The 123,794-nt window shown below is 43.9% G+C and overlaps 3 protein-coding genes, 1 long non-coding RNA gene and 1 pseudogene across 8 annotated transcripts; 2 read left to right on the forward strand and 3 right to left on the reverse strand.

The window, feature by feature from the left end:
• Positions 1-844: 844 nt before the first annotated feature.
• HADHB (hydroxyacyl-CoA dehydrogenase trifunctional multienzyme complex subunit beta) lies at positions 845-35,465 on the reverse strand. Of its 3 annotated transcripts, none has more exons than XM_021668436.2 (16): positions 35,359-35,465; positions 26,277-26,351; positions 26,123-26,167; positions 24,845-24,944; positions 20,137-20,181; positions 16,648-16,747; positions 13,310-13,397; positions 11,675-11,862; positions 11,160-11,340; positions 10,024-10,145; positions 7,545-7,624; positions 7,411-7,458; positions 6,479-6,566; positions 6,012-6,086; positions 5,302-5,466; positions 845-1,406 (listed from the first exon to the last, which is right to left on the reverse strand). In XM_021668436.2, exons 2-16 carry the CDS (start codon positions 26,341-26,343, stop codon positions 1,371-1,373), a joined length of 1,428 nt encoding a protein of 475 aa, XP_021524111.1. In that variant the 5' UTR covers positions 26,344-26,351; positions 35,359-35,465; the 3' UTR covers positions 845-1,370. The 3 variants fall into 3 exon arrangements, with proteins under 3 accessions (XP_021524111.1, XP_021524110.1, XP_021524117.1); XM_021668435.2 differs by having other exon boundaries at positions 35,354-35,426; XM_021668442.2 differs by lacking the exon at positions 35,359-35,465 and adding an exon at positions 35,083-35,182.
• Positions 35,466-35,697: 232 nt separating this feature from the next.
• HADHA (hydroxyacyl-CoA dehydrogenase trifunctional multienzyme complex subunit alpha) lies at positions 35,698-90,990 on the forward strand. Of its 2 annotated transcripts, XM_064363919.1 has the most exons (19): positions 35,698-35,802; positions 44,985-45,026; positions 45,123-45,193; positions 47,698-47,831; positions 50,528-50,666; positions 52,505-52,624; positions 54,186-54,288; positions 65,756-65,878; positions 66,367-66,485; positions 68,275-68,331; positions 70,953-71,062; positions 77,503-77,637; positions 80,010-80,181; positions 83,975-84,061; positions 86,482-86,622; positions 87,074-87,142; positions 87,930-88,125; positions 89,625-89,739; positions 90,319-90,990. In XM_064363919.1, exons 1-19 carry the CDS (start codon positions 35,736-35,738, stop codon positions 90,608-90,610), a joined length of 2,292 nt encoding a protein of 763 aa, XP_064219989.1. In that variant the 5' UTR covers positions 35,698-35,735; the 3' UTR covers positions 90,611-90,990. The 2 variants fall into 2 exon arrangements, with proteins under 2 accessions (XP_064219989.1, XP_064219990.1); XM_064363920.1 differs by lacking the exon at positions 52,505-52,624.
• Positions 90,991-91,519: 529 nt separating this feature from the next.
• On the reverse strand, positions 91,520-109,775 carry GAREM2 (GRB2 associated regulator of MAPK1 subtype 2). 2 transcript variants are annotated; one of them, XM_021668446.2, is made up of 6 exons: positions 109,530-109,775; positions 106,540-106,680; positions 99,372-99,502; positions 96,606-97,649; positions 95,552-95,721; positions 91,520-94,693 (listed from the first exon to the last, which is right to left on the reverse strand). In XM_021668446.2, exons 1-6 carry the CDS (start codon positions 109,639-109,641, stop codon positions 93,664-93,666), a joined length of 2,628 nt encoding a protein of 875 aa, XP_021524121.2. In that variant the 5' UTR covers positions 109,642-109,775; the 3' UTR covers positions 91,520-93,663. The 2 variants fall into 2 exon arrangements, with proteins under 2 accessions (XP_021524121.2, XP_064219991.1); XM_064363921.1 differs by lacking the exons at positions 106,540-106,680; positions 109,530-109,775 and adding an exon at positions 99,975-99,996 and having other exon boundaries at positions 91,520-94,209; positions 94,609-94,693.
• On the forward strand, positions 109,098-114,584 carry LOC105706956 (uncharacterized). Its single transcript, XR_001104971.2, has 3 exons — positions 109,098-109,151; positions 112,770-113,080; positions 113,779-114,584. It is a non-coding gene; the product is annotated as an uncharacterized LOC105706956 (long non-coding RNA).
• Positions 114,585-120,203: 5,619 nt separating this feature from the next.
• On the reverse strand, positions 120,204-121,110 carry LOC105706953 (peptidyl-prolyl cis-trans isomerase-like 1; annotated as a pseudogene).
• Between the last annotated feature and the right edge of the window lie 2,684 nt (positions 121,111-123,794).

Here is a 123,794-nt window from a genome sequence, read left to right on the forward strand (position 1 = left end):
CTGGCCCAAACTACAGGGTGATTTTGATTCCCAGTAACTTTCATAGACCTAAGCAACAGTCACACAAATGTCCACAAAAAGAAGCTAGTGTTTGCTTCTTTAAACACCAGCATCCGTGTTATTTGGTACAGGGTAGTTGTCAAAAATCTGAGAGGATTTAGAGTAGTTAACCAAAATAAAAAACTTCTTTACACTTTATTTAAATCCTGGCTAACAGAAGCATCTCCAAACAGTGAAATAAAGGTACTGCGGTTCAGCTGTGGGGAAAACAAAAGGTGTTATTCTAAAACAGGACTTCAGGCCGGGCACAGTGGCTCACACCTGTAATGGAGCCCAAGGCAGGTGGATCACCTGAAGTCAGGAGTTCGAGACCAGCCTGGCCAACATGGCAAAACACCATTTCTACTAAAAATACAAAAATTAGCCAGGTGTGGTGGCAGGCACCTATAATCCCAGCTACTTGGGAGGCTGAAGCAGGAGAATCGCTTGAACCTGGGAGACAGAGGTTGCAGTGAGCTGAGATTACGCCACTGCACTCCAGCCTGGGCGAGAGCGAGACTCTTTCTCAATAAATACATACATACATACATACAGACTGTCTTTATGTTGCCAGCAGTCTTGCCATTAACCAAAATAGAGCCAAGATCGCGCAAATGCATTCCAGCCCAGGCGAGAGCGAGACTCCATCTCAATCAATCAATCGATAAAAACAGGACTGTCTTTATGTTCCCAGCAGCCTAGCCACTGACCAAAATAGAAGTAATAAATGAGTAATTCAAGGGAAAATCTGGTCCTAAGCCAAGAGAACCACCCTCCCCTGACCAATAAAAAATGACGCAAAGAGTTCTCCAATATTCCTCCACTTTATTAAGGCTGACCACCATGATGTTTATGTATCTAAACATTTTTTGTAAGTTTTCAGTGATGTTTAGATTCTGAATTATTTTTCTACAATTAAGTTAATTTAGGCACATTGGTTTGTATTTTATAGAGAACACTTATCTTTAGGACACAGATAGGAACAAGTATAATTTGCAAATATTACAAAGATAATTTCCAAATCTCAGCTGACCTCTTTCCCAATTGCAAACACTCATTTAGTCTTTACTGAAAACAGAGTCCAAAAACAATCACCCACACATCTCTGTGTGAGCTTCTGGCAGCTCAGAAATCCCTGAAAGAGCAATAAACTGTGATTACTGAAAAGCTCAGAACACTGGCAAGGCTTAAGTGCAAAGTATTTAACAGAAGGCCACAAGAATTGTTTTCCTAAGAGGCGCCAGGAACTATAAATGTCACTTAGTGATGCATTGAAATGGCATTGCCTAGTGTGAGTGTTGCACAGAAACTTCAGGTTACTTCTGGATCTATTATTTTGGATAAGCCTCCACTATCATAGCATGGCCCTGTAAAGAAAACAAAGTCCAATTAGAGCAATGAATGGTGACGAATCCAGCTAGTACAGAGACAGGAGAGAACAGTGAGAAAAGTACAGCCTTTGGAGTTTGATCCTGGCTCTGCCATTCAATCAGTGTGATCTTGGGAAGGTTTGTAGTCAGTCTGAACCTGAATTTCCTCTGTAACATGGGGCTCACAGTGTCTACTTCATAGAGCTTTTGTGGACATTAAATAACATATGGTATATTTGTGTGTATGTATGTATACACACACATACATATATATACACACACATATACATATATATACACATACATATATACATATATGCATCAGGCTCTGTCTAGTACAGAATCTAATTCCTAGCAATGGTCTATAAATGGATTCTTAAAATAAGAAATCCAGGGGCTTTTTTAGCTGTACAAAAATAAACATGATATAGCAAATACCAATAAAAGTAGGTTTCTAGAGGGGAAAACTGAGGCTCTGAAAGGTTAAGTGACTCACCCAAATCACAAAGCTATTAAGGTAACAAGGCTAGGATTTGAAACCATCTAGATGATTCCAAAGGCTGGGCTTGTCCCTTGTTCACTATTCTATGTAGGTTAAGGAGATGATCTGAGGGACCACAAAGGGAAGAAGCAGAGTATCTTTTCTCCAGCAGTATGCACAGTGCTATGTACTAGTCATGCCCTTAGTTTAGATGAGTCTAAATCCTAACATAGGCTTTTTAGACACCTTGTCTCTAAAAAACAAATAAAGTAAATAAAACAAACTATTATTTACAAAGTGCCAAGTTGAACACTGTGCGGGTTTAAAGAGTGGTCTTTGTTCTCAATCAAGTATACACTGGAGTTTAAAATAACCTGTTAGGTACTTTTGGTGTTTTGTTTGTTTGAGACAGGGTCTCCCTCTGTCACCCAGGCTGGAGTGCAGTGGCCTGATCACGGCTCATTGCAGCCTCAACCTCCTGGGCTCAGGTGATCCTCCCACCTCAGCCTCCCCAGTAGCTGGGACTACAGGCACACACCACCACACCCAGCTAGTTTTTGTATTTTCAGTACAGATGGGGTTTTGCCAGGTTGTCCAGGATGGTCTCGAACTCCTGAGCTCAAACAATCTGCCCACCTTGGCCTCCCAAAGTGCTGGGATTATAGGCGTGAGCCACTGTGCCCAGCCTGTTATATACATTGAAAAGGCACAAGCAGACACAAAAATAGCAGGGATAGGAAGGTTTGACTGGACTTGGGGGTTGTCCTGAATAAGGTAGAATACACCTCATGTTATTCTATTTTTAAATTTTAATTTATTTGGTTTTTGAGACAAGGTCTCACCCTGTCACCCAGGCTAAAGTACAGTGGTATGAATACAGCTCACTGTAGCCTCAACATCCCGGGCTCAAGGAACCCTCTCGCCTCAGTCTTCTGAGTAGCTGGGACCACAGGTGCGTGCCATCATACCTGGCTAATTTTTGTATTTTTGGTAGAGATAAAGTTTTGCCATGTTGCCCAGGCTGGTCTCAAACTCTTGGGTTCAAGCTACCCATCTGCCTCAGCCTCCCAAAATGCTGGGATTGCAGACATAAGCCACCGCTCCTGGCCCTCTCTAGCTTTATTTAAAATACGCTATTTTCATGCTCCATGTTTTTTCTTGCTCTAGATCAGATTTGGCAACACCTGGAGACACTTCTGGTGGTGCCAACTGTGTGTACATGGGGCAGGGGTGGGGAGGAGTTTGTTGCTACTGCTATCTGGTGGGTGGAGGCCATGCTGAGCATCCTATGACACACAGCATAGCCCCCCACAACAGAATTATTTTGCCCAAACTGTTAGTGCCGAAGTTGAGAAACCCTGCTCTAGATTCACCATGATGGATTTCTCCTCTGTCTCCAATCATGTCGGTGCCGCTCACATGGCTCTTGAGGAAACAATGCCAAGTTTAACCTCGTTTATCAGATGCATCTTATCTTCTCTCTTCACTATACTACAGACTTCTAGAAGAAAGGTGCTAGGCATCATTCCTTGTTCATCCATAAAAGCATCCAGTACTGTGTTATTTATACTTTACATGTTAGATAAAGAATTAGGGAACACAGAGTCAAATCTGCAGGCATCACTCTATGTGGATTACGCCCTATGCTTGTGTGTAATGTGTACAAGTTATCTCCCTGGTAGAAGCCTGGCAAGGAGAGAGAGAGGGATACCACTAGTCTCAATGGACCATGGTTTTCTGTAGATGAAATAACACAGATTAGAAAACATTTGTGATCATAAAGTCCAAAATGTTCCTACTGATAAATAGCTGACCCCTTAATTTCTGCAAAGTCTCTGAGGAAAATCCATTAAAAAGGGCTCTGGAATGTAAGATATGTATGCTTTTATTTTATTTTTGAGACAGAGTCTCTCTCTGTCGCCCAGGCTGGAGTACAGTGGTGCCATCTTGGCTCACTGCAACCTCCACCTCCCGGGTTCAAGCAATTCCCCTGCCTCAGCCTCCCAAGTAGCGGGGATTACAGGTGCACACCCATGCACTAGGCTAATTTTTTTACAATTTTAGTAGAGACAAGTTTTCACCATGTTGGCCAGGCTGGTCTCAAACTCCTGACCTCAAGTGATCCACCTGCCTCAACCTTCCAAAGTGTTGGGATTACAGGCGTGAGCCACTGTGCCTGGACTGTTTATGCTCTTAAATATTTATTCATTTTGATCAGGAACAAAAAGTTTCTGTAATCTAGAGGAAAAGAAAATTTGTTCACATCGGGATTAAAAAAAACAGGCCAGGCGTGGTGGCTCATGCCTGTAATCCCAGTACTTTGGGAGGTTGAGGCGGGTGGATAACTTGAGGTCAAGAGTTTGAGACCAGCCTGGCCAATATGGTGAAACCCCATCTCTACTTAAAAAACAAAAAAGATTAGCCGGGCATGGTGGCAGGCGCCTGTAGTTCCAGCTACTCAGGAGACTGAGACAGGAGAATCGCTTGAGCCCGGGAGGCAGAGGTTGCAGTGAGCCTAGACGGCACCACTGCACTCCAATCTGGAGTGCAGAACTCTGACAGAACTCTGTCTCAAAACAAAAACCAAACTACAGTCTTCCTTTTGGATTTTATTCCTACAGTGAAATGCTACGGCATTCAGGAAGTTGGGTCTGTAGTGCAAGTGAGGTAGAAAGGAAAACAATCTGTCAACAACATATTTCCCCAGCTGAACAGCAGCGTTATCCAGAGGTAAATTAATTCCCCAATTAAGGTATAATTCAGTTCTCTAGAAAGATAGTTTCTCTTGGAGAGATTTTATAAAATCTTATGGTGACTGGATAAATAAAAGTTTATTATTAAAGAAGAAAATATATCAAGATGTTAACATAAACATTATATTAGGGAAAAATAGCTTTGGTTTAAACAGCAGTTTCCTTTCAAAGAATTATCAGAATTATGGCAGGTTATGGTGGCTCATGCCTGTAACCCCACCACTTTGGGAAGCCAAGGCAGGTGGATCACTTGAGGTCAGGAATTCGAGACCAGCCTGGCCAACACGGCAAAACCCCGTCTCTACTAAAAATACAAAACTTAACCAGGCGTGGTGGTATACGCCTGTAATCTCAACTACTCAGGAGACTGAGGCCCGAGAATCATCTGAATCCGGGAAGTGGACTGCAATGGGCCGAGACTGCACCACTGCATTCCAGCCTGAGTGACACAGCAAGACTCTGTCTCAAAAAAAAAAAAAAAAAAATCCCCAAAACAAAAAACAAAGTATTATCATTATAAAGTTATCTCTCCCCACTCCCCATCCCCAAGATCATCAAAAATATTGATTGCTTTAAAAAAGTTTCACACTAAATCAAACATTCTAGTCATTCCAAGAAAATGACTCTCTGGAGAGTCCTACGACACACTGTAACGTACCTGCCCTCCAGCTGCACAGGCAGCCACTAAGCCATACTGGCCTCCTTCCTTCCGTAATCTGTTGGCAGCTGTCATGACCAACCTGCAGCCAGTGGCTCCAAATGGGTGTCCCAGGGACAGAGATCCACCCCAGTTATTAAACTTCTCCAAAGGAGGCAATCCAACCTGGCTCCCACAAAGACACAAATGTAAAGATAAGTTTTACTTAAGATCAGGATCAAGCCAGACTCTTAGTACTATGAAGTAAGAGAGATAGAGGAAAATATCTAACATCAGACATTACAAATAATTTTACTGCAAAGAAAGTAAGTCTAGGTCAAGATGAAAAGTCAGGAGTTCATTTATTTTTCATCTAATGTCAGAACTCAAGGAAAAAAATACAACACGGAATTTTATTTTGGTAAAGAATTTCTACTTTTGGCTGGGCGTGGTGGCTCACGCCTATAATCCAAGCACTTTGGAGGCCAAGGCAGGTAGATCACCTGTGGTCGGGAGTTCAAGACCAGCCTGACCAACACGGTGAAACCCTGTCTTTAAAAAAAAAAAAAAGAATTTCTACTTTTAAACTGAGAAATAAATATATTTAATGAAACACAAAATTCTTCAAAAGAAAGAGCAGCTTTCCCTTCATATTCTTAACAGCAGGTTACTAAGATCCAATTATTAATGTGCTTTGGAAATTCAAGCATTTTTTAAAATTGGAAACTCACCTTGGTTTTTCTACCCATGTAGTTTTGTGCAAACCAATCAGAATCCATGGCTTTAAAATTTGCCAAAATCTGACCCTGGAAGAGAAAATAACTGAGTAAGAACCTTGTTATTCATGTTCCTCTACGCTTTCTTATAGGTATGGTTTATGAAAGTGTAACAACTTGTAGGTGTGGTTTAAAGTTGAACAAATCCATGAATCAGTTTTCAGTGGCAATTTCCTAAAGAAACAATTTGGTTCTTTGGAAGGATCTCTAAGAGCTTCAGAAGGTATGTTATCCCACACCGTATGTGTAGTCCTTGCTTCACTCCCCTTGGGCGCCTCCCAGCAATGTGAGTCAGTACTTAAAACATACAGGTCCATTCCTGCTTTATTCACATTATAAACCATGCCCTGCTCTCTCTCACAAATATGGATGACATTTTTTATTACAACAGTCCTTTCATATGTGCCTTTCAAATGACTTACTGAGAAAGCTTCGTGAAATTCAAAAGCATCAATATCATTCATGGTTAATCCTGCCTTTTCTAGAACTTTTGGAGTAGCATATGTTGGTCTGAAAAGAAAAAATAAATAGTATCTTAAAAATTTAATTTTTAATAAGCTCCGTTATGTTCCCCAAACTGAGTTTTACATAGGTACTCTAACGTCTTTTCACTCATTCTTTGATTTTCCTGTACTAATTAAATGTTAAAGATACAATAGTGAACTGGACAGACATGCCCTCTACCCTTATTATGTTGCAGAGTCAGAGAATAAATAAATAAACAATGAGGGGTAAGGAAAAGAGAGTTCTAGTTCTTCATGTTATTAATAAATAAACAATGAGGGATAAGGATGAGCCAATACCATGAAGAACTAGAAGAACAGAGTTCACAGAGTTGCAGCAATGCAAGGGAAAGGGCTTGATTGATGTGAAGGTCACAGTGGAGGCCAGTGAGGCTACCGCCTTGTGAGGGAGCGGGAGAGAGTCTCAACATTGGGAGGCTTTTATAAAAGGCTGTTAGGAAGACTGTGTAGCAGGGTGTGTAGCCATATGAAAAAATGCCCATGATATCTTAATGGAAAAGAATACAAGTTATATATATGTATGCACACACACACACACACACACACACACACACTATATATATATATATATGTAAAACTTATAGGAAAAAATGGAAAATAATCCAAAACTGTAAAATGATATACCAACAGAAAGGATTATTATTTAAAAAAAAAACAACAACAACAAAAAACACCACATAAACCAATTATGAACTCAGGGCTTAATATACTCTCAAACCAGTGTAATAAATAAATAACAGACCAGTGTTAACCATTTATTAACCAGTATAATAAAATGTGGGCAATCAAATACTTGTGATTATAGTCCAAGGATAGAAACTGCTACCTACCCAAGTAATAGTTGATCTTTTGGATCCTGAGACACATACATAAAATCCCTTAAAAAAAAATAGGGTAAAAAAATAGACAGGTGAGCTCTGGTAATAAAGAAATCAGAGACGATTCGTTTGAACATTTACTTTACCTCAAATATGCCTTCGGCTTATAACCCATGGCCAGAGCCTTTTCCTCTGCCATAATCAACACTGCAGATGCGCCATCAGTCTGAAATGTCAACCAGCACAATGTTAAAATTCTCCAGCCTGTCTGGAGGTCTTTCTCCAGCCATCTTATATATTCTGTAACTGACTCTATTAACTCATTAGACTTAAACAGAGATTCTGTAGAACACCACTTATTTCATTGTATCCATCATTAAATCATAATTCAAACACACACAAACCGACTCATTTTTGGAGGATGAGGGTAGAGGAGGCTGTTCAATAGTATCATAATTATCAAAATGAATCAGCGTGAGGTAACTTTAGAAATAAATGCTCATGGCCCAGCATGGTGGCTCACACACTTTGGGAGGCCAAGGCAGGCTGATCAGGAGATCATGAGATCGAGACCATCCTGGCTAAAACGGTGAAACCCCATCTCTAGTAAAAATACAAAAAATTATCTGGGTGTGGTGGCACGTGCCTGTAGTCCTAGCTACCCAGGAGGCTGAGAAAGGAGACTTCTTTGAATCCAGGACATGGGAGGTTGCAGTGAGCTGAGATGGCACCACTGCACTCCAGCCTGGGCGACAGAGCGAGACTCCGTCTCAAAAAAAAAAAAAAGAAAAAAAAAAGAAAGAAATGTTCATAATAAACACTTATTTAAGCCAAAGTTTTTGGCTTTTGGCACAAAATATGAACCAAAATAAACATATCTCTTATTTATTTATTTTTACATTTTCTGGGCTGTTTCTCAGCTGCTTCCTGTCCATGGCTTACAGGTCATTTTATTCTACTTATATACTCTGTAATGAGCAAACCAATGAAACCAATGGGAGAATCAGCTGAGAACATTAAAACCACAATCTTCCCTCTTTGGATACGCCCCATACATTTCTTCCCAAAAACAACCAAGAAGCTGGAGGACAAGGAAGTACTACTGAAAAAAGTCCTATATCATACTTCAAAAAAGAAAAGCTCTCCTCAAAAGTCCAGAATTCCAAAGAAAAGGAAACTATTCTTCATAATTTGTAAAATCAAAGTAAGTTCTACCACATTCTGTCATATTTTTATAACTCAGCAACCCTGAAGAGACTATGTAGCCACCAACAGGGTGTCCATAAAGTCTGGAGACACAGGTGACCATACGGAATAAATGGTTTACAGATATTACATTAATAACAGGTTCAATGTGCTGTGGAAAACTGCAATGAATGTGGTGCACTAATACAGTCCCCAAAATCCGTGTATTGTGACATGTCACCTCTGATGATTTGTGTTCTGATTCTTGCTGAAAAAACCTGGGCCTTTAGCATACCCCAGAAGTAATCAAAAGGATTCAGATCTGGCATGTATAGTCCATGCCACACAGCCCTATCATCCAATTTGGTTTTGCAAATGACCAATCGAACCAGCCCTTCCCCACCTGGGCTTAATGGGGTGGCGTTCCATCCTGTTGGAACTACTCCAGGTACCACTCCCCTAGCCTATCAAGAGCAGGCATTAATTAGTCACTTACCATGGGTGAATATGTCAAACACCTGCCTATGTTTTCAAGACTTTATGGCCAGGTGGGAGAGTTATATTGTAAAAGAAACTTTGACCAGATGGCCTATATCCAGAAGACTATAGCCAAGGTGGTAAGAGAAGAGAAATCACATCTTACAAGCGGCAGGAGAATCAATAATGATGTTTAATTGAGGAGGAGTCAGAAAAGCAAGGAAGAATGTGAAGCTACATATGGATAAGTTAAAAAAAAAATGGGTATATTTGTTCCATGATGCTTACAAGAAAATAATGTTGGGGTCAGTGTGAAGCAGTTTTCTAATAATCAGAGCTGGAAGAAGTATCCTGTTACTCTTTCTGCTTACTTTTCCTTGTCTTCTACGACTTCCCAGTTCATACCTTATGCTCCAACCTACATTTTTCCCAAAGAAGCCCTTGCCCTTGTACTTCCTTGATTTTGCATTTGCTGTTCCCTTTGTCCAGAATGCCTGTTAAAAGCCTTCTTAAACTGGCTTTTGCTCTTCCTTCAAGATTTGCTGCTCAAGTCTTACCTCTTCCAACAAGACTCTCTGACTATCCCACATCTGGGTCAGGGGTTCTCTATTTTCTCCACTAGCCTATGCTTACAGTCATCACAGCATCTCGCTATACTGCAATTGTCTATTCTTTTCATTTCCAGGGCCCATCATAGGCCATAAAAGTTTTTTAAGTGCCTGAAGAGAAGCGCTTTTGTAGCAGAATGGTGGCTGGATTAGGTGACTTCTCAGGCCTTAAAACTTAGTGTTAAAATTAAGACTATTAAATGGAGTCTATTTTTTCTTAATGACTCTATTTTAACATAACTATATTTTTAACCGTCTACTCATAATACACACAAAAAAATTTATTTTAGGTTTTACTATGGAGAGTACAGAAATAGAATAGTCACCACTAAACACAAATAGCATCGACAGTTACCAAGAAAGAAGAATTTGCGGCTGTCACTGTCCCATAGGGCCTGATGAACGCAGGTTTTAGTTTGGCCATCTGCTCCAGTGAGGAAGGTCGGATGCCATTATCTTTGGTAACTGTATCTTTTCCTATAGAAAAAAGGATTTTTTAAATACTCTATGGAACTACAAGCCTTATATATCTTCTCCAGAGAAATATGCTTTAAAAATTACAAAAACAAATGAAATATAAACCTTACCTATTCACTAGAAGGAAAGTGTTTATAATTATCATGTATCACTAAGTTTTAAACTAAACTCTTAAAAGGCATTTGGGAAATCATGTAAATGCTTTACTAAAAATAGGACATCCTATTTTCTTAAGACATTCATTCACCGTTGGCTATTCTATACAGAAGTCAAATGATTCAGGAATTTTAAAAACAGGCATGTATATAAGAACTAAAATATGTCAGCAAGATCTAAAAGGAAACTTTGTTTTTCTTTCTTTCTTTTTTTTTTAAAAATTAAAGATGAAGTCTCATTCTGTTAACCAGGCTGGTCTTAAACTCCTGGCCTCAAGTGATCCTCCTGCCCAGCCTCTCAAAGTGCTGAGATTACAGGCATGACTCATAGTGCTCAGCCTTTAAAAGGACACTCTTAGGGCCGGGCGCGGTGGCTCAATCCTGTAATCCCAGCACTTTGGGAGGCTGAAGTGGGTGGATCACGAGGTCAAGAGATTGAGACCATCCTGGTCAACATGGTAAAACCCCGTTTCTACTAAAAATACAAAAAATTAGCTGGCCATGGTGGCGCGTGCCTGTAATCCCAGCTACTCAGGAGGCTGAGGCAGGAGAATTGCCTGAACCCAGGAGGCGGAGGTTGCACTGAGCCGAGATCGCGCCATTGCACTCCAGCCTGGGTAACAAGAGCGAAACTCTGTCTCAGAAAAAAAAAAAAGGACACTCTTATAGAAATTTTAAAAAAATGTTTACCTATTGTTACAACATAAATCAAAATTTGAGTCCATGTTTAAGAATAAAGACTGAATATTTTGGAAACAGAACATAATTATGAAAAATCCATTGGGATTTTTTTGAGTTTTAGGAGCAATTCAGGCAACTCAGAACTCCCTAGTAAGCGTCATGAAGCATTTCATTTTACCTGGTACTTTGAAGGGTACAACATCAGAAAGGAGTCCTTCATCCTGTGCCTTCTTGGCCAGACTGTGAGAGCGCAGTGCATATTCATCCTGTTCCAGCCGAGAAACAGCAAAGGCAGCGGCCAGTCGGTCTGCAGAGTGGCCCATGGTCTCACTAGTGGAGAACTCAGCAACTGCAGGGAGCTGGGAAAGGAGATATCCAAGGAGCAGGGACACTGTTAACAGTGTCCTGTTATTCCAACACCTAGGATTGTTCTGTGTTATTTGGAAAAGTTAAAATCCATTTGTTTACTATCAATCAATCAAGACCAAGACAAGGGAAGCTTTTTGTGAGCAGAGGATCTCTAAAGAGGGCTCACAAATGAAAGTTTTCTAACCACCATCTTTTTTTCATCTTGACCAAATAACCCCACCCTGTAACTATAGAATCTATACCTATTAGAGCATAGCAGAGTCCACACTGCCATACCTAATTCTAAATCTCTGCAGTGGGATGCCCTGCAAACGCAAGCCTTACCTCAGGCGCTAGGAAATTCAATCGGAATTTAGAGATTAAAGACAGTCGCTGGCCCACAGATTTGGCCTTATTGAGATCAAGCATCAGTTTTCTCATTTTCCTTGAGTGACGAATAGGAATGTCGGACATCAACTCGACGCCACCTGCCACAACCACATCACACTGGCCAGAAGCAATCAAGCCAACACCTAGAGGGCACAGGTTATATTTCATGAATGTCATTTATAGTAACATACCATTCCAATGTAAGCTTCTTGATTAAAAAGCTGAGTAACAGTTATCAGCTTTGTACAACATCTGTAATTATTAAAGTTTTCAACTGTTCGGAAGAATTAAGGTAATTTTTTTAAATGACTAAAAACACTTCAACACGTTAGAGAAAAAAAGTTTCATTCCTGACGTATGGACATCAACTTCTGGAAATATCCATTGGACCAACTCTCAAATCATATTCCAAGCCAGAACATCTTGCATATTATATGCTCCCAGCTTTAGTTTTAAAAAAGATTTTTTATCCTATAAAGAGAATGTTAACTTCTGCTACAAAGCAGAGAGATTCTAGCTGTTGAAATGTAAGGCAGGCCCCCTCTCTCCTTATGGCCACTGGCCAGTATTTGGTTTCTCTAACGGGGAGTTGGTCACATGCTGCCTAAAGTGGCAAATGCCCCCACTCATGGGCATCACTCCCTGCTACGCATGAGGTGGGCTGCCCACTTGTGCCTTGATATTACTAGATGAGCACATGATTACTAAATCTTTCAGGCTTCCTGTCTCCTCACATTAAGGGCTGATGCTATAAAACATCCCACAATTTTGCTAAAGTTTTTTAGAAGAATTTTCAGTGATTTATAAAAATGCCAAGGATGTGGGGAGAAAGTGAAGGAAAGAGCTGTGCCATCTAAAGCAATGATTTACAAGTATGGTAATGGTGAAGGAAGGGAAGACCATAACTTTGTGGGAAAATGTCATATCTGAACCACCTAGGTTGCAAGCCTGGCAGGTTGTAAACTGTTGATTCATGCCTCAGATGCTGAAGTACCTTCCTAGAGATATACTCCTGCAGCTGATAATCCCTGCTGCAGCCAGCCACATTCCTCAGGGACGAACCACACCAATGGCAATGTCTCTCAGGTGTGGAGAGCAAAAAAAGAAGTTAACTACGGTCAGAACCCCCAAATTTTAAACCTGATCTTACTTAAAAAAAAAAAACAAAAAACAACAACAACGCAAGCATAGAGATCTGTGCTAATCTACTTCTGTTAAGAGTACTTTTTGGGCAGAGCATGGTGGCTCATCCCTGTAATTCCAGCACTTTGGAGGTTGAGGTAGAACGATCACTTGAGGCCAGAGGTTTAAGACCAGCCTGGGCAACATGGCAAGATCCTGTCTCCACAAAAAATTTAAAAATTAGTCAGATGTGGTAGAGCGCCTATAGTCCCAGCTACTTGGGAGGCTAAGGCAGGAGAATCCCTTGAGCTCAGGAGTTTGAACCTGCAGTGAGCTATGATGGTGCCACTGCACTCCAGCCTGAGTCACGGAGTGAGATTGTGTCTTGAAAAAAAAAAGGTACATTTTTAAATGTAAAAGACAAAGGAGGAAAATTAACATATATCATCTGCTTCCATTTAAACATACCTGTGGTCATGGCTTGGTTGGCGGAGATACAAGCCATGGTGACAGTGTGAGCAGGAGTCTTGTCAGAGAAGCCAGCTCCAAGGGCAGCCTTCAGGAAAGACAGTGAATGAAATGATCACTCTAAGGGAAGGGCATCATGTAAATGATGCTTTGAACACTAATCTTCATGGTCATCTGGAAAGGGTTTCAGTTTAAAATTCTCCAGAGCAATATTTAAAATAAAATTAAGCCCATCACAGAAATGGTTTACTAATATTTAATCTTGCCATTAATTGACAGGCATCTGCAAAATTCCTGCTGGCTGGTTTCTAGTGTGGACACAAGGCTACAATACTCCTCTATCTCACCTAATTTCTTATGATGCTTTGCTCAGGGCCTTCAAGGATATCAATATATAATTTGATTTTAACTTGTTTAATGTTCAAATATACTTAAAGGAACCTATTAAAGAGAGTTGGTGGAATGATGAAATATATTATGCGGTGGGGTCCTCACAATCTGTGTTACCAGGTCTCATGATCAGTCACAAAGCTTAGCAGCAAAGCAAAAGTGATCAAACATGAAAATGATTTCTAAAGAACTGATGATTCATAAACAGAGTTCCCACTTAGGACCCTGTCTGCTTTACACCTATCTTTCTGCTCACTGCTAGCTAGTCTCTCTTATCATCTGATACTTCAGATAGCACACTGCAGACCCAATGCAAAGATGAATTGGAAAATGTGTCAACTATACAGAAGCTCAACTCAATGAAAGAAGCTGGAGAACAGCCTGGGTTACAAGTGAGCCTGTGAACAAATAAGGGTCAGACCAGTTAACAACTGGCCAGGATGATGGCATAACAGGTGATACAAAGAGAATAATTTGTCATCTGAAAGGCTTTAAGAAAAATTGATGTTAGTATCTTGTAAAGATGGCCTCTATTATGATAGCACAGTGAAAGTGAAACATGAAATGAGGACATCTATAATTTTATTATACTATTTATTCGGGGAAATTATGCTGCCAAAAACCAATCAGTGTCTGATTCCATTTTTGTTTCTGTAAATAATTAATGCATAGGTGCATTATAAAATACTTATTTTTATAGTATTAAAGTTTTACTTTAGAAATTAAGCTTCCAGATTCCCCCCCACCCACATACACACCCACACATTATTTACTATGAAATACTGGATCCCATTATAAGGAGTTCATTTTTATTGGTCTTTTCCTGAAACTATTTTCCTCAGAATGCAAACTCGCCTATAATTTAGTAAAATAAATGTTTCCAAAGTCTCAGAGATTTAATGTCTCTTAATTGACTTTTACCTTTATACTTCTATTACTTTTATGATATTTACCATAATCTATAGAACTAGAAATGTGTTACAGTGATGTACCTGCAACATGACCTCATTCTGGTCTTTCCAGGTAGGCCTGATTCTAAATGCCCAACGCTGCTTTGTTGAGAACTTCTGCCAGGCACCCGTGCATCAGCCTCTCAACGTAAACCAATCCAAAAGGAAGAGAGGCACAAATATCTCAGGGGGCAGGAGAGGAGAGTTCTGCAGTGGGACAAGTGTAAGGGGCACTTAGGTTGCAATGGCTCAATTCTCACAAGAGCCTTTCTAATATGTGTTGCCCTTGGCCCTAGATGACTCTCAGGATTGAAAGAGCTTTAAATAGATGTGGCTCTTGGTGACCCTTGTCCACACACTTCTATTGAAAGTTTGAATTGCTCTCAGGGCACTAAGGGAAAAGGAGGAAGATGCCTCTAAGTTGGAGAACAGGGCAATATGCTGAACCTTTCAATAAAGTCAGGTTCCTGGGAACACCAGAAGACTTTAGGATTGCATATTAACATTATTAATACAGGTAGTAGGGCCTAAAAAATTCTTTGGCCAGAAATGTTAGCTTTTAGATTACAACAAGCTTTAAAGTGACATTCTCATAACGTATCCCCTCAACCCAATCTTTCCCTGCAGACACTGCAAAAATGACCTTGAGCACAACATAACTGGTATTAGTATAGAGCAGGCAGACAGAATCTACCTCCTGTCAATCAATAGCTGAGATGTGCATATGGATCTAAAATTTCCAGGAAAAAATTCAGAGAAAAACATTATAGCTTTAGTTTTAGAGAAAAAAAAAACTGAATTACAAAGAAAATGGAAACATTTGTTTTTATTTATCTATTTTTTGAGGTGGAGGAGAAGGAAGAAAGGGTGGGAACAAAAGCTGAGCAAGAGAAGAAAATAGCAAAAAAATTTACTATTTACATTTTAAGGGCCCTTATATATTATTTTCAGAATATAAAAAGTTGAAAATGTATTGTGAACACCTTGATGTACTCATGAAATTGTCATATTTGAAACACTCAGAAATGTCAAGGTTCAGGGAAAACCAAAAAATTTCAGAGGGGAAATAAAATCTCTTCCTGTTGTTAATTCCTTCCTGTCCCTCAGCAGCACACTGTTGATCTTGGTGGACTTCAGTCATGCCAGGCCTTCAGCAGTGTTAACATTTCTGACAGGTACAGAGGTGGAGCCAAACAAGCACCTGCAGTCCTGCTCATTTGCCTTTGTCTCTCAGTGGACAGTGATAGAAGTTATTACACTCACAACTATACTGAACTCAGCAATATAACAAGCAAAGACCAGAACTAGAGAAAATGCTGAGTATACTGAAATGTGCTTTTGGTGCCAACTTAATCCAAACAATCACTTTCAAACTGAAACAAAGCCCAGAAGACGTGTTTGGACTCTTCACTGTGAAACGCCTTTGGACACATCCCAGAAGTTCCAAGGCCTGTAGTTATCTTGGTTGCCCAATCAACACTACATGGAGCTATGCCAACTAGGGCAAAAGTAAACTCCTGTGAAATAGTTTAAAAAAAACAAACAACTGCCTTACATGCCATCTAGTCGACGGCAACAAATGAGTAAGCAAGGCTAATTCCAGCTAACAAAAACCAAGTCATGACATTAGTTCTCTGCAAAAAGTTGAAATTTCAAATTAATTGGAAGGCATGATATCTAACATTACTAAAACTACTATCAGCCACACTTTGCTGATCTCTATTTTCCTAACACAAGAAACAATGTCCTAAAACAGCTCAAATAATCTGATTTACAGTAAAGTACGAATATAAACTAATATAGTGTATGTACGTCATTTGATTTATATTATAATTCTTTTACATATTAAGTAACACATTACTCAAGCTGTAAAATCACATTTTAGGTTAAATGTAACAGAATAGATTTTAAAGGCTTTTAAAAAGTAACTTCTATTAGTTGAAATTCAATGTGATTCTCCTATTTCTCTTTAAACAACATAAAGTTTGTTTTACCCACCTCTCTAGCCACATTGCTTGTTTTCACTTCCTGAATAACAGTGCCAAAGATGATATAATCAACTACTTCCTTGGGGACACTGGTCCGATGCAACAAACCCCTGGAAGTAGAAACCCGAAGCAAAGAAACATTTCACAAATCAAGGCAGCACCAGAGGTCATCACATAAAACACAGCGCTTCTTGAAAAAGGTTAGCCTTGAATTTAAAAGGAGAGAGACTGTATCTTTAATTTGACAAGCATGTGGCACCTTCTCAAAGAAGAAATGAATGAAAGAGTGATTTAAAAGGCAACATTTGATGCTCAACTGGTAATGAGAAGTTAGAGAAGAATAAAAAATAATTTGGAATAGGATAAAATAGATAAGAAACCTATAATGTTAGTAGGAACCAAAGTTTTCAGTAAAAAAGAGACAAATATTCAATCAAAGAGATGAAGTAAAGTCTCCCTTCAGACCATTAAAAAAAAATTAAAAACAGTGAGTCCCAGGTATATTAAATTTTAGTTTGAAATATCAATATGAACAAATGATTAAAAAATATATATACTAGTTGTGCCCATGGATAGAAACTAGACATAATAACACTGCAGTAGGAATGAGCACTCCTTGAATCCAGACTTGGTTCTTTTTTTTTTTTTTTTGGAGACAGAGTCTTGCTCTGTCACCCAGGCTGGAGTGTAGTGGCGCGATCTTGGCTCACTGCCATCTCCACCTCCTGGGTTTAAGTGATTCTCCTGCCTCAGCCGCCCAAGTAGCTGGGATTACAAGCACCTGCCAAGATGCCTGGCTAATTTTTGTATTTTTAGTCAAGACAGGGTTTCACCATGTTAGCCAGGCTGGTCTCGAATTCCTGACCACAAGTGATCCACCCGCCTTGGCTTTCCAAAGTGCTGGAAGTACAGGCATGAGCCACCATGCCTGGCCCCAGACTTGGTTTCTAAATGCCATTCTCCATTAAAGAGACAAAAGGTTTTTTAAGAAATGACTGATACCAGGTCCCAAGGAAAGTACAAAGTGAATCTCCACCTTTTTTGTGCCAAAAGTAAGGAAGCACTCAAAGACAAATGGGACCATATCAGCTGGGCACAGTGGCTCATGCCTGTAATCCCAGTACTCTGGGAGGCCGAGGCAGGGGGTGTGGATCACTTGAGGTCAGGAGTTCGAGACCAGCCTGGCTAACATGGTGAAACTCCATCTCTACTAAAAAAAAAATTAGCTGGGTGTGGGGGTGTGCGCCTGTAATCCCAGCTACTTGGGAGGCTAAGGCAGGAGAATCGCTTGAACCCAGAAGGCGAAGACTGCAGTGAGCCGAGATTGTGCCATTGTACTCCAGCCTGGCAACAAGAGGGAAACTCTGTCTCAAAGAAGAAGAAGAAGAATAAAGACAGTGGTTCAAAAACAGGAACATGGGGTATACACATTTATCAAAACTCATCAAACTACACAGTTAAAATCTGTGCATCTTATTGCATGCAAATTATACATCAAAAACCAGTATTATAATAAAAAACAAAGGCACACAGGAGCCAACTTGAAGGAGCTCCACAGATAAAATGTAGAATAAGCTGAGCTTCAAAATGAGTAATGACTAAACTTATCAATTAAAAAAACTAAAAGAGGGTTAGATACATTGGCTCACACCTATAGTCCCAGCTACTTGGGAGGCTGAAGCGAGAGGATCATTTAAGGCTAGGAGCTCGAGGTTGCAGTGAGCTATGATCAAGCCACTGCACTCCAGCCTTGGACAGAGTGAAACTCTGTCCAGAAAAAAATAAATTATGAATTCGAAAAAAAAAATTTTGAGAGAAAGTCTTGCGTGGAGTGCAGTAGTTGGATCATAGCTCACTGCAACCTTCAACTCCTGAGCTCAAGTAATTCTCTTGCTTGGCTAATTAAAATTTTTTTTTGTAGAGATGAAGTCTCACTGTGTTGCTTAGGCTGGTCTCAAACTCCCAGACTCAATAGATCCTCCTAACTTGATCCTCTTGCCTTGGTCTCCTAAAGTGCTGGGATTATAGGTGTGAGACACCATGCCCAGTTAGTAGATTTTTAAAGGAAAGTATGCATACAGAGAAATGCAAAGCTCTAAGGAATGAAACTTGCAAAATGCCTTTAAAAAAGAGAAAGAGGGAGAGATCCAGGTTTTTTGTTTTTTTTTTTTTTTAAGATGGGGTTTCACCATGTTGGCCAGGGTGGTCTCAAACTCCTGACCTCAAGTGATCCACCCACCTCGGCCTCCCAAAGTGCTGGGATTACAGGCATGAGTCATCGTGCCCAGCCAATCCAGCTTTTTTTAAAAGGTAGAGAAGAATCAGTCAGGATACAGAAGAAAAATCATAAAGGCATATTACTAAGAAGTCAACAGAAGACAAGTGAGTACAGCTTACAGTGTCAAGTGCTATGAAGTACAGAGACAGAAGACTAAAATCGGTACATTTAGCAGTCACAAAACCATTATTAAGTGAAGATACCAAAGTATAGTTTCTATAAAACAAAGGGAGAATGAAAATAGGTATTATAAAATCAGACAGAGGAAACTGATAGTAAGGAAACAGAAATAACTGCTACTTTTACTCATGGTTGACGTCTTGCAGGAAGAGAAGGAAAAAAAAAAACAGAGTTAGAATGGGCAGAAAGGTCAACTGGAAGGTTTCTACAAACTAACAAAGAATTGTGGCTAGTTGAAGACACAAAGGCGGCCGGGCGTGGTGGCTCACGCCAATAATCCCAGCACTTTGGGAGGCCGAGGTGGATGGATCACGAGGTCAAGAGATCAAGACCATCCTGGTCAACATGGTGAAACCCCGTCTCTACTAAAAATACAAAAAATTAGCTGGGCATGGTGGCGCATGCCTGTAGTCCCAGCTACTCGGGAGGCTGAGGCAGGAGAATTGCTTGAACTCAGTAGGCGGAGGTTACGGTGAGCCGAAATCATGCCATTGCACTCCAGCCTGGGTAATGAGCAAAACTCCGTCTCAAAAAAAAAAAAAAAAAAAAGAAGACACAAAGGCAAAGTGTCAATGGAAAATGAATGAGATAATCCCTTACATGTTATTTACATCCCAGAAACAGCAACACATTTAATGACTCTCACCAAATTATTTATCTAGCCCAATCTTACTTTAACTACATCTGATTTTACATTTTTACTTGGTTTGCACATGAATCTTCAAGTGTCTTTTATGCCTCTTTCTAGGTAAGTATCTACAGAATCTGTTCAGCTACCCTTATACAAGTTCCTAAGGCAGTCATCGAATACGTGTTTAGGCTGACCAATAGAGTCCTGTGGCTAGCTAAGGGAGCATTAAAATATACTGTCATGCTAAGACACTGTTAAGCCTACAAAATAAATATTGCCGATATTCATAAGCTGCTTAAATTTGTGTAGTACAGATGGCTAAAATAAGAACAAATTGCTGTTTTATATGTAAAAACCAGAGAAAGTGCCTTTAATGAAATAAGAACTGAAATAAAACTGCATTTACTTACGTAAGTGCTGCTCTAGCCACATCATGTGGCATCAGGTCTTTATACCTGGGGAAAGAAAAAAAATAATTTAAGCCAAACCCTAGAGCTTCAATGAAAAATTTTCATTCTATTTGAAATACCCAGAGATCAAACACATGCTGCTACAAACACACTTAACTTTACTATCCAAGGAAGTCCATCATTTCAAATGAAAAAATAGTTTGACTTCACTATTTGTCATCCTTAAAAATCTAGCAAGCATTAACCCTTGCTGAGCTTTCTAAGAATCGAACAAAAATGTTGTCCAATACCTTAATGTTCAGCACGACATACGCTAAATTTTCTTTAAAGTGAAGCCCCACCTTTGAGGTCTCTTTTCCTTTAAACATTTTATTTTAAAAATATATTATGTATTGATTTTGTAATGCTTACAGGGCTACAGGTGATGTATTAGGACTTTTGAAGAAACGTTTTACTTTTAAGTAACTTGAGATTTACCAAAGAATTGGAAAGAGGCCGAGAATGGTGGCTCACACCTAGAATCCCAACACTTTGGGAGGCTGAGGTGATATGACTGCTTGAGGCCAGGAGTTCAAGACCAGCGTGGGTAACATAGCAAGCGAGATCCTGTCTCTACAAAAAAAAATTAAAATTAGCCAGGAGTGGTGGCATGCATCTGTAGTCCTACTCAGGAGGCTGAGGTGAGAAGATTGCTTGAGGCCATGAATTTGAGGCTGTAGTGAGCTAGGATCACACCATTGCACTCTAGTCTGGGCAGTGGAGCAAGACCCTGTCTAAATAAATAAATAAATAAGAATTGGAAAGAGGGAGCAGAGTTCCTTTTTCCCTCTGCTTTTTCTGATACTGACATCTTATATAACCATGATGCACTTATTAAAACTAAGAAATGAACACTGGCACAATACCGTTCACTAAGCTACTAACTACCCTCTCTGTTCCAGGATTCAATCCAAGATACCATGTTGCATTTAGTTGTCATGTCTCCTTACTCTCCTCCAATTTGTGACAGTTTCTCAGTCTTTCCTTGTCTTTCATGACCTTGACACTTTTGAAGACTGGGGTTACAGATTTGGGGGAAGAATATCAGAGAGGTAAACTGTATTTCTCTTAGCTTCGTATCAGCGGGTACTGTAGGAGATCAGTCAGAGTGGTGGGAGACACTACAGGGAAAGGAGCAGGCCTTCTGAAAGGTCAGAAAGCCGAAGGCAGCTGTTCTATAACCCTGAGGCAAAGCAAGGAGAAGGTACAAGGGGTGGTGGGAGAATTTATCTTAAACAAGTTTGTTTTTGTTTACTCATTGTTGACCAGGAACTGACCTTTGATCATCCGCATGATGTTCCCTGGAAGGGGAACAATGAATATTAATTTGTACAGGTTGTATTAGCTCCAGGCTTTCAGCATTGTGCCCGCACTAAACAAAAGTAAGCAGCTCCAGCTTCTCCAGGCTGTTCTCTGGCCACTAGAGCGAGGCAGTTTCCTAGCTGCTCTTACATAGCATGCCTGCATCTGAGTACTCATTTCATCCATCGGCCAGGGTCTGCAGTACAACATGACTTACTACCAGTGATGTTAACTTGATCATTTGGGTCAAGTGATATCTGCCAGTTTACTCCACTATAAAGCTATTATTTTTTCCTTTTACTCAATTTGTTAGAAGTGAGTCACTAAGTCCAGCCCCCACTCAAGGGGAGAATTAAGTTCCACATTCCAATGGCAGGAATAACATAGACTTTGCTGACATATATTGAAATCATCACAGTAATTGATAAATATTTTGGGGGAGATACTCTGACTATGCAAATATTCTGTTTCTTCTTAACATTTCACCTAAATTTAGCATTCATTTGTAGATCTTGCAGTAAGTATTATGTGATATTCTAATGATTATTTTCCTCATACTTTGTCTTATTTATTTTTATTTTTTGAGACAGGGTCTCACTCTATCACTCAGGCTGGAATGCAGTGGCACAATCAGAGGTAGAATAGCCTCAAACTCATGAGCTCAAGCAATCCTCTCACTTTGGCCTCCCTTGCAGGTAGGACTACAGGTGTCCGCTACCACACCCAGCTAATTTTTCATTTTTAGTTTTTGCAGAGATGGAGTCTCACTCTGTCCATTTCAGTCTCAAACTCCTGGCCTCAAGCAATCCTCCTACCTCAGCCTCACAAAATGCTGGGATTACATGTGTGAACCACTGTACACAGTCCTCCTATATCTATTAATTAAAATTCTTCTGTAAGGAATATTTATTCCTGCTTTCTCATTTATTTCTTTTTTTTGGGATAGAGTCTTACTCTATTGCTCAGGCTGGAGTGCAGTGGCATCATCTCAGCTCACTGCAACTTCCACCTCCTGGGTTCAAACGATTCTCCTGCCTCAGCCTTCCGAATAGCTGGGATTACATGATGCCTGCCGCCATGCCCAGCTAATTTTTCTATTTTTAGTAGAGACGGGGTTTCACCATGTTGGACAGGCTGGTCTCGAACTCCTGACCTCAAATGATCCACCCATCTTGGCCTCCCAAAGTATATTTATTTATTTCGGATTAGACTCATGGGCATTTGTTTTATTCTTTGGGTTATGTTCCAATACTACTGTAATGTATTTTATTGCTCAAATCATTGCAGCTTTGGTGACTGGTAGCTCCTGCAGGTCAGTCCTATGTCCTTTTGATATGACCACCACCCACCCCGGTTTTTAAGTACTTCTTTGCTTTCTGGCACTCCAAGTTCTCCTTGCTTATCCTGTCTTTTCTCTGGCTCAGCCTTGATCACTCTTCAAAGGAGCTCTGGTTCTTTGTATTGAAGAATGCTATTCAGAAAGGCTGGGCGAGGTAGCTCACACCTATAATCCCAGCACTTTGGGAGGCTGAAGCAGGTGGATCACCTGAGGTCAGGAGTTCAAGACCAGCCTGACCAACAAGGTGAAACCCTGTCTCTACTAAAAGTACAAAAAATTAGCCAGGCATGGTGGCGCATGCCTGTAATTTCAGCTACTCGGGAAGCTGAGACAGAAGAATCACTTGAACCCAGGAGGCAGAGGTTGCAGTGAGCCAAGATCACACCACTGAACTCCCAGCCTGCGCAACAAGAGTGAAACTTCTTTTCAAAAAAAGAAAAAAAAAAAATAGAAACCAAGATCTGGGTTTGAACTCTATTTATTTGTTTGTTTGTTTAAAGATCAAAAATAAATTATCTTTATTTTTAAGTCAAAGATTTAATCACTGGATTAAATAAGAAGATTCTTCAAGTACCTAAAAATTAAAACTTGAGAACTCCAAAATATTTTTACTTTCATTTTCACTCTGAATTACAGAAGAATCATGAGTAGTTTTCCAAATTTTTCATAGGTAAATCCAGTTTCCTCAAATTTAGAACAGAATGATCTGGAGAAAAGTCATATCAATTTGAAAATGTCTAAGTCATAAATTACTTATCGTTTATAATTTTTTTTTTTTTTTTTAAAGTCTCACTCCATCACCCAGGCTGGAGTACTGTGGTGCAATCTGCCTCCCAGTCTTAAGGGATCCCCCTGCCTCAGCCTACTGAGTAGCTGGGATTACAGGTGCACGCCACCATGCCTGGCTAATTTTTGTATTTTTGGTAGAGATGGGTCTCACCATGGTGTCCAGGCTGGTCTTGAACTCCTGACCTCAGGTGATCTGCCCACCTTGGCCTCCCAGAGTGTTGGGATTACAGGCCTGAGTCACCAAACCTACCCAACTTATCTTTTACAATCTTTATTCTCATAATCTCACACTCCTCTACCTGATTGACAGACTTCTGAATTCCACTGCTAGAGTCTATTCCCAGAAGTGCTTCCCAAATGCCTCCACCCCTAAGAACCTGATCTTCCAAATAACACTCAAGTTGAAAGCAATGTTTCTGCAAATTAAACAGAAAAAGACTTTTTCCACTTAGAAAATGATCTTCTATTATAGAACATATCTTCAAGGTCTTAGGTCTTCCATGTTAGTACATAAAGATAGGTCTCGTTATTTTTAACAGATGCCTAACATTCTGCAGCATTTTTTAAAGCTGGCAACGACCTATTCAAAATATAAACATTAAAACAATCTAAACAGAATAGAATGAACAGTTTAAACCTTGTTATCAAAGTCCATTATCAGCTTTTGGATAGACTAACCCTCACTTGGGGACAGAAAAGCAGCACAAAGAGACAAGAAGAAGAGCAGTTTGGATCTAGGGAATTCTGGAGCTGGTCTAGGATCATCCTGGTCCCATACACTTGCGGTTGTTCTATCCAGGGGTTTGGATCAGCCCTATCAACTCCAATTTTAATAATTTCCAGGAGCCCAAACCAGTGGATTATAAATAGGCCCTTCAGAATGCCCATGGGCCCACATCTTCAGCACTCAAACTTTTGAGGAGGCACAGAGACAAGGTACTTGTCTCCAGAAAAGCAAAGGATAGCTCTGTTGGACGAAAGCTATATGGCCCTCTAGGCTTTCAAAACAGAGCTGTTTCAAGTAAAACTATACTAGGCTTATTCATGAGAAGGATAAAAAACAAATGTTGCTATATTATTTCACCACTGCCTTAACCTATTCTATATTATTTTTATGGGACTGCTATCCAAATATTAGTCCACTAACAATATGATTACCTACTGGGTTACATTTACAAAGACCACTTTAGAAAGTGTCTTAAAAGAAGGAAAAGTATAACACAATCATGTCATACTTACGAAGTGCCTGACAGCAAAAATGGAGTGCGAACACCATCCACCACCACAATATTCCTTATATTGGGTTTGGTTAACGTCTTCTTCGTTTTGGTCTGGACGGCTTTAAGATAAAGTAAAACAAACAAACAAACAAAAAAAAACAACTACTAATTAAAATATATAAAGTCTGATGATGTTTATATATATTTTTTTGAGATGGAGTCTTGTTGTCGCCCAGGCTGAAGTGCAGTGGTGCCATCTCAGCTCACTGTAACCTCCACCTCCCAGGTTCAAGCAATTCTCCTGCCTCAGCCTCCCGAGTAGCTGGGATTACAGGCACCTGCCATCATGCTAGCCAAATTTTTATAGAGACAGGGTTTCACCATGTTGGCCAGGCTAGTCTCAAACTCCTGACCTCAGGTGATCTACCCGCCTCGGCCTTCCAAAGTGCTGGGATTATAGGTGTGAGCCCCTGAGCCCAGCCTGGAAGTTATTTTTTCTATTAAGTTATTATACAAGTAGAAATACCAAAATAAAATCAAAATTAAAGGCATGGGTCAATACAGAATCTGGGCAAGGAGAAAAATGTTAAGAATTTGTCAGGGTGTTTTTAGCATCAGCCAGTGAAGATACAAACATACAGCAGATTCTGTAAAAATGTATAGTAAAGAAGCCTAACTCATTGGGTTTAGGTGTAAATGACGATGTAAAATCAACACATTTCCTTACTCTTTCATTTCATATTAACTAAACAACTATCTGTTATTAACTAGTTTCCTTTATTTCAGGAATGGGCCCTCCTGCACCTGGGATAGGAAGATATTCTTGTTTGTTTTTTTTTTTTCTTTTTTTCCCAAAAGGTGTGAGTTATCAGATAGGAAGATATTCATCAATAGAGAAGCATTTCTCTAATTGCAAATTTTTTAAAAAGTTAAAATTTTAAAAAGTTAACTTTTGGTTCCATAACAGGTCTCAAGAGAATTTGTATGCCATTCATCTCCAGGATGGATAGCAAGAGGGTAAATAAACTGACCAATGAGCTTTATGGAACCTCCATGACTCCAGCAGATTCAAATCCCAGAAAGCAGCTACCTGTCAACATCCTCAAGCCTAATCTTAAATAATGTAGTATCATTATTGATTGGTCCTATAATTTTTTAATTTGAAGGCAACAGAGATGTTCATGTTGATCATAAAAAGGGGAGAATTAGGAAATTAGTTTTGGTTTTTATTCAGAGTTTATGAACAATCTGGAATCTAAACATAAATCAGAAATGTTTATTTTACAAATTACTGTACCTGGGGCAGCTCGCAGCTGGGAGGAACAGCTCAGAGGTCTTATGGCTGGAAGACAAAATAAACTGTTTACAAAAAGCAATACCATTCAGTATCTGTGCAAGATGCTTATAAATCCAAATCCAATCTCTAAAAATAATAATAATAATAAACTTACAAAATCCGAGGGCCCATTTTGATGTAGTAGGAAGATTTTTAAAAGCATAAGTCAAGATGGTAGTCATTCTGGAATCTGAAAAGAGAAGAACAAAAATATATCCTGGGTTAGCTGAAGAATTCGTAGCTTACATTGTAGTCTATGAACTCTGATAACCTCATTCATGGCTGCTAGAAAACATTTAAACTTAATCTAGTATCAACTATTCTTCATCCAATAATATTATTATAATAGCAACACACTGACATGGCTTTCATATTGTACCAACCACTAGTCTAAGCATTAACCATCTAATCTTCACAATGACCTGTAAAGTAGGCATGATTATTATCCAATCATGCCTTTGTGAGAGCTAAGGAAATTGAGGAATAGTAGGATTGAGTGACTTGCCCAAAGACCTACAACTAGCGAGTGTGAGTGGCAGAGCTGGAATTTTCTTTTTCTTTTTTTGTGACAGAGTTTTGCTCTTGCTGCCCAGGCTGGAGTGCAGTGGTGCAATCTCAGCTCACTGCAACCACCACCCCTCAGGTTAAATCAATTCTCCTGTCTCAGCCTCCCGAGTAGCTGGGATTACAGGCGTGTGCCACTACGCTCGCCTAATTTTTTGCATTTTTAGTAGAGACAGGGTATCACCATGCTGGCCAGGCTGGCCTCAAATGCCTGAACTCAGATGATCCACTGGTCTTGGCCTCCCAAAGTGCTGGGATTATAGGCATGAGTCACTGCGTCCGGCCCAGAGCTGGAATTTGAACCCAGGGAGTCTACCTCCAGAGTCTGTGCTCCTCTCCTTTGGGGCCAAAGAAGCAGAGAGACTGCTAGGCATGATCATAAAACCATTAGTGTTAGTTTCACAGTTCTGAAGGTTGTACTATGATTATGTAGAAAGCTTTGTGGAATGTTTGTATTTGAAGGGAATACACACTAAATAGGGATGGTGAAGTATGCTAGCAGCTTACTCTCAACTGCTACTAAAAAAAGTTTTGTAGTACAGCACTTGCAACTTTTTTCAAAGTTTAATACTGTATTGTTTCAAAATAATAAGAAAAGTAAAACATAATAACCGTATATATTAAAAATAAAATATATTAACCACTTCCCCCTACCCCCAAAAAAGACTAAATTTCTAATAATGAGTTCCTACAGACCACTAAGGAAAACATCAGCAGACAAGGAAGCACAGAATATGAACAGACCATTCACAGAAAAAGAAATACAAATGTCTCTTAAATACATGAAAAGATGTTCAGTTTCACTCATAAGAGGAGTTCAAATTAAAACCACACACGTGTAATTATCTGTCAAAGTAGCAAAGATTCAAAGGTCTGATATATACTCTATGTAGGTAAGAGTATGTGCAAACAGATACTCTCATATACTGCTGCTAGGAGAACTGGTGCAATCCATGGGGAGTGCAATTTGGTAATTATCCATGAAAACTATAACTGCACCTAATGTTTGAACCAGCAATTCCGCTTCCATGACTTGGCTTCATGGACATTACTCACACACAGGACATGATCTATACTGTCACTGTAATAGTCAAAGATTAGAATAACCAAAAAATAGGGAAATGGGTAAGTAAACCATGCTACCACACCCCTGTGAAATACTATGCAGCTGTAAAAGGTAAGGAAATAATTATGTGCCAATACAGAACGATTTTTAAGCTATATTATTAAGTGAAGAAAGCAAGATGCAAAATAGTCATATAGCATGCTTTCAAGTTAAAAGAGGAAAAATATTATGTATATTTCCTTGTATCAGTATAAAATCCTCCTGGAAGTACAAAAAAGACGTTAAAAATAATTGTTGGCTGGAAGAAAGGGAACTGGGTAACTAGGGGACAGGGTGGAAGACTTGTCATCACACATCTTTTGTAATTTCTTATTTTGAAGCATGTTTTAATTTAAAAAAAAGAAAAAAAAAACCGTAAGATTTACCAACAAAGGCTTTGGTAGCCAGCCTCCAAGTTGCCCCCCCAAATAATCTCTACCTCTTGGTATTCACACCCTTGTCTAGCTGCCTCCCTCTCCATATCACAGAATGTATAAACCAAAGAGTATGTCACAAGTAATGGTATGCCACTTCTGAGATAGGCTATACGAGATATTGCAGCACCTGTTGTGGTCTCTCTCTCAGCTCACTCACTACAGAGGAAGCCAGCTGGTATGTCATTAGCAGCCTTATGAAGAGGCTCCTGTGGTGAGGAACTGACGCCTCTTGCCAACAGTCATGTGAGTGAGCTTGGAAGCAGAGCCTCTAGCGCAGGCAAGCTTTCAGCTGACTCCAGCCCTGGCCAACATTCTGACTGCCATGGGAAACTCTAAATCAGAACAACCCAGCTAAGGTGCCCTTGATTCCTGACCCTCAGAAACTATGAGATGGTAAACATGTACTGTTTTAAACTGCTAAATTTGGCAGTAATTGGTTATACATAAATAGATTAATAAAAAAGCTTTAAGATTTAACTTCTCTTGGGTCTTTAGAGACTCAAAGGAGGATGCCCTATAGCTTCCAGAATGAAAAACAAAAAAAACAAATCACATGTTCCAAACATGTGGATTGGAAAGAGATGGAGAAACTCAAGCTTTAGGATCACCAGCCTAGGGATATTCAAAGGACTCTAGCCAGAGAAACACAAGACGCCCACAAAAGAGCACCACTCGAAGCTACTTACAATACCACAAGGGTCTGGGATACAATTTCCCTTATGTAAAGTTCATCTTGAAACAAAATTCATGAAAATAGTCAAGAAAATGTTGAAAAACAGAAGGGGGGACCTTGTTCTAATAGATATCAAAACTTTGTAGGCCAGGCACAGTAGCTTACCTGTAATCCCAGCATTTTGGGAGGCTGAGGTGGAAGGATCACTTGAGCCCAGGAGTTCGATATCAGCCTAGGCAACATAGTGAGACCCTGTCTCTACAAAAAATACAAAAAATTAACTGGGCATGGTGGCACGCACCTGTAGTCTCAGCTACTGAGAAGGCTGAGGTGGGAGGAGCGCCCCTGAGCCAGAAGTTCGAGGCTGCAGTGAGCTGTGATCACGCCACTGTAGTGAAGCCTGGGTGACAGAGTAAGACCCCGTCTCAAAAGAAAAACAGACAAACAAAACACTTTCTATAAACCACTAATAATTAAAACAGAGTAGTTCCAGCACAGGAATAAATGACATTGGTCAACAGAACAGGATATAGTAGTCCAGAAGCAGACCCATGTATATAAGAATTTAGGGTATAAGGCTGGGCGCCGTGGCTCATGCCTGTAATCCCAGCACGTTGGGAGGCCAAGATGGGTGGATCACGAGGTCAGGAGTTCAAAACCAACCTGGCCAAGATGGTAAAACCCTGTCTCTACTAAAAATACAAAAAAAAACTTAGCCAAGAGTGGTGGCGGGTGCCTGTAATCCCAGCTACTTGGGAGGCTGAGGCAGAGAACTGCTTGAACCTGGAAGGCAGAGGTTGCAGTGAGCAGAGATCGTGCCACTGCACTCCAGCCTGGGTGACAGAGTGAGACTCCCACCTCACCAAAAAAAAAAGAAAAAAGAAAAAAAAAAGAATTTACTGTATAATAAATACAACACTTAAGTTAACTGAGAGAAAGAAATTATTCCATGAATTCACTGGGAAATGGCTAAACATTTGGAAAAAATTTTAGGTCCACAGCTCACAGCAGAAGTACAAATAAATTCCAGACAGATTAAATATTTAAATGTATATATTTTAAAAATATAAATTCTGACTATAAAAGTACTAGAGGAAAACGTCAGAGAATATGATATATACATAACACATACGTGTATGTATTTTCCAGAGACAAGGTCTCACTCTGTGCCCCAGGCTGCAGTGCAGTGGTCTGATCATAGCTCACTGCAATCTGGAACTCTTAGGCTCAAGGGATCCTCCTGCTTCAGCCTCCTAAGTAGCTAGGACTACAGGTACATGCCACCATGCCTGACTAATTAAAAAAAAAAAAAAAAAAAAAACTTAAGAGACAGGCTGGTCTCAAACTCCCAGCCTCTAGTAATCCTCCCACCTAGGCCTCCCAGCATGCTGGGATTACAGGCAGGAGCGACCATATCCAGCCTCAGGGAATATTTTTTATCACTTAGATGGAGAAGAGAGTTCAACATATGGCACAAAACCCAGAAGTACAACAGAATATAACTAATAGATCTGATCATACAAACATTCAAAATATACACATAGTAGAAATACTAAAATCAAGTTAAAAGGCCAATAGATTCAGATAAAATATTTGTAACATGTAAAACAGAAAAGAGTTTATACTCACAATCCATAAAGAATTTGTACAAATTACAAGAAAAACAGAAACAATCTATAATGGAATCTGTGGTTTTTACTCCAATATCCATTCCACCCCATATGTAGCTGCTGTATGTGGTTTACATGGCATTGAATCCAACCCAACTCCAGGGTTTAAACCAATCAGAATAATCTCATTCTCTCTGCCAAGATCTTTGATTCAGGTACGAAGACCTAAAACAATCATGCATGGTATTGCCTTGACCACTGGTATTGATTTGTGGGTGGTTTCCTCAGTTTAACACTCAAGTCTTTTGCCTGTAATTCTGGAACACAAATCTTTCCTTCGAGGCCTGGCATGACTACAGCAATTTGCCTAACAAAGCTAGGCTAAGATAGGAGAATACAGAGCTGAGAATTTAGAAAAAGAAACCAGACTCCTGGCAGAAGCTCATCTGAAACCCACCCTCCCACTGTGCTTTTCAGTTTTGTGAGCCAATAAATCCTATTGATTGATTGAAGACCAGTCTCGCTCTCTTGCCCAGGCTGGAGTGCAGTGGTGCAATCTTGGTTTAGTGCAACCTCCACTTTATTTATTTATTTACTTACTTACTTACTTATTTACTTATTTATTTGAGACAGAGTCTCACTCTGTTGCCCAGGCTGGAATGCAGTGGTTTGATCTCGGCTCACTGCAATCTCCACCTCCCAGGTTTAAGCAATTCTCCTGCCTCAGCCTCTTGAGTAGTTGGGACTACAGGTGCGTGCCACCACACCAGGCTGATTTTTGTATTTTTAGTAGTGACAGGGTTTCACCATGCTTGCCGGGTTGGTCTCAAACTCCTGAGCTCAGGCAATCCACCTGCCTCAGCCTCCCAAAGTTCTAGGATTATAGGCGTGAGCCGCTATGCCCAGCCCAATAAATTCCCTTTAATAAGCCAATTTGATGTGAATCTTCTATTATTTGCAACTGAAAGACTCCTTCCTGATTCATGACCAAAAGCAATAATGAGAAAACAAGCAATAACCCAGAAGAAATGAAAATGACAAATAAAATTTAAAATGTTCAACCTCACTAACAAAATGTGTGTGTGTGTTTTTAAACTAAAGCAAGATATCATTTTGTGGTTTTCAGATCAGCAAACATTTAAAATATGGTTAACATATAATTTTAGTAAGAAGGCATCTAACTAAATAAGCACATCCATACACTAGAAGCCATGTAAAATACTAAGGCCTTTTGGGATGACAGTTTTATAGTTATCAATCAGAATTTAAAATGTGAATTTTTGAGTCAATAATGCCTTTTATTGATCTCTAACCTATAGAAATACTCAAAATGTGTGTATAGCATATACAGGTCTCTAGCCTACAGAAATACTCAAGGTGAGCCAGGCGTGGTGGCTCATGCCTGTAATCCACAGGCTCACGTACTGAATTCCAGCCTGGAGACAGAGCAAGACTCCAACTTGGGGAAAAAAAAGAAATACTCAAGGTGGTCATTGTAGCATTGTTTATATTTGTGGAAAACTGGAACTAATCTAATGCAAATCAATAGGAAACAGTTAAATAAATTATAATATAAACACACCATGGAATACTGTTTGGCAGTGTGGAAAATGAAACAAAATTATGTACATATATATAGACTGACATGGAAAAAATGTCCATACTATATATTAAATGCAAGCTACAGAACAATGTATATTAGAATAATAGATTAGAATAATTGGAAAATAGTGAAATGGGTAACTAAATCCTGCTACAACACCCATTTTGTGACAGAAAGAGAGAAAGAGAAAAGAAAGTCCATAAAGCTATGAGTCTAGATATGGAAGGGATAAAGACAGGCCTTTAATATTCTTCTGTTCTCTTTAATTTTAAAAAATAAGCATTTTACTTATGCATAATTCCAGTTTTATTTAAAATCTATATATGTATTTGTCCCTCAGTATCCACAGGGGATTGGTTCCAGAACCGCCCTCAGATAGCAAACCTCAAGAGTGCTCAAGTCTCTCATATAAAACGGTATAGTATTTATTTCCATGAACTATGCACATCCTCATGCATACTTTAAATCATCTCTAGACTACTTATAATACCTAAAGCAATGTAAATCTGTGTAAGTAGTTATTATGGTGTATTGTTTAGGATTAAACAGAGAAAAAAGTCTGTACACGTTCAGGACACATAAAACCATTGTAGGCCTACATTTTCACTCGGATGTTGGTTGAATCTGAGGATGTGGAACTCACAGATACCAAGGGCTGACTGTACATCAATATCTTATATAAATATATACAAATATACAAATGCATAAAAATGTCCAGAAAAATATACATCAAAATGTTAAAAGTAGTTATCTCTGGGTGGTAGAATTATAGATGTCTTTATTTTCTTTAGGCTTTTCTGTAGTTTCTGAATAAAAAATTACATGGAATATGTATCCCTTCAATAATTAATAAGAAAATAGAGATTTCAAAGGTAAGTGAGACTAAACAAATTATCTATGGCAGAGGTGACCTTTCTTTCATTTGCTAAGCTTCAGAAAATAGAAATTTTGACAAGAATATTCAAAGCATGGAAACTCCAGAGTAGGGGAGGGGAGAGGAGGGTCCCACAGGGTAAGCCTCAGTAGGATGTGGAACTATAGAAAGATACATGAAACTGCAGGTACCTGGGAGCAAGGGAAAGGAAGAAGGGTCTAGGCAAGCAATGAAAGCAAAAGTAAGATGGGTTGGCTCTAAGAGCTCATTATTACATCTTTAAGACACAATGTATCGGTTAAGAGACCTGACTAAAGCCAGAGTAAGTCCAAATCCTGATTCACCAAGCTGTATGACTTTAAGTCAGTTACTTAACCACATAGGGGACACACACACACACACACACACACACGAGCATATAACACTTAAATTAGTGCCCGATACAGTTAGGGGTATACCTGTCTTTGCTATTACTAATGGGGTGGTGATACCAACATACTGTTTCCCTCTAGATAAACCACTGGACTAAAGTGCTTAGGGATCAAAGCAACATTATAACATTTTTGGCCTGATGGAATTTAGCTTTGTGGAGAGAGCACAGGGAGGGAAAAAAAAAAATGGAGCCAAATGAGTGATCTAAATCAGAGATAGGCAAACTACAACACGTGGGCCTCTAGCTAAAAATAGTTTTTCACTTTTTTTTTTTTTTTTAAGTTTTTCACATTTTTAGAGTTGTAAGGCCAGGTATGGTGGCTCACGTGTGTAATCCCAGCACTTTGGGAGGCCGAGGTGGCTGGATCACCTAAGATCAGGAGTTTGAGACCAGTCTAACCAACATGGTGAAACCCGTCTCTACTAAAAATACAAAAAATTAGCCCAGTGTGGTGGCGCGCGCTTGTAATCCCAGCTACTCGGGAGGCTGAGGCAGGAGATTCGCTTGAACCCGGGAGGCAGAGGTTGCAGTGGGCCAAGATCGCGCCATTGCACTCCAGCCTGGGCAAGAAGAGTGAAACTCCGTCTCAAAAAAAAAAAAAAAAAAAAAAAAAAAGGTGTAAACAAAGCAAAAGAAACAATATATAACAGAACTATTTACTGTCTGGACCTTTAACAACAAAAAAATTACCACTTCCGACCTAAATAATAAGTGTTAACATGCAGTTAGGTGTTAAAGAAGAAAGCATTACATGGGCAGGAGGCAAGGTTTCAACTGTAAAAACCTTATAAGATTATCAAGAATCCGTTTTGCAATTTGTTCAGAAGTGGTCAGATCATCCAGTTTCTGCTTAAAGTGCTCACAACGATGAACACTCACTATGTAACTTGAGCTTTAATCAGAAACCTCTCTACTTGTTTCTGTACTCCTCATTCCAGTCTTAACTTCCCTGCCCCTTGTTTCCTGTCTTGCAGAGCTGTCAGTCTGGTGAGTAGTGAGACTCAGACTCATGCCTGAATTCTAGCTCTGTCACAGACTAGAAAATGTATATAATCTGAGCTTCCCAAACTTCATCTAGAAAATGCAAACGATAATAATGTGGGGAAGGTGAAGATTAAACAAAAAGGTATGAAGGTGCCCAGAGCTCTCCATGTGACTTCCTTTTGAAACTAATCACTCTATTCAGGACTCCAGCTCATCTTTCCAGCACAAAAACAGCTATCATGCAACGAAGAACTCTTCACTAGGAGTTAGTAGACTTAGGCTCCAGTCTTATTTCTACCACGTGGCCATGGGTAAAATCACTCCCTCTAATTCTTAGGCTTCGTACAGTTTCTTCCCAGCTAAAGTGAGTGGAGGTGTGAACGACCAGATAATCATCCAGACCGGAAAATCCCCCAGAGCACTGCATTACCAGGATTACCCAGGGGGAGAGGATTGTCTCCGCTCCTCCCATACTCAAGCCCCGAAAGGTCACCTAACCTAGTCTCGTTCTTTATAGCAGAAATAGGGCAAACCCGCGGCGTCGTCCACACCTCTACAGCCGCCAACTTGGCTACAGGCGAAGCAGGTGAAACACACACTCTAACAAAGACCAGTGCTACATTAAGGCCGACACACACCCAAACACACGCAGACTTCGTTAACTTGCGATGATAAATTAGGACGCAGGTGACACCACTCTCCCGAACTTCAGCTGCAACGCTAGTCCTAGTCATGTCCTAACTGCAGCTGGCACTGCCGACCTTGTCCGAGGAGCTTCCTTCCGCTCCCTCAACTCCGACTCTCCCAGGGAGGCGAGGCGGCCGGGGCACCCGCGACACTTGCGGGGAAGGAAGTGGGATCTCGCTTGTGGGAAAGCCCGGGCGGAGGGCTGAGCGCTCGCCATCTCACCTTACCTGACGTCCGCGGGAACTCCCACCCTCACCAAGGTTCAGATCCAAGTGCCTAGGCTCTGCGGGACCAAAGGGCGGGTCCTGCCCGGAAAGGACCCCTCACCCCTCCGGGCACGGCTGGCCTCGTGGGCTGCCTTCTGGCCGCCTGACTGGAAAACCTGGCACTCCGCCCCTTCCTCTCCAGGGCCCCGTCCTCCCCCGGAGAAAGCGACCTTTCCGCCCCGTTAGCCATGAAGCGAGGGCAGGGCTAAGGGGCCAGCGATCACTCGGCGTCTGGGTTTTAGTCAGGCAGCACTGTGGACGCCTGGACCCGAGGAAAAGTCCCCCGCTCCGCCTCATCCACTGGAAGCGCTCTCCACTTCTGTCCTCTTCAGCTCAACATGGTGGCCTGCCGGGCGATTGGCATCCTCGGCCGCTTCTCTGCCTTCAGGATCCTCCGCTCCCGAGGTGAGGCTTGGCCTAGGGCATCCCAGACCTCTGGGCAGAACTCCTGCGGGGACTGGGGTGGCCCCGGAGCCGCGTCTCCCTTTCGCTGCCGCCGGCCTCCGCCCGGGGACCCAGCCTTCGGTGGGGAATACTGCCCTGGATCCCCGTTTCCTGTGTCCTTGTGGAGGGACTGTCACTTCCCCTCACACTACTCCTGGCGGCGATTTCAGGCTCCGTAACTCCCAAACTTTCTGAGTCTGGTGCCACTCGGTCTGTCACCTTTCCGCTGGTCTCCTGCGTCGCACTTCTGGGCTCACGCCCCTCTTATTTTCTTGATCCGAAGTTCCAGGAGAATCGGGATCCATTCTGTCGCATCTCTGTGGCTCCACAGCACCTTACCCGCAACAAGAGATATCTTAAAAGCTTCTTGGGTGGAATTAATCAGCCTTGCAGATCACTGCCCCTCCCTGGCTCGGTTCCCTCAAACCCATTTTTGTGCTTACTACCACATTCAAGTAGGGAGCTCAACTCTTGCAGTTTCAGTAATCCCAGTGTGAACGTATAGTATTTTTGAATTTTAACGGGAGGTTCTGCAACTTACTGAAAGACACACTTTAAAAATACACTAATACCTCTATCTTAAGGAATAAAATGTTAGATCGTTTTGAGAGCGATTTATAATCTTGTTTCTGATGATTCCCAGACAGCCTGTATTAGCTAGTGTTTTTCCTTTTCAAACTGGCAGTGAAAGGGTTAAAGTGGGTGGTTACAGGAAACCTGACATTTTCCTTCTATCCCAAATCTATAAAGTCAAATGTGAACAACGTTTTTGTGCTTAATAAGTTACTTAATTAGAAATTTTAACTTTTAATTTGTAATATGAATTACCTCTCTCTCCTCTGGAACCGCTGGAGTAATATGCTTTTTTTTAGACACTTAGCTGAAATCCCTTTACTGCAAGAGCATTAGTTGAATGATTGAATATTTTTCTGCTGTCTTTTTTCAACTGCTGTTTTTAGTCTCCACAAAACTGTCGCATGTATTTGCCAGTTATAACATAAGCACATTTTAGAACATTGAAATGCTGTCAGGATTGACGAAAGGGATTTAAAAAAAAAAAAAAACGAATCACCCCTTGTCTTATTACTCATATGCTTACCTACTGTTAGCCTTGGGTTATGTTTCCTTACAGGTTTGGTGTTTTTTTCCCCCTATTTTCACAACACTTTTGAAAGTCACATGTATAATTTTTATCTTACCCCAGCATTGGTTTGAAAGTATTTCTTATGGATTGGCAGCTGGTGTCACTCGAAAGTGGTAGCCAGGGCATGTGGTTTCTAGTTACTAACTAGCTGTGTGACTTTGGACAAATGCCTTAAACTAAATGGGCTTTATTTTCCTCATCTGCAAAATGAATGATTGAGATGATCCTTTGCATGAGAAGTAGCATGACAGAGCAATTAAAAACGTTGTTTGGAGTCTGACTTCTGGGTTTGGACCTGGCTCTGCCTTTTACCCTCTGGTGACCTTGGGCAATTAATTTCTGTGTTTTCTCTTTTGTAAAATGGGGAATAATAACCACCACCTTGTGAGATGGAAGGAGTTATTTTAGATATAAAGCAGTTTTTCATGGAGTAAGCACTCAGTAAATATTAACTCCAGCCTGGAAGAAATTCGATTGTATATACCTGAGCATTTTAAAAGTAAATTTATATTTTATATGTGTAATAAAAAGCTACTAACCTATTTTTTCTGTTTTCTGTATAGAAATATATAGACACAAATATATATTTTGCATTGTGTTTTCACCAGTAAGAAAGAAAGTGTCACTCATTACTGTTCCCTTAATAGCAATTTATAAACTTTGAAAAAAGTCTGGAAAATGAATTTAAAATGACTTGCACACTTACTTATATTACCATTTAGACTCAATAGATCCTTCACCCTAAAAGTCTGTGCAAGGCTTTGCCAAACATTTAATGAGATTATGACTTTTGCTGGCATATGATAAAATTCTCTTGAAACTGGGTCAGGCTCGGTGGTTTGTGCCTATAATCCCAGTATTTTGAGAGGCTGAGGTGCACAGATCACTTGAGATCAGGAGTTTGAGACCAGCTGGGCCAACATGGTGAATGAAACCCCATCTCTACCAAAAAATACAAAAATTAGCCAGGTGTGGTGACGGGCATGCCTGTAATCCAAGCTACTTGGGAAGCTGAAGTGAGAGAATCACTGGAACCCAGGAGGGTTCAGTCAGCCAAGATCATGCCTGGGTAACAGAGTGAGACCCTATCTCTCAAAAAAGGTTGGCTCACTGCAACCTCTGCCTCCCAGGTTCAAGCGATTCTCCTGTCTCAGCCTCCTGAGAAGCTGGGATTACAGGCACCTGCCACCATGCCCAGTAATTTATTTATTTATTTTTTTTGTATTTTTAGTAGAGATGGGGTTTCACCATGTTGGCCAGGCTGGTCTCAAACTCCTCAGGTGTTCCACCTGCCTCAGCCTTCCAAAGAGCTGGGATTGCAGGCGTGATCCACCTCGCCCGGCCATAGATGATGTATTTTTAAATTTGATTCTCACTTCCTTAATCCCATCCCTTCTCCCAGCATTGAATCTTGAGAAAAGCTGTTGATTGTTACAACCGAAGTAATGTTTTCAAATTTGAAATTTGTTTTAGCATAATTCCAGCTCTCTCAGCTGACTGTAGTCTTAGGAGGTTTTGTAGGTATTCTTGAGTTACATTACAAAGATAATTAAAAAGTAGGGCAGGGCTGGGCGCTACGGCTGATGCCTATAATCCCAGCACTTTGGGAGGCCGAGGCGGGTGGATCACGAGGTCAAGAGATCGAGACCATCCTGGTCAACATGGTGAAACCCTGTCTCTACTGAAAATACAAAAATTAGCTGGGCTTGGTGGCACGTGCCTGTAGTCCCAGCTACTTGGGAGGCTGAGGCAGGAGAATTGCTTGAACCTAGGAGGCGGAGGTTGCGGTGAGCCAAGATCTTGCCATTGCACTCCAGCCTGGGTAACAAGAGTGAAACTCCATCTCCAGAAAAAAAAAAAAAAAAAAAAAGTAGGGCAAAGGTTACTCTCTACTCTGTTGGCACAGTAGATGTAGGATAAAGTTCACGCAGCTGCCATAGGGGAAGCTCTGCGATTAGGTAGTGAATAAGGCCAGACTCCAAAAGCAAAGCTACCTTGTACTCTGACTTGATTTAGTTGATTGTGGTTTGGAATTATTTTCTGTGTATGTTTGTGTATGCACTGATTTTCTATTTGTTTTTTGTCTCGGTTTTGGAGAGGTTTTGTGTATGAGTGTGTGGGGAGCATAGATAGGTTAGTGGATAGGAGTTAAAATGGTTGAAACTGTTGGCTAATGACCACTAACTTGTCATCTCAAATAGTTGATCTTTAAAACTGCAACCCAGTGGGGCATGGTGGCACATGCCTGTAATCCCAGCTATTCCAAAAGATTACTTGAGCCTAGAAGTTCAAGACGAGCCTGGGCAACATAGCGACTACTTGTCCAAAAGAAAAAAAAAAATTTTGAAACATTGCAACTCATGCTCACTGTTTCCTTTTTTTGCTTAGGTGCTTACTTTCCAACATATTTGTGTTTCTTGGTTTTTCCCTCCCAACCTGCATTCCCATCAGTTCATTCCCACTCTAATGCCTATTCTAGCTAGAATTATCTATCCCCTGCCTCCCTTCCCACTTGAATTTCTACTTTGCAGGAAAACTTTTTTTTATGCCAGGCCTATTTTCGCTTTTCATTTTTATCTTCACTGAGTAGGAACTGATTCTTCCCAGATATCATATCGCCTGCTGACCTGGAATGTAAGCTCCACCAAGACAGGGATTTTTGTCTTTTTTGTTCACCCCAAGTGCCTTGCTGTACTTCAGATGCCTAGAACAGTGAATGGCACATGGAGGTCATGATATATATTTTTTGTTGAATGAATATCAGCATATGTTAGAGATTACAATGTGGTTGGCGAAACACCTGCTAAAGATGCAGCAGTTAGAAGACAAAACAGTAAATAATAAAATAAAAATGCAGGCAGGGAAAGGAAAGATCACTGTAGACAGAATCCAAAGATGAGTTTTTGTGGAAAAGATTGGCGTCATGGTGCAAATATAAAGAAGGAAGAGTAGTAAATACAGATGACACAGATTTCAAATGATGGACAAGCAAAGAAGGAAACATACTATTAGTGAAATAGAGGCACTGGGGATTGAGGAGATGGCTGGCTTTCTCCCATCTTCAAACACTGAAGTTCACTTGTAAGAGACTTGCCTCACGGTCACACAGCTAGTAAATAAATGTGATGGTTGAGCAGGGTTACACAGCTAGTAAATAAACCAGATGACCACTAAGAGGACCGGCTTGGATTGCTTAAAGAAGAAATGCAGGCATAACCTGAAATCACCCCATTCTGCTTCTGGTACTAACCTATGGTTTTCTTTTTCTTTTTCTTTTTTTTTTTTTTTGTTGAGATGGAGTCTTACTCTGTTACCCAGGCTGGAGTGCAGCGGCCCAATCTTGCTCACTGCAACGTCCACCTTCTGGGTTCAAGTGATTTTCCTGCCTCAGCCTCCCGAGTAGCTGGGACTACAGGCACATGCCACCACAACCAGCTGATTTTTGTATTTTTAGTAGAGATGAGGTTTCACCATGTTGGCCAGGCTGGTCTCGAACTCCTGACCTCAGGTGATCTGCCTGCTTCAGCCTCCCAAAGTGCTGGGATTACAGGTGTGAGGCACTGTGCGCTAATCACAGTTTTCTTTCTTTTCTTTTTGTAATCTGTCACCTTGCCTTTCCAACCAGTATAAAGCTGCTATTTTTTGTGCCTTCTCTTTCCTTCCCGTAAAGAACTGGGGGATAAAGAGAAAAGATGGAGGAAGCAAGAGCCTTGCCTACCTACTGATGGTCCTCCCCTATTCCACTCCACCATCGTTGGGTTCTCCAGTCAGTACTTCCTATGTGCCCATTTGTTTGCTGTATACTTCAGCATCACCTTTTTTTTTTTTTTTTTTTGTAACCAGGCACCAGGCTGGAGTGCAGTGGCACAATCTCGGCTTATTGCAACCTCCGCCTCCTGGGTTCAAGCAATTCTCCTGCCTCAGCCTCCCGAGTAGCTGGGACTACAGGCACACGCCACCATGCTCAGCTAATTTTTTTGTATTTTTAATAGAGGCGAGGTTTCACCACGTTGGCCAGGATGGTCTCAATCTCCTGACCTCATGATCCGCCCGCCTCGGCCTCCCAAAGTGCTGGGATTACAGGCTTGAGCCACCGCGCCCAGCCCACCTTTTTAAAGATTCTGAAGCCCAACTTCCTAAAAGTCTGATATTCTATTGGTCCTAGATTGGGACCCAGGAATTTTGAGTATCTTACCTATCCCCTGCTTCCCTTCCCACCGGAATTGACTGAAACTCCCCAGTTGATTCTGATGGTCAGCATGTTTCTAGACTCACTTCTCAATACTGCTGTGGAAATCCTAGTCCAGTTGGAGATATATATATGTATATATATGTGTGTGTGTGTGTGTGTGTGTGTGTGTGTGTATATATATATATACATTTTTTTTTTTTTGAGACGGAGTCTCGCTCTGTCACCAGGCAGGAGTGCAGTGGTGAAATCTCAGCTCACTGCAACCTCCACCTCCTGGGTTCAAGCAATTCTCTGTCTTAGCCTCCCAAGTAGCTGGGATCACAGGTGCCCACCACCATACCTGGCTAATTTTTTGTATTTTTAGTAGAGATGGGGTTTCATGATCCACCCACCTCAGCCTCCCAGAGTGCTGGGATTACAGGTGTGAGCCACCGGGCCCAGCCAACTCTTTTTTTTTTTTTTTGAAATGAGTCTCGCTCTGTCACCCAGGCTGGAGTGCAGTGGCATGATCTCCACTCACTGCAACCTCCAACTCCTGGGTTCAAGTGATTGTCCTGCCTCAACCTCCTGAGTAGCTGGGATTACAGGCGCCTGCCACCATGCCTGGCTAATTTTTGTATTTTTAGTAGAGACAGGGTTTTACCATGTTGGTCAGGCTGGCCTCGAACTTCTGACCTTAGGCAATCCACCACCTCAGTGTCCCAAAGTGCTGGGATTACAGGCGTGAGCCACTGTGCCCGGCCAAGAATTTTAACTTTTTTTTCTCTCTCCCAGGCTGGAGTGCAGTGACGCGATCTCTGCTCATTGCAACCTTCCTGGTTCAAGCAGTCCTCCCACCTCAGCCTCCTGAGACGCTGGGATTACAGGCGTGCGCCATCACACCCAGCTAATTTTTGTATTTTTAGGAGAGACGGGGTTTTACCATGTTCCAGGCTGGTCTTGAACTTCTAACTTCAGGTGATCCACCCGCCTCAGCCTCCAAAAGCGCTGGGATTACAGGCGTGAGCTACTGTGCCTGGCCAAGAATTTTAACTCTCTTTCTTTCTTTCTTTTTTTTTTTTTTTTTGCATAGCTGGCTCATTAAATAATAGCTAATTTGTGTACTATGAATTGAGAGTCAGAAGGGAGAGTATTACTCTGATATAGTTCTGTTGGTGACCAGCAGTGTCTCATTCTATTTTTTTTAAATTTTTTTTATGAGAGAAAGTAAAAGGGGGAGAGAGAACAAGATTCTTGCTCTATTGCCCAGGCTGGAATGCAATCTAAAAATAGATACTAAAAACCTCTTTTATGCCGATAATTGTGCTTAACAACGGAGACAGGAAGGAATAAGGAAAGAAAATAACAAACAGCCAACCAATATTTCATTTAAGTCTGTCAAATGCTATGCAAATGCTGAAGAGTGGTTTACTTCCAATTATGTAGTCACTTTCAAAATAGGTGTAATATGATACTGAGAAAAATGTATGTTCTGTGGATCTGGGGTGGAGAATTCTATAAATATTCACTAAGTTTACTTATTCCAGGTCTAAGTTCAAATCATAGATGTCCCTATTAATTTTCTATGTCGTTGATCCATCGAATATTAACAATGTGGTGTCAAAATCTCCCGCCATTATTGTGCAGGAGTCCAGGTCCCTTTATAAGTCATTAAGAACTTGTCTTATGTATCTGGGTGCTCCTGTATTGGGTGCATATATATTTATAATGATTAACTCCTGTTGTTGCATTGATCCTTTTACCATTATGTAATGTCCTTCTTTGTTTCTTTTAGTCTTTGTTACTATTAAAGTCTATTTTGTGAGAGACGAAAGTTACAACTCTTGCTTTTTTTTCTTTTTTTTTGCTCTCCATTTAATTGGTGAATCTTCCTCCATCCCTTTGTTTTGAGTCTTTGTATGTCGTTGCTTGTGAAATAGATCTGGATACAGTGTACCGATGGGTTTTGACTTTTTATTCAATTTACCTGTCTCTGTCTTTGATTGGGGCATTTAATCCATTTAAATTTAGAGTTACTTTAATATAACTTTTTTTTCAATAGCACTCCTAAATCAGTCAGGCACTCCCCACACTCCTAAATTATATTTGTGGATTCCAAAGCCTAGTCACTAATGTAGCCCAAATGTTGTATATTTCTATGAAAATTAAAAACAAAAAGGTTTTAGTACAAATAATTAAGAATTAAATTACTAATACCTGGAAAAGGTAGTGTAATTAGAGGAGATGCATGAAGGAACCTCTGGATTTTGTTAAAGCACCAGTTCTTTATTTGCTGTTATTGTAAGACTTATGCCTTTTCCTCAATGCAAGTGTTTCCATGTGTCTTGCTGTTAATCAATTAAGGGGTGGTTTGTTTTTGTTTTTAGAATCAAAGAAAGAGAAAACTTTTTCCTAAGATAACTGGGCAAAATTTGGAAGATGTGGGCAGGGAGAAGGAGTAAGGAGTTAAAGAGGTGCATAGGAGAAATGTTTGAGGTGAAAATGACTGAAAGACAAGGGAAGAAAAAGCAGGGTGTTTTGAAGAAGACTGGAAGTTGTAATTAAGGGATGTTGATCCTGGGCTGCCTCTATAACAGCTTGATTGTCACCTAGAGCAAGATGTTTGGATGAGAGCAGGACCGAGGTAAGCCTTTAATGGTGGAATAGAGGTAGAGTCATGTCTGAAACAAAGTTGGCATGTTTGCCTAGAATTCCCCAGTGTTCCTTACCTTCTGTCTAGAGTCCAGATTGAAAGATCTTCCACTGGAGTTTCTCTCGTGATGGTTTGTGCTCAAAAGATCATCTCATCGTCATCATCATCTGCAGAGCCTAAACTAGTGAAGTGATTAGGAAAGAGAGAGGAGAGTAGCTGGTCTTTATTATCCAAGGAGTAAGAATATTCTTGCGGCATTCAATGTAGACCTTTTCAGTTAGAAACGCTTACAATAGCAAAGTATGACATGAACTATTTCATTTATAGTAGCTACTGTTGCTACTTGATTTTACTTTTGATAACACTGCAAAGTCCATCTCGCCAAAAAAATGAAAGAGGACATGCTTGGAAAACATAGTTGGGATATATTTGGAATACATTTGGAACTGACATTATGGGTTGCTTTGTAGGTTACTTATTGCTTAGTGTCTTAGTTTCCTATTGCTGCTGTAACAGATTACCACATAATGTCTAGACTTTTTTCTTTTTTTAATTTGGTTCCAATGCAAGAAACACATAGTGTCTAAAACGATAAAAGTATATTACAGTTATGAAGGTCAGAAGTCTGAAATGGGTCTCACTTGGGTAAAATCAAAGGTAATGGCAGGGCTATGTTCATTAGAGATGCTTTAGGGGAAAATCCATTACCTTACCTTTTCCAGCTTCTGGAAGCTGCCTGCATTCTTTGACTCATTGCCTGCTTCCACATGGGGCCAAGTCATTCTCATATTGCTATCTCTCTGGTTCTCTTTGCCTCCTTCTTCCCTTTTGTGATTACACTGGGCCCACCTGGATAATCCATGATAAACTTTTCTTTATTAAGGCCAACTGATTAGCAACCTTAACCCCTCCTTTGCCATGTAACCTAACGTATTCACAGATTCTGGGGATGTAGATTTGGGGAGGGGCAGTCTTCCTCTTTTAGTATCTGAATAATCATCTGACCTAATAATTGAAATGGAAAAAATATGGCAGTATTCACAGTGATGACTTAGAATACATTGTACTGATTTGGGGTTTTTGTTGTTGTTATTGTAAATTACAGCTTTATTATATATAAAAAGTACTACAGAAATTGTTTTGCAAATTCATTTTGAAATATCTTTTTCTTATAGGTTATATATGTCGCAATTTTACAGAGTCTTCTGCTTTGCTGAGTAAGTTTAATTTCTTGTTGATATGTATGCTTATGTTGCTTTTTGGATTTATGTTGCAATAAATATGTTTACAAATAAACTTTTATTTTCTTTTAGCCAGAACCCATATTAACTATGGAGTCAAAGGAGATGTGGCAGTTATTCGAATTAACTCTCCCAATTCAAAGGTATCTCATTTAATTTGCAGTTTATTTCTACTAACCACATTATGAATCTAGTCCTGAATGGGAAAGATATTTCCCCAAATTCACCAACTTGGCAGTAATCTTATATAAATTTACAGTTTTGATAGTTATATGGAAGTTTGACAGATTGCCCAAGCAAGTCAGTTATCTAAAGAAGAGGTTCTTGTGTAAGAATTCCTCTTGTTGACCTTAGGTGCCAGATAAACATCAAGGATTAGCAAGACTAGCTAGCCTTCAGGTTATAATGTAGAATGAGGAAGTGACTTATTAGAGAAGAACATCTTCTTAGAAGATTCTTCTCTAATAAGAAGCATTATTAGAGAATAATTCTCTTCTGGTTCAAGATGATTCTTCTAAGAAGATGTTCTTCTCTAATAAGTCACTTCCTCATTCTACATTATAACCTGAAGTCTAGCTAGTCAAGCTTTGTTTATAAGACTCAGGGCAGGGCGCAGTGGCTCACACCTGTAATCCCAGCACTTTGGGAGGCCGAGGCAGGCGGATAAACTGAGGTTGGGAATTCGAGACCAGCCTGACCAACATGGAGAAACCCTGTCTCTACTAAAAATACAAAAAATTAGTCAGGCGTGGTGGCACATGCCTATAATCCCAGCTACTCTAGAGGCTGAGGCAGGAGAATCATTTGAACCCTGGGAGCGGAGTTTGTGGTAAACTGAGATCGTGCCATTGCACTCCAGCCTGGGCAAAAAGAGTAAAACTCCATCTCAAAAAAAAAAAAAAAGACTCAAAATTTGCCTACCCATCTTAAATATGAGGTTGTTAAATCCACTTTCTTCATTACCTGCCTGACATAAGTCACTATTCGTAGTAAATTGGCTGGGTAAAATGTGGATACTTGTCTGTTAAGTTTCCTGAGGAATCTGAATGACGCAGTGCAGTATGCATATTGGAAATCAAGTTCTGCTCGAATTGAAACTTCATTTGTCTTTGGCAGCTTCAACAAAGTGTGTAACATTAATCCATTCTTTTGCCAAGAAGAGCTTTATTGTGGGAGTCCATGCTTTTCTCCCATCTAAATTTGGTGCAAATAATTCTTTAAAAATCAATCTTGTAGCCAGGCTGGACACTATGGCTCACACTTATAATCCCAACACTGGATGGCCGAGGCAGGAAGATCGCTTTAGCCCAGGAGTTTGAGACCACCCTGTTCAACATAGCAAGACCTGTCTCTATGAAAAATAAAAAATAGTTGGGTATGGTGATGTTCACCTGTAGTGCTAGCTACTCTGGAGGCTGAGGTGGAAAGATCGCTTGAACCTAGGAGTTCAAGGTTACAGTGAGATATAATTGCACTACTGCACTCCAGTCTGGGAGACAGAGCAAGACCCTGTCTTTCTAAAAAAAAACAAAAACAAACAACAACAAAAACTGGCCGGGCGCGGTGGCTCACACCTGTAATCCCAGCACTTTGGGAAGCTGAGGTGGGCGGATCACCTGAGGTCAGGAGTTCGAGACCAGCCTGGCCAACGTGGAGAAACCCTGTCTCTACTGAAAATACACAATTAGCCAGGCATGGTGGCACATGCCTGTAATCCCAGCTACTCGGCAGGCTGAGGCAAGAGAATTGCTTGAACTCAGGAGGTGGAGGTTGCGATGAGCCGAGATTGTGCCATTGCACTCCAGCCTGGGCAACCAGAGTGAAACGCTGTCTCAAAAAAATAAATAAAGAAGAAAATAGTAATCATTCATAATTCAAACCCAAAGATAATCACATTGTTTTTCCTTGGTATCTTCCATGGGATAATCACATTTAATTCAGTGTCAACGAATAATATTTGCAAAGCTAAGATCACACTGTTTGGTTTTTTTGTTTGTTTGTTTTTGGGACATAGGGTCTCATTCTGTTGCCTAGGCTGGAATGCAGTGGCACAATCACAGCTCATAGCAGCCTCAGCCTCCTCAGGCTCAGGTGATCCTCCCAACTAAGTCTCCTGAGTAGCTGGGACTATAGCCGTGTTCCACCAGGCCCAGCTAATTTTTGTATTTTCTGTAGAGACAGGATTCCATTATGTTGCCTAGGCTGGTCTCAAACTCCTGAGCTCAAGTGATCTGCCCACGTTGGCCTCCCAAAGTGTAGGGATTATTGGGATGAGCCACCATGCCTGGCCTATATATTTTATTTTTATTTCATTTTTTTCTTAACATTACACAGATTTTTTTCCATGCCAATAAATGTTTGTAGACCTATTTGTTTATAGCCCACATATGATTTAAACTCTGATGATGACCCTGAGTTCTTCCTTTGAGGAGACCTATTTTTAAAGGAAAGAGTGCTTATAGTGGGCCAAAGCTGCCTGAATAGAAAGCTGCTGACTTGCTGGGAGGATGTTATTTCTTATTCTCTTCTAACAGTATATTTCTGCTGGATACATATATTTCTTATAATCAAAATACCATTTGATGGTGATCTGTACATCCGGTACTTCAAATTTAAACCCTTAGCTGTATATATTTCTCTTTGGCAGGTAAATACACTGAGTAAAGAGCTGCATTCAGAGTTCATAGAAGTTATGAATGAAATCTGGGCTAGCGATCAAATCAGAAGTGCCGTACTTATCTCATCAAAGCCAGGCTGCTTTATTGCAGGTGCTGATATCAAGTAAGTTTTAGAAAACTTGAAGTCATCTTTTATCTTGGTTTGTTTCTTGGTATGTTTCTTAGGCCTAATAATTTCTCCTTTTAAAAGAAAGTATAAATGCTGAGCACAGTGACACAGGCCTGTAGTATCAACTCCTTAGGATGCTGCGGCAGGAGAATCGCTTGAACCCAGGAGTTCAAGGCCACTTGGTAACATAGCAAGACCTTGTCTCTAAAAGAAAGAAAGAAAAAAAAAACAAAAACAAAAGAAGGTAGGAGTAAATTCTCTGAAAGTTTTTAAACTTATTTTTATGAGTATAATAAGGTTGAGAAAATAGAAGGGCTTATTGCTTCAACCACGGAAGACTAAATAATTGCCTTCCCTTAAAGAAGCTGAAAGTAGTTTCTGAGGGAAGCTAACAATGAGATGCCATTTTTTACCCATGAGACCAGAAAACATTTAGAAGTTTGAAAATATGTGTTAGCCAGAACTTGGGGAAATGAGAAAGTTAACATGTTACTAGTAGGAATGCCAGTTGTTAGAGCAACTTTGGAGAGCAACTTGGCAGCATTCAGTAAAATTGAAAATATACGTATCAGACTGGGTATGGTGGCTCTTGCCTGTAATCCCAGCACTTTGGGAGACTGAGGCAGGCAGATCACATAAGGCCAAGAGCTCGAAATCAGCGTGGCCAACATGGTGAAACCCCATCTCTACTAAAAATACAAAAATTAGGCGTGGTGGCACACGCTTGTAATCCCAACTACTCAGGAGGCTGCGGCACAAGAATCCCTTGGGAGGCGGAGGTTTCAGTGAGCTGAGATCGCACCACTGCACTCCATCCAGGGTGACAGAGCGAGACTCTGTCTAATAAAAAAATACATACATATGTGCATATATATATATATATATATATGCACACACACATATACACACACACACACACACACACACACACACACACACCATATGATCTAGAGAAATCTCACCCCTTGTTTATAAGAACCAGTGTACAAGGATGTTTGGTTTTGTATAGTTTAAAATAATGAAGAATTTAAAACCAAATGTCAGTCAAAGGAAAATGGACAAGTAAAATGTGAACTATTCACACAATAGAATACTACAAAACAGGTAAAAGGAATTAACTAGATCCACGATATGATGTTAGAACTCAAAAATAAGGTTAAGGTAAAATAAAAGCAAGTTGCAGAACGTTTCTATAAATGTTTGAAAACCAAAACCAAATCTGGAATAATTCTTGATACTGTTAATGGACACAAGCATAGTTGGTCTGGAAGGAGACACTACAAACATGAAGATGGCCGCTTCAGGGAACTGAAGTGGGTGGTAGGACTTGAGATTGTTGAAGGAAACTTTACAGATGCAGCTAGTATTTTCTTTCCCTATTCTAAATGGTGGAATGCATGCTTATATTAACTTAATTTACAATTGCTTACACATGTATAAGAAGAGGAAAAGCTATTTTAGTGTTAATTTAATAGGTTAAAATGGTAAGTTGTCAATTCCGTTAAAATATGGGTATTTTTATATTCTTTGCATTTTAGACAGTGATAGCCAGCATTGTAGATTTAGTAATTTGTACTTGAAGTGTAATTATTTATGTTTAGTAGTCAGTGTCTTGTTAGGCACAAATAATTCAGCTAGAAGAAAAACCACTTGATAAGATAATTTTGCATCTTCTAAAATATAAACGTTAAACAGAACATTTATAAAGTCTAACGAGACACCAGTGTACGTGGCAGTAGCTACCTATATCCAGAGGAAAATACATGTAGCTTCTATGAGGCCAGCTGAGCAACTCTCAGTGTATAAAATGACAGAAAATACTAGTTATCCTTGGTCAAAATTACAAAATCCATATCTAAAAATGTGTTCACAAAGTAGCAAATGAAACAAACTGAAATTAAAGGGCATTGAGTACAATATCATTGCACCTGATCATTTTTATTTACTTATTTATTTCTGAAACAGAGTCTTGCTCTGCCAGCCAGGCTGGAGTGCAATGGTGCAATGTTGGCTCATTGCAACCTCTACCTCCTGAGTTCCAGTGATTCTCCTGCCTCAGCCTCCCGAGTAGCTGGGACTACAGGTGTGCACCAGCATGCCTGGCTAATTTTTGTATTTTTAGTAGAGACAGGGTTTCACCATGTTGACCAGGCTGGTCTCGAAACCCTGACCTCAAGTGATCCACCTCCCTCGGCCTCCCAAAGTGCTGGAATTACAGGTGTGAGCCATCATGCCCAGCCTACCTGATCATTTTTAATCATTAGGGGGATTTATTAAAAGGTTTTAGATTTCTCTAAACCACATGGGAGCTTTTCTTTTGCTGTCATTTTTATTGCTGTTTAACCTAACTGCCTGATAGAGAAATGTTTAATCTGATCGTGAAATTATTTACCAAAGATGATTTTCTCATGTACCAAGCTTTGTGATTTAATGATTTGTTACAGAAGTAAAAATAAATTATGCAACACATTTATGTTTTCTGGATCCAGAAATTTAACACTCTTTATAGAGAGATGATATTGCTGATATTGTGCTATTTGAAGCAAAATCATTCTTAGCCTTCTGAGTATTTGAAGATTAATTACCAAATATTGATGTATGATGGGATAAGTATATAGTGAGTAAGTATTGAACCAAATAAGTTATAGTTTTATCTCTTTCTCTGTTCTCTACTTTTATGGATAATGCAGCATGTTAGCCGCTTGCAAGACCCCTCAAGAAGTAACACAGATCTCACAAGAAGCACAGAGAACATTTGAGAAACTTGAAAAGTCCACAAAGCCTGTTGTGGCTGCCATCAGTGGATCCTGCCTGGGAGGAGGACTTGAGGTATAGATACTCCAAAGTCATGGAGACACTGTCCAGCTCATTGGTGGCATTCATCAGCTGTAAATCCTTAGGCTACTGCTTTGCCTGAAAAAAAGTTCCTGGAGGACAATCAGCTTTGGTTTTCCTGCCTCAGCCACTCCAGTAGCTGGGATTACAGATGCACATCACCATGCCCAGCTAATTTTTGTATCTTGAGTAGAGATGGGGTTTCACCATGTTGGCCAGGCTGGTCTCACACTCCTATCCTCAGGTGATCTGCCCACTTCAATCTTCCAAAGTGCTGGGATTACAGGCATGAGCCACTGCACCCAGCCAGCTTTGTTTTTAGTTATCAAACTTCTAGATAGATTTTGATCCTTAATCTGCATGACACAGAGCAAGTGACACAGAGCAGGTAAATGAAGGTGTGATGTTTTCATTGGAACTGCATCTCTAATGTCCTTTTCAGTTTTAAAAATCTGGTTCAAGTTTGCAGGGCAAAGATTCAGAAGTGTGATCTGTGCTCTTAAGCTACTTAAGTCTGGTCGAGATACGCAAAGTATAATGTAAGTGCTTTGTGAGTAGTAAAGATGGTAAATAATAGAAGCTTTGAGAGAAGAGATGTTTACCAGATCAGAACATATGGGAAAAAAGGAAGGGAAAAGAAAACATTTATTGAGCATGCTTTTCACATGCTGGACTCTGTGCCAGACACTTTCACATATACAGTCACTTGCCATATAACGTTTCAGTGACCAATTGCATATACAACACTGGTCCTATAAGACTATAACACTGCATTTTTACTATACCTTTTCTGTATTTAGATATAGAAATGTTTATCATTGTGTCACAGTTGCCTACAGTATTCAGTACAGTCACATGCTATCCAAGTTTGTAGCCCCTTAGGACAGGGGTCCCCAGTCCCCAGGCCAGAGCCTGTTAGGAACTGGGCCTCACAGCAGGAGGTGAGCTGTGGGCAAGTGAACATTACTGCCTGAGTTCCGCCTCCTGTCATATCAACAGTGGCATTAGATTCTCATAAGAGCATGAATCCTGTTGTGAACTGCACATGCAAGGGATCCAGGTTGCACACTCCATCAGCCTCTAATGCCTATTGATTTGAAGAGGAACAGTTTCATCCTGAAACCACCCCCTCCTCCCACCCCACCCTAGTTCTTGGAAAAATTGTCTTCCACAAAACCAGTCCCTGGTGTCAAAAAGGTTGGGAACTGCTGGCCTAGGAGCAACAGGCTATGCCATATAGTGTAGATATGTAGCAGGCTATGCTAGCTGGGTTTGTGTAAGTACACTCTATGATGTTCACACAACAATAAAATTGCCTAATGATGCATTTCTCAGAACATATCCCCCTCATTATGTGACACATGACTATATTAATTAAGGAACCTGTGCCTGGTCCTAAACTATAAGCAGAATTTGATTAACCAGAATATGGATGGAAAAAGATTCCGAATATGGTATGGTGTGAGCAAAGGCAACAGCAAAGCCAACTAGGACACTATAAGTAGATATGCTCGATTGAAGAGTACAGGGCTTTTTAACCTGGGTCCATATATAAAAATTATATGTGCATTTTTCTCTTTAGAGCTTCTGTAGCTTTCAGTAGAGTTTTAAGGAGATCTACAGCCCAAAAAGAGGTTGGTAAATTAGAGGGAAAGTATGAAAAAAAGACTAAAAAGGTAAATTCTAGAAATTATTAAATGCCAGCCTAAGGAATTTCAGTTTTTTCTGTGGTCACATTCCTGCTTTATAAGTAATCTTTAAACCCTCATAGATCTCAAGTTGCTACTAAGTTATATTTTCTAACATTCTGATTTTCTTTCATTTGTTCAAAGCTTGCTATTTCATGCCAATACAGAATAGCAACAAAAGACAGAAAAACAGTATTAGGTAGCCCTGAAGTCTTGTTGGGGATCTTACCAGGAGCAGGGGGCACGCAAAGGCTGCCCAAAATGGTGAGTCTAACATCCCCTTTGTGAACCTATATGCCCTCTTTGGATCTGTTTTCTGTATAAAATGCATAATATGGGCATTCACTATAGAATTTAAAATTAAAATTTTAAATTTAAATTTAAAATTTAAAATTATTCAAATAAAATATGAATATATAGGATCAATGACAGACTTTTATTCCTGGTATTCATTTTTTCAATTCCACAGAATTATTGATCAAGGTCCTTTGTTAGTCCTTGAGGAAGGATAAAGATAACTGATACATGTCTTGCTTTTCTGGAGCTTACGTTTTAACTGATTCCCTTTCCACATAGTACTGTCTTAACAGTTTTTCAAAACCATGAGTTATATTAATATTTCATGATAAATTTAAGAGGCAGACCTTTTTCTGTCATTTGATTTGGATGTTCTCATTGCTGTGTTTTATGGAACCAAAAGAGGCTCAGCAGGCTTTGAATTCCAAGGAGAAGGGAAGAACAGTCAGACCTGAATGCTCCAGAGCAATCTTAATGTCAATCCAAGGGCCCACTGAACTCATAGCTTCTGGCACTATAGATTCCTCAGTGAAAACAAGGCTCAACAGAAATACTCTTTGCAGGGAAGTTCATCTCAGTTGAGTACAAAAGAAAACAAGGTGTATGGTGATAATTTTCTAATAATAATAGTGGGCTTTCCTTCATAGGAATGTGAAAAGGATTTATTGAAAGAATGAATATACATATATGTGTATCAAAAATATTTGCTAAGTTTCTTTCTTCTTCTTTTTTTTCTTAAACTGTAGCTGGTATTTGAATGTTGCTAGAAGCCTTTCTTCTAGTATACCATAAAAGCAGCCCTAGCTGAGTTCTATTTTTGTTAAGCTTAAAATTCTTTTTTAAATATTTTGTCAAAACTATCAAGTTTCTCAGAGTCTTCACTAGTTTCAATATGAGAATTTTATTTTCTTTTACTTTAGTTTTGAGACAGAGTATCACTCTGTTGCTGAGGCTGGAGTGCAGTGGCATGATCTCGGCTCACTGCAACCTCTGCCTCCTGGCTTCAAGTGATTCTCGTGCCTCAGCCTCCTGTGTAGCTGGGACTACAGGAGTGCGCCACCATGCCTGGCTAATTTTTTACATTTTTAGTAAAGACGGGGTTTCACCATGTTGGCCAGGCTGCTCTTGAACTCCTCCTGACCTCAGGTGATCCACCCACCTCAGCCTCCCAAAATGCTGGGATTACAGGCGTGAGCCACTGCGCCTGGCCAGAATTTTAAATATTATATAAATGATAGAAAAAAAAACAGAAATGCACAATTTTAGGAAACATGAAATTTATTCTTTACCATATCATTATAAGAATCCTATATATTGAATTAAAAGAAGAAATAAAGACATTTTTGCTTCAGCTAGAGGTAATCCCCAAAATTACCCAAATGTATATCAGTATGTTAAATATAACTTATGTATGCTATTGATAAATAGCATAAACATATGGTTTGACTTTTCTCGTTTTAATATTTGTTCATTTGATGATTGATCACTCTGATTTTCCCCCAAACTCTCATCCTTGCTTGCATGTTAGGTGGGTGTGCCTGCTGCTTTTGACATGATGCTGACTGGTAGAAACATTCGTGCAGACAGGGCAAAGAAAATGGGACTGGTTGACCAATTGGTGGAACCCCTGGGTAAGTGTTAGCACATCTCAGAGTCGGGCCTTATAAAGTTATTTATTTTCTTAAAGAGTTAACCTCGCTGGACCATATGCCTATGGTCCCAGCTACTAGGGAGGCTGAGGCTGGAGAACCCCTTGAGTTCAGGAGTTCTGGGCTGTAGTGCGCTATACCAGTCGGGTGTGTGCAATAAGTTCAGCATCAATATGGTGACCTCCCGGAAGCGGCGGACCACCAGGTTGCCTAAGGAGGGGTGAACCAGCCCAGGTCGGAAACGGAGCAGCTTAAAACTCCTGTGCTGATGAGTAGTGGGATTGCGCCTGTGAATAGCCACTGTACTCCAGCCTCGGCAACATAGTGAGACCCTGCCTCTTTAAAAAAAAAAAAAAAAAAAAAATTAACCTCTTAGGCCAGGCACGGTGGCTCACACATGTAATTCCAGCACTTTGGGAAGCTGAAGTGGGAAGATCGTTTGAGGTCAGGAGTTTGAGACCAGCCTTGCCAACATGGTGAAACCTGTCTCCACTAAAAATACAAAAATTAGCTAGGCGTGTTGGTGCAAACCTGTATCCCAGCTACTTGGGCGGCTGAGGCAGGAGGATTGCTTGAACCTGGTGGGGCTGAGGTTGCAGTGAGGCAAGATCCTGCCATTGCACTTCAGCCTGGGCAACAGAGACAGACTCTGTCTCAAAAGAAAAAAAGGGTTAACCTCTTGAATATCACAGGAAGCACAGAGTGAAGCTCAAACTCTTAAGAAATTAGTCATTATTCTGAGGAAGGAAGTTTTCTAAAATAGCTAATACTAAATCATTTTCAACATCACCATGATTTTTATTTTGCTTTATAATTAGAACGTTAGGAGTACAGAAATCAATCAAGTCATTATTTTTGGTTCTTAAATTACCTGTATCATTATCCATGCTTAACCTTCCTTCAGTTTCTTATGTCTGTTACAATAATATAATAAATGAAACAACGGACTTGAGAATATTAACAATAATTGACATCTACTGATGGGCTACTTCCTCTCATTCAATTTCTTTGCCTCCCTTTATGCAAGGAAGCCATTATTATGACTTGTATGTTCATCACCCTCTTATATTTCTTGAAAATCAGCATTATTAAGATACTATTTACCTAATAGTAAATGTATTAATTTTCTGTGTGTCTGTGCATGTTGGGGTCTCACTCTGTTGCCCAGACTGGAGTGTAATGGTGTAAATATGCACCCAGCTGGAATGTAGTAACATTTCATTGTGGTTTTATATTACCCTAATTACCAAAGATATTGAATATCCATATATCTTCTTTTTTTTTTTTTCCTTTTTCGAGATGGAGTCTTCCTCTGTCGCCAGGCTGGAGTGCAGTGGCACAATCTCAGTTCATCTCAACCTCCGCCTCCCAGGTTCAAGCAATTCTTTTCCCTCAGCCTCTTGAGTAGCTGGGATTACAGACATGTGCCACCAGGCCCAGCTAATTTTTGTATTTTTAGTAGACCTCATGATCCACCTGCATCGGCCTCCCTAAGTGCTGGGATTACAGGCGTAAGCTACCATGCCCGGCCTATATATCTTCTTTGATAAAGTGTCTCTTCAAATTTTTTGCGCATTTTGTTTGACTGAGTTGTTTTTCTTATTATTGAGTTTTCAGAGTTCTTTATATATTAGGATACAAGTCCTTTATCAAATACATGATTTGCAAATACTTCCTCACAGTCTGTGGCTTGTCTTTTCACTATGTTAAGAGCAGAAATTCTTAATTTTAATCAAGTTTGGTTTATCAAGTTTCTCTTTTATGAATCATGCTATTAGTGTGGTATCTAAAAAATATTTTTCTGGCCAGGCACGGTGGCTCACACCTGTAATCCCAGCACTTTGGGAGGCCGAGGCGGGTGGATCACGAGGTCAAGAGATCGAGACCAACCTGGTCAACATGGTGAAACCCCGTCTCTACTAAAAATACAAAAAATTAGCTGGGCATGGTGGCGCGTGCCTGTAATCCCAGCTACTGAGGAGGCTGAGGCAGGAGAATTGCCTGAACCCAGGAGGCAGAGGTTGCGGTGAGCCGAGATCGCGCCATTGGACTCCAGCCTGGGTAACAAGAGCGAAACTCCATCTCAAAAAAAAAAAAAAAAAAAAAAAAATTTTTCTGACTAAAGATCACTAAGATTTTCCTGTATACTTCTAGACATTTTCTAGTTTTAGCTCTTATATTTCGGTCTGTGATTCATTTCAAGTTTATATATGGTGTGAGGTAAGGAATAAAGGCCTTTTCTTCCTTTTTTGCATATAAATATCCAAATGTCCTGGCACCATTTGTTGAGAAGACTACTATTTCCTCAGTGAACTACCTTCACCCCTTGTTCAGGAATCAGCTGACCTTATCTGTTTGGGCTAATTGGATTTCCTATTCTTAGTTATCTATGTGTCTTTCGTTAAACCAATACTACACTGTCTTGATTATTGTATTTTATAGGGAATCCTGAAATGAGGCAGTGTAAGTCCTCTAACTCAGGTCTCTTCCTTCAAAATTATTTTGCTCATACTAGTTCCTTTGCATTTGCATATAAATTTTATAATCATCTTGTCCATATCTACAAAAATACCTGCTGGGATTTTTATTGGAATTGCATTGAATCAGTATATAAATTTGGGGAGAACTGACATCTTAAAAGTATTGAGTCATTTCATCCATGAACATGGCAAAGCTCCCTGTTTATTTAGGTGGTGGTTAAATTTCTCTCAGCAGCGTTTGTACTTTTCAGTAAATAGATCTTATCTTGAACACATTTTGTTGAATTTATGCCTAGATATTTCATACTTTTAGGCTGTTTTACTTTTTTTAAATTTTAATTTCTCACTAGAATATAGAAATACGAAGATTTTTAGACATGGACCGTGTATCTTGTGTTTTAGCTAAATTCATTTATTAGTTCTAGTAGGCTTTTTTTTTTTAATATAGATTCCTGAGGATTTTCTACATAGATACTTATGTTGTCTATAAGTAAAGACAGTTTGGCTTCTTTCTTTCCAATATGGATGCCATTTATTTCTCTTTTTTTTACTTACCACAATGTCTAAGACCTTTGTACAATATTGGATAGAAGTCATGAGAACAAGTATCAACTTGTTCCCAGTCTTAGGAGGAAAGCATTCACTATTTTTTATAGTTTTTTTCTTTCCTTTTTTTTTTTTTTTAAAGATGGGGTTTCACCATGATGGCCAGGCTGGTCTTGAACTCCTGACCTCAGGTGATCCACCCACCTCAGCCTCCCAAAGTGCTAGGATTAAAGGCATGAGCCACCGTGCCCGGCCTCTTTTTTTTTTTTTTGAGATAGAGTTTTTCTCTTCTTGCCCAGGCTGGAGTGCAGTGACGTGATCTCGGTTCACTGCAACCTCCACCTCCTGGGTTCAAGCGATTCTTTTGCCTCGGCCTCCCGAGTAACTGGGACTACAGGCACCCGTCACCACACCCGACTAATTTTTGTATTTTTAGTAGAGATAGGGTTTCACCATGTTGGCCAGGCTGATCTTGAACTCCTGACCGCAGGTGATCCAACCGCCTCGGCCTCTCAAAGTGCTGAGATTACAGGTGTGAGCCACCACACCTGGCCCTTAGCATTCACTATTAAGTATGATATTAGTTGTAGGTTTTTCGTATGTGCTCTTTATTAGGTTTGTTGAGAATGAGTATTGAATTTTGTCATGCCTTTTCTCCATCTACTGAAATAATTGTGGGGTTTTTTTCTTTTTTAGTCTATTAATAATGTCAGTCACATTGATTTTTGAATATTGAACCAGGCTTGCTTTTTGGAATAAACTCCATTTTGTTGTCATATAAAGGATTTTTATGTCTGGTCATGAGTGATAAGGTCTCAAGGATAATTTTCTTTTCTTACCATATTTTTGCCTGGTGTTGGTATCAGGGTAATGCTGGCTTCATAAAATGAGAAATGTTCTCTCCTCTTGTATTTTCTGGAAGATTTTATGTAGAGTTGGTATTATCTCTTAAATGCTTGATAGAATTAACCAGTAATTCCTGGGCTCCTAGTTTTCTTTGTTGGGAAAATTTTTATCTATGAATTCAATTAATAGATGCAGGGCTCTTCAGGTTCTCCATTTCTTTTTTTTTTTTTTTTGAGACGGAGTTTCACTCTTGTTACCCAGGCTGGAGTGCAATGGCGCGATCTCAGCTCACTGAAACCTCCACCTCCTGGGTTCAAGCAATTCTCCTGCCTCAGCCTCCCAAGTAGCTGGGACTACAGGCACACGCCACCACACCTGGCTAATTTTTGCATTTTTAGTAGAGACGGGGTTTCACCATGTTGACCAGGATGGTCTCAATCTCTTGACCTTGTGATCCACCCGCCTCGGCCTCCCAGAGTACTGGGATTATAGACGTAAGCCACCGCGCCTGGCCCAGGTTCTCCATTTCTAGAGTGAGCTATGGTAATTTGTGTCTTTCAAATAATTTGTTCATTTCATCTATTAATTTTCCAAATTTATTGCAATAAAGCTGTTCATAATACTTCCTCATCACTTTAATATTTTTATACTCTATAATGATATCTCCTCATTCATTCCTTATATTGATCATTTATCAGCTGATATGGACTTAATCGCTTACAGAATACCTTATAATAACATCTAGGTTAATGTTTATTGAATAAACTGGGCTGTAGCCTAGCCAAATTGACATATCTGAAGACTATCATACTCTACCCCTTGACTATTTGATAACCATATACATCTGCTAAAGCCATACTTAGTCTCCAAATAAAGGCAATGACAAGAGTCATACTTCATCCTGACATAATGCAACTCTCCTTTATATAACCAAAAATACACTGATCCCTTCCCTAGAAGAGGATGCAGAGTCCTTGGGTGAAATTCACTCTTCTCTCATATTCTATAACATAAATGCTATGATATAAAGTTAACTATTATGGATACATCTTATATTAGATGATAAGGAGATAGAGAAGAAAACACAAATATTTGGTTAATTATATAAATTCATAACAAAATAAGGAAGAAATTCTCATAAAGAGTACAATATTTATTTCTGTGTTCAGAAATGAATATTTATAATATTTCCAGATCAGTATTCACCTGATCTGGAAAGAGAACTGAGCTATCAAATGTCAGAGTAAATGATTAAAGCAGCAACCCAAAAGGAAAGTAACAGTGGCGCCTTTATTCACTTACTGTGATAGTTTACACAAAAGGCTAAAACCAAAGAAAGCATCAGCTCCTCCCTATACCATTTTCCCCATGGAATGGTATGCTGGTTGAGGGTTTGGTAGATTAGCACACAAGTGGGGGCCATCTCACTGTGGCAAAAGCCCTGAGCAAAAGGTTCCTGCAGCGTTATGGACCTTGGGTGAGGAGAGTGGAAGACACTGGGAGAAGTGACTTTAAGATTTCCCCTTCTGTGAATGGAAATTTCTGAAAGAACAAAAGAAAAAAAAAGATTTCTCTTTCCGGCCAGGCATGGTGGCTCACACCTGTAATCCTAGCACTTTGGGAGGCCAAAGCAGGTGGATTGCCTGAGCTCAGGAGTTCGAGACCAGCCTAGGCGACACAGTGAAACCCTGTCTCTATTAAAATACAAAAAAAAATTAGCTAGGTATAGCAGCATGTGCCTATAGTTCCAGCCACTCAGGAGGCTGAGGCAGAAGAATTGCTAGAACCTGGGAGGCAGAGGTTGCAGTGAGTCGAGATCGCTCTACTGCACTCCAGCCTGGGTGGCAGAATAAGGCTCCATCTTAAAAAAAAAAACAAAAAACAAAAATTAGCTAGGTGTATTGGCATATGCCTGTAATCCCAGCTACTTAGGAGGCTGAGGCAGGAGAATCACTTGAACCCAGGAGGCAGAGGTTGCAGTGAGTTGAGATTGTGCCACACTGCACTCTAGCCTCGGCAACAGTGAGACTCTGTGTCAAAAAAAAAAAAAAAAAAATTTCTCTTTCCTCCCTCAACAAGATCTCAGCAGAGGCACCTGAAAAAGGCCTAAGCCAAAGGCCCCATATTAAAAACCTAGGAATAGAAGGGATCTAGGCTAGGAGTGCAAATTTGTGTAAGAGCTTAGCCAGCCCCAGAGACCCAAGTCTTTGACTACAGCTCCCTCAGAGACCACAGTGCACTGGTTGTGCACCAGGTCTGGTGTGGAAAGGGTGATATTTCTACTCCCCTTTCCATATTCCCTTTGCCCTCAGGAAATACCTCAGTTGGTCATAGTTATTTTCCTGGTGGGGTGACCTTCATTCCTAAAATGTCTTCTAGGCCACTAGCAGTCCTGTATGAATTGGGTTGTGATTTTCTACTGACTAATTACAGATCATGTCAGTACTAAGGGACACCCTAAGAGATCTGCCACATTTGAGACAAACACTTCCTTACATCTATTATATAGAAGCAACCTAATTTCCCCTTGGTAATCAGGATTAATCACCCAGCCAGTACAGTACCCGCCCTCTGCTGCCTGTTGATTCTGAGGCATGATGAACCCAAAGTGGCCAGATGGCAGTGTTAGCTTCCAGTTCAGTAGAATCATTGTTGTGTCTTCTGGTGGAAGCATTCCACCCTTTGGAACTAAGCCCTCTAGACAGACAGAGCCTAAAGTTGCAGGGACAAGAAGCAGAAATTTTGCCGGTAGATTAGATCACTAGGGGTAATGGTGAACAGGGCCATTTCTGTTGTCTGTCCTTGATTTTTGGACCCATGAATACTGGGGGAAAAATAGCACCCTATATTGGAAGCTGACTTAAAACATTTGCAGCATCCTGGAGGACGTTGACTCTACAAAATACTGCCACTTAGCTGGCACTGTGATGGAGTCTTCAGTAGTCTATCTCACCATTCTGTTGAGCCAACTGTTCCCCAATGATTCAGTAAGATCAGTGTTGTGAGTGTGGCCCATTGCTGCACTTCACTTACTGAGAAGTGAGTTCCTTAATAAACAGTGCTCTGTGGGATACCACGATGGTGGATAAGGCACTAAGTCCACAAATGGTGGTTTTGGCAGAAGCGCTGCATGCCAGGAAAGCAAATATTCATAGTTCACAGTTAATATTCACAGCAAATATTCATATTCACAGTTCAGTAAAAACCTTTCTATCACAGCCCTTTCCATGAGAGAAGCAGTGCAAAGTAATCAACCTGCCACAAGGCGGCTCCCTGATCACCCTGGAGACTCTCCATATGAGGGATTCAGTGTAGGTTTCTGCTACTGGCTGATAGGGCGCTCAACACTGGCTGTAGCCAGATGGGCCTTGGTAAGTGCAAGTCTGTATTGCCTAAGCCCCTGCATAACCTCCACACCCACTATCATGGCCACTGTTCATGAAGCAGTGACAAGAGTGACTAGGGAAAGATGCTGACTGGTACCCACAGAATGAGTCATTCCATCCACTTGATCATTGAAATCCTTGGCTAAGGTCACTCTGATAGGCATTTACATGGGATACAAGTGTTTTCACATCATTTGCCTATTCAGAGAGGTCTATCCACTTACCTATTCCCCAGGTGTCCTTGTGTATTAGTTAGGGCTGCCGTAACAAATACTAGACTGAATGGCTTCAATAACAGAAACTTAACAGGTTCTCACATTTCTGGAAACTAGAAGTCTAAGACGAGGTGTTAGCAGGTTTGGTTTCTTCTGAGGCATCTCTCTTTCGTTTGCAGATGGCACTGGCTTCTTACTGTGTCTGCATATCCCTGGCATCTCTTTTGTGTGTCAAAATTTTTTTATAAAGACACTAGTCAGATTGGATTAGGGCACACCCTATTGGCCTCATTTTAAAGTAATTACTTCTTTAAAGGCCCTATCCCCAGTTACAGTCACATTCTGAGATACTGGAGGTTGGGAATTCAACATACGAATGGGATCGGGAGGCACAATTCAGCCCATAACACGTTGCCAGCAGTTTTTCATCTGTGTCCCCACTAAGTTCCTGACCATCCAGGCAAACCGTTGGTCACAGCCTGTGAATCAGAGTAGACCCTTATCTCAGGCCATTTTTCTTTCTAGGCAAAATGAACAACCAGGTGCACTGCTAGAAATACTGCCCACTGGGAGGATATCCCTTCACTACTGTCTTTAAAGGGTGTCCCCAAAGGGATTGTAGTGTTACAGCTGTCCACTTCCAGATGATACCTGCATGTCACACAAAAGTATCTACAAACCAAGCCTGAGTTTTCCTTTACCAACCAACTGGCTGTAGAGAAGTCCCTATTAGGCCATAGGTGCAGGCTGGGAGAGAAAAAGAACAGGGTGGGGCCATGGGGTATTTTGGCCAAGCCCAGTCTTAACATATACCACTTCCATTTGATAATGAAGTGCTACCGTGTACACCCCACTTTCTGGCTTAGTGGGTCAGACAACATCCGTTACATGATCAGCAGCTCAGGTCACCTGGTAACTTGATGCCCCATGGTTAAGCTTTGAATCTCTATGAATTCTAACAAGCCAAACACTGTTTCCCAAAAGGAGAGTAGTTATTCACAGAGGATGGCAGGGCTTTTTCTAAAATCCTAAGAGTATGCATTGTGATTGACCTATAGAGATCCATTGAAGACTTCAGACAGCATCTCTGTCTGCTGCCGACACTTCAGGCGCCATCGAGTTTGAATCACATGGCCCAAATGGCAGAACAGCTTCTCTTGTTCTGGGTCCCACTTAAACTAGCAGCTTTTTTAGTTACTCAGTAAATGGGCTGGAGTAGCACACCCAAATGAGCAATATATTGTCTCCAGTGAAGCAGCCCACCAAGTATTATGTCTGTTTTCTTATGGTATGAGGGGTCAGGTGTAGCACTAACCCCTTACCTTAGAAGGGATGTCTTTGTATGCCCCAGACCACTGGATCCCTAGAAATTTCACTAATCTGGGAGGCCCTGAATTTGGGGGGCTTTATTTTCTACCTTCTGACACACACATCTTACCAGTATGTCTAGAGTAGTTAATACTTCCTGCTCACCAGATCCATTCAGCATAATATCACAGTGTAGAGAACCAGCATGATGTCTTGTGGAAGGACAAGGTAATCAGGCTCTTTGTGGACTAAATTATGTTATATGGTTGAAAACAATATACCCACCCGTAAGGTAAGACATTGAAGGTATATTGCTGAAAGCAAACTGCTTCTGGTGGTCTTTACAAACAGATGCCAAGAACATAAAAGCTTCTGTCAGATCAGTCACTGCATACTAGGTCCAAGGATGTATGTTAATTTGTTCAATAAAACAACATCTGGAACACCAGTTAGAATTGCAGTTCCATCTGATTAAGTTTACAGTAATCCACTGTCATTCTATAAGATCTATCTGTTTTCTACACTGTTCAGAGTAGGCAAGTTGAATGGGAATGAAGTGGGAATCACCAGCCCTACCCCTTTCAAGTGCTTGATGGTGTTACTAATCTCTGCAGTCCCTCCAGAACTGTGGTGTTGCTTTTGGTTTACTGTTTTCTAGGTAGAGGCAATTTTAGTGGCTTTCACTTGGACTTTCTCACTGTAATGGCCATTACTGTACAAGTCAGAGAACTAATACAGTGATATTACTAATTACTAAGTATGTCTGTTCTAATTGTGCATTCTGAAACTGGTAAAATAACCACAGGATGGGCTCAGGGGCCCACGAGGCCCCCTGTGAGACAGACCTGAGCTAAAACTCCATTGATCACTTGACTTCATAAGCCCCTACTCTGACTACTGGACCACAGCAATATTTGGGTCCCACGGAATTAGTGTTAGTTCAGAAGCCAGTGTCTAGTAATCCTCAAAAAATCATTGTTTCCCCTTCCAAGGTAAATAGCCATAGGTCCCTTTGGGGAAGTGTAGGAGAAAGATAAATGGGAAAGTCTCCTCAAAAAGACACAACTTCCCTTTCATTAAGGAGTTTCTGGGTCTGTAAACTAGCTCATTTCTGGGAACTGATTAAGGGGCCATGACTCTCTTTGGGTGATTTAAGTTATGCTTCTGTTTACCAGATCTAGAATTATTCGCTTATACAAATCAAGTAAGAGTGTAGTAGACTACCCATCTATTTCTTTTCTAGGGACACCATGATCTAGGGACGCCCAATGCCTTAGGTCTCTGCAAGTCAGACTATTCTGATTACTACTTTGGCTCCATTATTTATTACAGTAACCATGCCCACCTTGATTTGGCATGGTACTGCTACTTGGCCCCTGCCACTCCGGGATTACTCGGGAGGCTGAGGCAGGAAAATTGCTTGAACCTGAGAGTCAGAGGTTGCAGTGAGCCAAGATTGTACTACTGCACTCCAGCCTCGGTGACAGAGCAAGACTCTGTCTCAAAAAACAAAACAAAACAAAACAAAACAAAATAGGGCAAATGTCTTAAGGGAAAGATTGGTTGTACATTTACTGTGGGTTCCCGTGGTTGGGATTTTGTTTCCTAACTACCACAGTACTGCACAAGATTGCCATTTTGACCCCAGTCATCTCCTCCAATGTGGCTCTTACAGACTTGATTGAGAGCCTCTGTATGTGTCTGTGATGTCTGTTTTCACAGCACTGTAAATTCTGTTCTCTGGATATTTTTTAAATAGAGGTGGGATCTCACCGTGTTTCCCAGACTGGTCTTGAACTCCTGATCTCAAGCAATCCTCCTGTGTCAGTCTTCCAAAGTGCTGGGATTGTAGGCATGAGCCACTATACCTGTTCTTCAGATTTTTTTGAGCCTAGCTCTATAATCTCTTGCCCCAAGCAGGTTCAAAATCTGGCAGAGGCCTTGAGTGGAAAATCAGTTGCATATTGGTTCCATAGCAGTACCTTATCTATTAAACATCACGAAACTATGAGAGATTTCACTCGACCTCTCTGAGCTAGCCCCTTCCTCCTTGTATACCATCTTAGAACCTCACAAATGTTCCATGGGGAAAACTGACTTTGCACTTGGTTTCTTCTAGCTTCTGATCTGTTGTACATGACCACCAAAAACTCTGATGGTTTCACTTTTCTTCTGCTTGAGTCAAGTCCAGTCTTCAGTCCATGCCTAAAAGTATTACATATCCCTGAAAAGGATCAGCAATCATCAGTTCAGCTAAGACAGGCTCTTGCTCTCTAGAGTTTTAGTTCGTATTATCCTTGTTACTTCTGCAGCTCCCCAGTGTCTTTACAAATGATTGCATGATTTGTTCTTTTTTCTCTCCAGTTTTGCAGCAAGAATGCCGGTTGCAGTTGCATAATACATTCTTTTTGTGTGTATGACATACTACATTTTACTTGGAAGTGGAAGCCAAATGAAACAGTTTAAGACTGTGTTTTCTACCTAGAGCATATTGTTGCTCCTCTACTCAGTGTGATTTCCCTTCTTTGAGTTCATGGTTTATGACTCTGCCACCTGCCAGTCTCCAGTCTGAAATGGAAAGTTTTTGACTTTGGCAAGCCTGGGTTTTTCACTAACTGGGACTGGTCTAAGCCTGATTTGCATTCCAGTGTTGCATTCATTTTTATAGGACCAGGACTAAAACCTCCAGAGGAACGGACAATCGAATACCTAGAAGAAGTTGCAATTACTTTCGCCAAAGGACTAGCTGATAAGAAGATCTCTCCAAAGAGAGACAAGGGATTGGTAGAAAGTGAGTGTCATTGTTAAAGAACAAAGGCAAAGCTTCTTTCCTGGGAAATTAATTTTATTTGCTGTAGATTCAAAATGAGGAAGTGGTAAATGCATTATTTACTCAAAGCATAAAATCAGCCTTAGGAGATGTAACAACTCCTCAACTTTATACTAGCCAGTTAAAGCAAATTTTGAAAATATTTTTTCTTCCTTATGATGACCCTTGAGTCATAGAAAACTTTTCATTTTAGAAAATGTTAAGTATCAACACAAAAAGATAGGATAATAGTGTAAAAAACACTCATGTACCCAAGGCCCAGCTTTAACATTAATCACTAAGCATGTTTAAGGAAGTGCTTAGGTTGAAATTTATGTTGTGTGTATCAGAATAAAGAGCAGTTATTGCAGATAGGTAGAATTACTTCATTTTTACAGAGTTTGGAGAATAAACTAACAAAGGAATCTAGGCTTTTTATAGTAAGTATCTAAAAGCACTTTACCTTACAGAATTGACAGCGTACGCCATGACTGTTCCATTTGTCAGGCAACAGGTTTACAAAAAAGTGGAAGAAAAAGTGCGAAAGCAGACTAAAGGCCTTTATCCTGCACCTCTGAAAATAATTGATGTGAGTCTTACCCAATATTCCCACTTTTCTCATATTTCCTTCCTTTATATATAGCACTCCACTTATTGCCATTCTGGACCATGTATGTTCAGTATTAGATTTCTTAATTCTACTATTAAAGTATTTACCAAAAATAAGGGAAGGGCATAGCAAGCTCTAAGTACTCATATAAAGTCATATATTTGGGGAAAATTAGTGCTGGACATACTCATTGGTTGATGAACTTAAATCTATCAGTAACAAACCAGAAAACCAGGAAAGGAACCAGGAAAAGTCCTATCAGTATAACAAGGCCATTAGAGTGTCAGGCACTACCAAAAGGTAGTTGAAACAAAATTGATGGCTCTGTTCTTTCCTTAGTCAACAACATTGTCAGTACCTAAAATCCCTCCAGGAATTCTTCATTGCTGTAATTATAAAAAAGATAGAATGATGTAGAGAAGTTTTGCAAAAGATCAATGAGGAAAATTAAAATGATCACAGGATTGAAGAAATCTAATAGTAGACTAAAACTTAGAACTTTTCAGTTTGGAAAGTTCAAGATTAAGAGTATATAACCAAAGACTTCAGAATTGATGAATGGGTCGGTCAACAAATACATTTTGAGCAGAAGGCACCAAAGTACATAAAATATGAAACATGTCCCCTGCCTTCGTCTCACAGTCTGGACTGGGGAAGTTAGACACATACATGTGTTAAGGTAGATAGCCTTGTAAGAGATGTAAGGCAGCGTAAGATTAATGCCAGATAACTGGGAAAGAGGAGGCAACAATTACCATGAGACAAAGAGATCAGTAAGTACCTTATGGGATCTGACCTGAGCCCTGAAAGACGGGTGGAGGATAGGTGAAGGGAAAGTAGTGCCAGGGAGGGTGGGCGTTTAGTGCAAAGTTATGGAAACTGGAAAACAAGCTCTTCAAGGAACATTAGTGAGATCAGTGTTTGAGGGGATAATGAGCTGTTAGTCTGAAGAAAGGCAAACTGAAGCTAGATTTTAGAAGGTTGGTATTAATGAAGTGAGAAATTTTACCTTTGTCTGATAAAGATTATAGAGAGCCATTTTCATGGTAGTGGGTAAAAATGGATTTGAAGGAGAGACAAATAGAGCAGTGAATTAGCAAACTGTCTTGATAATTTAGGCTTGAACTTTGAATAAGGTCCTGAGATACAATAGTAAAGTTAAAATATGAAAGCAGCAACAGACTTGCCAAAGAGATTATGAGTTAGGTTCAGATATATTGAGTTCAATTATTACGGGAAATCCAAGCAACCAGTAGGTAGAGTTGTCAATTGGCTTATTTTTAAAAATTTGTCATTCCCATGAAGTATGCCATTGAGTAAGTACAGGGTCATTTTTTCATCTTTTATACTTGCCATCATACTTAGGATAGTACTTACCCCAGATGTTACATTAAACTTTGTAGACTTCATGACTAATGTGATAAACTAGGTCATGCATCTGAGGAAAAGTGTAGAGAGCGAAAAGGGCTGAAAGTGGAAGTTGAGGATCTGCCTACATTTGAAGATAGGAGAGAAGCCAGAGGAAGAGTAATTCAAGTTTTGTCTTTCCTTCTTCTTCCACGTTATGCTAGATTTAGCAGTAGCCCCAGAGATGGAGAATTAAGTCAGTCAAAAGCAGTCAGACCCTCAGTCCTTTTCGCTTTCTCATTCCAATCTAGGCTTTTGACTTATTCTTTGAGGACTAACAACACTGGCAATTTTATTTACCATTATTGTACATCTCACCAATCTATTCCAACTCTGAGCAAGTGCTTTATATGTTTTTTAGGTGGTAAAGACTGGAATTGAGCAAGGGAGTGATGCTGGTTATCTCTCTGAATCTCAGGTAAACTTATTTCCTTTCAGTGTTTTATTATCAGTTCAAAGAAAACTAAAGATCCAATCTTCTATATAAAGCTGGAAAAGGAAAAAATATCCAAAGCCTAGTAAAATTTTTTTTCTTCCAGTGCTTGTCATCTCTTATGATTAATCTCAGTGAGCAAGTGGATGCTAAGAATACACTAATGGGGCCAGGCATGGTGGTTTACCCCTGTAATCCCAACACTCTGGAAGGCCGAGGTGGGCAGATCACTTGAGCTCAGGAGTTCAAGACCAGCATGGGCAACATGGCAAAACACCATCTTTTCAAAAAATACAAAAATTAGCCAGGCATGGTGATGCACCTGTAGTCCCAGCTACTTGTGGTGCTGAGGCAGGAGAATTAAACAGTCCCGGAGGTCAAGGCTGCAGTGAGCTATGTAAGACCGTACCACTGTACTCCAGCCTGGGTGACAAAGTGAGACCTTGTCTCCAAAAAAAAAAAAAAAAAAAAATTGAAAAGAGAAAACCCTGATGGTCTGTAGATATTTGAACTTACTCTCAGTAATAAGGTTGTCACTACAAAGGGCAGGAACAGTTATAATCCTTTCAAAACAAGTCACTCGGGTGTTTTTGGTTCTGCACTTAGGCAGGTTTTATTGAGACAAAATGAATACAAAAATAGAAAAATATTTTTCTTACATGTTAGGGCCTAGAGATGATGAAACAATTTTTTGGTAAATTGGAAAATGAAAGGAAGTATCTTGTACCCACTAAAAGACGAAGACAGGAAGGATGTATGTACCAGCTTTACCCTTCTACTTTTCTAGCAATTTGTTGATGTTGCAGATTTAAGTGATTTGTGTTTGTTTTTAAGTTTTAAATGATCATTGAAGAATGGTTGCTCTTTTATAAAGTTGAATATCTCATATCTAAAATGTTTGGGACTAGAAATATTTCAGATTTCAGACTTTTTCAGATTTTGGAATATTTGCATATATATGATGAGAGATCTTGGGAATGGGATCAGAGTCTAAACATGAAATTAATTTCATATACGCCTTATACACATAGCCTGATAGTAATATCATATACTATTTTTAATAATTTTGCACATGAAACAGTTTTGACTGCAGCTCATCACATGTGTAATATTTGGCCAGTGACATCATATTGGCACTCAAAAAGTTTTGCATTTTGGAGAATTCTGGATTTTAGATTTTCAGATTAGGGATGCTCAACCTATAAAAGGACAAAAATATCTGAAAAGCTCAGGACAAGTACCAGAAAAATACTTCTGGTACTAGATGTTTTATTGGGCATTTCTGATTTTTAAAAAATATCATAACCAAGTGCACATATACATACATACAGAAAAATTGAGGAATAAGTTTCACGAATCAATAACTGTCCTCACTGGGTGCATTCTGCTCAGTATTCTCTGTGTATTCCTCTTTTTATATATATAATGCTTATTGCAACTCACTAAATTTCTGACCATTGATGAATCTTTTGCCCACAGTTTGAAAATCACTGGTTTATTGGATAAAACATGCTGTATCACGATTACATTGATTGTGTGAAATATCGTTTTATGTTCTATTGGGTCATGAAAGCAACTTTATTAGAGGGATTCTTTTGAAATGCTCTTTGTAACCATGTAATCTTACCAGTATATCCTAGTGATATTAATAATAGCTAACCTTGAGACCCTGGTCATTTTACTAGTGTTCTCATTTAATACTCAGAACATGGGGTATTGTTTTTCCCATTTTTAAGGATGAAGAGAGCTTCACAAGGGGGTAGTGGCAGAGCCAGGATCTGTCAAACCCTAAATGTTATGCCTTTAACCACCAAGTTGAGATTTTTCTCCATAAATTAGGACCTTGAGAGCTTGTTTGGAGGTTCTAGCAGGGGAGTGCAGCTACTCGTATACCCTTGACCAAAGACCAGTCCTCCTCTATCGGGGATGGTCGTCCTCTTCGACTGAGCGCGCAGCTTCGGGAGGGGACGCACATGGAGCGGTGAGGGAGGAAGGGGACACCCGCCTAGCCAGCCAGATCAGCCGAATCAACCCTGGCGATCAATGGGGTGACGAATGTCACAGCCAGATCGCCCTCACATCCATAAATTAGGATACTTTTAAAAGTGGTAAGTCCCACGTGGGCAGCCTGTTACAGTGGAAAAAGAACTGAGTTAGGAGTCATACTGTCTTGGTTCAAGTTCCATTTCTGCCACTTTGAGGCAGTATGGTTTTGAGCAAAGTCACTCCATTTCTTTGGACTTCCTCTTCCCAATCTGTAAAATGAGAGGGTTGGTTTGAGATGATTGTGGAGGCTCATTCTGGCCCTGAGATTCTAATTTTATGAAAAAGGTTACCACACCTGTGGTGTAAAGAATCTGAGAGCTTAGTTGTATTCAAAACTCTTCAACACAGTAGTTGGAAAGTGCTCCAGATAAGACAAGTAAAGAAAAGACACATCAGTGAGAGACAGACTTCTGCAGCACTGAACTCCCAACCTCCCCCGAATCCCCAGGATCTCAGGCTTCACATGCTTACCTCTGCTCTTCAGAGGAACCTGAACTGAAGGAATCCATATACCCTATTCTGTAAAGTTCTACCTTTTCTCATTCCCCTTTACTTTTCAGAAATTTGGAGAGCTTGCAATGACCAAAGAATCAAAGGCTTTGATGGGACTCTACCATGGTCAGGTCCTGTGCAAGAAGAATAAATTTGGAGCTCCACAGAAGGATGTTAAGTAAGTTAAACTCTACCTAAGAAGCCCTTTTGAATTTTACTATGTGCAAAGCTCACAGAGGCTTTGAAGAACTACAGAGCTAGATTTATCTCTTAATTCAGTCTTACCCTCAACCTCTTCTTTCCTGAGCACACTTGAGCCCTTATTTCTACTAAAAACTTTTTGGCTTTCAAAGTTTTGCCTGTTCTGAGTTTTTCCCAAACCCCTCTGGTCATTTCTATACAGGTATCTTGTCACATATTGATGTTGCCTAGAAGTCTGGTTTCAGTCTCCCTTCCCAAACCACACACGCTCCCTCTGCACTGTTCAATGGTTGTCTCTCCCCTGTGATTTGAGATGCCATCTCTGGGAACTCACACTTCTTCCTCATTAAAAAAACATAAAGCCTCATTGTAATTGTTAAAATCTTGTCCTTCTTTTAGCTTACAACCAAAGTATTGGATAGTCTGTTTGCCTCTTTCATGGTGTATTGCCATAAGCAAGGCTTTTTCCATATTATGCTGTCAAGTATCTCTTCCAAGTCTACATCTAATGATGCCCCTAAACTTACCTTGTAGCTCTGTGGTTCTCAGCGTGGACAGTTTTGCTTCCCAGGGGACATTTGACAATGTCTGCAAACATTTTTGGTTGTCACAACTGGGGAGGGAGGGATGCTGCTGGCATATAGTGAGTAGAGGCCAGGGATGCTGCTAACCATCCTACAATGCACAGATAGTCCCCACCATAAAGAATTATCCAGTTGGAAAAAAAAAAAAAAGAATTATCCAGTTGAAATGTCAGTAGTGTGAGGTTGAAAAACTCTGTTTTAGCTGAACTACTGTGGGGATCTAAGAGAAGCAGTTAATGATACTACCTTCTCCGTCCTCTCACCTTTAATGAGATTACAAAACAAAATACAAAATAAAATGGATAAGAAGTCTGGGTGAAACAGGTAAGATTCTAACCAAGAGGGTTGATTTCCAATTAGAATCTGAAATAGAACCTTAACTGCTTCTCCCAAACATTTAGTGACCACTATCAATCCCGTCTGGAGAGCCACTTGCATTTGTTCCACTTAACATTGATAGTACCTTGCATTTGACGAGTGGGGTAAATTAATTCCATGTTGCAGGAGAAGAATTATGGCCACTTAAATCTGTATCTTTTTACACATTCTACAAAAATCAAATAGATTAATAAGGAAAACAAAGACACCCATTCCCCATGGACAGCATAAATAGAAGGCAGAGAAGCATCCTGCAAAATTACAAAACCTAGACACATCTTCTATCCCTCCCCACATCCCTCCATGTACACAAAGAATGCTGTCAATTAAAGAAACTAGACTTTCCAACAGAAGAGCGTTCTCTTAAATTAAGAAACCTAGTGTCTTAATTTATTAACTCCAGACTCCTCCTGCCTGAGTGTTTATTGTTGTATGAAGATACTACACATCTCCATGTAACAATAAAATACCCCTTAGAGAAGGTGGTAGTGTGTAGTAAGTACACAAAAAAGAAAGACAGCACCCACAAAAAGCTAACAGAAGAAAAGAGAAAATGAGAATCAGAATGCTTAAGTTTATGAAAATTCTGTCCCCCAAAAAGCCACCACAATGCAGATGAAAACTATAACAGAACACTCCCAAACTTGATTTAAATATTCTTTTTTTTTTGAGACAGAGTCTTGCTCTTTCGCTAGGCTGGAGTGCAGTGGCATAATCTTGGCTCACTTCAACCTCCATCTCCCAGATTCAAGCAATTCCCCTGCCTCAGCCTCCTGAGCAGCTGGGACTATATAGGCGCATGTCACCACGCCCAGCTAATTTTTTGTATTTTAGTAAAGACAGGATTTCACCACGGCCAGGATGATCTCAATCTCCTGACTTCATGATCTGCCTGCCTCGGCCTCCCAAAATGCTGGGATTACAGGGGTGAGCCACTGTGCCCAGCCGATTTAAATATTCTTAAATCAGCATTTGCAGATCAGAAAAAAAAATCACCTTGAAGGCCAGGCGCAGTGGTGCATGCCTGTAATCCCAGCACTTTGGGAAGCCAGGGCAGTCGGATCACAGTCAAGAGATTGAGACCATCCTGGCCAACATGGTGAAACCCTGTCTCCACTAAAAATACAAAAGTTAGCTGGGAGTGGTGGCGCACACTTGTAATCCCAGCTACTTGGGAGGCTGAGGCAGGAGAATTGCTTGAACCTGGGAGGTGGAGGTTGCAGTGAGCTGAGATCATGCTACTGCACTCCAGTCTTGTCTGGCGACAGAGCAAGACTCTGTCTCAAAAAAAAAAAAATCACTTTGAATAAAAAATTCAAACACTCAGAGCTAAATAGACAGAAAAACAGGCTAATACAGGAGTTGACCTAACTTGGGAAAGACATTGAAGAAAAAGGTTGCATCATCTTAGAAATGATGAATAAGCTATAAGGTACCCAAGGCAGAATCGGTTAAACTGAAAATTGAGTAACAAACATTGTAGATAGGGTGTGCCCCTTCCTGCTTTCCCAGTTGTCAGTAATTCTTCCACTTTCATCTCTCTAGGCCCCTTCCTCCTTGCCTTGGATGATAACTGGAATTCCTTATTTATTATCTCTTTATAAATTAATCTTTCATATGAATAATGCATTCCATCAGTTCTAATAAGTGAAGAGCAGTACTTATGAAAAAAATACTGAACTACAAATTTGAATACAGACAAGGTGCCATATTATGCATTCTTCAAATCACAACATTTCTGTGTAATCAACCCTCAAAAGTTCATGTCACCCAGCAGTTGGCTTATAAAGCATCATGCACCATAGATGTTAGCCTGCTGGATAATTACACAAGTGGGTCATTTCAGGGATGCTAAAGATGTTTACCAGAAGGATTCCATAGATTGTGAAGTGTGTTAATTTAACTCTACATTGTTGTAGACAAATATTAAACAACTTTAAAGCCATCATGAAAATTCTGGTGTTAATGAAGCAGAGGATAACAGTTAAGAAATGAGTGATATTTTAGCTGTGGACTCTGTTATACCAAAAAAACTTTAAACACAGTTTTAGATTTTACTGTTATTAACAGCTAAAGTTAACATTCCAGCAAATGACCCTCCCACCAAAAAAAAAAAAAAAAAAAAAACCTAGCAAATATTGCATTCTTTTTTTCCTTTCAAAAAAACTACATAAATAAGATTAAGTGCTCAATGATACTGTTTTGTGTTTATGGGATTTTTTTTGTAGAGGGGGCAGGTTTGTTTTTTAGAGACAGGGTCTCATTCTGTCACCCAGGCTGAAGTGCAATGGCATAATCATGGCTCACTGTAACCTTGAACTCCTGGGCTCACACAGTCTTCCCATCCCTGTCTCCTGAGTAGCTGGGTCTCCAGGCACACACCACCATACCGGCTAATTTTCAAATATTTTGTAGAGACGAGTTCTTGATAAGTTGCCCAGGCTGGTCTCAAAATCCTGGCCTCAAGCAATCCTGCTGCCTCTGCCTCCCAAAGCACTAGGATTATAGGCATGAGCCACCAGGCCTGGCCTATATCTATGACATGTTTTAACATAAAAGGAATCCTTCTGTATGAATCCTATAGCTTGCACTTTTTACTCAGTGATATGACTTGGAGATGTAGATTGGTACATATCAGGTAACTCATTACTTTTAATCCCCTGTTGATGAATTGCTGGCTGTTTCCAATTTTTCATTACAAACATTATTATGCAGCTGTTCATCTCAGCATGTCATCTTGTGTATAAGTGCATCTCTATAGAGTAGCTAATGACTAGGTTCTAGAGTATGCAGTTCTTGGTTTTAACAAATTTGCCCCCCAAAGGAGGACAAAATATACTTCCGTCAACCATGCATGAAAGAACCAATTTTTTGTACATCCTAACTGATACTTAAAAATTTTTGGCCAGGCATGGTGGCTGACGCCAGGCATGGTGGCTGACTCCCAGCACTTTGGGAGGCCAAGATGAGTGGATCACTGGTGGTCAGGAGTTCGAGACCAGCCTGCCCAGCATGGTGAAACCTCATCTCTACTAAAAATACAAAAATTAGCTAGGCATGGTGGTAGGTGCCTGTAATCCCAGCTACTTGGGAGGGTGAGACAGGAGAATTGCTTGAACCCAGGAGATGGAGGTTGCAGTGAGCTGAGATCGCACTATTGCATTCCAGCCTGGGCAGCAAGAGTGAAACTTCATAAAAAAAAAAAAAAAAAAAGTGCCAGTCTGATGTATCTTATTTTAATTTGCATTGCCTCAATTATTAGGGAAATCGAACACCTTTTTTTTATTATTTTCTTAACAGAGACAAGGTCTCACTATGTTGGCCAGGCTGGTTCTGAACTCCTGAGCTCAAGTGATTCTCCCTCCTAGGCCTCCCAAAGTGTTAGGATTATAGGCATGAGCTGTTGTGTCGGGCTGAAATTCAGCATCTTTGTTGACAATTTGTTTTGTTCTTTTATGAATTGCTTTATATCCCTTGCCCATTTTATTTGGTTGTCCTTTTAAATTGATACATGCATGTTCTATTTTTCCAGTAGTATCCTTTGCTATATATGTCACAGATTCTTCCCATTCTATGGTTGTCTTAATTTTGTGGGGTCATTTGTCAAACAGAAATTTTTAATTTTGATGCAGCAAACGTATCAATCTTTCTTTGGTCCCTATTTTTTGTTTCTCTACTGTATTTTCTCATTGTCCTGGAATTTCTTATCACTCACCATATAAATATTTGTATTATTACAAAGCTGCATTTACAAGATGCTCCTAGGCCAGGCGTGGTGGCTCACGCCTGTAATCCAAGCACTTTGGAGGCCAAGGCGGGCGGATCACCTGAGGTCAGGAGTTCAAAACCAGCCTGACCAACATGGTGAAACCCCATCTAAAAAAAAAAAACAAACAAAAACAAAAAAACAAGATGCTCCTAGGACTTGGAAGTTAGAGTTCCTTTTCAGGACTTTAATATGATTTTGAACATTATAATCAAAATGGTTAGGAATGAAACGTTATCCCTTATTACAACTCTAATTTGATTAACAATGCTGTAAACCTGGGCTTCTTTTATGAAAGAAGAGATTCTTAAAATATTTTTCTTAGTTATTTACTATGGGAACATGGCAAATTATTCCAGAACTAGAGAGAACTAAAATGAATAATCAGATATGATCTCTGGTCCTCAAAAGGCTTAGAATTTAAATGAGGAGACACATTATGGACATGAAGCCATTCCAGAAGAGTCGGGTAAATCAAGTGGTCCTGACAAGTTCTAGAGGAATTCAGGGACAAAAAAAGGTAGCGATGTGCATATGTGGAGGTGTTTAAGGAAGGGATAAGGTCTGGAAGCAAAGACACCATCAAGGAGACTTTGAACTCATCCAGACAAGATGTGATAAAGGCACAGATTTCGGGAGAAATGAAAGATGAGGGCTGAGCACGATGGCTCACACCTATAATTCCAACTCTGGGAGGCTGATGTGGAAGTATCATTTAAGGCCAGGCCAAGAGTTCAAGACCAGCTTGGGCATCATAGCGAGACCCTATTGCTACAAAAAACTTAAAAATTAGCCAGGAGTGATGATATGCACCTGCAGTCCCAACTACTCAGGAAACTGAGGTGGAAGGATCACTTAAACCCAGGATTTCAAGGCTGCAGTGAGCCTAGGATTGCACCACTGCACTCCAGCCTAGGTGAGGGAGCAAAACCTTGTCTCTAAAAAAAAAAAAAACAAAGAAAGTTGACTGGAAAATAGTCAAAATCACTAACAAATAAGTTGTTCAATAAGAAAAGAGGTTGGTCCATGCCTGTAATCCCAGCACTTTGGGAGGCTGAGGCGGGTGGATCAAGAGGTCAAGAGATCGAGACCATCCTGGTCAACATGGTGAAACCCCGTCTCTACTAAAAATACAAAAAATTAGCTGGGCATGGTGGTGCGTGCCTGTAATCCCAGCTACTCAGGAGGCTGAGGCAGGAGAATTGTCTGAACCCAGGAGGCGGAGATTGCGGTGAGCCGAGATCATGCCATTGCACTCCAGCCTGGGTAACGAGCGAAACTCCGTCTCAAAAAAAAAAAAAAAAAAAAAAAAAAAAGAGGTTGGTCTTTGGGCATATCACTGCAAGTTGGCTTTTGTTCAGAAAACAAAAATACTCATGTTGACTTAAGCATAAACTGGTTGTTTTCAGTGATTTTGAAGCATGATTGAAGATTAGTATGATTCTATCTTCTTGGGTAGACCAGTTCTTTTAGACCTGGTGGGTTTTTGCACTTAACTTTTAAAATCGATTATTTATTAAAGCTGTGTTTTTATTTATTTATTTATTTATTTATGTTTTGGTCACAATCTCTTGACCTAAGAGTTGTGCCTGCTTTAGTTGGTTTATTGGATAACTTAGGCAATCTTCCACTTTTACTGAAATCAGTTAAGAGCTGTTTACCAAAAGTCATTTCGTCCTTTCCTTGCAGGCATCTGGCTATTCTTGGTGCAGGGCTGATGGGAGCAGGCATTGCCCAAGTCTCTGTGGATAAGGGGCTAAAGACTATACTTAAAGATGCCACACTCACTGGGCTAGGCCGAGGACAGCAACAAGTGTTCAAAGGGTAAGTCTGCTCTCTATCTTTGCAAGAGTTAGAACGTCCTTTGTTTCTTGGTTGGTTGTCTTTTGTGTGGTTTGGTGGGTTTTTTTGTTTGTTTTTGTCATCATGGATTCCTTTTTCCTGAACATAATGAGTTCTAGATACTTCATAGTGAAGCCAAGTTTCTTTTGATTTTTAGAGATACCAATTCCTTCTTTTACTTCATTTTGTTATAGATATTATAGATAATTAACATCCTTGAACTCTGTAGCCTTTGAATGCAGAAGGGAAAATTTTATCTAGTAGATATTTGTTAATACCATTTACACTTTAGCGTCAGGCCTCTGGATTTTGATACAGTTTGCATGTAATTGCTGTATTATTAAGGATTACTGAAATAGCATGACTGTCTGTTGAGAAGACTGAGTGAAGTCAGGATGTAAGGAAATGGGTGGTAACTGCAGAGGGAAGGTCGGACCAGGATCAGGACTCTTGAGTCTTGTATTTCCTGATGGCATTAGAGAGAGAAGTAGTGAACTGATTCCTCCACAGTGTCTGGGGCTTTACAGACTATCTCCATCTTACCTCTGAATTAATAAAGGGAGAATAACATTCCCACCTTTATTCCACCTACCTCTCTCACTGCCACACCCCTACTGCCTGTTTTGCAGGTGGGGAGATGGAGTAGCAGCTTGGCCAAATGGGGGGTTGGTTTTATCACAGGTTTCTGCTCATATTTAATGGATAAGCTGCCTGCACTTAAACCATCCTGCATGTGATTTTTTGCTGAGTGAACTTTTTTGTTTCTTAAATGGATTATGTAGCTTAGGCATGTTGTTATCCCTTTTCTGCAGAGAAGCTCACATATTGCTGCCATAATGCCAACCAGGAGCTGGCAGATTTAATCATGTTGGCAGATTGTTGTAAGATAACAAGTTATATGACATATGCTGGATAGCAGCACTGCCCTGAAACTAGCATGCAAGCATCCCAAACAGCATTCCATACCGTCACCAAAGTAAAAAACTGTTGCTGTAAAATAGTTTCCTCCCCTAGTCTCTCTTGAATAGTGTCCTGGGTTCCCCTTTTTGTCTTAGAAACATCAGGTTCTGGTGAGTGCCATTCATCACACTGCTGACTTGGGACATAATAGTTCCTGTCCTTTCTTGGGAATAGTTTCATCAGGCATTAGAATTAGAGCAACTAATGCTGACTGCTGTCATGATTGTCAAAAACCAAAGAAGGTTTGAACCCATACTTTTAAGATCTTATTTGATGTTTTTGTTTCTTTTGATACAGAGTCTCGCTCTGTCGCCCATGCTGGAGTGCAGTGGCACGATCTCGGCTCACTGCAACCTCTGCCTCCTGAGTTCAAGTGATTCTTGTGCCTCAGCCTCACAAAAAGCTGAGACTACAGGCATGCGCCACCATGCACAGCTAATTTTTGTTTTTCTTGTAGAGATGGAATTTCACCATGTTGGCCAGGCTGGTCTTGAACTCCTGGCCTTAAGTGATCTGCCCACTGCAACCTTCCAAAGTGCTGGGATTACAGGCGTGAGCCACCACACCCAGCCCTTAACACCTCATTTGAATACTCCTTTGTATTTATCTTGTGGTCTTAATTTTTCTTTTGGTTAGGGAAATTAGTGAATGGGGTTTAGCTTCATTCTTCATTTAGAGGAAAACTCTAGGTGGTTTATTCTGAAAGTGTGGTCAGATGGAATCTAAGAGAGCCTGTTTTCCTTGGCAATGAAAAATAATCAGTTAAATGTCTAAAGAGCAGGAATGCTTTTCCGCTCCCTATGGGAAAAAAGAAAACTTGAGTTAATATTTTATGTAATCAGTGCAATGTGTTACTAGCTAATGAGTGGGAAGTAGATGGAGAATATAGGAAATAATGCTTGGTCTTTGCTCTTTAGAAGATTACAGTAATACAGAATAACATAAAATTATATATTTGCTATAAACAAATATCCAACCATGTGGTCTCAAACACACTTCGGCTGCTTCCCCTGTCATAGGTAGAGAATTACCAGAGCTGCTCTTTTGTTTTGCCGTTCTAGTATTTGTGTTGTTTACTCTTCTTGGCAAATTTACCTGGTTTAAGAGTGAGTTAGTTTACGTAAGTTGGGCATTTGGAGGCATTCTGTGGTAGAAAGAATGTGCACTTGGGGGTTAACATATCTTCGAATTCTAGCACCCTCCCTTATCAAGCTATTTGACCAGAGGTCCCTCTGAGACTCTTCAAACAACTTAGAAATCTCTCTCAAAATAAGGGTAATAGAACAACTACTTCACAGAGTTGGTGAAGAATACATGTGTACTATGGCCCATGGACACTCAATAAATGTTAGTTTCCTTTTCTTCCCATCTAACTAGGAATGTGTTTTTTCTAGATTGAATGATAAAGTGAAGAAGAAAGCTCTAACATCATTCGAAAGGGATTCCATCTTCAGCAACTTGACTGGGCAGCTTGATTACCAAGGTTTTGAAAAGGCCGACATGGTGATTGAAGCTGTGTTTGAGGACCTTAGTCTTAAGCACAGAGTGCTAAAGGAAGTAGAAGCGGTAAGCAAGGGGCTGCTGTACTTGAATTCTAGTGTAGTGAGCAAAAAACACTGAGGTGGGTTTTTTTTAAAGGAGCTATAGGAAACTCATGGCTGCTTTTATAAAAAGGACTATTTGTTATCAAAGTTAAGTTTTTATGTGTGCTCATGCAGACTGCATATGTTATAAAGGTCAAGTCTAAATCCTAAAGGAAGAAAATTAAGTAGTTTATTACCATAAGCACAGGATTCGTTCACCTTAATCATGTAGGAGATCTGTCACCCAAACATACAGATGACCTCATGGAGGATAGCCAGATGCTTTAAGATTTTTTGGTTAGCCACAAGCCATAACCAAACCTCTTCAGGTCTAAGGCTGCAAAGGAAATAGGGAGAACAGTTCCTCCAGATGCTTGTTCTGTGGAAATGCTGCTTTAGCCCAGCTCCCAAATGTTCTCCATAACCACTTCTTGAGATGGGCTGACGTGAACAAAACGAGTGCTTGAAGTGGGGAGTAGGAAGAGTGAGCCCCAAGAAATAGTAATGGCAGTAATTCAGGCATGAGGTAGGACCGACACCTAAACTAGTCTACAGTTGGATAAACAGAATGTGGGTTACTAAAAGACGAACATGAAATGATTCTGACTTGGCAACATGCTGGGTGTAATGAGCAGTGAGCTGCAAGGAAGTAGGTGGTACTCTTAAGATGCCCTTCCATGTGGGGACGGTCCGTGCTCCACTAAGACTGAACTTAAGGCCAGGCATGATGGCTCATGCCTGTAATCCTAGCACTTGGGAGGCCGAGGCAAGAGGGTCACTTGAGACCAGGAGTTTAAGACCAGACTAGGAAACAGAGCGAGACCCTGTCTCAGAAAAAAAAAAGTCTGAACCTAAGGGGGTTTAAAAACTAAGGATGAGCAGCTCTGTTGGGGACACGTTCCCCTTGTGAGACACACATTCCAAAATCTTTTCCTTAGGCAAAGTGTAATGCTAGATTCAAGTGAGGGAGAAGGTTCAGATGAGGTTGGTGGATCTGTGTTCCATCTGTGCTAGATGGCATTTCAACTTAGACATCTAGATGATGTTCCTGGGGCTTTGAGGGCACTGCAGTGGTAGGTAGATTCTAGAAGCATCAAAAGCAGACACAGCCACGGTGGAGAGAAGAGCACTTACTGACTAGGACATGGTATTTGCTTTTGGAAAATCTGGCTTTGGGAGGATCAGAATAGAGAAAAGTTGTCTGGGCATAGTGGCTCATGCTTGTAATCCCAACACTTTGGGAGCCCGAGGTAGGAGGATCACCTGAGGTCAGGAGTTTGGGACCAGCCTGACCAACATGGTGAAACCCTGTCTCTACTAAAAATTAAAAAACTAGCTGGGCTAATTTTTGGTGGTGCACACCTGTAATCCTAGCTACTTGGGAGGCTGAGGCAGGGGAATCTCTTCAACCAGGGAGGAGGAGGTTGCAGTGAGCTGAGATTGTGCCACTGCACTCCAGCCTGGGCAACAGAGCAAGACTCCGACTCAAAAAAAAAAAAAAAAAAAAAGAGAAAAGTTTGTTAGTTCAATCAAGATAATAGTCACAACTGAAACACGAAGTGAAGTTAAAGGCAGCAAGGAGATGAGACAGAACCCAGCAGGCAAGGAGAAGGAAGAGACAAGAATGGTGGCGCGCGCCTATATAATCCCAGCTACTCAGGAGGCTGAGGCAGGAGAATCACGGAGGTTGCAGTGAGCCGAGATCACACCACTGCACTCCAGCCTGGGCGACAGAGCAAGACTCCATCTCAAAAAAACAAACAAACAAACAAACAAACATTATCTTCTCTTATTGCCCATAGAACTTACAAAACCCATTCCTTTGAACATTCTTCCACAGACATTAACTCTAGACCACCCCGTTTCAGTTATCCTCTCTATTATCTTATGTCTTGGTTGTTCTACTGCTGTGTTTACAACAACTGTCTTTTCATAATTCTGCGATCTGGGCAGGGCTCTGCAGAGACAGCTGGTGCTTAAGTCCATTAATTTCAGGGCTGGGGTCACTCCTGGGACTGCATTCCACTGGAAGCTGGCTTGGGCACCTCACTGCTTCCACCACATCTCTCCTGGCCTGTCCTCACTTAGCATCTCACCAGAACTTTGCATTTTGCTGCGTACTTCTGAGAGAACAAAAGCAGAAGCTACTGAGCTTCCTAAGTTTATTGTCAGGAAGAAAAAAAGATAAATAATTTAAAAAATAAAAAAAGAAGACTGGGCTTCACAGAGCTAGGTAGACCTGGAACTGGCAAGGTAACTTCTGCCGAATTCTGTTGATAAAAACAAGTCACAAGACCAGCTCAGATTCAAGGAGAAGGGAAACAGACTCTACTTCTAGCTGGGAGAAAAGACGTACATGTCCAAGGAAGGGCAGAATGTTTGCCACCCAGCTTTAGAGACATTAATTTGCTCTTCAGAAAGGATTTTACCACCAGCATTAGACACACTACTAAGAAAGTAACCTGACACTGTGTAAGCTTTCTGGCAGTCATGCTGTACTGTCAACTCATACTACTTTTTTTTTTTTTTTTTTTTTAGAGACAGGGTCTCACTCTATCACTCAGGCTGGAGTGTAGTGGCATGATGTAACCTTGAACTCCTGGGCTCAAGTGATCCTCTCACTTCAGCCTCTGGAGTAGCTAGGACTATGGGCATGTGCCACCATGCCTGGCTAATTTTTTAAAGTTATTTTTTTTTAGATATAGGGTCTTGCTATGAGGCCCAGGCTGGTCTTGAACTCCTGGCCTCAAGCAATCCTCCATCCTTGGCCTCCTTATTGGGATTACAGTTGTGAGCCGCCATGCCCAGCCTCCTCTCTTGATTAACTAAAATCATGAGATCTTTATCACAAATACTGTCAAGCCAGGTCTTGTCCTTCAAGTGCCTATACAGTTCTTTCCTTTTTTAAAAAATCTTAATGCAGTACTTCACCTTTGTTGCATTATAATTGATCTTATTTTGTACTCAGCTTTTCAGTGTGTTGAATGTATCTTCCTCCTTGATTCTCATCTCTGTTAAGATTCTGCGTATTCCAGATCTGCACACATTTCACAGGTGTGCCTTCCACATTTTTCATCCAACCATCCAAATAAAAACATGAATAACTGGGAGGCGGAGGTTTTAGTGAGCTTAGATTGCACCACTGCACTCCAGCCTGGGCAACAGAACGAGACTCTGTTTAAAAAAAAAAACACATGAATAAGTTGGGATCATTGCCAGAATGCTGAGACAATCTGCATTAGAGACTATTCTCCAGGTTGATAAGGCTAATAGTTAATAGTATTCATGTACTGTAGCTGTAATTATAGTGGTATACTGTTTTTTAGTAACACTGTATAAAATGAGACAGGCATGCACATTTTGGCTTGTTCTTACAAAGGTGAAGTCGGGGAGTGTTTCATAAGCTTCCAGACTCCAGGGCAGATCCAAACAAGAAGAGGAGTTGACATCCATGCTGGGTGTTGAAATGAATAAATTGGGATTCAAGGCTGTCTTTTCAGTATTTAAGCTGTTTTATTGACCCAGCTGCTGAGATGTAGTCTCCAGGTCAGGATAAGGTGACCTTATGATGGGCCATAACTAGAGGGAAGGCTGAATGGGAAAAGGAACAAGGTCAACATATTCCCCAACACAGAAGCCCCTAGGTGACCTGCCAGTGTCTGGGTGAGTGGCATCTACTGTCTGAGCAGTTGGGGATGAGAGAGTGGGCTGGCCCAGGTGTCACTCATTAGCTTTGCTGTGGCCTACCTGACATTCCTAAATGCTTTTCCCTGCAGGTGATTCCAGATCACTGTGTCTTTGCCAGTAACACATCTGCTCTCCCAATCAGTGAAATCGCTGCTGTCAGCAAAAGACCTGAGAAGGTAAACTCGGAACAAAGAAAAACCCTGAAATGTTTTATTGCTTCAGATTCACCGATAAAGACTTAGAGCTTGAGTACAGAAGAGACTAGTGTGGATTATGAAGTGGCTGCGGGCGGTTCCTAAACACCAGACATGTAAATGCTAATTGCATGACTAGTGTGAGATGCAGGAATGAGTTAAGTACAACCAAAAATATCCTTTCCAAGGATCCCAGATGGGCATTATTTTTCAGGTCCAGGATATAAAGCCTACCTGTATCCTACAATTACGCATTGAGGGACAGGACCTAAAACAAGAAAGGATGCTCCAGAATAATCAGTTCCGCTACAGAGCAGAGTCAGTGACTGTTGAGAGCAGGTTTGCTTCCAACTCCAGATAAGGAATGGCAGGAATGGTGGGATGTATCTGCCTGTGGGTTTGCTTACACCTTCTACCCAGGGCATGAAAGGGCTGGGTATAGAAGCACTTTCTGTGAGTATTTGGAATGATGCCCAGAAATTTATTTTTGCTCTCAACCAGAGTAATTAAGAGGAAGTGAAATCATTCAAAGAAAAGTAAAACAATTCACTTCTCTGGAGAATATCCGTTAGCCTCCGCTAAGCAGAACCAGCCGAAAGTAGGCAAAATAAAAGAACTTTAAGCAGCTGATAGTGTTAACACAAAATCTGTGTACTGAAAACACAAAAGCCTGTTTATTCCTACTCTTCTAGCTCACTAATGCAGGGTAATCTAGTTTCCTAGCACACAGCAGATTACAAGTGATGCAGGGGCCTGACAGAGGCAGGCTCAATGATGGCAGGAAAAAGGTCATAAGGGAGAAGTGGCAGCTGTAGTCTACAGATGGACAGTCTGGCCATGTCACATCACTCAAGGCACCTGTATGTCATCTAAAATCAGTACAGGCGATGCTGTTGCTGTTCATTTGATGCTAAACTCTCCCCGCCATCGGAGGTGAGCAAACATCACACTTTGCAGCTCTGGCCTACAAGTATCTCGGATAGCTTTCCTCACCTGCTTGCCTTATGTTGTTCTTTTAATAGTAAGGCCAAAAATGCAACGTAGGGTGACCAGCCGTTTTGGTTTGCCCAGGACTAAGGGACATAGGAACCTCAGTGCCACAAGTGGGAAATCCCCAGCCATCTAGGATGCATTGGTCATCTTTGGCACAACTTTCTGAGTGATGTAAATGTATTTTGCTTGGGGTAATGATTATATGGATGTATATGCAGTTGTCAGAATGCATTGATGTGAACACTTTAAGATCGGTGCATTTTATTTTGTAGAAATTCTATGTCACTAAAGGCTAATTCCTTATGCTCAGGAGTACTGAGTCTGAATCAGGTCGTAAGTATTTCAGACATAAGTAAAAGAACAGTTTAAGGGTTAGAAGCAACTTTTGGATTGATAAGTTTACATAACATTTAATTGATCTGTGTATTCCACAGTGGCATTGGAGACAGACAGACCTGTGATGGAATCCCACTCCGTCATTTGCTGACTGACTCTGAACTACTAACCTCTTAATCCCTTTTTTCCTCATTTAGATAAGTAGGCTGACCAGTTCACAGGGTTGTAGTGGATTAAATGTAAGGAAGAACAGGTAGATAATGAGCACTCAAAAATTATAGATATTACTTGTTGTACCTTATAGCTAAAGTGAAGGGAGAAAGCAAAACTATAAATTACTGAATTAGACTTCTTTTGCAGTTCTGTTGCGAAGACTATGTAACTGTTAGCTTAATGAGGCAGTTCTCTGAAACCTTAGCATGCATCAGAATCACGAGGAGGGATTATTAAAACAAATCTGGGCCCCACCCATGGAGTTTCTGATTCAGTAGGGCTGGGCTAGGCCTTAGACTGTGCAGGCATAACGTTCCCAGCTGATACCAATGCTTGTTGGGCTGGGTACAACACTTGGAGGAACTGCTGGTTTAATGAGTCTTCAAGTGCATCTGATTGTTGAGGAGTGTTAAACCTAGTATCCTGGTGGTGAGACCCATCTGTGTAAAATGCAAATGCATCTCTGACAGTCCAGCATATTAATTCTTCTGCCTGCCCTACCCTCCCAAAAAATGGATCCTCTTACCTAAACCATCGGTATCATTCATGTAAGTGGAACCTTCATCCATTGTTCCCCAATAAATCTAGTTTGGCCTCGAGCTATGGTTTTGGCACTGATTGTTGGGAGGATCAGATGTCTGTAGTGAAAAATTTAGAAATGGAAAAGGAGGATTACAATATGCTCTCCCTAAACATACTGAACTTTTATTGAAGACCCATGGAACCAAACTACTCAGCTATGTCAGGCAGTATTCCTGTATCACAGCCACCTTTCTTTCCAGTGTTTTCCTAGCAGAGAAGGAATGCATTAGGTTCATCAGCAATTCTCCAATCTGTCGGCTTATGGTTCCCCTTGCCAGGTGATTGGCATGCACTACTTCTCTCCCGTGGACAAGATGCAGCTGCTGGAGATTATCACGACCGAAAAAACTTCCAAAGACACCAGTGCTTCAGCTGTAGCAGTCGGTCTCAAGCAGGGGAAGGTCATCATTGTAGTTAAGGTAAGGGGCTGTGTACAGATCTGCAGAGTTTGAAAAGTTCTGATAAAACTCCTTTACCTCCAGGCTTGTTTATAAATAATCTGGGGCAAATGACCAGATTTTGATATGATTTTCTCCTGGGTTGTCTCCAGGATGGATGGTGGTATTGACTGTCCCACTGAGTCAAGGTGGGAGTGGGGAGTATCTAGGGTGTGTCAGGGTTCTCCCAGCCATCCCAGACCTTGAAGGTGACCATGAAACTACATGCTGTTGTTTGATTCCAGCCAGACTACTCCTAGTATGGCTTCCCCTGCAATTTCATTTTTAAGGATTCTGATTGAGATTTTAAGTTACCTGAAGTTTTATAGTGACTTTCAAATGATTTTGAAGTGACCCTGGGAAAGGTAGAGTGTTTCAGACTCTGGTAGTTCCAGCAGCAGGGCCAGTGAGCTCACGTTCTCTCCCTTGGCAGGATGGACCTGGCTTCTATACCACCAGGTGTCTTGCACCCATGATGTCTGAAGTCATCCGAATCCTTCAGGTAGGTATTGCTCTCCGGAGTATTTGAGGCATCTTCTACTCCTTCAGTCACTCCAAAACTCATAATGTCAAGGTAAGGACCAAGTTTCCTTCTGATAAACCAACTCCTGCTCTTGTCCAGGAAGGTCCCTGGTGCCCTCTCCCTGCACAGAAGTGGGAAGTTGGGCTCATACTGCACCGAAAGGGGCAAAGCTTTCCCTCTCCCCTGCAGCCTCTCACTGTTCTGGCAAGCCAGAGGACCCCCAGCCTGTCTTCTCTGCTGTTTTTGCACCTCTCTGAGGCAGGGACCATCCAGAATAGGGCCTGCTTGGTCCAACTGGTGCTGCATCTGTTTCTGCAGCACACAGACCCCTCCAGTAGCCATCAAGGTCATTCTGGCAGGAAAGGAGAGGGCTCCTGCTCGCTGGGCACTTACCCAGACTCGGGGATCACAGGGCTCTTAGCGCTGCTCTTTGATAATGTTTCCTCTGTTGGTCATGACACACTCAGCCGTCTGTCATGGAATCTCTTTATTATTGAAATTCAGAAATGCAAACAAGAAGAAAATGAAGAATTTATTCATCTCTAAACGTCTTAAAGTGCTGTAGATTAGAGAAGGCTCAGACTTTCCACTTGTGGCCCCAAACTTGTTTATGCTTCCCTGAATGAAATAGCACCAGTCCTGAGCCTGGTCAGGTGACACTCAGAAGTGGGTTTTATACAGGCAGTGTTTGGAGCCAGTACAGGGACCCCTTTAGGGGGATTTGGGCTGGCCTTCCCCTGAGGTCCCTGCTTGACTTCCTTTTCAGGAAGGAGTTGACCCGAAGAAGCTGGATTCCCTGACCACAAGCTTTGGCTTTCCTGTGGGTGCCGCGACACTGGTGGATGAAGTTGGCGTGGATGTAGCAAAACATGTGGCAGAAGATCTGGGCAAAGCCTTTGGGGAGCGGTTTGGAGGTGGAAACCCAGAACTGCTGACACAGATGGTCTCCAAGGGCTTCCTAGGTGAGTAACCTCAAGGAAACGTAACTAGCACCATTAGTTACAAAGTTCTGAGCAGTTTCCTGAGACCAAAGAGTTACAGAAGCTCTCGTGGAGGAAAGTTTTCTAAAGCAAACTTTAGAAAGAGCACTTGTCATTGGAGATTTTATTTATTTATTTATTTTTTTGAGATACTCTTATTGTCCAGGCTGGAGTGCAGTGGTGCGATCTTGGCTCACTGCAACTTCCGCCTCCCAGGTTCAAACGATTCTCCTGCCTCAGCCTCCCAAGTAGCTGGGATTCAGGCATATGCCACCATGCCCAGATAATTTTGTATTTTTAGTAGAGACTGGGTGGGGTTTCTCCATGTTGGTCAGGCTGGTCTCAAACTCCCAACCACAGGTGATCTGCCTGCCTCAGCCTCCCAAAGTGCTGGGATTGCAGGCATGAGCCACTGCACCCGACCATCATTGAAGATTTCAAAAATGATTTCATGAGTCAGGCGTGGTGGCAACCACTTATGGTCTTAGCTGCTTATGAGGCTGAGGTGGGAGGATCGCTTGAGCCCAAGAGTTGGAGGCCAGCCTGGGCAACATAGCAAGATCCCTTCTCTTTAAAAAAAAAAAAAAAAGATTTCATGAGAACCTTCTAAGGGCTAGGACTATAGATTATGGACAAAAGGCAGAGTTCTACCCTTCTAGGGCTCTACCATCTTCTGGTCCAAGTTATGCCAGATGTACAAGCATTTTTATTCCCCTAGAGACAATAGTGCAGAAGCAAGCTCTGCATCCAGGCTTTGCCAAGTTGTCTGGCCACCTGTGGGGAGAAAGTATAAGCTCACAATACACAGTATACAGTTGAGGCCCACAGAGAGGTGACTTTTCCTCTTGGCAAAATAGCAAAATCAGCATTACAGCCTGGGTGTCCTAGGGCTTGGTGTTGCATGTCTGGATGTTAAAACTCACCCAGATGGCCTTTCTCATCCAGGTACACAGATGCCCAAGCTCCAGGTCACAAGATCTTCCTTCCTTCTCTGCCTACTCTTCTGACAAAGACTAATTTGCTAGAGTTAGCTAGCTAGACAAATTCAGGAATTCAGAAGAGGCCAGAGCTTTACAGTAGACCAACAGACAAGAATTCTCAGGCCAGGTTTTTGTTTTTTGGGTTTTTTTTTTTTTTTTTTTCTTTTTGAGACAGTCTCGCTCTGTCTCTCAGGCTGGAATGCAATGGCATGATCTCAGCTCACTGCAACCCCCACCTCCTGGGTTCAACCAATTCTCCTGCCTTAGCCTCCCGAGTAGGTGGGACTACAGGCTCCCACCACCACACCCAGCTAATTTTTGTATTTTTAGTAGAGGTGGGGTTTCACCATGTTGGCCAGGCTGGTCTCGAACTCCTGACCTCAAATGATCCACCCACCTCGGCCTCCCAAAGTGCTGGGATTACAGGCATGAGCCACCACTCCTGGCCAGGCCAGGGTTCTGAGAACAAATAGTAACACTCCCTTTTCTTGCCTCTTTTAGGTCGAAAGTCTGGGAAGGGCTTTTACATCTATCAGGAGGGTGTGAAGAGTAAGAATTTGAATTCTGACATGGATAGTATTTTAGCGAGTCTGAAGATACCTCCAAAGTCTGAAGTGTAAGTTCATTTGAGTGGCTAATGCCTGGAAACATGCATTTCTTTGATACTCCAAAGCTTCCCAGCCCCTCTTCCATTTTCTTTGTGACCACCATACCTGAACGGGAGGACCACTCCTGATTCTGGCATGGTGCTTTCCACGCATGGGCTGCCTTGGTCTCTGCCCGGCATCAAGGTGAGAACCAGGCCACATCTAGTGAAGGTCCTCCCTGCTCCAGCCTTCCCTGGGAAGGTCCCAGAGAGCAGCTGGAAGGCCTCATTCTCCTGGGACCCTTCACCCTCCCAGATCTTTGTCATTTGTGAACAGCTGACTATCGTTGATGTCAAGAGGTATTGATTATCTTCTCGGCACCAGGCCCTGTTCTAGATGCTCAGTTTCATGTTAATTCGGGGAAGTTACTCTCCACTTTTTCCATGGGAAAGTTTGGCCCCCGCCAGGCAGCATCTTCTCTGAGGGCCAGCACTGACCCGCCCACAGAGCTCCCCGTGCACCCATCCCGACTTCCATTCTGCATCTGCAGCTCTGGCTTTTCTTCCCTTTTCCTCTTCTTCTACCTAAACATCTCTTTCTGTTGGCAGCTCCTCAGAGGAAGATATCCAGTTCCGCCTGGTGACAAGATTTGTGAATGAGGCAGTCATGTGCCTCCAGGAGGGGATCTTGGCCACACCTGCAGAGGGAGACATCGGAGCCGTCTTTGGGCTCGGCTTCCCGCCCTGTCTTGGAGGGCCTTTCCGCTTTGTGGATCTGTATGGTGCCCAGAAGCTAGTGGACCGGCTCAAGAAGTATGAGGCTGCCTATGGAAAACAGTTCACGCCCTGCCAGCTGCTAGCTGACCATGCTAACAGCCCTAACAAGAAGTTCTACCAGTAAGCAGGTCTCACGCCTCACTCAGTCAGTGCACTAACCCCAGCTGCCGGCAGTGCTGGTTCTCCAACAGAGTGGCGTCTAGATTTATCAGAGTAACAAGAAGGAAGACAAACCCCAGCATTGGGTTTGCTTCCCAATTAAAGTGCCTTCAGCCAAGACCACCTCTCCCTCCTGGTGAACTCTGTGAATGAGAGTTTGCACTTCCTATTGGAAGGTGGAACCCACTGTGCTCATTGTGTAAGTCCCAAGGCCTAGAGTGGCAGCCAAGAGCCATCTGGAGCCATCTCTGTGCCTGTGCCTCCCATGAGGCCAGGGTGGTCAGGGGTGGTGAGGGCAAATTCTGTACCCAACCAAACACATAACAATAAAAACCAAACTCTGTATCAGCGTCTTTGCCCTTCTGATTTAAATGCCTCCTTCAAAAAGCAAGCTAGAAGAAAGCCCTGTGTTTTGGGAGTAAGGATATGTGTGCAGAATTCTAGACGGCACCTTAGGGAGGGGCTGTGATGAAAGTGGGACCTGATAGGCTCAAAACCACCACAACTGCCTGAGTAGACGCTTTGCCTGGGCTTCTGCTCACCATGGTATACCAGGATATTAAAGCTCTTTCCCCAGCCTGGATTTCCTCATTGTGTGTGATCTTACCCATTTCTCTTCTGGGTGTGCCTCATCCATAGGTGCTTCTTGAGATGTTTGTGGGAACACTGGCACTAAGAAGAGGCGCTGATACTTCCCTTGATATTCAGCACTCCTCCTACCGCTCCTGGCTGCCTGATTACTGCACATCGGGGCTGCCCCAGAGATGTCTGCAGTAATCAGGCAGCCAGGAGTGGTAGGAGGAGTGCTGACTACCCCACAGCACCTGCACTCCCCTATAGCCTCAGCCCCTCCCCACCCCATCCTTCTCGGGTGGAAAGTTCTTACACTTTTACGTTCTGACAGAAGCAGTGCCCAGTCTGGGTAAACAGTGTTGGGGCTCCTAACTAGGTCTGGCAGAAGGATTCATGCTGTGTGTGTGTGGAATCGTAATTCCAGTCGCCATCACATTCTGCATTCTAAACTGTCAGATATTACCAGTTATTCCTGCCTCTGCGCCAGTTGCGAGTACTTCAAATATGTCCCTGGTCCCAGCTCTGTAGCTGGGATTGGCAGGCAGGGAGCTCAGCTCTGGCTCTGCTTGGTCACTAGGAAGGCAGATCCTAAAACCAAGTCACCTCTGAGTTGGAATTTTCAGATGACCGGTGAGAGTAGAGAGCCAATCTCTTGTACCAAAGCATTAATAGGCTTCCAAATGTGGTCTGAGGGAGCCTGAAGTTGGCATTCTGCCAATCCAGGAAGCTTAAGCTTGGGCCCTGGCTGGTGGCATTGAGCTTTGAGCCTGGATCTTTCCCTTCAGTAACACCAGGTAGTTGTGAATTATGTTGAAACTAATAGGAACAGGGGGGTTCTTTCTTACAGGGTAGGGAGGGGCTGGCAAGAGCCTTGCAGAAGGGAATGAAAGCTGCTACCAGCTGCCTCCACAAACATGCGAATGGTCACATGCACACATCATTCCAAAGTCCTCTCCTGCCTGAAGGCATATACACTGTGCCTATGGGTCCCCATGGCCCTGTTTTCAAAAAAAGCAAGCAGCTGACACCCAGAATGCCACTTGTATTATTCTTCAGCAGTCTAGGATTTATTTCACTAGTCCTTGAGGATTCATTAAATGATCTGTAAGAAAAACCAATGTCCCCACATAACAGGTACTGTGCTCTGCTCTCTGACCACTTCTCTGAGCTGAGGCAGCCTGCTTGGAGCATGGACCCCCAGCATGGCTTAGCTACTCTTAAGATACAAAGTGGAGGAAATAAATATCTAGGTAGACTAGGTAAGGCAGGAAAGAAGGCTGGCACCTTGGGCCTGACACTAGTGGGCACCCTGTGGTTGTGGGTGGGTGAGATGGAGAAGGGCACAGGGGTGGGGTGGGTTGTGGTTAGACACCACGACCAGAGCTCTGGGTGCCAAGCAGATCCCCATGTTGATTCAAGGGCATAAAGACCTGCTCTGAAGCACATGAACAACGGCAGGAGACCTGAGCTCCAGGACGGCGCACTCTCCCAACTGTACCCTCCTGTGGCAGCGACAGAAAGCCAGGGAAAGACACCAAGCATCGTCACAGCCAAATGATGGGGGCAAGAGATTGGCAGAATTGGGGGTGGTTGATTACCACTTGCTTCTAGAATCAAGGAGGAGCTGACCTAAATCAAGCTGCTCTTCCACGGAGTCAGTATTCCGAGGCTGAACCCCACCTGATGGATGGATGGCTAGTTGCAGTGAAGTCAGAACAGAAACCAGGGTGCTAGAGCCATCGGAGCCGTGTCTGGCTTCCTAACCAAATAAGTGGATCGGGTCAATAGCAGAGCTGTGCTCTTCCAAAGTTGTCACCCATGAACCAGGACCCACAGGTGGAACCTATGAGGTGCCATGGCCCAGGCTGGTACACAATTCACCTGTGTGCAGGGCCAGGCCTCTCAACCACACTGGAGCAGAAGGGGAAAGGAAAGGCATCCCAGACACACAGAAATCTACACCCGGAGTCTGGGGCAGCTTTAGGCCAAAAGCCCACAGAGCACAAAGGAGAGTGGGCACTTGGGAAATTTGTGCTTAAATTATCGGCCACCTTCTTGTCTTTAAACAGAACCTACAGGCTTGAATGGTGCAAGTCGTTTGTGAAGGTCTGTAGCTGGCCATGAGAAGGTGTTAGCTCACCCTGAAGGCCAGCTTTTGACCTCGCTGTGGGAATCACGGCAAATGCCTCACAGGGCCCAGGTGGACAGTGGGGGCCCCTCCCCTTCCCCATGTACTCTGCACACTCAAAGGCAAGCTGTCCCGTGCAGGGGTCTGACCCCAGATGACCACATTTCCATGTGCATCTCCCCTGGATTCACTCAGTGGCTGCCGAGCAGCCTCAGTCTCAAAATAGATCCTCCCTGCAGGCAGCACCTGCCACTCTGGAGTTCTGTCCCCTGGGCCCCAGAGCCAGCATTCCAGCTGTGCAGCTCTGGCTGGGCAGTTCAGATCTTGGGCCTCCAGCCTTTGATGAACTGCATGATCTTCTTGACCTGCAGCTTGGTGAGGTGGAAGTCATCTGCCAGGATGTCCTCACTGAGCTGCACAAAGATGCTACCATCAATGCGCTCTCGGGCAAAGAAGCTCACCACATCCTCTGAGAGCCCGATGAAACGCAGACTGCGAGAGACCTCCTCCAGGGAGAGCGCAGACAGGTCAGCAGGGGGCTGCCAGGAGGAAGCATCCCGGACTCCAAAGCCTGTGGCTCCATCCCGGGGACTGGCAGGAGGCCCTTCTAGGCGCCCTTGGGTGAGAAAAAGTCGTGCTCCTCCTGCCTCAGGTCCCTGGAGAGTAGCTGGTGACAGTGAGGTGGGGACCTGGTGCAGCACCAAACCTTCAGGCTCAAAGGCCTTGGGGGGACCAAGTGGTGAAAGGTGGGGTCCAGGCCCAGGTGTCCCCATCACTCTGGGCTCCTGAGAGCGCAGCAGCTCAGGCTCTGGAGAGCTGCCCTGCCCCAGCTCAAAGGGATCAAAGGGCTCCAGGGCTGGTTCCTGCCATTCAGAAGAAGAGGAGGAGGAGGGGGCGCAGGAGGATGGGGGAGCAGCCGAATAGGACTGGCCTGGCGAGGCCGGGCCTGGGGAATATGCAGGGCTGGAGGTAGCCACAGGACTTGAGGTGGTTGTGGGCCCAGAAAAGGAGGCCGCTGAAGGGCCTGAGGGATAGGGAGGCCCAGAAAAAGGGTTGAGAGCTCCAAAGGGAGCAAAGCGCTTCTGGGCATGTGAGGGCTTGAATAGAGGCGGGCAACTGTGGTAGGTCTTGACAGGGGTGTCGACCCCTAGGAGGGAGGTGGCTCGACCGCTCAGAGGCTCTGTGAGGGTCCGGGAGGCCTGGCTGGGCTGTGTGGTTGAGGGTAGGGGTCCAGGGGGTGGGCAGCTAGAGGACTCGTCCACCTTGCAGTCCCCCCACGTGCATGGGTAGCAATAGAGGGAGTATGTGTCCGGTGATGGGGAGCCACTGCCACTGCGGGAACCCACCCTGTGGACAGAGATAGACACACACACATAGGACAGGTGAGGCTGAGCGAGAGGAAACCCAACAGGGTCACACATGCAACACAGCCAAGCACCACTATGACCTCAGCAGCATGGGCCTGCACCCTGGCCCTGACCCAAGACCCTCCGGGATGGCCCTGTTCTTCCTTCCAGCATCCCCAAGCCTAGGTCAGAGAACACACAGGAAAAACAAACAGAACTGAACTTAATAAAAATTTCTTTTTTTTTTTTTTTTTAAGATGGAGTCTTACTCTATTACCCAGGCTGGAGTGCAGTGGCACGATTTTGGCTCACTGCAACCTCCGCCTCCCGGGTTCAAGAGATTCTCCTGCTTCAGCCTCCCGAGTAGCTGGGCTTACAGGCACACACTACCATGCCCGGCTAATATTTGTATTTTAGTAGAAATGGAGTTTCACCACGTTAGCCATGGCTGGACTTGGACTCCTGACCTCAAGTGATTCACCCGCCAAGACCTCCCAAAGTGCTGGGATTACAGGCGTGAGCCACTGCACCCGGCCTGAACTTAATAAAAATCTCAAAACAGCAAGGAGCTCTCTCTATCCTGCGGCAGAGTCCTCACCTCGAGGGAACCAGGGAAACGCTCCCATCCATTCCTCAACATTTAGGAAAGAAGATGAAGTGGGCAGAACCGGCCACTGGGCCCCAGGCCCCAAGACACCCAAAAACAGCAGTGCCCCTCCCTCAGCCACTACACAGGGACCTGCACCCTCGGAACCTCCCAGGCCTGAAGACTTCTTCCTCAGCGCTATCCTCCCCCTCCTCACCCTTCACTGCCTCAATCTACCTTAGAACTCAGGACCAAGGGAAGGCAGGGACTCACCCATCCTGGAGGCCAGAGGAGTAGTAGGAGAGGCTGGAGCTGGGGGAATGTAGGGGCTGCAGCTTGGGGAAGCGAGGAGGAACTGGGGGGCTGCCCGAGAGCCGGCCGCTGCCATTGCCACCCCGGGGAGGCACTGGAGGAGCGTTGAGCAGGCGGCACTCCTCCTTCACCTACAAGCAGAGGGCGGTGACGCCACCTCGTCTCTAGGCAGCTGGCACTTATCCTCCCCTTCCCAAGCAGCTGGGCAAGGGGGCCATCTGGGCCTGACACTTGCCCCACTTTGCCAATAGCTAGCACCCCAACTGCTCACCCAGCCAGCCACCCACCCCACCCTTCCTGGCCTCCCCAGCCTCCCTCACGCACCCACACCCTGTCCCAACACATGCACAGTCTCCTGTTCCTTGGAAATCCATTATGGATGTAAGAAAAAGCATACAGAGGTGGATAAAACCTCCCTCCTCAAGGAAAAGGAGAGAAAGCAGAGGACAAAGGCAGATCGAGGGAACAGAGGGAGGGAAGTGTCTGCCACCTGCATCCCTCCTTTACAGGTCATGTTCCCCAAAGAGGACTCCATGGGATGCTGACGGGTGTCATGGGCAGGGAGAAAATGTTCTGATAAACAGGTTTCCTTAGTGCAGGACTTCTCAGAGCCTTTAATATACCAATGCCCTGTGACTCCAACATGAGGAGGAGGGGAAAGGGCTGGGACTCATTCACAGCATTTCAAAGCTTATGTTGCCAAGGAGCCTTCTTTTCACGGGACATCTTAAAGGACCCCTGCTCTGTGAAACCTTCTGGGTTCAGTGTTTCGAGGCTCCTCCCAAATTCTCTGAGGCTGGGGACCTACAGGCATCTCTGTCCCACAGCTCCACCGCCACTGCCCGCCCCAGTGCCCCTTACTACAAATGCTCTTGCCTGGCATGTCTCTACCCTTTCCTTCTCCCCTTCCCCACCCCACCACCTCCTCTGCCACAGACTCCGGGGCCGGGGCCCAGGAGAACGGGCTTTGGGCCCTGGCTGGGCCCGGGGCTCGGCCCCCAGTGCCCTCACTCACCGCCTCGGATTTGGGAGGGACGGGAGGCGGCGGCGCCTCGGGCTCCCGACGCCGCGGTCCGGCAGCCCCGAAGGAGATAAGGTCGGGCCCTGGGGGCGGCCGGGCGAGGCCCTCGGGCCCCTGGTGCGCCCACAGCTCCTCGTAGGGGATCTCGGCGGGCGGCGCGGCGGGCTCGGGCGAGGAGGCCCAGTCGGGGTTCACGTACTCCTGGTCGCCGTCGCCGGCGGGCGCGGGCGCTAGCGGGCCGGGGGCGCGGGCGAGCCCGGGAGCGCGCGGCGCGGGCAAGCAGAGGCGCGCGCGGCGCGGGCTGGCGCAGTCTTCGGCGAGCTCGGCGGGAGCCTCGCGCACGGCCGTGGAGTACTCGTCGGGGTCGAAGCGCTCGCGGCAGTAGGAGGCGCTGTCGCGCACCAGGCGCTCGACGCGCGGGTCCCCGGCCAGCAGGCCCTGCGGCAGCGCGAAGCGCGGCGTGTCCGTGAGCAGCAGGAAGTGCAGCGGCGCCGGGCCCTCGCGGCGCAGCGCCAGCCCCAGCACCACCGTCTTGGAGATGATGCTCACCAGCTTGTAGCAGTGGCCCTCGCGCACCGGGTGCAGGTCGTAGGGGTTGCGCGGCGGCCGGCTGGGCACCAGCACGTTCACCGGCAGCCGCACGCGCTCGATGATGGCGCGCACCGTGTGCTCGCCCTCCTGCATCTGCAGCTCCAGCGGGCTGCGGGTGCTGAAGCGGCCCTGGCACTGGAAGGGCAGGCTCAGGCTCTCGTTGGTGCGGTGGTTCATGCAGATGAGGCAGGGCATCTTGCCTTTGACAGACCTGGCGCCACCGCCGCCGCCGCCTCCCGCAGCCCCCGCACCCCCCGGGCCGCCGCCGCCCACCCCGGCCAGCGCCCCAGCCCGGCCCAGCTTGCGCAGGAGGGTGGTGAAGCGCGAGCGCTCCTTGGTGGTCTTGGCGCACAGGATCTCCGCCTGGCCCATGAGAGTGAGCTCGTCGCCCGCATGCAGCGTGAAGTTGTACACCTCGCTGTCCTCGCTGAACTCGCCCGACACCACCTGGGGATCCCAGAAACAGGAGAGGGCCTTAGCCAGGCCGCAGGGACTGGAAAGGGAAAGCAGCCTTCCTCTTCTGTCCTCGGGACTCGGCCCAGGTGGAAAGCATTGGGCTGCAGGCCAGGAGATCCACGTTCATCCTGGAGAGATCACTAGCAGCTGTGCCACCTTAAATGAGTTGCCCCTCCACGCCTTAGCGGCCATATCTGATAATTCTTACTTCGAAAAACTGATGTAGGATTAAAAAGACTATGTGCAGTGACATATTTTTCTTTTCTTCCCCACTGCTTGGATCAGCAACATATTTTTAAAGTATTCAGTAAATGGCGACTTTTATTATCATTGTCTTTACCATTTGGATGATCATAATTCTCTACCCATCTAACAATGCTAAGCGAAGACAAATGAATTGATGGATAAAAGGGAGCTGAGTGCAGTGGCTCACACCTTTAATTCCAGCACTTTGGAAGGCCAAGGCAGGTGGATCACCTGAGGTCAGGAGTTCGAGACCAGCCTGGCCAACATGGTGAAACCCGTCTCAACTAAAGAAAAATACAAAAATTAGCCAGGCGTGGTGGCAGGCGCCTATAATCCCAGCTACTCAGGAGGCTGCGGCAGGAGAATCACTTGAATCCAGGAGGCAGAGGTACTGGTGAGCTGAGATTGTGCCACTGCACTCTAGCCTGGGTGACAGAGCAAGACTCTGTCTCAAAAAAAAAAGAAAAGAAAAGAAAACGGTTTGTAAATAGAATAGCTCTATCTGTACACAGCAGGGACTTTTTTTAGTTCTTTTGGGCGGGAGGGAAGAGTCTCACTCTGTCATCCAGGCTGGAGTGCAGTGGTGCAATCTTGGCTCACCGCAACCTCTACCTCCCGGGTACAAGCGATTCTCTTGCCTCAGCCTCTTGAGTAGCTGGGATTACAGGTGCGTGCCACCACGCCTGGCTAATTTTTTCTATTTTTAATAGAGATGGGCTTTCACCATGTTGGTCAGGCTGGTCTCAAACTCCTGACCCTGTGAGCTGCCCGCCTTGGCCTCCCATAATGCTGGGATTACAGGTGTGAACCACCATGCCCGGCCTGTTTTTAGTTCTTTTTTTTTTTAAGAGACAGGGTCTTGCTGTGTCATCTAGGCTAGAGGGCAGTGGCACATTCACAGCTCAGTACAGACTCAAACTACTGGCAGCAGTCCTCCTGCCTCAGCCTCCCAAGTAGCTAGGACTACAGATGACCACCCCCAGCTAATTTTTTCTAGAGACAGGGTCTCTTCACATTGCCCAGGCTGGTCTCAAACTCCTGGCCTCAATCGATCCTCTGTCCTCAGCCTCCCAAAGTGTTGGGATTACAGGCATGAACCACTGCTCCCACTCTACTATAGGGGCTTATTTGCACTGCATGCCACAACCACCACCTCTACAAATGGGTGCTGGGGCAGCTAAGGACAGGCTGTCCTGAAAAGTCTCCAAGTCAGGACATGACCCTTCCAGACACCCCCTCCTGCTCCACTTTTCAAAGGAAGTCCTTCAGCCCAGGGGGTCCTATTCCCCACTCTTCTGACATGGCTCAATTGTGCCAAAGGCCCCCAAGGGGTCCCCAGAAGCCACTCTCCTTCTTGGATCCTGAGGGCAAACTTCCAACCAGGGCAACCTTCCAACCAGGGTCAGGGTTGCCCCTGAGGCATGGAGTAAGAGTGGGGACCCCAGACCTGGTGAGGGAATGACTGACCTTGACGCTGAAGGTGATGGCTTCCATCACAAAGATGCGGTCAGGGAAGACACTGGCCACCTCCTCCACGCTGCTGAAGTACCTCACTGGCTCCCGCACATCCCGGGCCTGCTCCAGGAGCTTGAACTTCCCTGCATAGGGGGTGACGAAAGTTGCTGGAGTGGGCCTGCCTGCTGGGAGTCTCACCTGCATCCCAAGAGCCTTCATGGTCCCCGGCTACCACAATCTTAGCCAGCCCCTTGGAAACTCAGGAGGGCCAAAGGGCAGGTTTCCACTGGCATGGGCTGAAGGGGGCTGGTCATCTGGCTCCAACCTCAGCGAGGTGAGCAGATCCCTAGCAACTACAGCTCAACCCTCACCCAATAGAGAGCCTGTGGGTGTGCAGTGAGGCTAACGGCTGCCTGCCCAGAGAAACCCGACTGCAAATAGTCCCAAACATGTGGACACAGAGCTGGCCTCTGATCAACTATCAGTGTGGCACCAGGATGCTGGCTCCTCACTCGGTCCCAGCCTGACCTCTGACTTGCCATCAGAGTTCCTTTCCCTCTCTGGGCCTCTGGGTCCTCATCTGAAGGGGTGGGGACAGATGATCGTGGGTCCTGCCTGGATCTGGCATCCTTTGCATCTGCCCTGGGCTGTTGATCCACATGGAGATGGCACTGGACAGAGCAGTGCCTGGCCCAGGCCTTGAAGGTCCTGGGAGAGCCACTCTGACTCCAGCTCTGTTCCCACACCCTGCCCTGGTCCGATATCCAATCTTACTGTCCCACAGGCTCTGACCTGAACCCAGGAAAGCCACCTCCCTGAGAGGAGGCCTTCCCAACCTGCAGTTTGGGGCTGCGTGCTTTGCCAAGCTCAGCACATGCCCCTAGGAGACACAGACTTTAAGGAAGTGATGCCAGTCTGTGAAGCTGACATCCCTGTGTAAGCTATCTCACCTCACTGGCCATACACCTTTTATATGCACACTCACATGAGCACAGAGACAAGCTCTGAATGCCTGGCATCAGATGGCTGGCCTCCCCTCAGGCTTTTTATAGCAGGAAGAGAGTCGTGAATAGGTGAGGGAACAACAGGTCTAGAGAAGACAAGGTGACTCTTTAGCCTCTGAGTGTTTTTGTTTTTTTAGACAGGGTCTTGCTCTGTCACCCAGGCTGGAATACAGTGGCATGATCACGACTCACTGCAGCTTCGACCTTCTGGGCTTAAGGGATCCTCCTGCCTCAGCCTCTCAAGTAGCTGGTACCACAGGCATGTGCCACCATGCCCGGCTAATTTTTTATTTTTATTAGAGATGAGATCTCATTATGTTGCCCAGGCTGGTCTCTAACTCCTGGGCTCAAGCGATCTTCCTGCTGTGGCCTCCCAAAGTGCTGGGATTACAGGTGTGAGCCACCGTGCTGGGCCTTCTTTAGGTTCTGAAGCCCCCTTGGTAGTTACTTCTGTCACAATTCATTCATTTAATTATTACACAGACGTTGAAGGAGCACTCACTATATGTCAGCCACTATGGTAGGCCACACAGAGGGTACAAATGTGTGTAAAATACAGTCTGCCCTTGAAGAAATCCAGATACAGTGAGTGAGACAGTGAGTACCCAGTGATGGCAGGATGTGATAAGTGCTACAACAGACTTGTGACAAAAGAGTCAGAAGACTGCTGGGTAGGAGAAAACTGCCTGGTGGAATCTCAGAGGATCACTGAGCTGCACCTTAAGAATGAAGGAATTCATCGGCTGGGCACAGTGGCTCACACCTGTAATCTCAGCATTTTGGGAGGCCAAGGCAGGTGGATCACGAGGTCAGGAGTTCGAGACCAGCCTGGCCAACATAGTGAAACCCTGTCTCTACTAAAAAGACAAAAAATTAGCCAGGCATGGTGGTGCACACCCATAGTCCCAGCTACTTGGGAGACTGAGGCAGGAGAATCACTTGAACCCAGGACGTGGAGGTTGTGGTGAGCCAAGATCGCATCACTGCCGTCCAGCCTGGGCAAAAGAGCGAGATTCCGTCTAAACAAAAAGAAACGAAAAGAAAAAAAAAAAAAGGGAATTCACAGAATGGGCATTCTGAGCCCCCGCCCCTGCCCCTGTGGAAGAAACAGTGTGAACAAAGACAAAGAGACACAAAAGCAGACCACCTGCCCCAAATGGTGAGTGCCTGCAGGGAAGGACTTAGGGAGAGGGAAGACAGGAGGGGATGCAGACAGCAACTGGGATTTGAAAGGCTCTGAATACCTTGCTAAAGTGGTAAGACTTTATTCTGTACAAAATGAGACCCGCTGGAGTGCTCTGAACAAAGAAATACCAGGATCCAGGTTGAGCTCTATTAAAATAACCAGGAGACCAGTCAGGTAAATGAACCAGTAAGGGGTTCTGGAGAAGAGCTAGGGAACAGCAGAAACAGACCAAGAGATACTAGGAAGGGAGACCCAGCAGGCTTGGGTGACTGAATGAGGGGAAGGTGGGGAAGGAAGGGACTCAGGATGATGTACTCAGGCCACCAACCTGGTCAGAAATAGAGATGGCAGGCCGGACGTGGTGGCTCATGCTTGTAATCCCAGTACTTAGGGAGGCCGAAGTGGGTGGATCACTTGAGGTCAGCAGTTTGAGACCAGACTAGCCAACATGGTAAATCCCCAACTCTACTAAAAATACAAAAACTATCCAGATATGGTGGCACACACCTGTAGTCCCAGCTACTTGGGAGGCTGAGGCAGGAGAATCACTTGAACTTGGGAGACAGAGGTTGCAGTGAGCCGAGATCACACCATTGCACTCTAGCCTGGGCAACAGAGCAAGACTCTGTCTTAAAAAAAAAAAAAAAGGATAGCAGAGCTGTTAACCAAAACTGGGAATCCAGAAGGAACATGTTGTGGGGCCAAGGAAGGGGCCTTCAGGTGGTACTCCAGGGTGGGTGCCACCAGTGTGTGTGCAGAACTTGGGGACATCTGGTCACCAGCCCACAGGTGACAGTCTTGGCTGTGAGGCAGGTGAGATGACTCAGGGAAGAGGAACAGCAGAGGGGATGTTCATCCCAGAAAAATGCCCACATTGTGCTCCTAGCATGAACACACACACAATAGTGCATGCAGTGTGGGGCTTCCCAGAGACCCCCAAACACAGCGAGAGACCCAGATGATGCAGGGTAAGAGGAGCAGAGGGCAGAGACTGAAGCATTATCACAGAGCAGGGAGAGAAATGAGGGCCCAGAACAAGGGGAAATGGCCAGGAGAACACTGGCAGGGGAGCCCCCAGGCCTGCCCTCACTGCCCTGGGACCCTCCTGGGAAGAGGCCTCTGAAGTGCCACAGCCCTAGAGGGCAATAGGGAAAAACCGGGGAGGGGGGCAGGCAAGGAGCAGGGGTCTAGGACTTGAGAAGCAGGAACTGCAGGCACTGAGTAGCTCCCCTCCCTCCCGCTGCCCCCTCCTCCAAGTCTACACACAACCCCCACCCCCGCCCCTGCCCCAACCACAAGTAGCCAGGCAGGGAGCAATGCCCACTGCCCCCTGTGGGGAGATATGGAGCCAAGTCAGGGCTGGAGCTGGGGGAGGATGTGTCAGGGAAGATCGATGTAACCATGGCATCCAGCACCATCCCCCTCCGCGGCAGCCTGAAGCCCAGCGCTGGTCATTACTGCCGGAGGAAGGAAGGGAGCTCTCCAGGGAGTGATGCTCTGGACCCTGGAAGCCTTTTCCTCCCCGCCAGCCAGGGGCAGCTTCCTCTCCTGCCTCCTCCTATGTGGGACCTGAGGTACCCCACGGCTCTAGGGACCTGCCCCATCCTGGCCTGCCCCTCCTCCTTGTCCTTGCTGTCAGAGCACACTGCTGCCTCGCTCCTCCCTTCTAGCCCCAGGCACCTAAGGGCTGCGGCAGGGGCCTGTTGACCGCTCTTCTCCCTGTCTGCCCCACAGGACATACTCAGTAAAGAACGTGGGTGAAAGCTCAGGCTTCGGAGTGCGACCGATCTGGCTGAATCCCACCCTGCCACCAGCTATGTGACCTTGGGCAAATTATTTAATGTCTCTGGGCTTCGGTTTTCCCATCTGTGAAATGGAAACATCCTAGTTGGCCCACAGGCGCATCTGCCAAGTGCTGAGCAGGAAACAAGGCCAACACTGGGGCAGTGGCACCGCGCTCCGGGAAGACGCCTGGCCCCTCCCGCGGGGCTGCTGGGGACAACAGGGGCCAGGCCAGGTCTCCCAGACTCCTGGAGCGGAGCGCTGCTTGGAGACCCGGTCACCAGGCAGTGCCCCCCCAGCCCCACCCCACGCCAGGCGCCGTCCTCCTCCCTCCCCAGCCTTCCCCGCGGCTCTCTCCGCGGTCCGCAGCCGGCCTCCCCCGCCTGCCCAGCGCCATTATTAATTCATTAGGCGAAATCAGCGTGGAACCCAGCCGTGCACTCAGCGCCGCCTCCTCGTTAACCCGCCGGCCAGCGCCCTCCTAGGGGCCTCTGCCTCCCTTCCCCCGTGCAGGCTGACAGCAGCAGCCCCGCGAAAAGATGGGGCTGGGGCCGCGCCCCGCAAGACCACCACCGTACACAGATAGGGAGGGACACCAGAGAGATGAGAGGAAGAGCTAGGAGCCCCAGACCCACGGTTTCCTGGGAGACTCTGTGCCTCGGGTTCCCAGAGTGTTAATGACACAACCAAAATGAAGTCCCTAAAGTCATGTTTTTTTCAGTGACGGATTTTCCCAACCTTTCTTTTTATTCTTTTTTATTTTTAATTTTTATTTATTTATTTTAGAAACATGGTCTTGCTCTGTCTCCCAGGCTGGAGTGTAATGGCGCCATCATAGCTCACTGCAGCCTCAAACTCCTAGACTAAAGGGATCCCCCACCTGCCTTCAGCCTCCCCAGTAGCCAGACTGCAGGCCTGCGCCACCACACCTAGCTAATTTATTTGTTTTTGTTTGGTTGTTTTTGTTTGTACAGAACAGTTCTCGCTATGTTGCCCAAGCTGGCCTGGAACTCCTGGCCTCAAGGATCCTCCTGCCTCAGCCTCCTAAAGCGCTGGGATTACATATACGAGCCACTGCTTAGGCATCCTTTGCGTTTTTTTTTTAATCCCAAGAAGACCTGGGACCTCTCCCTGAACCAAGCTGGGAAATTTCTGTCTTGAGCAGGCCCGCAGTGAGCTCCAAGCCCAAGACAGAACCCCAGGTCAGAAGACACCTGAGATGAGTTTCCACATCTTTTAAGGGGTTGGGTTGGGTACCAACTTCACAGGTCGTAAAAGGCAAAAGCCTCTGTAAAGGGCTCAGTCCTGTCCGCCTGGCTCAGGGGGACCCAGGGCCAGAGGGGGCAGGGGTACCTGTGAGGAAGCGATGGGGCCTTCCCAGCTCAAAGGCTTCCCAGCTCAAAGGCTTCCCAGCCTTGGTGAGGGGGTTGTCGGGAGCAGCTGGGCACAGCAGTTAAAAACACAGAACTGGGCTGGGTGCAGTGGCTCACACCTGTTATCTCAGCACTTTGGGAGGCAGCAGACCACCACTTGAGGTCAGGAGTTTGAGACCAGTCTGGCCAACATGGTGAAACTCTGTCTCTACTAAAAATACAAAAATTAGCCAAGCACGGTGGCAGGTGCCTGTAATCCCAGCTACTTGGTAGGCTGAGGCAGGGGAATCGCCTGAGCCTGGGAGGCGGAGGTTGCAGTGAGCCAATATGGTGCCTCTGCACTCCAGCCTGGGCAACAGAGCAAGACTCATCTCATCTCAAAATACACACACACACCCACACACACACACACACACAGAGCTGAGCGTGGCGCAGTGGATCACACCTATAGTCCCAGCACTCTGGGAGGCTGAGGCAGGAGGCTTGATTGAGACCACGCGTTCGAGGCCATCCTAATAAGGAGACTATCTCTAAAAACAAACAAACAACCAAACACAGCACTAGGCAACCCACTGAAACTCCTGGAGCCTCTGTTTCCTGGTGAGTTAAATGGAGTTGATGAGACTTTCTCACCAGGTTGCCATGAGGATGAAATGACAAAAATGCTCGGCTCAGCATATGAAATGCAGCTTATGCTTAACACATGGCAGCTGTGGGATCTGGGGCTCACACAGGGACGTCTCTGGGATGGGGCCACCAGACTCCCATCCCTCCCACACAGGGGACAGCAAGCACACACTCCTGGTGTGGTGCCTCGGATGCCAGCCGTCAGTTGAGATACCTGGAACCAGCCATGCTCGTCCTTTCCTAGCTGTGTGACACTGGGCAAGTCGCCTCCCCTCCAAGCCCTCCATTTCATCATCTGTCAAATGAAGGGGCTGTACTTCCTTTTTTGGCAACAGAATCCTTTCTTCAAACAAAATCTTATTATATGTCAATATCACATATAAAACTCATAAAGATAGTCCATTAGCATAATCTTTAAAAGTCTAAAATTTTTAACATTCATTTATAAAGTCAACCAATGGAAACAATAGGTTTAACACAAAAATTGGGAAAAACAGGATTGGCACGGACAGGTGCAGCCATGTCATAACCTGGGCACTCCTTGGTTTCTGCAGCGTTTGGTTACACAGAACTGAAAAGGTCCTGGCAAGACATGTTCTCTTGAAGGGTCTGCACAAAAAAGGGTTAGTGTGGCAGCTGAAGGTACACACTGAAGGCCTCTGATTACGGTTAAGCTCTGACTCATAGTGACTTAAGAGTGCGGGTATTTTCTTTTTCTTTTTTTTTTGAGCGGATTCTTACTCTGTCACCCAGGCTGGAGTGCAGTGGCACGATCTAGGCTCACTGCAACCTCCGCCTCCTGGGTTCATGCGGTTCTCCTGCCACAGCCTCCCGAGTAGCTGGGACTACAGGTGTGTGCCACCGCACCCAGCTAATCTTTGTATTTTTTAGTTGAAACAGGGTTTCACCATATTGGCCAGGCTGGTCTCAAACTCCTGATCTTGTGATCTGCCTGCCTTGGCCTCCCAAAGTGCTGGGATTATAGGCATGAGCTACTGCGCCCTGCCGAGTGTGGGTATTTTTAATCATTAGTTTCAAATCTACTTCAAAATAAAATGTGAATCCAAAAACCTGTGAGCTACCTCTCTAAAAACCCAGGGCTCCACAAAACAGATGAAAACTGCTGGGCCCTGACTCCAACCTAACCCTAATCACCGACTCGCTACACGCCCACAGGCTTTATGACAGCTTTCCATGGCTGGACACACCTGGGTACTGCAGGGGGATGTCAATCTTGGGCCCGATGACGTAGTGGCCCTCCTCCAGGGTATGAGCTGTCACCGTGGTCCACTGGCGGCAGGAGTGGATGAGCAGGATGTCTCGCTCACTGACGCCCTCGGCGTACTCCCCTGGGAGGGGAGAGGAGGACAGAGGAGGAGGGGAAGGAAGAAGGACGTTAGAGGGGCAGAAAGAACAGACAGGGTAACCTCCCCACCAAGACCATCCCCCCACAGGGACAGCTCCCCACGATCCCTGTCCAGGTCAGCAAAGCTCAAGGGACAGGCGGGCTGCCAGCTGGGGCCTGGGGCTATGGGTCTGGCTGTGAGCCTCTCAGGCTGTGACTCCCGACAGGGCCCCTCGTTCATCAGTGACTGGAATGCCTGCTGTCCCTAGCTCTGTGCTGGGGCAGGGAGCTCTCCACGGATGAGCCCAGACAATCCCTGCCCTCCAAGAGCCCTTAGGCCCCTGGGGAGGTGTGCAGAGATGTAGCAGAACTAGGCAAGTTTGAGGCCCTGCCTGGAGCATGCCTGGGGACTTGGAGGGCAGCAGCAGGCTCTGGCTGGGGGTGGGGGTAGGGGGTGAAGGGAGACTTTAATGAGCAGATGATGCTAGAGAAGGGCCCTGTTGGGGCAGCGGAGAGGGCCCAGATGAGACTGTCCCTTACAGGTCCCAGCTGTGAGAGCTCCCCAAGAACCACAGGTCGCTGGGGTTGGGAGAATGACAGGGCATAGAGCAGCTGATTACCGAGTCTCCCAAGGGCAGCCCTTCCTTCTCACCCACTGCCTTGTTCAGGGGACCCTGAAGGAGAGGGAGGGAGTCCCCAGAAACCCCCAACCCCATCTCAGAGGGGTGAGATGTTGGAGGGGTTGGGAGAGCAGGTTTAAAAGGCAGAAGTGAGAGGCCCAGTCCTGGGGCCTGGGGGAAGCTGCTCTGGGGTAGAGGTGTTGGGAGTTGGCAGAGGTGTTAGGAGGGGTCTGGGCCTGGAGGCTTCAACCCCAGCAACGGTTTCCAGGGGAGCAGGAGGGGCAGCCCAGCTTCCAGGAGGCAGAAGGGGCCGCGTCCTGGCTGCAGCTGGTGGAGAGGGTGGGGGCAGGGAGCACCTCCTTCCTTGCTCCTTCAGGCACAACTTAGGAAATTTCTGCCAATCAAATGGGAAATGGTTTACTCTGACGCTGGGGTTTCCATAAAGTATGTACTTGTGGTGTGTGTGTGTGTGTGTGTGTGTGTGTGTGTGTGTGTGGCGGGGTGGGGGATGGTTTAAGAGCTTGGCCCCTACTATGTGTGTGTTGGGGGTGTTGTCTGAGCCTTCCTCTGCACCTTCTCACCTCTGGGGGCACAGGAAGCTCTCCTCCAACTCTGCTCACTGCTTTGAGAGCTGTCCTAGCTCCCAGCCCCATCTTCCACAGCCACACAGGCACACGCCAGTAACCAGGGCTCACAACCACCAACAGCTGAACCACAATAGCCCACAGTGACAGGTGCCTGTCACCCAAACGACACAACTCAGTCTCAGGCCAAGGGGCCCCTCCCAAATGCACAGGCACGCAGGCACCTACCCTTCAAGGCCATCCAATTTTGACCACATATTCACACTCTTAAGGTGACCCAGCCATAGCCACACACTGTCACACACAACAGATGGGGGTGGGGGGTGCCATCACACCAGTTGTTCATTCACTTACCCATTAATTCATTTATTCAATCCATAATCTTTATTGGGCAAGGATACCCTGTCTCAAGGAGCCCGCAGCCAGGTGGGAAGACAATAAATTGGCCATTATAATGGGTGTGCAGTAGGAGACCAGACAGGGCTGGCACCAGGTGTCAGGGGAGCCCAAAGGAGGCCCTACTCAGACCGAGGAGCTCAGAAAGGGAAGATGCCAAAAAAGATGTGTGGGAAGTGGCCGGAAGACCCCAGGGCAGCGTCCCCCATTGACAGGCGGACACAGTACCACACTTTGACCACCCGACCGCGAGCCGGAGAACCAGACGCTGGCCTGCCCGACGGCCGGGGCGCCGATGCTCCCCCTTGAGCCTGCTCCCGGGACAGCTGACGCCCACTGTGCCCACTCCTGGCCGCCGCGGGCCGGAGGAGGGGCTGCCGGGCCCCGCAGGGAGGAGAGGAGCCTGCGGCTGCGGGCCCCATTAGCATTCAGGGAAGTGAGTGTGCCAACGCGGGCCAAACCCCTATTCTTCTCACACACAAAACCCCCAGCCTGGCTGCCAGCCCCGGCTCCCGCCCCTCCCCCAACCAAGCAGCCCCCCTCTCCCCCCAAACGGTTCCCTCGCTCCGTGCAGCCTCCGGCCGTCCCCTCTCGGGCCCCCAGGCGTAGTTCCATCAGCGGAGCGGCCGGGGACCCCAGGTCCTATTAAGAAGTGGGACAAGATTGGGGAGGACCGGGGTTTGGGGTCACGCCAGGCGGCAGACCCGGCTCCCGCGGGCCTCTCCCGAAGGTGGCCTGCCCGCCCCAGGACCCAAGGCTAATCCCCAAGACGCGAAAGGAGGTGCAAGAAGGGTCCCCAGAGGGGCGGAGCAGGACTGGTGGTGGCGGTAGGGGGAAGACAAGAGTCCCGGTCCCAGGGATGAGGGAGGACAGAGGTGAGAGGCCGGGGACAAAGGGACCGAGGGGGCGCGGCCGGTGCGGGGGGCCCAGGGGCAACAAGGGAAAGGGAGGCACCGACGGGGCGGGAGCAGGGGCTCGGCCCCTTCCCGGACTCCAACTGGGCCGGAAAACTCTGTCCCTGGCCCTGTCCCCGGAGTCTGTGCCTGTGCCTGTCCGCGGGGCCCAGGAGGCGGACCTGGCGGGTGGGCCCCGCGTCTCCCGGGAGGCGCGCCAGGAACCGCTCGGGGCCCGCGCCGGGGGGCCGGGAGGGCGCGGGGGCCGCACCCTCCTCACGATCCATCCCGCTGGCCCCTGCCTGGAGAGTCCACAATTTCCCTGCGGATCCCAGTCCCCATCCCCAGCGACCCCGGTACCTGGCCCAAGGCAGGCGAGCGTGGGCAGGCGGCAGCGACTGACGATGAGGTCGAGCGGGAAGGCGCCCAAGCTCCAGCGCAGGCCGGCCAGCCCGGCCGCCAGCTTCTCCATGGCATGGGCGCCCCGGGGACGCCGTCCCGGGGCCCCGACGGTCAGTCCCGCGCGGCCCAGGCTCCCGCGCCCGCCGCCACCTCCGGGGACCGCCGCGGTGCTCGCCGCCTGGCAGCCCGGCCCGGGCCGCGGGCATCACGTGGCCGGCCTTCCAGCGGGGCGCCGACCCCGGCCCCGCCCCCGGGCCCCGCCCCCTCCCCGGGTACCCGCCCCCTGCTCTGTCTGCCCGGACCCGGACTCGCCCCTGTACCCTCGCCCCCTGACCCCTACCCCTAGCCCTGTCCGCCAGGCTCCGCCCCTTCCTCGGACCCCCGCCCCCGCGCCCCCTTCTGGGACCCCTGGCCCCCTGCCCCGCGCTCCGTCCTCCCGCCCCCGCCACGCTCCGCGGGCCCCGGCTCTCCGCCGAGCCCTGCCTCGCCTCCGGCCAGCTCCCCCGCGCCCAGGTGACCGCGGCTGAGGGAGGACTCCTGGGAGGGCGCCTGGAGGAACAAGGAAGACCCGAACCGCATCTGCGGGGTGGGCGCGGGCTCGGCATCTTCCTCCTGGCTGGGCGTGTCCGGGCCCCGCCGCGCCCCCTCGTGCCGGCCTCCTGGAGGCCGCGCCCACCCGCGCCCGGTCCGGCTCCGCCGCCCAAAGCCCAGGTTCTGAATTCCGCTCCTCCAGGACCTTCGTCACCTCCCGCTTCATGGAGCTGGGGGAGGCAGCCTTCTTAACCCCATTTTACTGATGAGCAAACTGAGGCGCAGAGGTCAGGTGGCAGCCAGGACTTCAACCCGGGTTTGACTCCAACCCTACTGCCCAGTAGCACCCCGCAACGCCCCAGCATAGAGCACCATCCAGGTTCCCAGCGCCCCCTTAGCCGATGGCCCAGTGTCCCGGCGCTCCAGCACTTCCGCGGCACGCGGTGTGGATTGGGTCCATTCAGTAGATGAGGAGGCTGAGGTTCCGGCGCATAGCGGGTGCTGCGGGGCCCTCTCCGATCCTTGCAAGAACCGCCCCCGCACCACCACCATCCCTTCTCTCTTTTCCTTCTCTTTTTTTGAGACAGGGTCTCCCTCTGTCACCACCTCTTTCACCTTGGTGATAGAGGCCAAGATGGTCTCGATCATCTGACCTCGTGATCCACCTGCCTCCGCCTCCCAAAGTGCTGGGATTATAGGCATGAGCCACCGCGCCCGGGCTTCATTCTCGTCTTTTAATTTGCCTTTCCTTTTCTGCTCTCCTCACCTCTTCCTTCCAAACCCTTTGGACTCCAGCTCCGGGCTCCCTTTGGGACCCCCTTCCCAGAAGCTTCGATGGCCTCTGCCTCTCCCTCGCTGTCTGCGGCGCCCTCTGTAGGTAATCGGGGCATGGTGCGGGCCTGGCCGACCTGGGACGTGCAGTCACCAAGTGGGGCTTAGCTCCTAGGCTGCTCCCTCACGGACTCCATTGACCCCAGTCCTCAGCCTCGGTACCCCAGGGAAACCACCACCAAGTACACACAAAACCCTCTCTTCTGAGGTGACTGACACTTGGCATCTTATGGCTTGGACCCCATGAGAAATGGCAGCTGACAAGAGGAACACCACCTCTCAGCGAGAAGAGACATTTTATATCAGTGGTTCAATCTTTATCTGCTGCAGAGGAAAAAACTGAGAGTCCAAGAGCAGAAATGCTTTGCTCTAAGGTCACACAGCAGGAAAGAGGCAGCACTGTGACCAGAGGGCAGGACCCCTGCCTGCCCGCTTGACCAAAGCCCTTCCCCAGCCTGGCCCACACCCCAGCCCACTCAGGTGACTCGGATGGCCCAGATGGACTTGGCTCTCCTGGGTCTGTAGCGGTGGGGTGGGTTCTTTCCCAAGGAAGTGGGAAGGAGAAGCATAGCAGGAGGGGAAAAGAAAATAAAGTGAAAACATAGGAGTCTAAGAAGGGAATGGGCTGGGCCCAGTGGCTCACACCTGTAATCTCAACACTTTGGGAGGCTGAGGCAGGTGGATCACTTGAGGTCAGGAGTTTGAGACCTGCCTGGCCAACATGGTAAAACCCTGTCTCTACCAAAAATACAAAAATTAGCCGGGCATGATGGTGCTTGTCTGTAATCCCAGCTATGTCTATCATCTCAGCTACTCGGGAAGCTGAGGCAGGAGAATTGCTTGAACCTGGGAGGTGGAGGTTGCAGTGAGCCGAGATCATGCCACTATACTCCAACCTGGTGACAGAGCGAAACTCCGTCTCAAAAACAAAGAAAAAAAGGGAATGGAAGGTCTGAGATAGGAGGGTGAAGAGGCCGGAAGAAGCAAGTGAACGAGAATGGCACTGTCTTCGATTTGCTTTACTTTCCCTGCCCTGTAGGGTCTCTCTTTAGGGTGACCGTGTGTCATCCTAAGTGGGAGATTTTGAGAGGGAAGAGGATACTAACTGCCTCCCCACCTGGCTGGGACAACAGGCGCAGGTAGCCCAGGCTCCAAACAGCAGGTATAAACTGACATTGAGCCACATGGTCACCTTCTATCTGTGCCCTGGACAGAGATGCCACATCTACGGTGGCTTCTTTTACTCAGCATGGCTGGCTCTCCTCAACTCCCAACCCCAGCTTCTGGCTCTACCCCTTCACCCCCACAAGGTGTTCACAGGCCTGGTCCCCTTTTGTTTTCTATCCTAGCTGAGGACATCTCTTTTACCATGGTCCCCAACCTGGAAATCTCCCTAAACTTTATACCAAACGAGTCACCAAGTCCTGGCAATTCCTGTTCCCCCAGGTGTCATGGAGCCCCACCCCCTCTTTCCAGGAGCTCCAGTCCCAGCCCGGCTTTGGTTCACAGTTCCCCATCAGATCTTTTCTCCCCCAGACACCCTGCCTATTTCACACCCAAACCCCATAACCCTGGATTTTGGCTGAGTTGGCGACAACACTGGTGTAAGACACCAGGCAGATTCACCTAACTAAATGGACCCACTTCCTCACTGTTGCAGAATGTTCCAGAGCCTTTCCAGGGCTTCTTAACTGTTGTCGGGTCTCCAGGGACCTGATACAAGTGTCCAGACACATACATGCCTTCACTTGCTGAGACTCAGGAGCCCTGCAGGAAGGAACTCAGCTTCTCTTGGAGGCAGAAATGTTGAGAGCTTTCCTTGGGCTTATATTGCAGGAAGGAGAGCCAAGAAGGCACCAAGAAGGAGAAAGATGCTGGGCAGAGAAGTCCAGGCTGCGTGGCTGGGTGTGGCCGTGGGAGAGCCCGGGGCCTAGGTGCTGTGTGCAGCTGGGGCTGTGCTTCCGGCTCCAGAAGAGTCTGCTGCGGAAAGAAAGGGAGAAGGAACAGAGGAAAGAGCCCAGCCAAGGGGATCCCAGCTCCTCTGCTGTGGGCTCCACTCTGACAGAACTGGCAGTGACAAGTAGAAGGTGGAGCCTGGCCCAGCACGGTGGCTCACACCTGTAATCCCAGCACTCTGGGAGTCCAAGGTGGGTGGATCACCTGTGGTCAGGAGTTTGAGACCAGCCTGGCAACGTGGTGAAACCCCGTCTCTACAAAAAAACATAAGAGCTAGCCTGGTGTGGTGGTGTGCACCCGTGGTCCCAGCTACTCGGGAAGCAGAGGCAGGAGGATCACTGGAGCCTGAGGTTCAACTTGGGAGGTTGAGGCTGCAGTGAGCCGTGATCATGCCACTGCACTCCAGCCTGGGTGATGGGGTAAGACACTATCATCTCAAAAAAAAAGAAAAAAGGAAAAGGAGAAAGAAAGAGAGAAAGAAACAAAGGAAGGAAGGAAAGAAAGAAAGAGAGAGAAAGAGAAAAGAAAAAAAGAAAAAAGAAAAGAAAAGAAAGAGAAAGAAAGAAAGAGGTGCCCTACTGGCTGGAGGGGAGGAAAAGGAAAAAATAGGGAGGGGTCACAGCCCTATCGGAGACCCAGTGTTGACCCAGAGGCCAGGCTGTGGCAGAGGCTGGCCAAGCTGCCCATGAGCAGAGCATAGAGGTCAATAGAGTAGAGGCAGGGAAAACTGCCCACAGCAGCTAGGGTTATTATTTATAAAGTACCCTGTCCCATCCCATCTAGAGGACAGATGGCCTTTTCTGGGCCCATGAACTGGGTGAGGCCAGGGAACATTTAGAAAAGGACCTCCAAGAATTCTAGGTAAACTGTATTTAACTTTTTATTTTAGAACATTCTAAATGAAGACATAACTGGAGATAATAGCATGTGACTTCCCATGTGCTCGCCTCCCAGCTTTAGCACCTACCGACCCACGGCTGATCTGATTTCTGTGTACCTGCTTACACCCCTTCCTCATTGAACTTAAAAAAAAAAAACAGCTTTTTTTTTTCTTTTTTCTTTTTAGAGACAGGGTCTCCCTTTATCACCCCATGTTGGAGTGTTAAAAACAGCTTTATTGAAATATAATTCACATATTATACAATTCACCCATCTAAAGTGTACCATTTAGTGTTTTTAGTATTCATCGTATCTTGCAAACATCATTACAATCCAGTTTTCTTTTGCTTTTTTTTTTTTGGAGACAGTCTCGCTATGTCGCTCAGGCTAGAGTACAATGGCACAGTCTTGGCTCACTGCAACCTCCAGTTCTGGAGTTCAAGCGATTCTTAGGCCTCAGCCTTCTGGGTAGCTGGGACTACAGATAGGCTTGTGCCACCACACCTGGCCAATTCTTTTTGGCATTTTTAGTAGAGATGTGGTTTCGCCATGTTGGCCAGGCTAGTCTCAAACTCCTGTCCTCAAGTGATCTGCCCCCCTTGGCCTCCCAAAGTGCTGAGATTACAGATGTGAGCCACCACACCCAGCCTACAATCTAATTTTCAAACATGTTCATCCCCCATACCCATGAGCAGTCAATGCTTCTCATCACCCCTCCACTCAACCCGAGACAACACTAATCTACTTTCTTTGACTGAAAATTTGCTGATTCCATACATTTTCATGTAAATGGACTAATAAACTATGTGGTCTTCAGTAGCTGGCTTCTTTCACTTAGCGTAAGTCTTCAGTCTTCATGGTTCAACAGGTATCAGTATTTCATTCCTTTTTATTGCTGAGTAACATCCCATAATATGAATGTATCACATTTTATTTTTTCATTTAGCAATTGGGATGGAATTTGGATTATTTCAATTTTGGGGGTGTCATGAATAATGCCGCTATGAATATTTATGTACAAGTTTTTGTGTGGACATATGTTTTCATTTCTCTACCTAGGGGTGGAATTGCTGGATTGTAGAGTAAATCGACTTTTAACTTTTTGAGGAATTGCTAAATTGTTTTCCAAAGTGGCTGTGCCATTTAACATTTCCCACCAGCACTGTATGACAGTTCCAATTTCCAATTTCTCCACATCCTTACCAACACTTTTTATTGTCCATCTTTTTTATTGTAGTTGGCCTAGTGAGTATGAATTGACATTTCACTGTGGTTTTGATTTGCATTTTCCCTAATGACTAATGATTCTCAGTATCTTTTCATGTATTTATTGGACATTTTTATATCTTCTTTGAAGAAATGTTTATTCTAATCCCTTGCTCATTGATTCATTCCCAGCTTTCAGCACCACACAGAAAAACAACACACTCAAAAAGTCCTTTGCCATTTTTAAATAGGGTCATTTGTCTTTTTATTGTTGAGTTGCAAGAGCTCTTTATATATTCTGGATAAGTCCTTTATCAGAGACTTCGTTTTCAAATATTTTCTTCTGTTCTGTGGGCAGTTTTCACTTGTTATTGTTTTCAGCACAAAAATTTTTTATTATGATGCAGTCCAATTTATCTATTTTTTTCTTATGTTTGTGCTTGTGGTGTCATATCTAAGAAACCATTGTCTAACCCAAGGTTACAGAGACTTACTCCTATGTTTTCCTCTAAGAGTGATACAGTTGTAGCTCTTACATTTAGATCTACAATCCATATGGTGTGAGGTAGGAGTCCATCCCAGCACCATTTGTCGAAGAAACTATTCTTTTGTCCATTTAATTGTCTCAGCCATAAATGTCATCATAGAACTTTAAAAAATATCTTAGATATCTTATTTTATCTATAAATATTTCTTTTATTTTTTAAAAGAGAGATTCTTACTATACTTTCCAGGCTGGTCTTGAACTCCTGGGCTCAAACGATCCTCCTAAGTGGGTGGGACTACAGGCTTGGGCCACTGAGCCCAGTATTTTATCTGTACATATCTCTACATCTACCTCTAAAGATAGAAACTTTTTTTTTTAAATGACGTCTTGCTATTTTGCCAGGCTAGGCTGGAACTTGAGACCCTCCTACCTCAGCTTACTGAGTATCTAGAGCTACAGGCATGGGCCACCATGCCCAGCTTAGAAACTTTTGTTGTTTTTTACACTATAACCACAATAATGTTTCACAACTAAAAACCTAACAATCGGCCAGGCATAGGCATAGTGGCTAATGCCTGTAATCCCACCACTTTGGGAGGCTGAGGCAGGTGGATCACTTAAGCCCAGGAGTTTGAGACCAGCCTGGGCAACATGATGACACTCTATCTCTAGAAAAAATGCAAAAATTAGCTGGGCGTGGTAGTGCTTGCCTATAGTCTCAGCTATTTGGGAGGTTGAGGTGGGAGGATCACCTGAGCCTGGGAGGTCTCGGCTGCAGTGAGCCATGATCATGCCACTGCACTCCAGCCTGGGCAACAGAGTGAGACCCGGTATCATAAAACAAACAAATAACAGTCTAATTCCCAAAGATAAATCAGATTCCTCTCTCAGTGTGCATATCACACCACTGCCATAACACTTACTATGCTGCATTATAGTCATTTACTTCTATACACCTCCCCAGACACCATGTCTGTCCCTGTGGGGGAATAGATATACATCTATTCCAAATTGATTCCCCACAGGGACTAACATGTGCCTGGCTAACTGCAGGCATTGGCAGATGAGGCAAACTGGCCTATGACTGGAAGGATGATTGGCTGTGCAAGTTACTTGCCCAGTGGTGGCAAAGGCTAATTGTCAGGCTGGGCACGGTGGCTCATGTCTGTAATCCCAGTACTTTGGGAGGCTGAGGCAGGTGAATTGCTTGAACCCAGGAGTTCGAGATCAGCCTGGCCAATGTGACGAAACCCCATCTCTACTAAAAGTACAAAAATTAGTTGGGTATGGTGGCTCCAGGCTGTAATCCCAGCTACTCAGGAGGCTGAGGCACAAGAATTGCTTGAACCTGGGAGACAGAGGTTGCGGTGCTGAGATCATACCACTGCAGTCCAGCCTGGGTGATTGAGACTCTGTCTCAAATAAATAAATAAATAAATAAACATTTAAGACATTTTTTATAAGCTAATTGTCAAAATTTCAGAAATTTTGCAAGTAGATTATTAAAGACAGCCATTATTTTAAATTAAATTATAAAAATTTACAAGTAAATTATATGACACAACCATAATCAATATTTGACTCACTTCCTCATTATTTTATTACATTCTATTCTTTTCTTTTCTTTCTTTCTTTTTTTTTTTTTTTTTTTTTGAGACAATGCCTTGCTGTGTTGCCCAGGCTGGAGTGCAGTGGCCCAATCATGGCTCACTGCAGCCTTGACCTCCTGGGCTTAACCAATCCTCCCACCTCAGCCTCCCAAAGTGCTGGGATTACAGCTGGGCTACCGTGCCAGGCCCATTTTACTGTTTTCTATGCTCTTGAGGTTATTTATGTCATCATATCTGCATAGTAGAAAAACTATGTAATGTTGTGCTGCTATGCATTTCTTTCCAACTCTGTGTCCAGGGATAGCATGTTAATAGCTTGAAATTGACTATGGTGGGAGTATTTACACCACAGAAATTGGCAAATCTCATGAATCGGGACTTTTTTTTTTCCTGGAGTGTGGTTGTAAAACATTTCCCAGCACATCAGTGTCTCTCATTGTAAAGTAGGAATTAAAAGAGCACTCATGGCAGGGTACAGTGGCTCATGCCTGTAATCCCAGCATTTTGGGAGGCCAAGGCAGGTGGATCGCTTGAGCCTAGGAGTTCCAGACCAGCCTGGGCAACATAGAGAGACCCCATCTCTAAAAAAATATATATGTGTATATATATACACTAGTCAAGTGTGGTGTTGCAAGCCTGTGGTCCAGTTACTTGGGAGGATCACTTGAGATGGGGAGGTCGAGGTTGCAGTGAGCCAAGGCTTTGTTTGCCTGGGAAACAGAGCGAGGTTCTGTCTCAAAAAAAGAGAGAAAGAAAGAGTGGTAGCACTGGGTCTCCAAGCCCAGCTGTTCCCCACTAGGGCAAAAGCTTGTTGGGCAGAGTCCCTGGGAAACAGGGGTCAACAGGAGGACCCTGCTGGTCCTCCACAGCAGGGCACAGCCAGCTGGCCTCCTCAAAGGTCACCCAGGGAGGTGACCACTGTGTCCTCATTCACCCTAAGTTTTTTTGCTAAGAGAAAGTCTTTCACTACATCTTTATTTCAAATGTAGGCATTGATTACTTGCACCAAATACATAATGTTTTGATTTGTTTGGAGCTGTCTTTCATTTCATTCACAATCACTAAGTAATTTCCATGGATACAGTTTCAACATTTTGTTCAAACTGTATTTTCTATTCTCCTTCAGGTTCTCTTTTGCAAGACTAGGATCAGACAGTGTATGGGGTATATGATTGAGGTAATTATTTACCCCACTGAGCGACTCTGGCTGGGCATTGTACAGACTCAGAATTGTGACTGTGTCCTCAGATGGCTGTCAGCTGATGTCCTCGGGTTGGCAGCAGGGTTTGTAGTTACAATCCCATGGCAGTTGCCTGAAATGGGCAACAGAAATAGGTCCCAGTTATATAAGGAATCAGTATGTCAGCTCCTAGGACTTGCTGCCACCTTCAAAACGTCAGGTCTTAAATCTGGAGAAGGAGGTCAGACCATGCTTTCGAAGCCATTAATAATAACCAAATCTATTATTTTTAAGCAAATAATGTATGTTTAGCCAAAACAAAAAAAAAATTTCACTCAAAATACTATTTTAAACTTAAAGGGAAAAGTCATAAATGATGTTTTATTATATTCACTACTCTATATTTTTATTTATTTTAACTTAGAGACAAGGCTCACTATGTTGCTCAGGCTGACCTTGAACTCCTGGTCTCAAACAATCCTCCTGCCTCGACCTCCCAAGTAGCTGAGACTACAGGTGCTCACCACTGCACCTGGCTCATTCTATATTTTTAGTTTTGTAAAATTTATTTTAATTAAGCTCTGTAATCACTAAGATATTTTTGTTTGTTTGCAATTTCAACCATCAATGATATTTTATTTTGGAAGTTTCTATGTATTACATAGGTATTATATTAACTTTCTTCCTTCCCTACTCCTCCCTCCAAAATCCAGAAAAAAAAAAATCCAACAACTTAATGTATAAAAATCTCATATCTAATTTCTCTAAAGTCTTAGGTTAAGAAAACTTAAGTGACACTCCTCCTTTTTGAGAGTTCTACTTTTTACAGAGAATTCATAGTCTGTCCTTATGCTCACTCCAGATTTCTCCTCTTCTCTGGGACAATGATGTTCAATACTTCTGCTTCCTTTTAATAAATTCATTTTTTGATTATTACACATTATTATTCACCACTTCCTGGAAACTTGATTGTTGAATGTATTTCTCATTTCACAAAAATTCAGTGTGGCTTTGCGTGGGATGTCTGTCAGGAACAGCAGTGTTGATGGTCTGGTTTTTGTGGGTTTGTTTGTTTGTTTGTTTGTGAGATGGAGTCTTGCTCTGTCCCCCAGGCTGGAGTGCAGTGGCTCCATCTCGGCTCACTGCAACCTCTGCCTCCCAGGTTCAAGCGATTCTCCAGCCTCAGCCTCTCCAATAGCTCAAACTACAGGCATGCATCACTATGTCTAGCTAATTTTGGTATTTTTAGTAGAGACTGGCTTACACCATGTTAACCAGGCTGGTCTCAAACTCCTGACTTCAGGTGATCTGCCTGCCTTGGCCTCCCAAAGTGCTGGGATTACAGGCATGAGATACCACGCCCAGCCGATGTTCTGGGTTTTTTTATTTTTTCTTTTCTTTTTTTTTTTTTTTTGATGTTCTGGTTTTGAGAGAAAAAATATAGAGAGAGATACACACATTTCCTAGAAGAACAAATGTAGGAGACTGAAATATGGTGTGCACAAAGTTAAGAGGGCTGATAGACAGTACTTGGTTTTGAATTCTTTGGCTGTCAGCTATCAAAGTTTGCAGTATAGGCCAGAATATAAACCTCCTCAGGAAGAAGTTTGATTAGGCAAGAACACTGAGAAATGACAGCGTCTGTTGCATTTTGTTCCAAGAATATCAGAGCAGCCAGGCACAAGGAGCATTATGGGTCATGTGCAGTAAGTAGTAACCTGTGGATAAACAGCATGTGTGCAAATGCTCTGTCAACCTAGGCAGTGGGGGAAAAGAAAAGAAGGATCCTATTAAAATGCACTTCCATCTCTAACTGACCTAAGACCGCAGGCTTCCTAAGCATCATGATTTGCAAGGCCAAAATGAAACTTAGCATTACATGTCAATCTAGGTCATTGGGAAGCTGGTTCATGGGGGCCATCTCAGAAGATCTGCTCAGGATAGCAGCAAGTCTACTCAGAAGGGTATGCCTTAATAATCCTCACATCGTTCACAGGGCAGTCCTGGGACTCTGTTTCTACCATTCCTACTTGTAAGGCTGCTCGCCCCGCCGTGAGCTCGGACAACCTGCTCCCTCGCCGGGAACTTGGACACGCCCACCCCCCTCACACAGCCTAGCCCTCCCTTAAAGAACCCCGCCAAAATACAAAAGAAGTCTTGTAAATCTACCCAATAGCATTTGAGTCTTAGCTACCCAATAGCAGTCGAGTCTTGTAAATCTACCAATAGCATTCAAACCCTGCCTACCTGCCAATAGCAAGCTTGCCTGCTCCCTATAAAACCCCATGTCTGAGAGGAGTCCCTGCGACTTCTCCGGCCCCTCCTGTCGGACCGCGGAACCTTGCCCAGGAGCTGAATAAATTCACATTGGATCTTCTTGTGCTGGCCTCAGTTTCTTCATTTTAAACTTGGCAAGAACCCAAGAACCCTTACACTACTCAGTTCACCGTTCCTATCCCCTGGCACACTCAGCGAAGAATGGTGTGTTTGCTGTTGAGCCACTGGGTGGGGGCGAGGGTCACAAAGAACTGGCTGCCATTGGTGTCTGGCCCTGCATTGGTCATTGTGAGAATTCCAGCAACCGTGAATTTCAGGTCTGGATGAAGTTTATCTTCAAACTGTGTGCCATAGATAAATGCACCACCTCAACCTGCCCCTGTTGGGTCTCCTTTTTGGATCACGAAATCTTTGATGATTCTGTGGAATTTTGTGCCACTGTAGTCACCTCGACGAGCCATCACAGTGGTTCTCACAGGTCTTTGGAGCATGCTTCTAGTACAGCTCCAGTACAATGATTCCCATGCTGGTTTCCAAGCAAATACTCGGTGGCTGCCAGGAGTCTGGAGGAAGTGCCGCCATAGTGAAGCGGGCTGAATGCTTCTCTGGCAATTGCTGCTTCCAGCTTTGATTAGCTGGGGACCCGCTGCTGCTGCTGCTGCTGCGCTCACTTCTGGTCCTCGCCATTCAACCCTTTCAATGCCAGGATTTAGAGGGTCAGGACAAGGAAGAGGACGGACCTTTCTTCCAATGCCGGGAAGCTAGGGTGCGAGGTGAGAAGATGCTGGGCGCAGGAACAAAAATGCACGCTTCATTCTAACACATTCTTAAACTGAATCTTTATTATCCTTTTCATCTCTTGACAGCTATTTATTTATTTTATTTTTTTGAGACAAGTCTTACTCTGTCACCCAAGCTGGAGTGATCTTGGCTCACTGCAAACTTTGCCTCCTGGGTTCAAGCAATTCTCGTGCCTTAGCCTCCAGGTAACTGGGATTAGAGGCGTGCACCACCATACCCGGCTAATTTTTGTATTTAGTACAGACAGGGTTTTGCCATGTTGGCTGGACAGGTCTCCAACTCCTGACCTCAAGTGATCCACCCGCCTCAGCCTCCCAAAGTGCTGGGATTACAGGAATGTGCCACCACATCCAACCTATCTCTTGTTTTTTCAAGACATGGCAAGTTTCAGAATCTTTTAAAAATTACTTTATTCAGGCCAGGCATGGTGGCTCATGTAATCCCAGCACTTGGAGAGGCTGAGGTCGGTGGATTGCTTGAGATCAGGAGTTCAAGACCAGCCTGGCCAACATGGCGAAACCCCATCTCTGCTAAAAATACAAAATTAGCAGGACATGGTAGTGGGTGCCTATAATCCCAACTATTCAGGAGGCTGAGGCAGGAGAATTGCTTGAACCCAGGAAGCAGAGTTTACAGTGAGCCAAGATCACACCACTGCATCCTAGCCTGGGTGACAGAGCAAGACTGTCTCAAAAAAAAAAAAAAAAAAATCACTTTATTCAAACTGTTTCCCAAAAGAGAGTTTTGTGTCAATGGTCTTTCACACCATTTCAGAACCACACTTGCCGGAATGAACATTTCAGATGAACTTGGTGTCATCTGGGCTTCAGTGATAGCAAATGATGGAGTCAAACTGTAGAAATTATCCAACATCTTTTCCGTGAGCCAAGTCGGTAATTAGCTGGGGATCCAACAGCTTTGCCTTTGTCACTTGAAACAGATTGTCCAACAATTCCCATGAAATTCCAATCTGTGCAGTAAGACAAATACATCAATGGAATAGAAGATAGAGCTCAGAAATAGATCCACACAAATATAGCCAATTGACCTTTGACAAAGGAGCAGAGACAATTCAATGGAAAAAGCAGTCTTTTTCAACAAATGGCACTAGAATGATTGGACATATACAGACTGAAAAAACTAGTCTAGACAGATCTTACATCCTTCATAAACATTATTTCAAAATGGATCATAGACCAAAATGTAAAATGTAAAATAATAACACTCCTAAAGAATAACACAAGAGAAAATCTAGGTGACTTTGGGTTGGGTGATGACTTATTTTAAGATAAAACACCAGGCTTGGTGCGGTGGCTCATGCCTGTAATCCTAGCACTTGGGGAGGCCAAGGTGGGTGGATCACCTGAGGTCAGGAGTTCAAGACCAGCCTGGCCGTCATGGTGAAACCCCATCTTTAAAAAAATAATAATAAAATAAAATAAAAATAAAAACAAAAAAACACCAAAAGCACTCCTTTGCCAATCTGAGCAATAGATAGACCTGGATAATATGCATGATTCCAAAAGTGTGCTGTAGCTTCCTTCTCCAGATTTAAGATCTGACATCTTGAAGACAGGGGCAAACCCTAGGAGTTGACACTCTGGCATTCCATTTGAATCAGAACAGGAAAAGGAGCGAGATCCCCCAGTTCCTGGGGAAATAGAGTTGTTCCCAGCACAAAAACCATAGCATAATTGGTACTTTTTTTTTTTTGAGACAGTCTCACTGGCTTTGTCACCTAGGCTAGAGGCTGGAATGCAGTGGCACGATCTCAGCTCACTGCAGCCTTCGCCTCCCAGGTTCAAGCGATTCTCCTGCCTCAGCCTCCTGAGGCTGGGATTACAGTCATGTACCACCATGCCTGGCTCACTTTTTTACTTTTTCTTTTTTTTTTTTTTTTTTGGTGAGTGTATTTTTAGTAGAGACGCGGTTTCACCGTGTTAGCCAGGCTGGTCTCGAACTTCTGACTTCAAGTGATCTGCCTCCCAAAGTACTGGTATTACAGTGAGCCACCATGCCTGGCCGATTGTTACTTTTGTAATAAGACAAGTCTACTATAAATTTACCCGGACCACCTGCTTGCTTTGCAGGGGTTCGCACCAGCCTCCCCACAACCAAGCAGCCAAACCTGGCAGCAGGAATGGAAGTCAGCAACTGAGGACCTTGGATTTACTGCTCTAGGCAAACCAAAGAGTTTCCAGAAGTTGTAGGAAAGCTCCCACCCAGTCACCCACAAAGTGACTGAACAGCTGATGGGAATGCCTTTGTGGTCTATTGGAATATCTTTCATGTTATGGTCCTGGCCTCACAAGTAAACCCAGTGCAAACTCAAAACTCATTGTGATATCACTGGTTATTACATGACATGAGAATCTCTCATTTTATTTATTTATTTATTTATTTATTTTTTTGAGACGGAGTTTCGCTCTTGTTACTCAGGCTGGAGTGCAATGGCGCGATCTCGA

The sequence above is a fragment of the Aotus nancymaae genome, unplaced genomic scaffold (assembly GCF_030222135.1).
Source record: "Aotus nancymaae isolate 86718 unplaced genomic scaffold, 86718_ANA_hifiasm-v0.15.2.pri h1tg000057l, whole genome shotgun sequence".
NCBI lineage: Eukaryota > Metazoa > Chordata > Mammalia > Primates > Aotidae > Aotus > Aotus nancymaae.

Excerpts from the sequence above, each read along its gene's own strand:
- HADHB (XM_021668436.2), bottom strand. The coding sequence starts at position 26,343 with ATGACTACCATCTTGACTTATGCTTTTAAAAATCTTCCTACTACATCA. Across the intron at positions 26,168-26,276 it reads AAAATGGGCCCTCGGATTTT|CCATAAGACCTCTGAGCTGT; the intron begins GTAAGTTTATTA and ends TTTGTCTTCCAG. Across the intron at positions 7,625-10,023 it reads CCGCAAATTCTTCTTTCTTG|ACTGATGGCGCATCTGCAGT; the intron begins GTAACTGTCGAT and ends TTGACATTTCAG.
- HADHA (XM_064363919.1), top strand. The coding sequence starts at position 35,736 with ATGGTGGCCTGCCGGGCGATTGGCATCCTCGGCCGCTTCTCTGCCTTC. Across the intron at positions 54,289-65,755 it reads CCAATTGGTGGAACCCCTGG|GACCAGGACTAAAACCTCCA; the intron begins GTAAGTGTTAGC and ends TCATTTTTATAG. Across the intron at positions 77,638-80,009 it reads CAGCAACAAGTGTTCAAAGG|ATTGAATGATAAAGTGAAGA; the intron begins GTAAGTCTGCTC and ends TGTTTTTTCTAG.
- GAREM2 (XM_021668446.2), bottom strand. The coding sequence starts at position 109,641 with ATGGAGAAGCTGGCGGCCGGGCTGGCCGGCCTGCGCTGGAGCTTGGGC. Across the intron at positions 97,650-99,371 it reads CCATCACCTTCAGCGTCAAG|GTGGTGTCGGGCGAGTTCAG; the intron begins GTCAGTCATTCC and ends TGGGATCCCCAG. Across the intron at positions 94,694-95,551 it reads TCCTCTGGCCTCCAGGATGG|GGTGGGTTCCCGCAGTGGCA; the intron begins GTGAGTCCCTGC and ends CTCTGTCCACAG.